The sequence below is a fragment of the Condylostylus longicornis genome, unplaced genomic scaffold, assembly GCF_029603195.1.
Source record: "Condylostylus longicornis isolate FDR11 unplaced genomic scaffold, ASM2960319v2 ptg000085l, whole genome shotgun sequence".
Taxonomy (NCBI): Eukaryota; Metazoa; Arthropoda; class Insecta; order Diptera; family Dolichopodidae; genus Condylostylus; species Condylostylus longicornis.
The window spans coordinates 638,444-776,000 of record NW_026578053.1 but is presented as its reverse complement, the minus strand read 5'-3'; the positions used below and the strand labels follow the sequence as shown (position 1 = coordinate 776,000).

General features: G+C 24.3%; 10 protein-coding genes across 16 annotated transcripts; 6 read left to right on the top strand and 4 right to left on the bottom strand.

Annotated features, from left to right (window-relative positions):
• Nucleotides 1-46,447: 46,447 nt before the first annotated feature.
• Nucleotides 46,448-72,967, top strand: LOC129613666 (uncharacterized). The gene is made up of 2 exons (XM_055527822.1): nt 46,448-46,816; nt 72,217-72,967. The coding sequence occupies exon 2, from the start codon at nt 72,291-72,293 to the stop codon at nt 72,642-72,644; it is 354 nt and encodes a 117-aa protein (XP_055383797.1). The 5' UTR covers nt 46,448-46,816; nt 72,217-72,290; the 3' UTR covers nt 72,645-72,967.
• An 11,059-nt stretch (nt 72,968-84,026) lies between these two features.
• Nucleotides 84,027-91,252, top strand: LOC129613650 (uncharacterized). Of its 4 annotated transcripts, none has more exons than XM_055527803.1 (4): nt 84,027-84,121; nt 86,379-86,602; nt 88,525-88,805; nt 88,919-91,252. In XM_055527803.1, the coding sequence occupies exons 2-4, from the start codon at nt 86,380-86,382 to the stop codon at nt 89,720-89,722; spliced, it is 1,308 nt and encodes a 435-aa protein (XP_055383778.1). In that variant the 5' UTR covers nt 84,027-84,121; nt 86,379; the 3' UTR covers nt 89,723-91,252. The 4 variants fall into 4 exon arrangements, with proteins under 4 accessions (XP_055383778.1, XP_055383775.1, XP_055383776.1 ...); XM_055527800.1 differs by having other exon boundaries at nt 84,060-84,366; XM_055527801.1 differs by having other exon boundaries at nt 84,060-84,417.
• Nucleotides 91,253-91,753: 501 nt separating this feature from the next.
• Nucleotides 91,754-94,040, bottom strand: LOC129613649 (signal recognition particle subunit SRP68). The gene is made up of 4 exons (XM_055527799.1): nt 93,875-94,040; nt 93,556-93,803; nt 93,395-93,496; nt 91,754-93,315 (listed from the first exon to the last, which is right to left on the bottom strand). The coding sequence occupies exons 1-4, from the start codon at nt 93,975-93,977 to the stop codon at nt 91,960-91,962; spliced, it is 1,809 nt and encodes a 602-aa protein (XP_055383774.1). The 5' UTR covers nt 93,978-94,040; the 3' UTR covers nt 91,754-91,959.
• Nucleotides 94,041-95,018: 978 nt separating this feature from the next.
• LOC129613642 (protein Pixie) lies at nt 95,019-98,066 on the top strand. 2 transcript variants are annotated; one of them, XM_055527785.1, is made up of 8 exons: nt 95,019-95,104; nt 95,363-95,576; nt 95,644-96,254; nt 96,307-96,502; nt 96,558-97,081; nt 97,263-97,497; nt 97,552-97,621; nt 97,834-98,066. In XM_055527785.1, exons 2-7 carry the CDS (start codon nt 95,364-95,366, stop codon nt 97,603-97,605), a joined length of 1,833 nt encoding a protein of 610 aa, XP_055383760.1. In that variant the 5' UTR covers nt 95,019-95,104; nt 95,363; the 3' UTR covers nt 97,606-97,621; nt 97,834-98,066. The 2 variants fall into 2 exon arrangements, with proteins under 2 accessions (XP_055383760.1, XP_055383759.1); XM_055527784.1 differs by lacking the exon at nt 97,834-98,066 and having other exon boundaries at nt 97,552-97,801.
• Nucleotides 98,067-98,836: 770 nt separating this feature from the next.
• Nucleotides 98,837-101,429, top strand: LOC129613654 (zinc finger protein 878-like). The gene is made up of 2 exons (XM_055527810.1): nt 98,837-100,346; nt 100,404-101,429. Exons 1-2 carry the CDS (start codon nt 99,347-99,349, stop codon nt 101,240-101,242), a joined length of 1,839 nt encoding a protein of 612 aa, XP_055383785.1. The 5' UTR covers nt 98,837-99,346; the 3' UTR covers nt 101,243-101,429.
• A 7,177-nt stretch (nt 101,430-108,606) lies between these two features.
• On the bottom strand, nt 108,607-110,680 carry LOC129613645 (glutathione S-transferase C-terminal domain-containing protein homolog). The gene is made up of 2 exons (XM_055527793.1): nt 109,681-110,680; nt 108,607-109,547 (listed from the first exon to the last, which is right to left on the bottom strand). The coding sequence occupies exons 1-2, from the start codon at nt 110,678-110,680 to the stop codon at nt 108,865-108,867; spliced, it is 1,683 nt and encodes a 560-aa protein (XP_055383768.1). The 3' UTR covers nt 108,607-108,864.
• Nucleotides 110,681-110,909: 229 nt separating this feature from the next.
• On the bottom strand, nt 110,910-111,840 carry LOC129613646 (programmed cell death protein 5). Of its 2 annotated transcripts, none has more exons than XM_055527794.1 (2): nt 111,699-111,840; nt 110,910-111,354 (listed from the first exon to the last, which is right to left on the bottom strand). In XM_055527794.1, the coding sequence occupies exon 2, from the start codon at nt 111,305-111,307 to the stop codon at nt 110,918-110,920; it is 390 nt and encodes a 129-aa protein (XP_055383769.1). In that variant the 5' UTR covers nt 111,308-111,354; nt 111,699-111,840; the 3' UTR covers nt 110,910-110,917. The 2 variants fall into 2 exon arrangements, with proteins under 2 accessions (XP_055383769.1, XP_055383770.1); XM_055527795.1 differs by lacking the exon at nt 111,699-111,840 and adding an exon at nt 111,506-111,640.
• A 1,336-nt stretch (nt 111,841-113,176) lies between these two features.
• LOC129613658 (lamin-C-like) lies at nt 113,177-114,379 on the top strand. Its single transcript, XM_055527813.1, has one exon. The coding sequence runs from the start codon at nt 113,177-113,179 to the stop codon at nt 114,377-114,379; it is 1,203 nt and encodes a 400-aa protein (XP_055383788.1).
• A 1,573-nt stretch (nt 114,380-115,952) lies between these two features.
• On the top strand, nt 115,953-132,168 carry LOC129613637 (homeobox protein 5-like). 2 transcript variants are annotated; one of them, XM_055527778.1, is made up of 11 exons: nt 115,954-116,401; nt 119,829-120,177; nt 121,099-121,288; nt 122,649-123,109; nt 123,356-123,457; nt 124,295-124,844; nt 124,900-126,440; nt 126,509-127,233; nt 128,389-129,507; nt 129,575-130,241; nt 130,305-132,168. In XM_055527778.1, exons 2-11 carry the CDS (start codon nt 119,836-119,838, stop codon nt 131,868-131,870), a joined length of 7,263 nt encoding a protein of 2,420 aa, XP_055383753.1. In that variant the 5' UTR covers nt 115,954-116,401; nt 119,829-119,835; the 3' UTR covers nt 131,871-132,168. The 2 variants fall into 2 exon arrangements, with proteins under 2 accessions (XP_055383754.1, XP_055383753.1); XM_055527779.1 differs by lacking the exon at nt 123,356-123,457 and having other exon boundaries at nt 115,953-116,401.
• A 122-nt stretch (nt 132,169-132,290) lies between these two features.
• LOC129613656 (alpha-N-acetylglucosaminidase) lies at nt 132,291-136,992 on the bottom strand. The gene is made up of 4 exons (XM_055527812.1): nt 136,950-136,992; nt 134,878-135,035; nt 134,208-134,605; nt 132,291-134,027 (listed from the first exon to the last, which is right to left on the bottom strand). The coding sequence occupies exons 1-4, from the start codon at nt 136,990-136,992 to the stop codon at nt 132,398-132,400; spliced, it is 2,229 nt and encodes a 742-aa protein (XP_055383787.1). The 3' UTR covers nt 132,291-132,397.
• Between the last annotated feature and the right edge of the window lie 565 nt (nt 136,993-137,557).

The following is a 137,557-nucleotide window of genomic DNA, read 5'->3' as shown; positions in this document are numbered from 1 at the left end:
AAAAAAAAAAAAGGCTAAATATTTTATAAGTTAAAATTATAAAATAATCAAGGTGAGATTTATTTGTGATTAAAATGTACGAAACATTTAAAATGAAATAAAAACAAAGTCAGGATTAAAGTATTAAATCGTGGAATTTAATTTGAATGAAAAAAAAAAAATGAAAAAAGAATTTTTTCTAAATTTGTTATTCAATTTAAAGTGTTATTCAATAATTAAAATAAATGTGTTGAAAAACACATGAATGTGAAGATTTTTAATTGTAAATCGTGCGTCCTTTTCAAAAATCACTTATTGTTTAAATAAAATAGTCAAATTTATTGAATTCTATTGAAGATAAAGTGAAAATATAATTATTGAAAAAAAATTCAAGAATGATAAAGAAAAATTTTTATTATTTAATTTTAAATTTTATGCAATAAAATTTGTGTTTCGTCGGGTTAACTTTGGGATACGTAAATTGATAATAGAATTTTAAATAATTTATTGCTAGTAAAACTAATGTCTATCTGAGGGAATTAAAATTAGAATTTTAAAATATTTAAATGTGTTATTATTGCTATTATGGCTAATAACCTACTTATTTTGAGTAAAGATTAAAAACGTAACCTCGGCAGAATTCTGTCAGAGATATTCAACCCTATTACGAATCTAAAACTATTACGAATTTTAATAATTTGGGTAAAAAAAGGAATTTTACATAAAATGTAGCCCCAGATTCACACATTCATCTAATTTTTTTTTTTTAGTTTATTTGAATTTAAAATTTGAAAACTGGTTGGGTCAATTATGTACTCGTATTTTATATAATAAGTTTCTAAATACAATTTATTACCAATTTTCAAATAGGTAATGTAGTTAGGTAAAAAAGAAACTATACATATGTATGTACATATTTCATGTAGAAGCACTACAAGAATAATTTTTAAGAAATTTAATTTTTTTTTGTCAATAATATCAAATAATATTCTGATTTAATATGTAATTTTATAATATTGTAATTGAGTTTATAAAAAATGGAAATATTGAAAAAAATCAATTAAATTTGATTTTTGGTTTCAATTGTAAGTTTGACAAAACTTTAATTGTAAGTCAAATCTGACAGACATATGACATAACAATTTTAAAAATCTAAATTTAATTAGATTTGCTCGTTGGCACTGCAACAAATACTACTCGTCTTTAATCCATTGTAAGGTCTCCATGCACATAAAATGTAAGGTTTTCAAAATGTCTTAAGTTCCCCCGAGTTTAAATGTCACATTTTAGTAAGTTCATATTAGATGTCATGTGTGTTTTCAAAGGACGTTTGTAATAACTAAGTATGTATGTATGTAATTTTGAAAAAATATGAAATTAGGAATAATTTAGTATTAGAATTTTAAAGTAATTATTAATTAGTAATTTTTTATTGCAAAAAAAAAAAAATTTAAAAATTCGAAGCGTATGCATACATTTCAATTGATTCTAACTTGTTTTTTCGTTTTTAATATTGATTTAATAATATTAATAAATAAATTGAATATTTTTTTTTGTGTTTTCAAATTTTATAGATGAATAAATTACATTTATTCACCTTGTTATTGATTCTGTCCGATTATGTTGTAAATATAAATTCTACAGGAATTAATCATGCTAACCAAAGAAGTCCAGCTAGTATTATTTACGCAGATGGACCAGCACCAGATGAATTAAAAGCAGGACCTACAAATAAAAATAGTTCAGATCATCGGAAACAAAATACTAAAGCAGTTTTACAACGGTATATTGTTACTACGGGCGCTCCGACATTTGAAACCGTAAGCATTTGAATTTTATGTAATTTAACATTGAATAGCTTCGTCATTGTTATGAGTTCAATATTTTAAAAACCAACATTTTTTCCTTTTGTAAGTTTTGTACTTAATAAGCTTGTTTATGGAAGTTAGTATAGAATACAAAAATAGTATTCCGAGCAATAATTAACAAAATTTTTACTAATTCAAAATATAAAATTTACTTGTTTTTGTTTTGTGTAATTTTAAAACTGAATTTAAATTATATGTGTAGATATACGAATCATCAGCCATGACACCAAATTTAAGGTCATCAGCGAATGATGATTTTATAGCTGAAAAATTGAATTCTGATGATTTTAGTATACATCATAATGGTCATATGTTACATGACAAACAAAACCATGCGAAGGGAAAGATTCGCTTTACAAACTCTCATTTCGAACGAATTACTGATGATGAATCAAATAAATTTCAAGTAATTACCATTAAATAAGCAATAAAAACTTTCGATTTTAAAAATACAAAGAATATTTATTTCAAGGCATATGATGATAGCACAACAATTTCTCCCGAATATCAAGCGGGTGTATCATCCTCAGATGATTCTTCTTCCACTAACATTGATTCAACACAACCATCTGTTAATCATCCAACAAGTTCAGTTTATCCTGTTTATAGAGATCCGATGTCAAAACCTGAAACACATTCAACTTCATTTACAAATGAACATTCAACATATCATGATAAAGATGATTTCGATAATGATGATTTATCAAAAGAAATTAATCAACAAAATGAATCGGATAACTCAAACAGTCATAGTGTATGTATTTAAAAATAATTAAATTTACATAATATGCATTTATCTTTGGTTTCTTGTATTACAACATACCAATGTTGTACTGTAATATTCTATTAATACTTTGTCTTATTTCTAAATTAGCCTTATAACGAAAAAAATAACTCAGACAATGGATCTCATGCTCATAATTCTGAGTATATTCAACATACAACACCAAGTATTTCACCAGGGTATTCAATAAGTACCAGTATAATAGAACCTAAAATTCCAACAACACCATCGATTGATTTTAAGCAAACTCATCACATAATCAATCATCAGCCTATTTCCAACAATCAAACTAATTCAAATCCCATGTTAGAAAGATTTACTTATGGTGATCATATCAATCACCATCAAAATGTTCACATTGTTTCACCACCTGCTGTACCTGTTCTTAATCATCACTCAACAGTATATCCGGTATATCATCCACAATCTGCAATACACCACATACCAGTGGTAACTGAAATACCTGTAACAGAAGAGCGAGAGCATCATGGAGTCATTGAAAAAACTATCAATGTACCACAACATGGTATTCAAACGAAAACCTATGAAATTAGACGTCCAGCTATACAAAAGCAATTTTATGATATTGAAGAACATGTAAGTGTCAAACCTGCTGGCAGTGTCGTTATTGAAATTGATCAACCGATTTCCAAAACTCCAACTGGTCACGTTTCAACAATACCTGTTAATGTTAAAACAGATAGCAGTTATGGAACTTATTTGCCTCCTGCATCCCCACACCCGTTACCGCATGGCGGTCAAGAACATAGCGTTCCTCATGAACATAGTAACAATAATGCCTATTTACCACCAGCACCCTCAAAACCAGTTTCACACAATGATGGTGGAGGCCAGGCAAATTTTGATCATGGCCATAACAATCATGGTTTTTATATAAATCCACAGCCAGTTGCGCATAATGGTGATGAACATGAAAAGCACTCCCATCACAGCCAAAACGGTGGTTATGGAGGTTATGCACCATCAATTACTTTACAACCAGTCGAGCACAACATCGGCGAACATCAGAAGGAATTAGGTCATAGCCATAACACCGGTTATGAAAACTATGTGCCACAAATAGCTTTACAACCAGTCCCGCAAAATGCTGGTGGACACGACAAGCATTTAGACCACAGTCACCACAATGGCTATGGTAGTTATATAACACCATTGCAGACAATTTCACATGGGGGAAGCGTACATGGCAGTCCTTATGGTTACGTCCACAATAATCATTATTTTCAACCACATAGTAGGATAGTATATGGAAATGCTCCAGATTGCAACAATCAACAACTTTTATATAACCTTCATCAAGTTAATAATGTTCCACATTATTCTATCCCGATAGGATCCGCAGTCACAACTACACAAACTTCCGGACATCTTGAAGATGCTTCTAATGTGGTTAATGTAAACCACAGCGAAAAGTATGTGGACTCATTAAAGCAACACACTCCGAATCACACCACCTCATCTAAAACACTTGAGACATTGAGTCGCTTGCAAGAAGTGAAACCGAATCCACCACAACATGAAAATCATTCCCCTCAAATGTTAGCCAAAGGAGAACCCGATTTTTCTCTTCCACCTTATGTTGAAATTAAATCACATGGACAACCTTTTAGCGTAAATACCAACACAGATAAAAATTTTGCTGCCAACAATCTTTATGCAATGCATTCAATTATCAACAATAACTTATATAATGTACAAAATAAAGAAACGTCAGAAAACTTACCTACTTCGCAAATTAATTCACAAAATCCACACAGTTTCACAAGCAATATTAATGCACATAATGAAAAGGTTATACAGCAACCAGTGCACGTTGCTCACGTTCAAGAAATAAATAAGAGTCAATTCCAAAATGTGAGACAAGGACCTAAAAGTGATACCGGTTTAGAATCAGTAGAATCTCTTATAATATCACCAAAAACACAGCCGAACGTAGATAGCGCGAAATTTCAACCGAAAACCGGTTTTACAACTATTACTGAACCGAGTGCATTAATTTCAACAACTGGTCAAGAAATTAAGTCAGCTTCTTCAAGCGAACTTCCTACTTCAAATGCATATTCACAAAAACCATATTTTCAAAATCCACAATACTTATCTCAACCAAGCCATATCGAAGTGTTTAATTCTGAAACGTATAAGGAAGAGCACAAGTACCATCATATAAATCCAATACCACAAAAGCTTTTTTATTCGCAAGTACCTGGAGTAACGTATCAGCAAACAGGAATCGACCAGAAAGCACATTCGCAAAAACTTCAGAATCCAATTCAGCCTTTCGAGGAAGTTACTGCGTCTAAAAATATAGTAAATCCAAGTTCCCAAAAGACATACTCTTCAAACCAAAGTGGTGTGACGTATCAAGGAGAACCCGCCCACAACAATAATTATCCACATTTTTCACAAGATTATAACAAGCAAGATCGTCAAGATAGAACTCATCCATCTCCAAATATTGGGTATTCCCAAGTGCCTGCAATAACATATCAAATAAGAAATGATCAATTTGCAAATATTCGTTCGCAAAATCAGCACGGTACACCACATTCTAGTCGAATTCAAACACCTAACTCTGAGCGAATTACGGCCGAAGAAAATTTACACCGAAATGCAAATTATCAAATACAAAATCCAAATTATCCTCAGGTTTCAATCTCAGGAAACTCAGCAAAGCTCTCGAATGAAAAATCAGACCCAACTATAGTAAGTTCAGGAGGTAATCCTTCAGCACAATTTTTAACTGGAGATATCAACTTGTCTACTTCAACCGCTTTCCCAAATGCGCAGTCATCTAATTCGTATGCTGAACAAATTCAGTCTCAACCAGGTCATATTCAAGCATCTAATGCTAAAATTACTGAAAAGGGGAATAATAATAACCAATTTCGTACAATGCAAAGCGGAGCTTACCTTCAGTCGCCCGCCTCATCCTATCAGATTAGAACTGATCAACTTCCATATCATAGTGCGCTAACACAAGCACCACAAAATGCAAATTTAGAGAACGGTTATAATGGTCATTTAACTGCAGGGTATCAGAATACTCAACTTCCTCTTAATTTTCAAATTCAACCATGTCAATCTGATAATGCTTTACACCAACCTGTAAGACAACATGCTCCAACAGCTCATTCAACAGAAATAAATAATGACCACGCTGATATAAAATATCCTCAAGTAAGTAGTAAATATCAACAGGTCCATCCTCCTCAATATTTTCACAACTCAGGAAAAGAATCAAGTACACCGTTTACAAGTCAAAGTGAGCCAAATAGCCAAGGACAATTACATTCTTTACCTGAACATAAACAAAATGTAATGTTACAAAATTATCAGCTCCCTCCCCAAGCTAATAATGAACCATACAAAAATTATCAGCAACAATCTTTTCCACAATCAGATCCCCAATACAATAATTATCCAAATGAAAATAAAAAAGAAAATGCTCCACAAAAATCTGATATTCAATACTTTCCACCTCATAACAAGTTACGTGCTGAAGGAATAAATTTTGAAAATCAGCAACCATCTAATGCGGTCATATTTAATCAATACGAAAATGGTTCTAACAATAATACCAATAATGGAGCTATACACGACAATGGCTTTGTAACAGTTCAAAGAACTCACCATGGTGATAATTCTGGTTCTGAATATAGAAAACCGGAACAGTATCAATCACCTTCACCTCAAATAGCTGCAGATAGTTATAGGGATAATAAACCGATAAATTCCACAGAAATCAGGCGTAGTAAAAAACCAAAATCTGATAGGTATAGAACACATTCCGCTATTCAAGACTCTGTGACAACACCAAACCACTCACATTTACGTATAGCAAATAATATTCCTTCTAATGATCCAAGTATTTCATTTCATCCTTTACCCAGTCAAAGCCAAAGTCATATATTAGAATATCTTTTAACCAACAAAGGGCATTCAGCACAACCTGTGATTCCACCTCATGATCCATCTAGTCATCATAATTATGGCTTTGATTCTGTTAAAACTAGAGTAGTGTCTGCTACTCCTGCATCAAAATTTGCCAAAGCTGCTGGTGAAAAAGTCAACACCCGAAGAATTGTTGTGAATCAACCTGTTGAAACAGTTCAAGTCGTAGAAGAACAAGTACCTATTACAACATATAAACAAGTAACAGTTCAACAACCGACAGTTTACAAAACACAAACACAAGTTGGTGTAAAAAAAGTCGAGACCACAGTTCCAGTAATGATATCTCCTATATATCCAGGTGTCCCGGTTTACCATGGAAGTCATGAAAATTCACATGTTTACTTAAATCATAATCATCATATAGCACCCACTTTTCATGATAATTATCATATAGTTAATGCTCAAGTAGGTTTACATGCTCCACCTGGAAGCGAATATTCTCATGCACCAGTAACTGTCCATTAGTATTAAAAGAAAATTGAGCAAGTTTTAACATTGTGTGATATTTAATAAGAATCTATTAACTTAAGTTTGAATTAAACCAGAATAATTGTGCTTTACTTGACTACAAGTATTTGAACGGAAAGGCGATTAAGAATATCATTTTAATTTTACTAATTTATATGTTAATTGTTTGTTAATAAAAAAATTTTAAATAATTTATTAGATTACCTTCCATTTTATTAAACTTTTAACGAAAATGAATTTAAATTCATTGGAGCTGCAGAAACCGGAAACCTTTAAATTTAATTATTTTTGTGCATATTGTTTAAATTTCGGATAAATAATAATATTATCATTTCTTCAATTGGATTTGAATTGAGTAAGGGATGAAGTTCTGTCGTTTTCAAATAGGGATAAATTTCAAGTCTTTACAAAAATTCAAAAAAAAAACTGCTAATTTTGTCGTGTTCTACCTCGAAAACCTGAGCTCAGACCTAATTAGCTATCAGAACGAAAATAAAGCCATCAATTATCTATAAGAAGAAGCTAAGAAAAACCATATCTACCCTCTTGTCACTGATATATTTTTTTTCCGTTGATCAAAGAATTATTACTGAAATTATTTGCAACCTTAATCGCAATACCCGGCTCTATTATATAAGTATTTCAAGTTGCTAGCATTAATAAAGCGAATGCTTTGAAGAAACTTGTAAGTTTTGTCGAACACATTCATACAATAATCGTTCCAATTCATCAACATAATGTCATCTATCAAAATATTTCGTTCCTTAATAAACATTTTACCTTAAAATCTTGTATATATTTAATCAATAAATCACAAAATACATTGAATTAGACAGTTAATTAGAGATTTGATTCTTTCTTAAGGTTTTTTTTTATCATGAATTTTTCCTTACATGTACTGAGATTATTGTTTCCGGTTTTCAATCTTATTTTGGTTAAAACACATTGAAAAATCCTTATAGAAAATAAAAATAAAGAAATTGAAAAAAAGCAAAAAAAAAATTGCATACATTCAGGCGCGCATCTTTCTTAAACGAGACTCGAAATAGTGTTTTCGTAGGTAAGTAAATTAAGAACATTAATATTTTTATTAAAACATTAAATTATGACATTTTTTAATGATTTTCTTAATTATTACAATTAAAAACCAAAAAAAATCATAATAATTTATAAAATTTTATGCAGAAAATTTGTGTATAAAAATGCAAAACTTATTTATTATCGTACGAGTACATGTGTAAACGAAAGTTAATAAAATAAAAGTTAATTTTAATATGCAAAACATTTTTGTTAAAATTTATTTTAATTTTACCTACTGTAATTGAAAATTGAATTTTAAAAAAAATTTTTAATATAAATTTTAATTCACTTTCATTCATAAATACTAGGCAATCAATATTACAAATGGACATTTAATTTAGTATATAAAATATTAGTGGACGTGCTTTTCTTGCCTTCTTTTACATACTATGTGTTATGATAAGTGAAAATGAGTAAAAATGAGAGAAAAAATCCTACAAGTTTTAAATAATTTATAATTTTTGGGTGCTCTTTTTTTTGTTTAAAAACAAAATATGAAACAATTTTTATTGGTGTAATTTGATTTTTTTATTGCAATTGTTACGTGTAAATTATAGTAAGCTTATGTATGTAAAGTTATCTGATCATTGGTGCAGTAGTTATGGCACCGGCCCTTTAACCGAAGGGTCTCGGGTTCAAACCCTAGTCAGGTCACTATAAAAATTATATTCAATATTAATATAACTTAATATGCAATACTAATAAATATTATACAAGTAATTTTCAAATATTCATAATATTCGATACTAAAGACTAAGAAAAATAAACAGTAAATATTAATAAACTGAAATATTTAATATAAATAAAAACTACGGTAGGCTAGTCACCTACCCAGCTAATTCTCTATGACTATAGAAACTAAGGCATGATAGATATCATGCACTAGCCCTATACTTCCCTTAGGAGTGAAGAAGGAAAAAAAAAAAAAAAAAAAAAAGTGTATGTAAAGTACGTTAAAAAGCTTTAAATACCTAGTGAACTAAGGGTGGTAACTTAATTCATTTCTTCATACTAATTTAACTAGTTATTATACAATATACTAATAGTCTGGAATGATGATTTGGAATCCTTATTATAGTATAGTCCTTGTACAATAAAATCATCTGGATTTTCATTATGTAAAAGTAAATACTTAAGTTTACGTAGCATTCACTTAACTAAACGTACCTTCATAGTTAATTTCTGAAATTAAAATTAAAGTTCGAAATATAAATGAATAACTTTTGAAGAACGATCATACATTTACTAAATAAGGGGCTAACGACATCTCAAGGTAGAAAAAATAAAAACTTTTTCTTGAATCAAAGATTTTACGGACGTTAAGCGGACGCAGAAAGCGGGTGTGATTCCTCTTACAATTTCAAATATATTTGCATAGTATTAATTATTTTTAATAGAAATTGAGAATATATTTATGAACGTATATGGCTTGCCGTAAAATCAGGACGCAGTTTAGAGTAGTTAATTAGTAATATAGCGTCTTGTATAAAAATTCTGTCGTATAAGAGTAAAAATTAAATTTTAAACTCAATATTGAAAGCTAGGCATTTATTTCATGCATCAACGATAAATATGCGTAATTAATCTAAGAAAAATTAGATTTGCACAGGGCTCCTGTAATTTTTCACTGAAAATGTCATATGCATATTCATATGAAATTTTGCTTTTTAAGTTATGTTTTTTAAAGGAAAACAAGAGTACAGGCGGCTGTTTTATATTCCTAATTCTGAATATATACAGTAATAACCAGCTAACAGGTACAGAATATATTTTATAAAAATAATTTTTTTTAAATATAACATTAAAATTTTTAACATTTAAAAATTAATTTCACAAAAACAAAAAAAATTTATTAAATTTTTGTACATTTATCGTAAATTTTTCATTAAATATTTTTTAAATTACAGGCATTAACTATAAAACGTTTCACTTTTTATATATTAAAAAAAAAAAAAAACGAAATCATGGCTGTTAATTTTCATTAATGAACCAAAATACACCCATATAAAGATCTGGACCTGACCATCAAATTTAATATTTTACTTGAGTTCAATAAAATAAAAAATTCCGCACAAAAGGTCAATGAAAACAAAAGAAAAAATTGTATAATTTTTTCCAAATTGTAGTCTATAATTTTACATATGCACATATGTATGTATTTTATGTATATGTATTTTAATAACACCTTTCAATGAAAGGGCAACATAAAAGTAATAAGAAAAAATTTAAAATGAAAAGGAAATTTTATTATGAAAGGCTTACATACAGCATTCATATACAGCATTTTCAATTTATTAAAATCGAAATGTTGTTGCACTTTATGTTGCACTTTAATATACATACATAACAAGCTTATATACATAAAAATATAAGATTAATCGAGATTATATAAAGGAATTGTTATTATTATTATTATTTAAAATTTATATACAGTAAGAACAGTAAGCATTTACAACCAGCTCAAAGTAACGGTATAAGATAAAATCTTCATTTTTAGCAGTTTTCCAAAAAAATTTTTTCCATTGCTTATTAGTTTCACTCTGTCCTGTCTGTCTGTCACAATACTCGTATTTCCGAAAGAGCTTTACTTCCAAATTACTATAAGAAGCAAAAAGCTAACGGCAAAAGTCGTACCATTCACGAAAATAATTTTATATTTTAACTCACTTACTGAATCGTCGAATTCCAGTATTATGGTAACGCTTCTTGCAATTTTTTTTTTCCTCATCCTGAACGTATGCAATAGTTTGATATTATGTTTTGGAATATGAATCAAAATAATTTTAATATTACTATAGGGCCAGATCGTCGCTGATGAGGAAAGTGAGTAACTATTATACTCACTTATTATTATAGAGAAAGTGTAAAATGTATACTTTTTGAAAATGAGACAATCGTCGTCGATAATTTGAGAAAAAATACAAAAATCTTATTGAAAAAATGAGAAATTTTATTGGAGTAATGAGATATTCATTATTGAAAAGTGGAGAATTTTGATTTGAAAGTGAACAAAAAGTGAGAAGAAAAAACGAGATAAACGATTAGGCTGTTAATATTTTCACTTGTTCAAAGGAAAAGTGCTACTTTACAAACAACAAAAAAATATATTTTTATGAATCCCAACATTTTGCAATTACATTTATTAAAAAAAATTCCCTTTCACCATTCAAGTTTGAATTTAATAAGTGAAGTATGTAGTATGTAGTAAGCTAGTATATTGAAATTTTTACTTATAATCACCACGTTCATAAAAAATAAAGATCTAGTGTGGTAGAATGCAATTATTTATATAAGAAAAATTTTAATAAACAAAAATTGTTAAAAATAAGAGACAAAAACTGAAAGCGGTTAATTTATAGCCTTGAACTTTAAGAACCAGAAATAATAAATTAATCAATAGTCAATAAACAAAAAATTATTTTTACTTCCTTCCTTTTATTGTTCAACACTCTAATACACTTTTGTTTTCATTTTGTGTAAAATGCAAAACAAATTTGCAAAAATTGATTTATTTTATTGTTAAAGTTTAAGAAAATAAAACAACATGAAAATTTTGAATAAGAATTTTCAAATAGAAAACCTTTATTTAAAACAAAAATACCAAATTTGTTTGGGAAAAAAATACAAAAAGTAGCGCACAATTTCATTTCTTCACAAGCCTTGTAAATATTTTCAAACATAATCAAACACAATATACGTAATCATTATTCTTTTTCAACACAATATTATACAGGGTGTTCATTATAGTACATTAACATAATATACTACTGTGTGGATCTTCGTGAATTAGGGAAAATAACGTTTCATAAGAGGCCTCTATCATAACTAGTTTTGGAGGTGGACGCCCTTAAAAGCAAAAAAACTTTTTTTTTTTTGTTGATTTAATTGAAAGTATATGCTATGGCTATATCAGGAATAACGGTATATTTAAATATGTGATAGAAATGTGGGAATAGGCAATTTAACAAGTATACATCGAACTTTATAAAAATAATTTTTAGTTCAGATGCCACCAGAATTTAAAGAATTAATTACCATTATCAACCATTCAAAATTTTTCAAAGTTCAGAACTTCTGATTTATGCCTTTTATTTTCGTCAATAATACTTAAAACACATGCTGTTATACATAATATATCTGTGCACCACAGTAGGGAACACTCTGTATAGAGGAAGTTGCAGCTGAGAAAAAAATTAATCATAAATGTAAATTTCTTATTTCACGTTATTTTATTTTAAATAATTAAATTCAAATTTTTGATCTAGAAAAGTAATATGTTTATTTTAAGACTAATATTTATAGTTGTCTACAAAAATTTGAGTGGTGGAAAAATTTTGTAAACGGACAAATTTAAACTATAATAAGCATATTTTTTCTCAAATTTTTTGAAAATATATTCAACGGTTATCGAAGGGTTTATAAATTCTGGAATTTTATTTTTTTAGACATTAGAAGTTATTCTTGTTCTGTTGTTTTGTTGTAATGAATTTTGAATTTTATTTTAAAAGTTTTTGACATTTTCATAATTTTGCAAATCAAGAAAACCCTAAAATTATGCAAATTTCATATTAATTTGGTTTTTTTTGTACAATCTGCTGATAGTTTTAAAATTTTAGAATTACCTAAAGTTAACAGTATCAAAAATACCACAAAATATTGAGCAATTGCCTCAGATTTGGCAACTCTGATTATTCTACTTATCATAGACTTATGTATTTATTGTACTCATTTCTTTGTTTATATTATTTTTACTATTTGTGCACTTTTATGAGCTTTTCACTCTTAGTAATTTTTATTATCTGTTCATTTTTAGTTCTAATTTCATTGTTAAATTAAATAAATCTAATTTTATTTTATTTAAACGTTTAACGTATTTCATATTAATGATAGTTAATAATAAAATATAACACTTTCATATACATATAGTTATACAATATATAAAAAATCTTAAAAAGTGGCATTATAAAAAATTAATTTGCAGCTTTTAATAATTTATTAATGAATTTATCAAGTATCGCCGATACTATCAAATATAAAAAAATAAAAATAAAACAACAAAAACGCAGCAAAATAATCTATGTAATTTTTATTGTCTACGGCTTGCGCTTTTATGAACAATACAAGCATTTTAATTTAATAAATGCTCACTTCTTTTAAAATGTAAAAATCTGATAAGCATCTCTAAATTCGTGAACAATTATGATTAATAGTTAAAAAAAAATTAAAAAAAAAAAAAAAAATATAGGAAAAAATTTTTTTTTTAATGAAATGGAAATTTTAACACGAACGCCTATACATCACTTCGGCTTCACCGTTTTGCTTTATTGAGAGTCGTTTTTTTTTCTTTTTTTTCTCTGATAATTTATTGCTCTTCTTTTTTTGCTATGTTCATATGAAAATAAGTTTAGCACACAGAAATATTAAAATATACAGGCATGCTTATTTTGTAGTTTCGTTTATAATTTTTCGAATTGGTGTGCGAATTGGAAATTGTTTATAAGTGAACAAAATGTAATTGATTATTTACAATTAAATTTGGAATTCTTTTATTAATTTAATCAACTATTGTTATCTATATAGCATGAATAAGAAATAATGGAAGTTAGCTTAGTATTCTAATTATAATTTCTCATAATTAAATCTGTAATTCAGGAATTTGAAAATTTCGAACACAATTAGTTGAAAATTTGTTAAATAAAAATTTGCTGAATCAGGCAGAAAATGAAAACTGTTAAAAATAACGGTAGTTTATGTACTTAGTTAGGGACTCGCCACAAAAATTGAAAATTGTATAAGTGATTTTATAGTCATGGTCGATTAGATGCTTAACTTTAAGGTACACTTTAAAATGGTTCATTCCAAATTAGACTTCGTTATAAATATGGATTAAAGAGTTTGCCGAGAAAAAGAGCTTATTTGACAAAAAAAATGAATGTTGGGTGTTGCCAATTGTGATAGTGAATATTTTTCGTGTTAATAAAATGTTCTCATAGGTTTAAATTTTCTATGATAATTTGAATGTTTTATTACAGTTAATACTACAGTAAGTTGTGTCAGTCATTTTTTGTTTGTTTTTTTATTGATTTAGTGTTTATTCGATGATTGTTTACTTTTTCGTGCAATATTTAGTTTTGCTAAGTAATTGATGTTTGGCCTGAACATCAATTCGTCTAAAAAAAAATCTTTTAATTTGATTTACTCAAAAGCTTTAATTCAGACTCATACAGTTTTGCCTCATTGGCACAACACCAATATTAAGTAATTCTAAGCATTTTTTACTATATAGGAATTTATTTAGAATGTTTATTTAGTTTCAAAAATGTGAGAGTTGTAATCCTCACTAAAATATTTTGTAAATGAAAAACGGTTTTTGTGCATTCAAATTTATATGAATGCAGAAAAGAAGTGATTCAAATGATTTGATCTTGGGTGAATACTTGTCTTTTAGCCAAGGAGGTTAACAATCAATATTTCTATATTATGTTGTACAATAATTTCTATGAATATAATACAAAATTTATTTTTTTATTGAAACGAAATTCACAATACATGTATGCGAGTTGACAAGACCAACTATTTCTTCTTTTATTTTTCATTTGTTTTGTTATGCACTAGCTAGATAGCACACTTTTTTAAATTTTGACAAATTCTTCTTTCAATTTTTTTTTCATTTTATTTTTATATAGCAGAGTCATCAATTGAAGAGCGTGTCGGTATTTTAATTCTTTAAGGTGAATAGGGTGCTTAAAATGCCTTTTTTGACCTGCATGTAAAGTTTCTTTATATTTCTTTTGTTATTTAAACATAAAATTGGAAAAAAAAAATAATAGCAATAAAAAATGTTCAGAAAACGACGGGGCGGTACATGAAAAACTGATTTCAGTAGTTTTTTAATTTTAATTGTGTAATTTTTTGTTGATGAGTGCAAAAATTTAAGTTTTAATTTTATAATCATTTAAATTATAAAAAAAAAAAATATTTAAAAAATTAATTTTTATAAAAAATAGAAGAAAAAAAAAACAAGTTGAAGAAAAGAAATTAAGATTAATAGTTGTCGACTTTTCTATGTTTGTTATGGTAGCTTGTTAATTTTGATGAGTGTACCATTTATCATTTTGGGCTATGGAATTTTAAAAATATTTTAATACAAATAGTTTAAAATTAAGAATTCCTGTATTTAGCAAAAAAAAAAATGTAGTTTATTTTTAGATTGAAATATGAAATCATTTTATCAATTTTAAATTTTTTTTTTTATTTATTTATAAGCTGCTGTTTTTTGTTTATGGGCAGCTTAATCATCATATACATATACATATGTACGTACTTATTATGTAAGTATTAATTAATATTATTAAACATCAATTATTAAGTATAATGTGTAAGAAAAATATTTTGCTTGAATACTTTTTATTGACCATCAATTGAAAATTTTATAGTGATCAACACTTTAATAAAAAATAACTCAGTTCACCCCTGACATTCTCATATGAGGCGTTCAGCACATTAGTTCCCTACTTACAAAAATGAAATTTCGGAAAAAGCTGTATTTGAAATATTTAATTTTTAAGAAAATTTTTAAAATGTAAAAATGAACTTATTTTAAAATAGAGTGAAAATAGGAGTAAACTAAGTATTTTGATAATGTAGTATAATGCCCTAATTCTATAATAACTCATTTTTGTAAAATAGAATTTTTTGGATGGGCCACTAATGTCATGAGCGCCTCTTATGTAAAAAAATATTGATCCACTGAAAATTTTAATTGAATTTTATTAAACACATTTTAAAATAGAAGAAGTAAAAGGAAGCCCTTTAAATACAAAAATAAATTTATATAATAAAATAAGAATGCTGTGAAAATAAAAAATTCTATGAAAATCTGAATTTAATTTTTAAAGCCCTTTCTTTTTTTTTTAATCGAAATCGATGTCCAATGCATTGTTCAATTTACATATTTACATTTGATTTTTTTTATATCTGACTTGAAAACCTTCAATACTTTAAGGCATTAGTCTTTGTTTAATTCAAATTATTTGACACTATTAAGCTAAACATGTAATTATGTCCAACGTTACGTTAACCTAATGAAAATCATATGTTAATCCTGAAATTCGGACGTTATTTAATTATTTCTTTTTTACTTGCACATTAGTCGTAAAATAAACAAGAAATACCCGTCGATATATCCAAAGATGATATTTTTAAACAAACATTATTTCAAATTCAGTATACAATAGCAAACAATGTCATACAACTAAAAAATTGAAAAGAAATTGAAAAACAAATTTTGAGTAATTTGAAAGAGAAAAATTTTTAGTAGTACATTTGATCTTTAATTGTCCTGGAAAGTTTTAATTGTTAATTATAGGAATACAAGTTTTTAAACATCATATAGGACAAATAAAATTTTAATTGTGGAAAGTCTTCTATTTATTGTTTTAGAGTACATATTTTTAAAAATACTGAAAAAACCTCGTATTACACTATAGACTATGGTCTTACTTTTCAAATATAACTTTTGCAATCTGAGCTATAATGAAATGTAAAAAAAAATGAAATTTTAATTGAAAAATGAAAATTAATATAAGATATAAGATAAGATTAAGATAATTAACCTCATTATTTTCAAAATATTATAGAATAGGTTAAATTGAGAAAGATGAAATTCAACTCTTTGCACAAAGAAAACAAAATTTAATTATAAAGGATTTTTAAAATTATAAAATTATTTAATACAATTACAAGTACTTACTACATTAATTGTTGTTCTTCTGTATCCCTGCATATTATATTTAAGTTATGCAAAAATATTTCAAAATATTTTCAATAATAATTCATTTGACATAAATGTAAGCTCAAAATATCTTAAAAAATATCAAATTCCGAAAATTTGGTTTTCAAAATAATTACTCTTACCGCTTTTTATAAATTTTTATTATTTTAGCTATCTCTTTAAGAGAGACGCGTATTACCATCGTGATAGTAAAATATTCACTTTGTATAATTATTGTGAATTGTGATATACTCAATTAACTTAACAGTTACTTAGTACAAATGGTATACTCCGTATACAATACAAAAGTCTAACATACATACATACTTGCAATTCATATTATTATTATGCCTTCAAATATATGAAAAAAAAAAATTTTATATTTTTATAACACATTTGATTTAAGAAAAATTTTAAGGTTATTGAACTTTTATATGTTGGAAATGTTATTTATGCAGAAATGGAAAAAAAAAAGAAGAAAAAATAGCATTCAACATTAAGTGCCAATTTTATATAAAAAAAAATTTTTTTTTCAGTTTTCCATTAACACTATAAAGGCACGCATTTATACTCACATACATACGTACATATGTGAAGATATTTATGTAGAATATATTATAGAACAGGTTACTAAACGAACCTATTATATTAAATATTATATATTGTGTTAACTGTAACCAAAAATAACTAATTTTAACCATAATCCAAAAAGTTATACGAAAAAATTTAAAAGAAAAAAAATGTTGCTTTTTGAAGCCTATTTTCAATTAAAAAAATTCATAATTTTATTTTTTTTTTTCAAGAAAACCTGAAAATATAATGTACATATGTATGCATGTTTGTTCGAAAAAAAAAATGCCAGTGCCTTAAACGCGTAAAACATGCGTCAATTAAATTCAATTTCAACCAGATTCCAATTTAGTTGTTTTGAATTTTTTGTTTTGTTTTTATTTTTCTTTACTCTTTTACTCTTATTTTTGTGTTTTTTATTTGCTTCTCTTTATCATTCACAATATACAAAAAATAATGTACATACAATATCGATCTACAAAATTGAAATATCGAAAATCATGACCAAGGTTAGAATAGCGCCGTAATTGAAATTTTTGTTTGTTTGGTTTTTTTTTTTTTGTTTTTGTTGGTATCTTAACCATGTTTTACCTTTTCTGTTCACAAATCAAAAAATTCACAAAAATATAATAATGTATACCGTATGAAAAAACGATATTATATTTCATATGTTTGCTTACAAATTTATGCGTATGAATAAATTATATACTCAAATATAATAATGTGCTGGCTGAGATTATAAACTTAAAATTGGCAAATCATTAAGGTTTACACAAAATCAAAAAAAAAAAATTATTTTGAATTCATAAATTTCAAAGTATATCGTAAATCTATTCAATTATTTCAAAAATGGTATATAACATTTAGGTATACATGAATTGCTACTGTAATTTTAACACTTTTTATCAAAAATTTGTTATACACTACATACATACATATATCAAATAGAAGAGAGTGTTAAAAAAATATTAAAAGAAAATATGCAAGTGAATATTTACAAAAAAATGTCAAAATATTTTGTTGATTTTTTTTTTTTCGAAATTTCTTTTAATTTTGCAAAGAAGTAAAAATTTCAATTGCTTATGTATTAATTTTTAAATTAAATTTATATGCAAAGTACATTTTGCGTATAACAGTTTAAAAAATTTTAATTATGGTAAGAGATGTCACGCAAACGTAACATGAGTGTGCAAGCAATCAACCATGAATTTTGTATTGTATAGAAATTGACATTAATGCGTTTTCGTGTATACGCATGCATAATGTAATACAATACTTGCTTAATGATTTTATGATGTCATAATAAAAAGTTAAAATGTTTGACATAACGCATATCATGTATGTACATTGTTTTTGCTGTCTGTTTTCCTTTTTAATGAAATGGAAAGGAGGAAAAAAAGCCTACATATACTCTGAAATTTCACTTTCATTTTAAATCAAAACAAAAATAAAAGAAAATAATGAAAAATAAATTTTATAAGCATGGTAAAACACAATGCACGAACTTGTTACTCAATAAATGTATGTATGTATATGTTTATTATTTGTGCATTCAATCACAAAGATACTACTGTATCGTAAAGTGGGATAGAAATAATCATGCGAATTCTTCAAGACGATCACATGATGACGATATTAACGTGATTTGTAAAATAGCACTCATAGCTCTAAGAGCTTCGATTTAATAACTTTTTATGTGCAAAAAACATACTATTCATATAATTCTCTCATTACGAGTAAATTTTGCATAAATTTAGGGGAAATATTAAAGTGATAATATTTAAAAAGTTCATTTGACCGCCATTATAGGAGTTCTAAGGAGTTTATGTTATTGTCGCAGAAATATTGGTGGGGGGGGGGGGGCGATTTGAGATGAGTGGTATTTTGCATATCTACTTAAAAATTTGAGAGAGAGAGAGAGAGTGAGAGAGAGACAAGGTAAAAAGAAATTTTGATCAAGTTTAAAACTACAGGCTCGTTCTAAATTCCTTGTAAGAATATTACATTGAAAAATGAGTGAAAAATATCAATTCAAAAGCAAATTCAATAACTTGACAAGTGAACGGGTAGACAGCCAAACATATACAGACAAAGTTAAACCTGTAAGCGTATTTTCCCTTTTTTTATTTTTTTTTGTTAAAATATGCTATTTTAAAAAGAGAAGTAGTCATATATCTACAACACTTACAGAGTACTTATAATTTTCATAGAAAATTGGGATCAATGAGACCCCATATTTATGTTGACCCCATATTTTGACCCAATATCATAATAAATATAATTAAAAAGAAACTATTTTGATAAAATCAAAACAGTTATAAAACATAAGAAATTGCAATTAATTGCAATTTTAATTATAACATGCAATTTTTTAAGTTTCATTTTAAAATGTTTTAAAATTTTTGATGTAAAATTTTTGTGTGATCTCTCTAAGCATAGCTATGTATTTTAGGTATATAAAATTGAAAAAGATTTTTAGAGTATAACAATAAAAGTAGAGTATAACAATAAATTAAATTCGATTGCATACTTTGAGACTGTATACCATTATATTTTCATCTATTATTGAATCTATATATTATTTTATATACCTTAACATGATTTTGGAGGCTCTGAAAATCAGTTTTATAAGTTTCTTTATTAGCTGATATTGCTCGGCAACGTTTTTGGTATATTTATCTACACTAATATTTTTGTTGATGGAATTTATATAGGATTTTGTTTATATCATATCAGTTGTAGACTTTCTTCTTCTCCTCGTCAAGGTACATTGATTACAGAACCAGATTCTATTGTGTTCCGAAATCAATTTTCCTATAGCTTCAATGTTTATTTTGGCACAAATATTGCAGATACATTTTTTGCACGGCCTATCACAAAATATTAATTTGTTATGTCTCAAAATAATTTTTTTATTGCACTGATTCCGTCAACTATTCAAATTTCAGCAATATTATATAAAGTTAATTGCAGTTGATCAAGAATTAGAATGGCTTTTCTAGGTTTTTTTTAGTATTTCCAAAAAAATTTACTAATTTCCAACTTTATTTTTATTCAAATAACTAAATATCAACGAGTTGAGAGGAAAATGAAAATTTATGTTACGAAATCATTGTTTATTGCGGCGTAAGCCACAAATAAAGAAAATTTTTTTTGGACAATCGGTTATGTTTTTACATGTTTTAGAATCAGTGATATTAGTTTCAAGTTTCGAAATAGTTTTTTCTTATTTATTTTACACAAAAGTACTTTTGCTTTTGTGAAAATTTTTTGATTTTTCAAAAGCGCAATGGCATAACCCACATTCTGGCTTACACCACTCTGCTTCTGAGCCCCTCATATATGGTACATAATATATCAAACCCATGAAATATCTATTTCGAAATTGTTATAATTGAGTAGCTCATAATAAATTAATTTCGTAATTACAAGATACAACAACATATATAACAACATTAAATTCATACAATAAAATACCTATAATCATCAGTGATCAAGTTAGTATTGAAAGTGAATTCATAATTTCATATTTCAGTATTTTCATTTGATTTTGTTAATATTCAATTTGCAGTTCTTACGGCACAGTAAGAAAGTGTTTGTATGTATTATATTTGGTACCCAGCAAGTATTACTTGTTTCAAATTTCCATATTATTTTAAAAATTTACAAAAATTTTTTATTTAAAATTATTTTGAAATTATTTCATATTGGGTAAATTGTTAAAAAATGTTTATATAAATATAAAAAATATTATTTCACTAGATATTTTTTGTAATAACACCATTAACGGAAATATTTTATGAATTTTCGATTCATAAATTTATTAAAACAGTAAAGGTTAATTAAAATGTTGTAAGAGTATAATTAATTTAAAATTTATTACTCTGATCAACTCATAGATATTTTTTGTTCCCTAATGAAAAAACAATATACAGAGAAAAATTAAATGATTTTTTATTGTCATTTAAAATTTAAATAAGATAAAAGCAAATCCATTTTGGGTAAATTAAAGCTGATTTTGTTACATATTTGGTTGTAAATTCTGTAATGTTATACACACACATATAACATTACAATTTAAATGAAAATTTTAAGATTTTACATAAACAGTAGAAAATTTTTTTCAAAGATTAAAAATATTATTTGTTTTGTTTTATTTTTTTTCTGATATTAAATCCTTAAAAGTAATTTGGTTTTACATTTGATTCACCTACTTATTACGCATATTTAATTTATGTATATAGGTATTTGAAAAAATATAAACTAAATGATTTTATTGCCTACATACTTGTCATAACATAAACATAAAATTTTATTTATTTTTTTATTAATATTACATTTTATATTTAGCTATATTTAACAGTATGTATTTAAAATACATGCATATTAAGTATATGTATATACCATAGGAAGCCTATTAAATATTCATATGAATATTTTGTAGAAAATTTTTACACAGATTTATATAGGAATAGCTAGGCTATTTAATTATAAAAGAGAAATGAATAATTTTATATTTGAATTTATAACTACATATTTTGAATTTCAAATAAAATTATTATGATGATATATACAACACTTTCCAAAAATATTTGTAAATATGCATATGTAGTGGGAGTCTATTAAATATTTTTTTTTTTGTTTTATTAAATAATAATCATGATAATACCGTGTGTATATATAGGCCCGATTCTGACTTTTTCGGCAATCTACTCGGTTTTGGAAAGGCCTCTCCCCAAGCTTTCAAAATGGTTAATAATATATTTCATTTTCTTGTAACGATATCATACTAAATGCGAGATTTTTCATAGAATTAAAGCAAGGAACATACCTTTCAACTATTTTTTTGCAAATTTTGTTAAATAAATACATGTTACTAGTAATTTTGGTTTTAGAAAGCAAGAAAGAAATTTTTGGGCAAGTAATGGAAAAAATTTTATTCTTTAAAATTTACAATGGCGTTCTTGTTTACCGGCGCTCATTGCAAATGTTTAATTTTCATGTATTTTAGATCCGGCGCTGTGTGCGTGTCTGCAGTTATATTACAAACATATATGTATGTAATTATAATATTGTCTGATGATAAAAAGGAGAATTTTACTACAATATTTTTGTTATTTAAATAATTGCTAGCAAATATGATATTTGTATATAACATTTTTAATTTATTATATGATTTACATGAAAAGGCTGATGTCATATATAAATATTTATATTATTTGCATTTATTTCCTAAAATTATGCAAACTTGTCCTAAAAAAAACGCTTGAAATCAATTAAAAATTGATTTTGGTATGATCTACAATAAAGATTTTGTATTGTTAAAATAAACGACGGAAAATCGAATTTCGAAAATAAACAAATTAAAGAAAAAATTTCCAGTTTAATGACAATACAATTTACATACGTATATAATCATTTTTTTTAAATATTTGTATGTCTACATTGGTTTGTTGTATTTTTTTATAGGTATAGGGTTGCCATTTTGGAGTCCGAAATTGAATATCGAAAAATTCTTTCTTTGTCGGTTTGAGTTACTGTGTAGCAAATTCTTGTATTATGCATATATGCATATAAATTTGCTTTTGTATAGCTGATTCATGAAGTGTTTCTTTAATTTTTAGAATGCAACCGTTATAAAAACCGTTATAAAAACGAACACAAAATTGACAAAAAAATGCTTATTCTGATTTTTTTTTTTAAAAATTTTACATGTCACTGACCTTTCACTATGCTAATTGTTATAAATCATATACATATACTGTTATTTTAAATTATTGTTTTATAAGAGAGAGTGCAGCAATTTGGCGTTTTATTGTAACTTAAAACAAAATTTTAAAAATCGATTATTTGTCATCATTAATTTTTCCGTCAGAATGGTTTAAAATTTTTTTTCTGACTGGCAACCCTGTTTACACATAGGTAGGTTTATTCATATTAGTACATATATATCTGTATGCTGATATAACATTGTCCAAACTTTATGCATACAAATAAGCATAATTCAATTCAAAAATCATATAAAGCAAAAAACCAGCAACCAAATTAAAAAAAAAAAATTAAAAAAAAACCATCTAAGTGTAGACCAGAAATGTTGTTTTCTTTTGTTTATTACTGTTATATAGGAAAACTGGTAAAATTGTAAAATAAAAACCAAAACAATCGCTAAAAACAAGAAAAATAAGTAAAATTTCCAAAGATCAAAACAATACAAAAAAAAAATACCATTATGGGGGTGTCTTATATATCTTTCCACTTTTATCTATTAAGTGCACCTTTTGTTTGTAACGAACCAAATATAATAGTTAAAATATTTCATAATTTCTTGTATATTATTGAAAGAAAAACAAAAATGACAATATATTTTATGTTAAATAAAATGTTCCAATTCCATAGTTATAGCGAGACTCTAACATACAATTTCGAATAAATCACATTTTACACGCAAGTTAACTTAATATGTTCCATATACATTCATATAGGTAACTTACTTACGATAAATTCATTCTCTGCGACATAAAATAAAAAATAATAACAGCAATAGCAGTAAATGGCAGTAAACAGCACCAATATTATTAGCAGCAACAGTAACTTTACTCAACAGTTTGTAACAAATTAATAACATGGTCTGTATTATTAATTCAGAGAGTGCCATACAATAGTTTTATTGTTATTTTGATTTTGAACTAAAGAAACACATAATAGAAAATTTGCGGAAATTTAAAGATACTGAGAAAAAAAAAAAACAAAAAGGAAAAGAAATTAAAAATTTAATAAAAGAAAAAAATTTGTTTTGTTTTTTTTTTTTTCTATTTCTTTATCTTTTCGTTTTTATTATTATTTGTCTCTCTCTTTTGTACATAAATATTGTACTGCTATTTGGCATTGAAATTATATTTATTACTGTAATGTAGGTTAACATTAGGACAATCAACAAAACTAAATCACATGTACATATATGTATGTATGTATGTACATATAAAATAATAAAAAGTAAAATTCCATCCAGGTATCTACCGCAATACAAGAAAAACATTATCAAATTGTTTTTTTTTGGAATATAAAAAATAACTACAATGTATGCAAGTATAACAAAATATTGTAAGTGTAACAGAATAATATTATAATATGTGTATATACATATGTACATTATGTTGTTACAATGTACAAAAAATATAAGCATATTTCAATATTATTCGTATATAAACAAAAATTTTTTGACAGTTTTATGAATAATTAAATATTTGACATTTATAGTATGAAAAACAAAAAAAAAAAATATAAAAATAACAATAATTTTGTAATTCATGTGTTCTTTATATTTTAAGTACATACATACATATACTTTGTAGATATAAATGTACTAATATGGATTTATGAATATATAGATCCAATATAAATAAAAATCTAAAATGCATTCTTAACCATAAAAATTAAAATTGAATTGTAAAGCAGTAGAATTGAGTATGGCCATTTTGTTTCTCTTTCATGGTGATTCGATATTGTGCTTTTAATATAAAATAGTTTTATGTTATTTAATCAGAACATGACTAGTTTTAAAAGTCATATTTTGTAATATTAAATATAGCTTACGTAAATGTTAAAATCTTCTACTTAACAGCTATAGTATCTTACGTTTTTAGTAAAAAACCATAGCAATTCGAACTCTATTTAATTTTGCTAATATTAGAAAAGTTATAAGATTTTAATGCATAATTTGGTTTTTACAATTTTTTACAAGCTCATAGAACCCTTTGGTGTAAATAACTTCAATTTTCCATTTATTTTGATTCTAGATCCTTATAATTCTAAATAAGCGTATTATGCAGCTACACGGATTTGATCTATGTGCAAGTCGCTCTCTTTAAAAATAATATTCTTTTTTGACATTTCCCCACTTCGGAGAATAATATTGCGTGTATGAGTTATTTAATGTTTTTAGTCTCAGCAATTAATGCAAGAGCGTGTAACTATTACAAATAGTTATCGATAATAAATTTTTAATTTATTTTTTACAATTATTTACATAAATTATAATGAATATGCATATTTTGGCAATTAATTGAACGGCCCCAAATTTATACGTTTTTTTTTTGGTTTTTAAATGCATTTGCACCCACTTTCCGTAAATGAATTTTTTTTCTTTTATTTTTTTAAATAGATTTCAAGTTTTAAGATCAAAAAAATATTATTCCAATCTTATTAAGTACATAATAATAATAATAGGTTATTTAAAATGGAAAACCTGATTTACTTATAGCTATATATACTTTCTGTTTATCAAAGATAAAAATAATATATATAAGATTTTTTTAATCGTATTCTCATGTAGGCTTATTATAATGCTTGTTAAATTTTATAATATGTATCCAAGGATTAGATATTAAAAAATTCATTAAAGCATATATATACAATTCAAAATTGTTATACGAATTATTATCTATCTTGAATTTTATAATTCCTATATGTATGTATATAGGGTGTCAACTGTAATTCATATACTTTAACCTACATAATATGTAAATGAATTGAAATAATTTTAAAGTAAATTAAGAATTGAGAAATTCTTCGGTTGACAACGATCACTAAAATTTTTATAGTCAGGAGGTCAATAAAAAAAAAATACTCAATTTTTTTTTCTCTCTATAATCAATTTTACATTATTTGAAAGTTATTTTGAATGTCATTCCATATGTATAACATATACATTATATTCTTATGAATATGCATAGAAGCATATTATGTTTGAATTGTCACTGATAAATTGTTTCTGTCAAGAAAAAATGAGTATGTTTTTATGTTCATATACATGCATATATATAATTATTGCATTTACAATTTATTAAAGGATTTTTAGTGAAAATGTTTAACATTGCTATTAATTCGTGAAAAATTTATTATTAGGTCAAAATCATATTGATATATTAAAATAAAATATATAAGGTTTTTTTTTTGCTAAGGTTTATTAAATATAGAATGTATATACAGACTTTCACTGTCTTTCTAAAATAAATAAGTATACGTGTGTATTGCAAATAAGAAATCGCCATTATATTAAGCACTTTTAATTTCATAAAATTTTTTTTTTTGTTTTAAAGTATAATCCTACACAATATCAGCATTGTCTTAATAATTGGAATATAAGTGATATTGCATGTACATTCATTTTATAATATGGAGTTGCCGTTATACTAAAAAAAATTTTATCTACCATTTTTGAGAACATACACCTCTTAGTAATCATGTGAATTACAGTATAAAGCAATGTAGAGAACATTTCGTCGGCAATTTCTTCATACTTCTGTAGCTCAGTTGGTAGAGCGTCCGCCTAGAAAGCGGTAGGTCACTGGTTCGAGTCCAGTTCGAGGAGAAAAATTTTTTAATTAATTTTTCTGCCTTTAACTTGTTCCTTTGATTACGTCATCCATCTGTTCTGCAGTTGCATGAAGAAATTTCCATTAAGTTAAAACATACACCTCATTTAATATGTTCTCATAAATTAGATTAGTCAATTATATTTAAAATAATTGCATTTGTTTATTCTTATAAAGTTAAAATGGTTAAATAATTGAAAAATAATTGAAAATTATGAGAAACTTAAAAATTATGTTATGCACATACATAATACGTATGTATATGAGAATTATGTGAAAAAATTAAATCGTTTTTGAGTTGGCCTAAAAATATTCAAAATTTAACTAAGAATTTTTTTATATTCAATCACGTATATTTTGCAAAACATTTCTTTTATAGAAGCTATCAAATTCCGAAAATATAAAACCGGAATCGTATAACAGTAAACTCCTTGTTATTAAATATTATTATGGTTAGTTTAGGTTTGATTTAAGGAATCATAAATCTTAAGGAATTTTGATCTTATTTTCTCCTACGGATATGCAACAAACATATGTTACGGACATGTTTTTAATTGTTAATAGTAGTCATTTGATGAGTCCTATACTACTTATGCATGTATTCATTTCATATTTAATTTTCTGAACACATATACATATTCCATATATACATTTATGTAAATCTGGAATATACTGTTATATTAATATTACTTGTACTATGGGGTATATATATTATAACTTATATAGGAAGCGATTTTGAAAGCAAATATAAAAGTTAATTTAAGAAAATCGAGCTAATTTCAATTAATTTTCAATTTGTTATTGCAATTCTATGAATACATAAAATTTTGCAAAAAAAAATTTATTAATTTGCACAATAACGAAACACATATTTTTACTATAATACAAATTTAAATAATTTTCTATATTTTACTCTAATATTCGGCAAAATATGTACTCTAAATACTTATTTCCTTATAATAAATAAAATTGTTGTCAAATTCACTGAAACCATGTCAAACGATTTGTTCAATCATTTTTATCAATCATAAAGTTAAAAGTGGTCTTTCATGACAATTCAAAAAGTTTTCAGTTTTTCAGAGGTAAAACCCAGGTAATACTATTTTAAAATTGCCAAAACTGAATTGAATTAAAAAAAAAACGTCAAGAACTCTTAAGGAAAAAGAGAGGGAAAAAAATATGAAATTGAATGAGATTTAAAATATTTCCGAAAATTTCATATTTGAATAAAAACAAACAAATAAATAAGAAAAATAAATTTGTTTGCTTGAAAATCTAAAGTACCTCCGGAAACAATAACAATAATATTATCTGTCAATATACCTTCGACATATGTACAACACTATCTACATAACAAGTATTTTTTAGTATAGCAATTACTTTAAAGTGTTTTACATTGAAAGAAACTCTAATGAATGTGTTTTGTGGTTGAGGGAATAATTTTGATTTTATATACGTACAAATATACGAGTATGACAAGTCATTATACTCGTATATTCGTACGTAGATTCATATTTAAAGTATTAAATATATGTACATATGTATGTGCATATAGTGTGGTAAATAAATTTTTAAAATTATAAGTGATTATAATTCACTACTTTATAATTATTGTATAATATACGATCTTGTCCAATTAATTCTATTTTCTAATACTTAAATTTTAAAAATTAAATTTATAGAAGTGCTTGAAGGAAAATATTTATACCGTAATCTTTTGGCAGACATTTTTATTATTTTAAAGTTTATATTAAAAATTACACCCGCAAGTAATAAAAAATATTTTTTACTGTTTTCAAAATTTAAAAATTTAATTTTTTTAATTTAAATTTAATGATTTATTATTTTATATATTATGATATGTATATATGCTTTGTGTTGTTCACATAAAATGATTTCAATTAATATATAAAGTAGTTATATTACACGAAAACGGTAACACTGATGTCAATCATTGATGTTATTGTTATATAGGTCTATTAACTGATAAAAAGTTGCGAGCGCCACATTTCTTACGCTTGAACCGCTTAGAAGTTTTTGGCGAATAATTGTCAGTTTTAGTTTCTTCAACACCTCCAGAAGAACAATTTTATTATTAAAAAAACTTCTAGAAATCAACCCCTGAGAGCTTTAACACTAGTTCCGGACCACTTTGTATAATCCATCTATTATAATTTGCAATGCAACGTATTAAAAATCAATTATTTGCGAGAAAGCATAAAGGGTTATTCAGTCACTAAAAGAGCTTTTCAGTTAGATTCTCATCTAATCTCAATTTTCTTATAAAAAGTAAGTTAGATCAGGAATTAGATTAAAAAATTAAAATTAACTTAACGTATTATTGCAAAATATTTATAATCTACTAAACTAGTCACTATTAAGGTTACAACCTATACATAAAGCTATACACAAACCAGATTTAGCAAAGTAGGCACAATTTTGTATAACACAATTTTGTATAACGAGTTCTTTCAAAAACCTAAAAATGCCACATCCAAGCCTATTACTATTTTAAATGTATTAAAAATATTGTTTTTAACCAAAAACGAAAAATTCTTCCTTTAATTTCTATTTTACAATATTAAGCATATATTTTATATACAGTATAACAGAATATAAAAGAATATAAAATTTCCGGCATTAAATAATTATTTTAGTTAAAATAATCACCTAAACTACATGACACAATTATAAAAACATTTTATATATTCGGTAAAATTTTACTTAAACCGCATTTGAATATTAAGACGAAATATTTAATTATTTAAAATAGCAATAGACTAGTTAGTAAACTAAAAATATAATAGAATTAGAATACAAAATAATAATAATTCATATAAAAAACTAGTTTCTTTTTAGGTAACTATGTATGAGACCTAAAAGTTCAAACCAATTATAAAAAGAATATTATGAAAAAAAAAAAATCTTAATTGATTTATTACTCTAAATTCTAGTATTATAGAGACATTCTAAAAATAAAATTTTTAGTTTAACAGTTTAAGGTTGTATACAATATGTTTGTAAATATATACAGTCTTATATAATATTTATATAAGTATTTAAATTTTTGAGATATTTATTCGATTTCACTTATTCACCTATTGCTATATTTCTTAAATTATATCATTGGTCAGCTGATCACTGTGGTTTATTTAATGATTTGGAAAAAAAAATTAAATATAGAGTATAATTTTCAATAATAGAATAAAAAAATCCATGAAATTAAATTCAAATGCAATAATTATTTCAACACAATAGATATTTGAACTGAAAAAAAACTATTTTTTATATTTTTTTTGTAATTTGCAACCAGATCCATAAATCGTGCTTAAAAGAATTTTATTTTTGCCATGTTTTTTTTTTCTTATAAACTTAGTCAACTTTTAAATAATATCATTCACGGCGTTACAATACGCTTTCAATTTAAATGACTGAGTTCTTTAAAACCACAAGTTAAAAAACTAGAATAGATAGAGTTGATCGTGTCAACTCTATGATACACGTATAAATGAATTCTAGATTTTAAATGTAGTATAATTGTTACATTGCTTTATATACAACCCTACATGTTACATAAAGTCTTAAAATTTCAAAGACTTGTACTGAAGTAATGGTCAAAATTTCAGCACTGTATAGTTTCTAAAATATAACCAAATAATTTAAGTTGTCTCGTAGCTACTTGAACCAGTACTTTAACCACATCCAATTTAAATAGGGTAATTGCATTTACATCATCATTTTATGAAAATGTGGTGAATTTAACTCAATTAGTTTTATTTATTACTGGACATTATTAAATCGACTGCAAAATACCTGCAAAGCAAGAATATATATGTATATGTTTTAAACAATTCTTTGATAGTGTTATAAACCGAATTGTACATACATTTAATATTATACTATACACACCCATATATACATATAACATGTATATATATTACTACTTACTTCATTTAACATACCTGACAATCACCTTTTCCATCGTTTTCAATAGCAAAGAGGTAATTGGACGAAAAGACTTGGGATGGTTGCTCGGTCGCTTATCTGCCTTCGAAATGTACGTCACTTTGGCTACCCTCCACGACAGTTAAATCTAATTCCACGCATAGTTGGCATGAAAGATCATCATACTGTTACAAACGTAGTAACGAATTTATTTAACGTTTAAAATTGTACGAGTATAAAAATATTTCTATTATTTTCATTTATATAACAGTTTATAGTAAGCGTTCAAATTAAAAGTGTAATAGTAATTAGTTAATTATTGTAACAAAATGACTAATAAATATTGACAAATGATAATTTAAGTTTACAATATCAATATATCAAAATGTACCTATTAATTTTAATTTTTAAAGTAGATATTAGTCAAATTTACAAGGTAATTATTTAAGAATACATGTATATAATAGTAAGTATACAGTTGTAATTACAAATAATATAATTATATATGATTATATTGGTCAATTAGATTAATTATTTAAATTAGTAGGTATAATTGATTTTGAAAATTTATTTATCAATTTAAAATTTAATATAAATTAATTGAAAATTTTCTATAATAAGTGGTATAATAGAAAAAATTAAGTAAGAAAATGTAGGTAATTTATTCTTTTGCATTTTAAATGTTTATAAATAGAAGAAATAGAAAATGTTTTATAATTTGATATTATGCTATACAATCCTATATACATATAACATTCATATATTATTACTTATTTTAGTTAATATTATACATATATATTTGCATTGCTTTGATACGTTGAACTTCAGTATAAAAATTTTTTATTGTGTCAACTTTTAATTGTTTATCTCATTTCTCTCTCAAATGTTTATATTGTCTGTCATATGTCAAACATTATACTATGGTAATAGTAAAAATGACTTTGACTTTTAAACTAACAATTTCTTCTTAATTATATTGTCACTGTATAAGAGTTTAAGTAGTGAAATTTTTAAAAATATTAAAACATTAGTGTATAATAATTGCATTACATACAAAATATACAAGTTTTGTTAACTGAAATCTTTTGTATAATGCAAACTGCAATATGTGTATAATGCAAAATATTTATATAAATATAAACATTACATCATATTTTAAATGCGAGCTAAATGGCGTTCAGAATTTTTACATTACATTTCAAATTATACGTCATTATGTTTATTACTCTTAACTCTCTTTTAATTTGATATCATTTTGTTATTTTAGATAATCTTTTTCAAATACTCAATTATTTGTGCATTGATTTTATTTATTTTACTTCGCTCTGGTAAAATGTACATGTCTCAGATGACTGATGTTTACCAAAAAGCAATAAAATCGCTATAGTTCTAACTTGTATAAATGATAGTGATTGATTATCACCGAATAATTATAATTATAATTTCTGTATAATTAAATTATTCTTACTGTGTTATAACATATTTCATGCACATATTTGTATATAATTGAATGTTTACACAATATAATATTTAAATTATATGTACGCATTTATATTATACATATAACTCGCTTTAGTTCAATAATACCTAAACACATTTATAACAGTGTCCAATATCGAAAAAAAATTATTTATTAAATTAGAACTATACGAGTACCAAATATAAAAGTAATTAAGTCAAATGAAAAATATAATAATTGAAACTGACAAGATAAAATTCATTTGAAGGCCGATTCTAAATATTTAATTAATTTATACCATTTACAATAGGTAGCAGCAGTTATGATTAATTGGTAAAGGTGGTAAAATATGAAATGATCTAGTTTTTATATTTTTAAAACTTGAATTGTTTATGTAATAATTTATGAACTTGATATTGTCAAAACTATTGAATTAAATTATTTTATGTCAAATTTTAAAAGAACACAGAAAAAAGTAAAAGTTAAACCTTAATTTATTTTTGTTTTAAGAATATAGAATTGTTTAAACCGCCCATTTAAATGATATTTTTTAATTAAATTTAAAATGATTTAGTGTACATACTTTAAATATTTTAAAATTAAATTAAGACAAGCCAAACAATGGCATGTCATAATTTTTGAAGTATTGTGTCGGAAATACAATGTAAACAGTAATTGTTATAAACAATAAATTTAATTATTTATAAAATATTTTTACAAGAAATTACACAGGCGGTATACACTTGCTGAATTATATGTGTGTATATATATGTAATTAAATATATAAATAAAAATTTTTATACAACTAGTTTTAAAAATTAAAAAAATTGTAATGTTTATTTATTAATTTATTTGTAATTATAATTAATTTTTATTATATTGATTTCAGTTCATTGTCAAGTTCAAGTTTTTGATATTTGTACAGTTGAAGTATTAATAATTTATAAGTCAACTCAATAAGATACAAAAATGTAGTAAGTAAACATTCAATAGCTAATTAAAAAGTAAATTAAGAAACTAGGAAAACCGCATATTTTTCTTAAAAATGTTGTAAAATAGTTTATTTAATATTTTTAAATTCATTCGACTTTCATAGCTTACATTATTTTTAATTTTCGGTGCAAAAACACTTCTCCATGGTAGAACCACCATCAATAAACTATTTTTAGCGAGAAGTCGGCCTGCCAGTCTTTCGTTCTGCTTCTTCACGCTTATATCTCAATTTTGAGCTAAGGCGATTCTGATGAAAATTTATATCCAAGCTAACTTGTCACGAATTGACAAATTTCTGAATTATGTCAGGCCTCAGAAATTCGGTCTTTGCTTCAGGCCAATCTTAAATTTTTGCACATATGCAAAATATAGAAATAATCAACCAGTTTTCTTGAATATTCAATAATTTAAAAATCTGAAACGTGTGTGCTACAGAAACAAACTAACTTCAGATTGAGGTGGCACAAAGCGAACCTCTAATAAGAGTCACATTTTTCATACGTTTTTCTAAGTATGCTTACTAAAGACTTACCACAGCATTCGTAAAATTTGGAAAAGTGTATTAAAGAATATTTTCATAATTTTGCCGCACACTTTCACTAAACTAACATAATAAACCGATAATTAGCGGTCGATTATGTGCTGACCATATCCGATTTTTTTAATTTTAATCAATAAATTATTCAATATTTTTAATAATTAATAAATTTATGAATTATATACATTTTATATATATTTTTCTAACCTCAAAATCAAGATAATAATTTTATAATTTATAATTATTAATTCTAAAGGTAAGAATATAAATTTATTTTTTTAAACACATTCAATTGAATAAATTTAAATCAGTTCTGTTAATGTTCCTGAATTCATATAAAATAAAAATTATTATTATTAAAAGTTTTAAATATACAAAAATTATACAAGTTCATCTTGTTAATTAAAAATTATAGCCTCGAATTTATTATTATTTATTTTTCGTTTTTAGGGGTATACTTGTTTCAATATGAAAGTTAATTTATCAAGTACGGAATACACTTGAATCTCTTACTTGAATTTGTAATAGTAAGACAATCTTAATAATGCGTGTTTATATACATAATATGTATATTATTGTACATACATATGTATATACAAGGACATATTGAATATTTTGAATTCAATTTATATAAAAACACCCCAGATTATTACTGAAACTTAAATAAATATAAAATCAGCCTACATTGTTTTTTTTTTAATTATATATGGCTATATAAGTATGTATTTTTTATGTAATTTGTGTAAATAAATGTATACAAAATTTCAGAATCACTATTTTTATCTAATTTGTGCAAGTTTATAAAAAATGCTGCAAAATATACAGAGTATTTTTTTTTTTTAATTTATTTTTAAATTGATTGATAATTAAGATTTTGACCTCCAACTTGACCAAATAAAATAATAATTTAACCATGAACTTGCAAAATAAAATAAAAATTCATATATAATATAAATGATAAACATATGTAGTATGTACATATGTATATAATATGTGTACATAGGTATATATAGTTGCATGTATACACTCTGATGTGATGAAATGAAATTAATTAATTTTGTTGTTACTTTTAAATTTTAAGTTGAAAAAAAATACTCGTATTACAGCGCTTTTTTGAATATGCTGCTCTTATTATTATTGGAATTAAAAGATTATAAAAATCTGAGCTGTTTCAAGTTCTTAATGAAAATTTTTGGGTTCCGGGAGTTCCGGGTCTAACGAATCAGTATCATCAGTACTTTAACTCTGTTCCGAACTTTTCAGATTGCAGGATGAATTTTAGAACTAATATTTCTGTTCCATATTTTAGAATGTGCGTCTAAATTATACTACATTAGAATTGATGTTTCATACCCCAAATTAAATCATTTATTTAAAAATATTTTACAATGCTAATAATTTCTTTTTTGATTTCGATGAAAACTTCAAATATTTTCTGCGTATATAATTAAACAATGTGACCTTCTCACTCATACGTTATATGAATATTATGTTTGTGCGACTAAGAGCTAAGTAAAATATTAAAATTCGATTTACAGCTAAACTATAAGGATATGTGAATGTAGCGTTATTTAACATTTTGTTTGAAAATTCTTTATAGCAAGAGAAATACCAAAACTATCTGTAATTTAATTAAGAAATTATAAGTGTTTAAACAAATTACAAGCATTATGTTTTTTATATGATGGCACATACTTACTCGAATTACACCAAATTGTTTAAAATTATATTTTTTAAAAGAGAACTATGATATTGATTAGAATCGAATTTATAAATAATATCATTTAGCCAAAGTGGTATGATAACTAATATGTATGTAATCTAAATCTAAAATATATTTTTAGTTGTTGCTAATCTTTGAAATATAGAAGCTTATTGTAATATATACTGTTAATCAATACAATATATCTAATCCCAGAATTAAATATAAATCTCAGGTCAATAATAAAAGAAGATTTTTACAGTTTAGTTTTTGAAATTAAAAATTATTTTAACAACTTTAAAGAAATTTATGCTACTTTACTAGCAATCCCATTCCAAACCCAAATATTGTCTGTTCAGAAATGAAACAATGTATAACGTATACAAAGTATATGGATCATACACTGTTTTAGTCATATGGACTGTTTATCATACATATGGATCATATATGTAGCGACAAAACTCATGAACAATGTATAATAACAAAACTAAAAAATCTGATGGGATCAGCACATAGCCGACCGCAATGTGTATTGTCTAATTAAGTGAAAGTGTTACAGAATGTTATAAAAATGCTTTTTTCCAATTTTTAGAGCTTTAGTAAGCTTATAGTTAATATACCTAGGAAATGTAAAACAGGCTAGTTAAAAAATGCAGTTTCCGAGGCCTCATATATTCCAAAAGTTGATCAATCCGTGTCATAGTTGAAATAAACTTTAGCCTAGCTTGAGATACACGCATGCATTCACAGACCGACAGGTTGCTAAAATTAGTTTATTTAGACTTCCCTATTATCAAGAAGGGCGTTCCGACCGAAAACTCGATATGCAAAATTTGTTGCCACCACATAACCTAACCATTGTATACACAATACAATGTATTGAATATTATACATAAACTTGTTATGCTATGCATTTATACAATATGGACATAGTATACCAACATATTGTAGAGTTTTGGCTCAAAAGAGATTTTAAAAATAACTGAACTAAGAGGTTTTTTTTTTAATTAAAACAAAAAATTTTGGTAAATTGTTATATGTATGATTGTAATATTTAAGTAATAAGGAAAACTTTATACTTTCAATTTTTTGCATATCAAAAATTTTAACATTCATGCGGATCTTTTACGTATGCATATGTGCATATTGCCTATGCTAACATTTTTGATTAACTTTTCTGTATACATACATATACATACATTATTGATACTACTTTTTGTAGGATATGCACAAGTATTTATTTATTTATTTACACGATAATTACTTGTAAAGAAACTTGTTTACTAACGGGATATTTTATTACTCGTTAAATTTTATTTATGTTGTAAAGGTCGTAAATTTTATTAGCATGTTCACACACAAAGGATTCGACATTTTAAAGTTAAGAAGGCGCCTTTTTCAGTTTTTTTTTTCTTAATTTTTATCTTTTTCTTTTTATTTATATACTCAATTACTTTAAGATTGAATGTATTTGTGTATGTATATATATGTTAACAGAAATATAATTTTTATATTAAGTATTCTGTATATAAATGAAAAATATTAAATGAAAATTTAATTAGATTAAATTTTCAATAAATAATTTGATTATCATCACTATTTATGCATTTAATGAATTAGGAAAAGCAAAAATTTATTTAATTCTAAATATTGATATTTTTTGAATCATAAATTTTATTGAAAAAATGAAATAAAATTAAAAAAGAAATATAAAAAAGGAAAATGCAATCATTAAATAATTTGATAAAATTTAATTGAAAAATTAAGAAATCACTAAATTCCCTGTAAAAGAACATTAATTATATAAGCTAATTTGGAACTCATAATTTACATAATTATACATTAAAATATTTGTTTTTAAATTTACTTTGATTATAATCATTGTTTTTCTTCACATTTAAATAATTTCATTTATAAATATGCAAACAAACGTATAAACATTAAACGTCAGTTTTCTGTAATAGAAAAAATACATACATTTTTAAGTGTCAATAACCTTTTAATTACACAAACTTCGCTAGATGTCACATAAGAATCAAAATATTAATTATCTCAGCAATTTTGAGGGAATTTTCCTAATTTTAAATAATTCTCACAAATAATGTCAATTTACATTTGATAGTATACATTTTATCTATATTATGACGTTCAAATAAAAAGAGATTCGTTTCCATGATGATTTTCATGTCAAAAGTTGAGCATTTTCTCTAAAATATTTGACGTATTTTGATTCAATTAACTGATATTAAATCCAGTATTAAATTAAAATTCCTTGATCTATTCTTATTTTATAAGTATATTTTGTCAATTTTAAATATAATTAAGTAATAAAAATCCTTTTAAAGGTTTATAATAATTTTTATTTTAAAATATCGTATAAAAAACAAACGCTGTCGTATGTAATTGACTTATTTATACGATATGTCAAATTGTCTATATAAAATCTGCCATATAGTTAGCCTATTGTAACATTTTTAATTTTTTTTTTTCAATAAAAATATTATTTAATATAATATTAATATAGAAAAATCAAATATTTTATCCATTTATAGTAGCATACAAAATTATTAAGATTTTTTAAATTTGTAATCCCAATTAAGGTATTATAATAATAACCATGCACGCATTTTTCATTAAATTTTCAAATTGACTTATAAAAATATATTGTAAGTGTATTTAATTAAAATTTTAAAAATTGGCCTAAAGTAATTTTTATTTTCTTTTTAACAACAATAATTTATTATATTATATTATAATAAAATAACGAATTTAATAATAAATATTGTCACATAATGTATTCACATTAGTTTGTTATACGATCAAAGAAAAAAAAAAGAAGATTGCCATTGGCTTTAAATTTACATTGTGGTTGCATGCAAGTTAAATAAGAATTAATATATAGAGTGACTTCCATATTGTAACAAATTTTGTATTAATTTGAGTGAAATATCACTTTTCGTTTTCTTTATGCAGAAATTTTTCTACCTTCTAAAATCTTCTATTCCAAAAGCCGTTTTTAATGCACAGAAATATATAGAAAGCCTTTCGGAAAATGGTTTTTATAAATCATCTGGATGTTTATTTGTCATAAAAGTTGACAAGTTTTAAGTTTTCATGTGTCAAACATTAATACTATATACAAATGTCAAAATATACGATTTAAATTTTAAATTAGTGTTGTTTATACAAATACAAAATAAATATGCTCCGTTTACTTTCAATATTGCAGTATTTAACAATCTGGAAGTCACGCTATTTATTATATATGTGTATTATGTACAAACTAACAGTTTCTTATTTGTAAATTGCTATACCCAATTTAATAATATTTTTTTAAATATTTAAGGATTATAATTTAGATTAAAAATTAGATTAATATTAAATATGTAATATATATAATTATGAATGAAAAAATTTTAAGCATTTATTAAAATTATTAAAGTTATTTAAAATATGGAAATATATTTTTTTTAAATATTATTAAATAATTAATATTGTTGGAACGTGTCATTATATCGGCATCCATTGTCCAAAAATATAAGTAATATAAATATCTTTTGAATGTATAAGTGATGCTTTAAAGAATGTGTAATATTCAAATGTAGTTTTGAATAGAGAGTTGATATTTTACGTTGTTCTACGTACATATGAGACATTAATTGAACTCTAAAAATGTTAATGTAAATAAATTTATCAGTATGCTTATTAATGTTAGAGTTCACCCCAATTAAGTAAAACTTTTAATTATTTATAATGCCTATTTTAATATTATAATAAAATACCCAGTAATTTTTGACAATATGAAAATTATTATAATAGAATAAATGCATCATGCTGCTCTAAATTTCTTTATTATAGAAGAAATAAGGCATTTCGTATTATTAATTCTCCACAAACATGACACAAACATTCGTTGTTATATAATACATTTAATATTTTATTACACAAATCAATTATACTTTCTGTTATACTAAAAATCTTATACTTTCTGTTATACTAAAATAAAAATGACCATAATGATCATAAAGTCAATATTTTATAGACTTTTACTTTCACATTGCTTATCTCATTTTCTACTTCAATGTTACCAAAAATTAAAATGGAAAAATTAATAAAATTAAACCTTGAAATTTTAAATAGAAATTTATTAATCATATACAAACAATTTCATACTAAATCGACCTTTTAATAAAATTGCATTATTGAATAAATTGTAATAAAATATTCTAATCAAGGGAAATGTGCGTTTTCTTGAAAAAAGGACTTTCAAATTTGCAACAATTATAAAAAAACTTTAAATAAAGTAATTATGAATATAAAATTAATTCAAATTAAATCAACGGCTTATAAAGTAGCACATTTTCCTTGCAAAACTGAATATATTTTTTTTGTTAAACAATCTCCCATTTTAATTATTCTCTTTGGTATATATGCATAATGTAGTCATGAACATTAAAAAAAATTGTATAATTTAATAATTATTGCATACATTTAGGATCAAATATTTAAAGAAATTAATATAACTGTCAAATTTTAATTAATTTTAACTAAGCTAATTAATTTTTATTGACAAGACACTTACCGTCCTTTTTTTTTTTGTTTTTATAGAGATTTTAGAAAATCATGTTGTTTCTCAAAAGTAAAGAGCCGAAAATTATCTCATCTATTGAACTTTTTCTAATTTTGATAGTGATAGCTTGGAAGAGGAGGAAAATGGAAAAAATTTTTGTTTCAACAAAACAAATTGATTTTATTAATTACTACAATTTTTTAAAATCTTAAGACTAACATAACTTGCCATCTAAGAAAAAAACGATGGTGAAAATTAGAAAAAAAATGTTAACATAACGGTTGATTTTCAGGACCATTTTATTCTTGTAATGCTTACTTTTATTGTTTTGAAGTAGAAGAAGTTAGTTACAGCTACTTTTTTGCATTTGTAGATTTTAAAAAATGTTTGAGACTTCATAAAATGATTCCATAATAACTTTAGGTAAAAATTTGATTTTGCGAACTAAATTATATCAGAAAGATCCATTTGTAGATAACATTTAAGCCCCCTACTTTTAAAGATTTAAAAGTATGTTGTAAACAGATGCGACGAACAGACACAATAAAACTGGTATGTAATTTCATTAGAAATGGACTAAATTAAATAATATTAATATTGTTATTAATAACAATAACGAACACAAAATTAATTTAATATTTAAATTTGTTTGCCTTTAACGCAATGAGCGCAATCAATTTTTAAATAAAAAAAAAATAAAACCAAATAAAGCAAAAATTCAATTCCTTCATTATTCACCAATCACCCATCACAATACTAAATCACAATAAATTCTTAACATAAAATAAAATTATGTTCTTGATCTAAAATCGATCAACATAATTTGCCTTAAATAATACTAAAAAAAAAAACGAACAAATAAAAAATAATAATAAAAAAAAATTTAGAGCATGCAAGCATCTAAAATTTTTTTTTTTCGAAATGAAATCGATAGCATATTGGTAGGTTTTTCATTCTAATGTCATGTGCACATAATGTACACGTATGTATATGTGTATGTAACGTGGATTCAATACTGCATTGAAAGTATGATTCATAAACTTACATATGTATATATAAAATGTTCGTATATGCTACAAAAATGAACATAACCCACATACTTTGTCATTCAATTTCAATGAAAATATAAATGTGCACATAGGCATAATAAAGTTCTGTATAATAGTCATACATAAATACTTACACATATACATATTATAAAATATAATAATTTTACTCTAGTTACAATTTTTTAATATTTTGTTCAAAAACTTCAATACTATATTATTTTTGTAGTTTACATTGAAAAAGTTGCATTGAAATATTTATTATAAAATTCTTATCCTTCTAAAACTCTAATTTTTCATTGTAATTCTTTTAATATATAAAATAGATATTGTAATAAAATATGAATTTATATTTTAAAAGTAGTTCTTTATTCACAATAATAATAACTATATGTGCATACATGCTCATATTATATGCAATTGTAACAAACATATACACTATAATTATCTCCTGTCCCCAAAACAAATGTCATCTGGATTGAAAGCAAAAAAATGTATATCTACCTATGAATAAAACTGCAAGAAAAGTTTATTACACACGGCTTTAGTTTCGTTAGTTTACTTAACCTTAGGATACTTTATCACAAGAATTTTATCTAGAGAAAACTACGAAATACACTTTGAAAATTTTTTTAGGGCTTTTTATTAGGCAAAGGAAAAAATGTTTTATATAACAATAATTATGATTTTTAAGAAACAATTTCCGAAAGATTTCATGACTTAAGCTGACTGAAACTGGATTTAATTACGATTGGTAATTTTTAGTATATGTACATACATACATAGAACTCAAAATTCATTTTAATTTCTGCTGGAATTTCCGTATTACACAATGTATTTTTAAAATGCTCCGAATATACATAAAAGCGATCACTCTAACGCAATACACAATGTACAAATAAGCTGTAATCACGAGTGTAATTAGAAATTGCATTACATAAAAACTAAATATCTAATTCTGTATGTCACAATTTTAGTTACATTTTGTGGTAATTTTAAAATTAGGATTCTTATTTTTTCAAAATTGTCACACAGATATATATGTCATATTTCTCAACAAATCATATTAGAGTCACTTTTTAAAATAATACGACTGATTTTTGTATTGTACTCACTCACGTCCATAAACAAATTAAATATACGTAATTGAGCAAAAAATAGCCCACACCAATTTTAGGTTATATGAATATAAAATATTAAAGTTCCTATATTTTCATGTTAAGAAAATAAAAATTTGATAAAATATATATATATATATATATATATATATACGATGGAATACCAGTTTCCCTAGAACCAAATTACTTTTCCGATATAACACGTATGCAATAAGAATTTAAAGTTTAAAATGAAGGAGTATTTATACCAGTACGAACGTATGTTCGAAGGGTATACTAAATTTGCTTTACCGTTCGTAACGCTAAGAAATAACGATCCGAGATATAGACTCAAGTGTATGTTTTTGATCAGCGTCGAATTCTGAGTCGATTTAGCTTTGTCTGTCCGTTCGTCCCAACAATAACTCAAAAACTAATTGAGCTAAGTTCACGAAATTTTCACAAATAATTTGTAGCAGTAAGTGCCAGAACCCTATTTAAATTGAACATGATCGGAGTGCTGATTCAGGTAGCCGCCAATACGAATATGTTAGTAGGGCCAATGTGTTTGATAAAAGTCGTTGAGAATACTTGGCTCCTTCTGGTACCTGTCATACAACTTCAACAGTAGTTTGGCCATATCTAAAAAAATATTGAAAAGTACTGAAATTTTGCATTAATACTCGTATGGTAATATGGCAAATTAAAGTGATAGTCTGTTCTATAGTCAGGTATGACAAATTTATTCGCACATAGGATAAGAAATTCGTACGGGTATCACAGAGTTGACAACGTCAACTCTATTTTTTTTCGTTTTATATTAATTTCGACCACTGACATTTCCCTACTATATTAAACAAAGTAGAACAATATAATTATGAAGAACTAGTAAATATCTGCCGCCTCTATTAATTACATCAATACGTTACATTGTAAAAATCTTGCCAATTGATTAAAAAATTTCAATACCACTTTATGGTATAATATGCGAAGTTTTTACCACTTTATGGTTTTGCGAAATTAATAAAATTGTAAAATTTTTAACATTTTGTGCTTTGAATTTTTAAAAATAAAAATTTATTTTAAAAAAAAAATGTGTTCATACAAATTTTATTGAAAATTTTATTACTTTTTGATTTTAATTTCTTTTATACATATAATTTGTTCATATATCATGATGAATTTATTAAGTACCTATTTATTTATTGAATAAATATTAAGTATTTGCATATAGTAAATTTTATCTTCATCATCATGCAACTGTTATCATATTTCCAAGTTGTACCCACATTGTTTACTAGTTAAATATTATAACACTTAATAAATATATATAATACTTATGGTGTTGAATAAGTAATTCGATACTCTCGAAATTATTATTTAGATATTTATATAGTCACTTATGTTAATGTGCTGTACGTCACTTCCTAGGAAGCTGTCACCTACTACACATAAAAAAGTAATAATATTACATGAAAAATCATATTAATGCATATAAGTTACATATAAACCCACAAATAAAACAAAAGGGTCATCAGTAAATTAGGATTTGAACAATGGCCTTTCAAAGTAGCACATTTCCACATGGAAACAGTTTTTTTTTTCAAATTACGTAATATAACACTTTAATATCATATGTTCTTCTTTATAATATCATATTAATTACTAAGGGCTACTGTGGTTACAACTCATAAACAAAATCTTATAAACGTCACGTTACGTTACGTATTTAAGCTAAAGTATATATGTATGTTTCTGGTATACCCAAAACAAATTCTTGAACTGAAGAAAGTGTGAAATTTATAACGAAGCTTATTAAAATATAATAAGTGTCATTTTGATAGAAACTCATATATTGCATACTTTTAGAATAAGAATAATATTCATAGAAATCATAACAATTTGATGGAATTATACGGTTACATTGGGTTATTTAAAATATTTAATTATTTTTACTATTAAGAAGACATTTACCGTTACATTAAACGTTACTGTTACCTTTACAATGCCGATATTTTATTTTATAGAAATTTTATAAAATTTATAGACTCAAGAAAATGACTTGGCGAAAATTTAAATAGGACTAATTTTGATTAATATCTAAGAGCTGTTAAAATTTTTGGAATCGTAACGCTCACATAAGAAAACTGATACAATTAATTCAATATAGAGAGAGCCAATTCCACAGTTAAGAGAAAATCAATAAATTTTAAGAGAGAACGAACAAAGTTAATCTAACAAATGCACTTTTTTTACAATTATATTTGAAAAAAAGCTAAAAATTAACCTTTTTGGTATCAGTCCGAAATATGCACTTCATTTTCTGATTTTAAATTAGAATTCAATTCTAAAAACGAAATTTACGAATAAAATGAAGATAAAAACAATTTTTTTCCGAAATGAAAATATGAAATAAATAAATTCTTTCTGATATCATCAAAAAAAAAAAAAGTTATGACGTCAAAACAAGCTCATTTCCTGCAAAACATTAAAAAAAATTACCAAAATGGTGATATATGTATGTGCATGTGTTTTTCTTCGCCTTGTAGGAATGCTATGACTAAAATATTAAAATAAAAATTTTTATTAAACAAGTTGCCGTGTAATACACAATATACATACACACTTATACATATAAATTATGTATTCAATATCATCAAATATTGAAGGACACTATACAAATAATTTGCATAAAATATTGAAAATTCTTTTAATTTTTGACGATTCTATATAATATTAAATACCTGCTTTAATTTCTTGTCAATTTACGTTATTATCAATTTTATATTAATTTCATAATTAACACGATATAATTAAATTATTAACTGTACGACAAATTTATAATACTAGTATACTAAGCTATTTTAGTATACTATTAAAATAATATTAAAATTTATTTATAGTCAATGTATAATAACAATAAATAAAATAAAATTATAAAAATTGCCAAGTCTCAATTGCGATTACCGGGTTTGAAAATAAAAACAAAAATAAAAATAACACTATAATACTAAAACCAAAAGAAAAAAAAATGTAAAGCTTTAAATAATAGTTAGTTAACTTGCTTTAAATAATAACAACTACATACCTACTCGCTCGTTTATATTAAATTGTACCAGTTATACTCGTATTAACCATCTGGATTACGACGATGCAATTATGTGCATTGTACTATTATTATTGGTTTTTGTGAGGGTCGGTGGTAGAAATAATTTTATTTTCATATACATACATACATACATATTATGTATATTTTATTTCAATTATACATATGTACATTTGTAATTTTATTCTGTCTATTTGTTTTTACTTTTAAATTTTAATATTATTATTATAACCTGTCTATTTGGGTAGCCTAGCTAAATAGCTAGCTGCCTGTTTGACTGCCTGTAAGTATGTATTATCTTAAACTTAACTTAAGAAAACAAAAAACACAACATGCATTTATAATTTTATGTTTTTTGTCTTTTTCTATCTGACATTCACTATATTGCAGATTAAATTTTTTTTAATTTTAATTGTAATATTAAATTTAGCTTGCCTGTATAGTTCAGAGTCAGACTTTAAATATTTTGTTTTTTTCTTTTTTTCTGTTTTTCTTATTTTTTTTTTTGTTTTTTACTTAAAATTTATTTTTCATGTAAAAATAATATTAAATAAAATAAAAGTTGCTCATTATTGTCGTTGTCGCCTGTGTCGCGCATCATTTTGTTGCTTTATTTTGTTTGATATTTTTATTTTATAACAAAATTAAAATTATGGTAAAGTTTTGTGTTTGAGTTGCTGCTATAGCTATTGTCATAATAGTAATTGTAGTCAAAGTCAATAATAATATTATGTGGTATATTTATTTTTACTGTTAAGCTTTATAAACTTTTTGAATTCGTTTTTTTTTCTGTTTTTCCTGTTTGTTATTATTGTTATTGTGTTGTTCAACTCATGCAAGAGGAATATTATTATAGCCAACTATAAAAAAAAAAAACATTCACAACAGTTTATACACATATTTTTTTGTTTTTGTTTTTTCTTATTTAGTTTTCTTTCAAAAATTTTATGCTTTTATGTTTTTGTTTTATGGTGTGTGCGCGCTCATGTAATTGTGAAAAACCAAAGATCACATAAAAGATCTGTACAAATTCATCAACATGGCAGTTGCTAAAGTTATTTGATAAATGTTCGATCGAGTTGAAGGAGTCTGTTTTTTTTTCTTCGCCGTTTTTTTTTTTTTTGGATATTCGCGCGTAATATAAAAATTTAAAATAAAAATTTATTTTTTTATTTTTTTTTTCGGATCGGTAAAAATTTTAAAAATATCAACAATAAATAATAATAAAAAAAAATTGAGGAAAATTTTTATTTGGATTTTAACTGAAAAATAACAGTTTTTTTTTTTTTATTTTCCCCGTCTAATAAATATACAAGTGACATCTATTTTAATTAGTCAAAAATTATTTGTTATAAAAAGTCAAAAAATTTTAACGTGATTGTAATTACACATATGTGCCTCTTATCAATAATAATATCGTAAATTAAAAATTTGAAGAGCAATTTTTCTGTGCTTTGGATAAAAAAAAATTTTTTATTTAATTTAACAGGTAATTTTTCAAATAACAAAGTGTTAATTTAAAAATTTTAAGAAAATATTAAAATTAAAATTGAATTCTCATTATAAATTAAATAATTACATTTAAATTAATTTCAAAATTAAATGCTTTCTAAAATTAAATAATAAATAAATAAAAAACAAATTTCAAGTGTTGTTGAATTTTTTATAAAAAATATTTGTAATAGAAAATAAAAATTAACAAAATAAAAATCGTAATCGTTTTCATTTATTCATTTTTTTTTTGTTAATTAAATTAATTAAAAATCAAAATTAAAAAATAAGAGAATCAAAATATTTTGGTACTATAAAGAAAATTGAAAAATATTAAAAAAAAAAATAAAAAAGTGAGTGGCAAAAAGATTGTTTGTTTGATTATGAAATTATTAATGAAATTTTCCAAAAAAAAAAAAAACCAATAATAAAATAAAAAAAAATTACTGAAGCATATACGAAAAAAAATTTTGTAATTTCTTTTTTTGGAACTTTTTTAAATTATTCAATTTCGATTTTAATTGTGGCATTTAAAAATTATATATTTTGATTTTCACCATTCATTTTTTTTTTTTTTTTGGAACTCATTCATTTAAACGAGTCTCGATTATTAAAATTCATGTAACAAATAAAAACAACACATTACATAAGTATTATAAGAGTGGAAAATAAAGAATTATTGTTATATTTGTATATAATAATTCTGTTAAAATGAATAAATAAAGAATTTAGTTAGAATAAAACAAAAATATAATTTAATGATAAAAATAATTACTTAGTAATTTAGTTTATGTTATTCTAGTAAATGATTAATGACTTAATTGAATTAAAGTGTATGAATATTTTTTTTAGTAAATTTCAATATTTTTGAATGTACGGCAATTAAGTGAAATATTTCGTCAATTTTTATTTTACGTTAAAAATAATGTGAAACATGTATCGTATAAGTATATATTTACAAAAATTATTAGCAACATAAATGTTATATTTATTAAAATTAATAATCAATTACATCATGTTGACCTTAATTCTAATTATATAAAATTAAAATTTTTGTTGATTTTATTACACTATCTATATATATATGTCTATTTATATTTATTAGTCTATATAAAAATTTACAGAATTTAAGAAATATGTATCTGTGTATTACGATTTAATATTATATCCATAAATTGTATAAATTATTTTATATTCATAGAACGATATACGATCTACGTTATACATAAAAACGATATGAATGATATCTTTAATATATAACATTTTGTATTAATTTGTATATATATATAAATAACTTAAATAAGATAATGAAAATATAAATTTTCCGTAAAAAAAAAAACAATTTCATATATAATTCAAAATTCTTCTTTTCATTTATCAAGCCCTTAAATTTATATTCATTATGAACTAAATTTAATACGAAATTTTAATTAGTGTTTTTAAGAGCTGACACGTCTTAGATGAACAACACTTTTTACTGTTCAATTATTAGTTTTTATATATGTATAACTAACACCATAATTTTATATATTAATAAGTTTTTAAAATAATTTTCGCACCTTCAACAAAAATTTTCTCATCTTAACATTTAAAATTATTCAAGAAAACTTTTCATATAGTAATTGTATACTTAGTTTAAATATTTAAATATAAAAATTTTCATTAGTTTATAAATGAATACTTAAAATTGAAAATCACATTTTTTATAATCGTATTGCATTAAAATTTTAATTAAAAATCAAATTGGAAATAAAAAAAATAGGAAAAAAAATAAAATAAATTCTCCATGCCTTGCTTTTCTTTTATCCTTTTTGAATCTGGCAATGTTTTGTTTTCATTTCTGTGTATAAAGCAGTGAATACAAAGTTTTTAATTGAAATTATGTAACAAAAAAAATGATAGCTAACTACATGAGGTGATTTTTTTAATTAACAATTTTTAGCTTTCGTTTCTAATGTAAGTGAGCAAAGACACAAAAAAAAAAATATTTAAAACCGAAGAGATTTGAATAAATTTCAACAGAATAAAAAAACAAAAATCATTTATTCAATTGTGAATTACTTACCAAAATTTTCATTTATTTTTATTAAATGAACTTAGATCAAGTAGAAAACTGTTAAAATAGTAATGGTAGATTTATACAGGAATAATAGTAAAATTATTGAATGGAAAATTTTAATTTACAAATCGCAGTTTTTCTATTTGCATACATACATAATAATTATTTTAAATTATTTCTTATTTTTTTTTTTAATTTTCATCATTATCTTTTTTTCAAAATTTCTTGAGAAAAATCTTTCTAAATTACATAAATTATGCAAGATCTATTTAAATATTTCAAAAAGCAAAAAAATTTAAACATTTGAATTGTGAATTGGCAAAAATTATTAAAATTTAATTTTATTCAAAAAAATAAAATAATTTATCATTTATAGTTTTAACCACTGTATACAATTAAATTATATATTGAATGTACAAATATAAGCATGCCTGTGAGAGAAAAATATATAATGAATAGACCTATGGTATACTTACGAAAATCTCATATTCAACGACTTATTCTGCAAAAAATTTATGAAATTAAATTAAGATTTCAACAAGTTCGTATAATGGAAATTAATTTTACATTACTGAGTGTAGAAATTTTTTAATACAAGAAATTTATTCTTATTCCCTTAAATCTATTATAATTTCTACAAAATTTTGCAAATATAAAATTAAATTGAATTAAAAAAATATTTTTTGCTCAATACCATAAATATCTTGTATAACAGAAGTTGATATATTTTTTTCTTTTAATAAAATTTTACACATTTATTAAATTTAATTATAAATTTATACATTATTCTTAAAACAAAATTCTATTTTTACAGCTTGCATGTTAAATTCAAATAAATAAAAATTAAATTTAATAGATTTTTGATTTGTTATATTTGTTATATAATGTAAGCATAAGAAATATCAAAAATTTAAATTTAATATTGTTAAGAATTTTATTAAATCTTATTTTTTTCTAATAAAATCTGATAATTTATGCAATTAAGAACTATATGCGGCACGGCGATACAAATTGTGCAGTTTACGTGTTACTTGTATTGTATATATAAGTGTTTGTGTATAGACTGCTAAAAAATATTCGTTTATTAGAACTTTACTTTACGTATTTATGTATGTATGCAATTAACTATAATATACGAGTCCGAGTAGGAAAATTATATTATAATTTTCTTATTTTTGTAATTTTAATATTGTATTTATGTAGTTAGTTTAGACTGAATGGCGTGATGTTAATTAGTTTTCTGCGCATATACATAATATGTAATATTTGGGTCTATTGCTATATAACATAATATTCTACCCTCTACAAAAGTTCCGAAGTACCATTAACATAATATAAAAATTTATAGGTAAATTTAAATTATTTTTAAGTTTTGTCCAGCTGTAATATGTCATAACAAAATATTGCTGTGTAGTTTGTAATAATTTAACAATAAGAGTTTTTATGTTTCTTATCTACTGAACAGGATTTATAGGGAGTGTAGATAAAAGTAATTTTAAGAATGCGAAGTATTTAATTAATTTGTGAAGGTCATTTTGATACTCTTCTTAAAATATCCTATTTATGTTGAATATAAGTATAAAAATTCTTTAAACTAGACGTGTCCGTTTTTAATTGTTTAAAATTTTGAATATTTAAAGAAAATTTAATATTTTAACAAATTGAATAATTTTCATATTAAATCCATTGACCTAATATTACCTACAAAAAATAATTCTATAAATGAAACTTGATCAACTCTTATTTATTTTACTTTGATGAAAGTAAATGATCAGGCTCTGAAAAACACGTGCTGATTCTTATAAGGACGGGGAATTTTATGAATCCAGCGGTGTTACAACGGGCCTATTTGTCTAGTCCATTAAGGTAGCCGCGTCAATCTAACTTACCTAATCTAATGATCAATAACCAAGTAAGTGATCAAGTTAGTGATAAAATAAGTTTAGTACTCAACGATACTATATATATTAAGTGTGTATTTTTAATATCTAGAATTAAAAATGAAAATTTTTAAAATTAAAAACAATACATTTTATTTAATTTTAATAACATTTTAATATGTCAATAGGTAAAAATTTTTATTCAGATTTTAAAAAAGTTATTTTCACTTAAATTCTCAGCAATTGTAATTATTGTATGAAAATCATTAAAAAAAAAAAATTTATGATTTCTCAGTGATGATAATTTTTCTTATTTTATTTTTATGTAATTACAATGCTTTGTTCAAATTATTTGCTATAAGGTGTAAATTGTTGAAATCTTATAATAATAGTAAGATTATTAAACTAAAATGTAAATTTCGAAGGTTATTTTTAAATCACAAAGCCTACGCATTCAATATTTATCCCATATTATCTTATTGTAGAACAGTCACGAATTCAATAAAGGTCAAAATTTTTGATTTTACTTTTTTTTATATAAGTTTTCACTCCCCTTTAAATATTACACTTAAAATATTATATTTTAATCTATATTTGTCATATTTTATTTTAATACCCTATAGAGATTGTCATTCAATTATGCATACACACATATAAAAATTTAAGTTTCATAACTAAAAGTATGTTTTTCCGTTTTTTCTATTTTGTTTTTTTAAATCAAACCAAATCACTTGTTTAACAGTAATAATAGTTTTTTTTTTCTTTAATAATTATTCATGCATTCACATATATCAAAAATTTTCTATATTGCATTTTAATATTTGCAAATATTTCTTAATTACAAATAAAATATATTAAATTTGTTTTTGCTATTAATACATCAGTGGCGGATCTACATATTCAGTGAAGATGGTCTTGGCAGTTTTGGGTAGGTCCACGAAAGATTTTGGTTTCATATTTAAATTTTAATTATTTAAATTCTTGCAATTCAGGTTTAAAAGTAATAAAGAACAATTAGTGGAAGTACCCAATATTAATTACTCAAAACACTTTGAAATTTTAAATCGGCTGGATCTAAAATTTAGGTCTAAAACTACACCACATGAAAATCAGTGGGAATATTCCGTGTTAATTAATCAAAACACTTTAATTACGGTAAAATTTTTCAAAACGGCTTTCCGCTGATCTGTTTCAAGACCGATAAATGTATTATGTAAACAGAAAGAAATCAATTAACAATTTATAATCAAAATAACAATTTATATGATAAAATTTTATTTATATTGTGTGATTTTGTCAATAGTGAGGCCCTCTAAAATATTTTAACTCCAGACGCAATACATCAATAGTTCACTGCAATGCAATCCGCCACTGCAATGCAATAGCACATTAATACAACACAATATTAAAGCATGTTAAATGAAATGCATAAATTACAACTAAATAAATTGTAATTCGTCATCGCAAAAAATATTTAAATAATAAATCAAATTTATTTGATTTATATGCATATACTTACATATTATTATATTTATTACATTTAACATGAAATAAAAAAAAACGTTCAAATTATGTATATACGTATAAGATAATGATCATTTACCCATATAATCTTTTCCGACTGATTCAAAATTATTGTAACAAGTGTTATTTTCCTTGATTTCTTTAATAAATTTTTCATATTACTTTATGCATGATCCCATTAATATGATTACATGGATAATTATTATACTCGTATATTATACGAGTATACTCTTATAATATATTAACAGTATAAGAAGATAAATCGGATATCTATGCAGTACACCTTAACATTCATTTATACAATATAACAGTTAACATGTTTGTTAAAAATATGTTTGATATGTTATGTTAAAGATATTTTCAAAATTTAAATTGTCTCTATGTAATATAAACATCTTTTAACATATTATATATATGTATATATGAAGATATATAATTGTTTTTTATTTAACAAGTTATTAAATAACTTTGGGCGTTGCATGGAGTCAATATTGTTACTACATGGATTTTTTTTTATTTATTTACAATATTAAAATAAGAAAAAGTTTAAAGAAATTAAATTTATGCGAATTTCTTTCAAATGTTCCAGTTCGATTTCAATATAAAAATTATTAATTAAATTTTGTTGTCGTTTATAAGGCACTAATGTATGTTTAAATTTATTTATCTGTACTTCAATCCCCAGCTTGATCATCAGTTTCTTGTTGAGATTAAAAGAAAATATATAACTCGATTGGGTATACATTTTTTTGAAAATTGAACGCATATGCGAGTTGGTTAAATTGGTAACTTCCACATAATTGTTCAAAATTGCGATCAATTTAGTATAGGGAAAGTGTCGAGGGTCATGACTCATGACATAATATAGCAGCACTATAATTGTTGTTCGTTTGTTCGGAAAAATTTCACTTTTCAAAAAACCTAACAAAGTATAGTTCAATGGACTTAGAACAATTCTAGAGCTGAAACACAATTTTCAAAATGATATTGCAGCACTCAATGTGACAATTTGTGAGCGAGTTCTTGAAAGTTTTGCTTTTCGTATATGACAGTTAGTAGACATTTTACATATTTCTTTCATTCACAATAGCACCTTTACTCGAACAAGGTAATTTTAATTGTTTAACTAACATTTGACATAAATTCAGTGAAAATTCTTAAGTACATTAGATTTAAATGTCACATAATTACAATATATTGTCTTTTATTTTTCATAAACATTATATGTTATATACTTGTACATATAGACACTATACAATACATTTTTTTTAAATATAAAAGAATAAATAATATTATTTTTATATATAAAAATGCAATTAAGAAAATAAAAATCATCAGGAAATTGAATATCCGATACTAAAAAAAATATTACTATTGTAAATATTGTAATTTTTTGGTTACAAAATTTAGTTATAAAAATTTTAATATATACAGTAATCCCCAGCATAAAATCTCTTCGGTGCTCAATCGGTGATTAATTCTTACATTAATTATTGAGTGTACACTCAAAATTGTAAAGTAAATTTTTATTCCATAAAAATTAGGCAAATGAACCTGGAATCATTTCTTTGGAAACCGAAAATTTTTGGTCCCATAAATGAGTTTAAGCGAGGGATTACTGTAAATTGATTTTCCGAAATATTTCATAAAAATATAATTTATTTGATATTTGATTGAAAATTTTATATTGTAATTAATTGCTATTTGAATTTAAAGATAAAATAAAACAAAAATTTTCTATTTATACTTATGTAATGAAAAATTTTAAAATTATCAATTTTGCAATTTTAATTTTGAATATACTCGTACAATGTACGTATAAAATACTCAAATTAATGAAAGGAAGTTGATAAAATTCAGAAAAATTTTTATTAATTTGATTATTTTAAAAAAATTTTAAACTCTTAATTAGCAATTACATAACAAATACATTCATGAAAATTAACAAATTAAAAATTATTTGCTAATTTCAATTCTATTGAAAATTTGTTGTATTTAAATTAGTTTTCTTTTATATTTAAAATTTTTTCATAATTAGACACAAAGTATGTAAAAATTTTTTGAAAATCTACATTGAAAAAAATTTGATACAATTTAAATAATAATAAAAATTCGCTATTTTTTTTTTTCTCTTGTATTATTTTTTAAAATATTTTTAATTACACTATACACTGACCTCAAAATTATTCAATATATAATATTCAAGTTTTTTATTTTTTTCAAGACACTTGTATTATTTTTATCAAAAAATTCCATTATATTCACATTACACTTATATATACATAATAAAAGTATGTTTATTTAACCGTTTTACACATTGTTATGTACAGATGCATTTATATATCCATGTTATAGATATATATGTATGTATGAATATACAATTGAAAGAGATCTGGATATTTTAAACACTTTCTCCTTTTTATGTCAATTATTGTAAATGGTGGTATATCTCGTAAAAATATTGGAAAGTTGTTATGTAATTAGGATGATTTAAACTTCAAGAAGAAAAAAAAAAAAATAAAAGAATGTGAAAATAAAAAAAAAAAAATTTTGTAACTGCATTTTATTTTTTTTTTTTTCATTTATTTTATTCTTCGTTTACTAAAATTGCATTTCTTGTAATAAAACGCAAGATAAAAGTTTGTATACAAAAAAGAAAATTAGGAAAAAAAAAATGAGGATAGGTGAAATTGATTTGATTGCAACTCACAGATATCCGCAAGGTTATTCTCCAATTTGTATAGGATGACATTTCTAAAAGTGTTGTAAAATTAGTAATTACTTAGATATATTAAATGAGTTTCATGTCCACTAATTCTTCTAACAAATATGGTATGTTGTTGGTGAGTTATTTAGGATTTCTCAAATAAACTTAGTTTAGATTAGTAGGATTTGATTAACCACAGTTTCTCTATTGAATTTATAATATTACAATTTAATATAAATTATTTAAAATTCAAATTAATATAACATTTCTTTAGTCGGAACCATATGTATAACGAACTCGCATACAATCAAAATTCCTTTATTAGCGAAACAAAATTTGTTTTCGTATTACATTAATTTTCATGTTAACAACGCTCACAAACAGAAACCTTTTATAAACAAGAATTAATTTTTCGCATTTACTTCATTTTCATCTTTATATCCAGCAATTTTATATGTAACAAGTATTCTATATCTCCTCTCTTTAAAATATCTTTACACTCTTTCTTTATCTAAAATCTTTAAGAGAAAGTTAAAGATATAGTATAAAAAATTTTTATACTATGTCTTTAACTCTATGTCTTTAAAACGATTAGAAGCAAAATTTGTGCTTATAGCTGTTTATTAGAATAATCGGATATAAGTAATGGTAATCTTGCATTTTGATATGGTATTAAGTGAGCCCGGCAATGTCATAAAAGTATTCTATATATTTTGTGCAAAATCTATATCCTAATAATTTTGCTACCCAATGGCTATTAATTAATTTAATCATAAATAAAAGACAATTGACTTAATCTAAACACCTACTTCTCGGATAACTCAAATATTTTGATTATATTTATTTAAATACAAAAATGGAACTCAGGGCAGAGAAGTCAATAATACAAAAAAAATGCAATAAATTGCTCACTATACCTACAAGTAAATTATTATACACACTATTCAGAATTTTATAATGACGTAACGTAAAGTCAATGAAAAGTCGTTACAATAATGTCAATAAAATCATTTAACGCATTCGCTGCCAAGAGAGTTTTGGAATATTTAACTCCTGGTGCCAATTCAAAATTTTTATTTTACAAGATAAATAATGCAATAATATTGCATAAAAACACTCATGAGGCTTCCCAAAACTATTGTAAGGTGTTTTTAGGTATCTTTAGGTAATACGAGATATCTCGTACTTTGGCCTACTTTAGACAATTTTATTTGAATATGCCAAATACGAGATAGCTCGTACTTAGTTTTTTATTTGATTTCAAAATAAAAAAGAAAAAGTCTAAATTTAATATTCGAAATTCAACTTTATTTCAATAAAATAAACCATAACAAAACAAAATTCATTTTTTTTTTAAGTATTAAATATAGTAAATTACTTGTGGTGATAAATTTTGAAACAATTATTCACGCAAAGAGCTGGTTTTTCAGAAATTAAGTTTCATATAGTTGCACAGTTCTTACTACGAGTTATCTCGTAGTTGGCAGTTTTGATACGAATTCCAACTACGAGATAACTCGTATTTGGCAGCTAATGCGTTAAAATCCAAAATTATAACACTTTAAAAAAGAATTAATAAATTTATAATACACACCTGTCAAATATAACTTTTAAGAGTAAATGCATATGTATATAAGTATGTACGAATAAAAATAAAAGTAATAAAATTTTTTTTTGTACATAATATGCAACAAGCAGGTTTATATGAACTTTATTTTTATAATGTGAAATGTCAACTTTGAAGTCATTTAATTAAAAAAATTTTTTTGTTTATATGTTCGTATATAAAAATTATATTTGTGTTTATGTATAGCGTGTATTTCAGTAGCTGTTAGGTAATAATTTTGAAATTTGAATATGGTAACTCTTTTACAATAAAATTTACTTAAGAAAATTTTTATCATTATTTAATTTTTTCTTGTATAAAGAGAAATTGTTTCAATTACACCTCACCTATGTTGTATTTATTCGTTTCGTATAGGTTTCTGTAAATTATGGAAAATTGATAATATATGAAAATTTTTATGAACTGAACTTTATTTTATTTTATTTATATAGTCTTACATAATATTATATGCATACATTGTATTTTATTTCTGTTATATAAATATAGACATTTCATTTCAACTGAAATAATTACTAACTATTAAGTAATTAACTATTAAAAACTATTAACTACTAAGTAAGACTTGAATTTTAGGAAATATGGTTTAAATTGAAAGATTTCTGCGAGGACGATATTTTGGGAATTATAATTACTTACGAGTATATGAAAAAAAAATTAAGGAAATCTTAAATGTGGTTGACAATAAAAATTTGAAAAGATAAAGTAATTCTATTCGAACTTTTAGGTCAAACTTTCATTTTCTCTGAAAGCAATATATTCAAACCTACATATATTTGAAGAATCTTTTTAGAGAAAGTTTCAAAATGATTTTAAGGGTAATTTAAAAGTGAAATTACGCTAAATTTTTAAAATTACTGAATAATCACATATTTAGCATGACGTATACAAATCTCAAAATTGTATACATAAATAAAAGGGCGATCACAACAGGGACGAATAAAGTTGTCTTCAAAACAAATGAAAAATTGACACAAATCAATTTTTTATCAAATATTTAAATTTTAAACAAAATAAATTTAATTATAAGAACATTAAAAATTCTAAAAATTTTATGTTTTTTAATTGTTATACAGTTATAAAATAGCAAACAAACACAGAAAATGTTTTAAACCAGAAAATTCAACAACAATAAATGTGAATGACTTCATTAATAAACCAAAAAAAAAAATATTCAATAAACAAGAATATTCACAAATAAATCAAATTTCATACTATTTATGTTTTTGACATGTTAACAAACATTTTTTCCTGTAAAATCTAATTATAATATTCAAAAAAAAAAAAAATTTTTTTTAAAAATCCTGAAATTCAATTTCAAGTTTTAATCAGATTTATAATCGCGAAAAAATTTACGACTAGACTATAAAATATAAAAATTTTTTAATTATAAACCTTGAAATAATCAAAAAGTTATTTGCATTTTTTAGCACTTTTCCAAAAATTTTTTGAAAAAAAGTGCTTATTAGTTTCACTCTGTCCGTCCGTCCGTCCGTCCGTGGACACTTTTTTTGTTTACAAAACTTCTACACCCTTGAAGATAGAAAGCTGAAATTTGATACGTACATAGATCTTTACTAGAAACTTATTTCTGTAGAACAAAATTTTTACCTATCTCCCCCCTATAGAAGTTATACCACCCCAAAACTCTAAAAATGGCCTTTTTTAACTATTTGTAGCAATGAAACCAGAAGCATTTTTGAAATTTTGAAAACGCAGAAAGGCAGCGGCTTGCTTCCCCTACCGCGGTATACTACAGCTAAACTTTAGAAAAACAAAATGGCCGTTCAAATTTACCGTTATCTAAAGTCATTTTTTTCCAAATTTTTGATGTCGTTTTTCTTCCAAACCCCAGCCTGTAGAAGCTTGAAATTTAGACATTATCAAATAGTTCATTTCATTAGAAGAAAATTTTTTTCCATCTCCACCCCCTCTCAAGTTATCGCCTCTTGAAATTTGTAAAATTTGAATTTTTGACACCTTATATTTCCGAAACCGTAAGCTTTTTCAAATTTCTATAAACGCAAAAAGTTAACGGTAAATTCCATAAAATTAAAAAATATAATTATTTTTCTTAACTCACACAATTAAACCTTAAAATCGAGCATTATGTTAACCCCACTTTATATTAATTTTTGCTTTATTTCAAAGACTGCATAAATCGTTCATCCTGAATATATGCAACCCTAGAAATAGTTTTGTATATGAATGAAAATAATTTTAATAGTGTGATAGGTATACATAGACTGTATTAAAAGCAGAATTTTCACTTGTTGAAGGGAAAAGTGCTACAATACAAACCATTGATTTGACCCAACTTTATTTGTTTTGTTCTCTTTATTCAAATATTTTTGTAAGCAGTGTGCCCCTATTTGTTTTATTTTTTTAACAGTATACATTTATATAACAGTATTATAACGTAATTAATAATTATTTTATAAATTGAATTCAAAGATTTCATAATATTATTTAATAGACTATTATTATATAAAATAATAAGATAAAAATATTGTGGTAAAAATAAATAAACTACTGTTACATTTTACCATTATTTTACCGATTACATATTTCTTTATGAATATAAAATATTTTTGTACTAAATAATATAAAAATCAAATTCAATAATCTTGATTACCTCATACTTCAGGCGTATTATTTCAATTTATTGAATTTATTTTTCAAATACATACCTTCACTTCATTTCTTGTTAACACTAATAATATATTTTGAATATAATAGAAAAAAAAAATTTAATTTATATGTACAAATGTAAAATATATAGATCTAATTTGTAATTATATTTGCTTCTATATAAAAAAAAAAAACATTAAAAACCTCTCACGAATCGTTAATAATTGTAAAATAAAATCATTAACAATATTTAAAAAAGAAAAAAATATTTATATTTTTTATATATTATTTACAAATACAATATTTGATCATTTAATTGTTAAAGTGAATAATTAAGCAATGCGAATGATGACCAGTGATATTCAAACTTTATTCTGAAGAGAATAGAATATTTGAAATTGTATGAGAGTCACATTCACATTACATTTTTGAATTAGTTATACACGTTTTCTCTCAATTTATGTCACAATTTTTATAATTTTTATCAATTAAATAAAAGAACGAAGATGTGTTAAGACATTTCAAGTGTCAAGGATAAGGAAATTAAAAATTAGAGTATACTAAGGGTGTAAATTCATTAACGATTATTAAGAGGGGAGGATTTTTAAAATTACTGTAAAAATTTATTATCTCTCAAAGTTGAGTGGCGCAATACCACTCAAATAGGAATCAATGAAAAAGAAATATAATATTTATCATACATATTCTCTTTTATCCGAAAGAATGCATTATTTCTGAAATCGTATTAGATCTATCATAGAAATTAATGCAACTAATATTTTTTTAAAACGATTAGTTTCTGGCTGCTGCTGTTCAAGTTCTTTATTGTAAATTTGAAAATTATACCTGCAGAATGTTTTGCATAATAATTTTCAGTTAATTAATGTTATCGATGTATTTTCTAAAAGTTTCTCGAGCCATCGATTTGATCACACTGAATAAAATTGAATTACAGTGATTGGAAATTATATATGTGCGTAAAAAAGAAATAAAGTCAACATAGGAATACAACATAATATTATACGTCATGTATATAAATGTCTATTCATTTTGTGTTGTCTATAGTAAATAATAGGTCTTAAAGAATAAATATTGAAACGGAGAAAAATTTTTTCGATTAAAGAATTTTGAACAACACTGCAGTTGTATTTAATTTCCTCTCTCAATTTTTCTTTTATAATAAATAAATTAAATGAATATGGCACCTACTATATCTAAACTCATTTGACATTTAAGGAGGATTTCCACTCAATGTCCGGACGTCCGGACAAAATTTTCAACCAATCAGAAACCTTTATTTTACTAACACATAGGCAATACTAAAATAACTTGACAGTTCGTTCATCCAATTTTTTGAGTTAAAAAATATTTAACTTCTGGCTGAAGGCTGAAGCAAAAACACACACTCAATAGCAAACGTCAGTCCATCAGAAATGTCAGTTCTTCGGGAGTAGTGTAAATCAACCTTTTTACATTCATGATATTTGCATGTGCTAGTATCTTCTTAACAGTGTAAAAATATTATTGTCCGTGAAATTATTAAAAATCAATAGAAAATTAATACTATTTTATTATTATCATTAATTTTATAGGTATTTAATTATATTAATTTTATTATAATAACACTATATATATATAAAAGGAAAGTTTAATTGGGAAACCGCAAATCGATTTTCAACTATTCGACTTTATTTTGGATATAACATTTGAGAAATATATAATAAAAATTTACAAAATATTTATATAATCTAAATGCACACGTTCGTATTGTGCCAAAAAAAAAAAAAAAACACACTAGTTACCACCTACTAATGATTATTTTATTGAGTAACTAAATACCCAGAAAATAAAAAAAAATTTTACATTCATTTTTAATAGTTATGCATTTAAACTGTTAACCAGTCATCTGTTAAACTATGTAAATTATCGGTTTTATTATGCTTCCATGTTAGATTTTTTTTTTGCTTCACTACTATATCAATATCTATTTATCATTGATACGTATATTAATTAAGCTTACCAAATTCTTAAGTAATAATAGAAGTATTTTTTATTTTTTTTTTTTTGTGAATTTTTTCTCCTTTGTTTTGTCTTTATAAAATAAATTTATTTTTTGTTCAATAAATTATTAAAATGCATATGGAATTTTTATATTACATTTAATTTCAACAATTATTTTATTTTTGCACATTGCATGCATTAGAACTTTTAACAAAATTAAATACTTTCAAAATTCATTAAACCGGAATTGAAATTTTAAATGTTATATAAGTGAAATATGTTATTATAGAATAATAAAATTTAAAAAAAAATCCAAATGACCTAAATTCAATTATAAAATTTATATGAATGACTTGACACATAAAACGTGTAAATATGGCAACATTATGTTAAATATTATGTGCACGTGAATTTGTTTTTATAATTATACGCGTCTGGAAAGCTTTAAATAAATTTTAAATAAAATTGTCTAACATTTAGCGCCAATATTTTTTTTTTTTTGTATTGTATGTATATATTACTATTATTATTTTAAATATAATAAATTATTTTGCTTCTGAGAAAATATTATTATAACTTGAAGATAATAATTACATGTTTCCATGGAGCGCTACAAACTAACAAAAAAATAAAAACCATTTTAAATGTAATTTTTATTTGAACTCATAAGTTTTCGGTTCTCTATTTTGATTTGCATCTTTCTTTTCGCCTCTCAGCGTCTTCTTTAGTAGTTTTAAGAGTTTAAAAGTAAATTTTTAACTTTTGAGTAATAAAAAATAATTTGTACTTTTTGTTTTTTATTATAAATTTTCAGTTTGTAAATAATGGAAAAAAAAAAATGTTTAGATTTGTTTAACCTAATTTTTTCTTACCTTATTGTATAAAATCTAAACAATCATCAGTGTTTGAATAGAGAAGCAAAGAAGGTGAAAAAAGGGAAAAGAAGTCAAAAAGTAGGATTACATCTCTCTTTTGTTAAAAAAAAAATTAACAAACAAAAGTTTAAATTTAATTTTTTTTTTAAATTGTTTGTACTTTTAGCCATTGTTCGGCTTATAAAATTTCACATGTTTTTTACTAACATTAAATAGACAACAATAAGTTTTAAGCAAAATCTTTTGTTCCGGCGTTTTATTTTGTTTTGCTTACGTTTCTTTTGTGTAAGTGTAAACCACATTGAATACTGAATGGTTAATTTGTTGATTTTTTTGAAATTTTTTTTTTTAATGTAAACTTTACCTTTATTCTCTCTTATTTATTTAATTTACATAACATAACCTTTTACAAATTTTATTATTGTTTCTAACTTACTTGAATTATTGTTTATACTTTAACTTTTTTTTTGTCTTTGCATATTTATATGTATATAACTTTTGTACAATAATAATAATAATTCTCTATTACATTAATTGCACCACATATGGCTGAGTTTATAATAGTTGTTAATAAATTTATTAGAAAATATGCAAATAAATAATTTTTGAATTAATAAAAATAATATTTATTTTAAAAATCAGCAAAATAATGATTAATAGCTTTACTAATGTTGAAATTTTTAGTACATACATATTACATACATACATGACATACATATATCAATTGATCTTATAAATTATGATAATCTATACGTAAGGTAGTGTTTACATATGTATATACGACAAAGCCCAAGACTCAATCTCATATGCAATAAAATACTAAAAATATTTAAGAAAGTTGCACGTGTAAACATTGCTTGACATTCCGAAGTTAAATTCGACATTCCTGACGAAAAATAATATAAATTACTCTAAATTATTATCATCACATTTACTGTCGGATTTTCAAAAAATAAACTGGCAACAATTAATTTTTCGCAAGAATTTCAAACAGTGATCACCTGATTTTTATTTTGGCTATAATTTTTGTAGAAAATTATTAAATTATGACGTAAAGTCTAAGCTCCATCATATATAAATTCAGTTAAATGGTCTGATACATAAACAATCAGATAGTCGGAGATTTAATTTAATTTATGAGAAAATTTGATGTTAATTTACTTCATATTTAGAAATCTACTAAAAAACTAATAAAAACAATTAAACAAAATTCTAATAACAAACTTAAAATAAGCGATTTTATTATGGTGTACTTCGGAATTTAAAATACCACTCCGTTGGTCATTAAAAATTATATAAATTAATAACATGTTATTTAATTTTCAATATTATTACTCCTAAAATAATAATATTAAAATAATTCCATAAACATTTACACAAAATTAAAAATATTTTTTACTCTTTTGAGTTCGAATGCACTTAAAATAAAAAGTAATAACATTAAATAATCAGGAATTATAAAAAAAATTTTCAATTTTATTTAATTATTTTTAATAATTTTTTTGAATTTCTTTTGCAATTTTAAGGTGTTGCTCTGTAGGGTATGGCTATCCTTAACCTATGTCATAACCGCACTACTGGACGTATTGTAAAATACATACATCTTCAATTTTTAATATCTTTGAACTCTTTACTCTGATAAAAGTTACCACAAAATCTTTCTTAACTAAAATTTAGATATTGAAATAAATAAGAAAAAAATCTATGAAATGAATATTATACGTATATCTACCGAATTTGTAAAGTAAACTTATTCAAACCCAAATAATTTATTAATAACCTAAATTCAAAAATGTTTACTAAGTAGTTTTCATTATTCTCCAAAAGTAAAGCAATAGCATATTGTTTTAATTTTTTAATAAAATTTCCCATATTTCATTCATAAACGCGTTCATGTAAGTTACCCGATTATGCGTTATTACCCATAAGTTATAAAAATCTTAAATAATTAAATTAGTTGTTTGCCTATTCAAATTATGAAATAATTTTAAATTTTTTTAATATTAAATAAAAATAAATTAGTTAAAATAATGAAATTTAATAATATAAACAAATTGATATAGACGCGTAACTAAATATGTATGTAATTTGTACAAAAATTCAATAACTAACAGTGGAAATCTACATAATGTACATACATATTGTGTACACATAAACGATGTGATCATCATAACCAACGCCTAGCAATTTTGTTAAGCGTATTTTTATGCTTATAAAAATTTTATTACAAACAATCGAGAGTGAAAGTTTTCTCTTTTCAAGATATTCTCCTCTTTTCTTATATTTGTTTTCCTCTTCTTTTACTTTTTTTCTTTATTATGATAGCCATTAAGAAAAAAAAATTCAAAATCATTTCCATAATAAAATTGGTGAATGGCACACATACGAGTATAAAATTATTGCAAACTTTTGGAATGTGTATGTAAAATTTGAATAATTAATATACCTATATTTACGAATATATTTATGAATATGTATGTAAAGATTCCGTTGTTAAATTAAGAGCTGGTTATCTTTTGGTATAATTCATTATTTTATACCCAAGTGGAAAAATTAAAACACTCATCATATAAAATAATTTACGAGTAAAACCCTAACAAATATATGGTTGCTCTAGTGTCAACACCAAACGTGACCAAAATTATAAAAAAAAAAAACAAAATACAAAAAAAAATTTAGACGCGGACATGATGTTATTCCAATATTTTTTAATTTAGAATTTTTTACCTAATAATGATTGCATACTCTTATTTACATACACATTTACATACATATTTACATAAATATTTAGATACATATGTATATATATGAATTTTAACACTTGACCCTGAAATATTTGTTGGATAATCGATTTTGTAATGAATTAGAGGTAGTTACTTAACTATTTTATAAGAAAATTTTGCAGAGCGATGAGTCAGTTGAACATATATGTATACATACTTATATACACGTTATGTATAATTTTACAGATGTATACGCATAGAGCAACTTAAAACTTGTATTCTTACAAATGGCTGTTTTAAAATTTCTCAGACTGTAAAGATACCTGCATATTTCTTGGAGCATAAATATATTTCTCATATACATATATACATATTGAAGCAACTTCACAGCGCTGTAACCCCTTCTATAGTATAAGCCCTTCTTGGAGCTCTGTTCTATTCTTTCCTTACAATATTATTTTTTCTGATAGTTAGAACAACTTGTATCTTGTACCGACAAACATCTTTTGTAGCTTTGAATGTGTCTTTGAAAATATTTCTTCATTAACCTCGCTTTTAGCAATTTTTCAAAAAAAAAAAAATCCTGCAGTTAAGTTGCAGGTATGTTCTGAATAACTGAAATTTTAGCAGTTTTTGGACACTAATAACTACATAGTTTATTTCGTCAGAAAGAATATTTTCCTTCTCCGTCCTCTTCCAAGTTATAGCCTTTTGAAATTCGTAAAATCTGAATTTTCGGCCCCTTATATTTCCGAAATTGTATGTTTTTCTGAATTTTTATAAAAACGAAAAGTTAACGGAAAATGCCATATCACCAAAAAATATAATTATTATGCTCATCCTAAATGTATGCAATAATTTGATATATTTTGTTGAATAAAAGAGTGTAATTTAAATGATACAGTAGATTGGTTTTAACAATACTACTTGTTTAAAGGAAAAGTACTTCTACACAAAAACCATTGATTTGATCCAACTTTATTTTTAATTCATTCATTTAAGAAAGCTTTCGCGTAGCATTTTTGAAGTTTCTTTTCTGATCCACTCTATATTTGAATATTAAGAAAAAACGATACCAAAATGTGATAACCACTGAAAAGGTATACAATATGTACATAATATGTGTGTTAAAAATGCATTTACATATTTATTATGCATATTGTGGTAAGCGATATAGATAAAATATAATCGAATATAGTAAAAACACATTTTATATAATAACTAATTTATATATTTTCATTTTTTTTATACCTTTTGGTTAAATTTGTAATATTAATAATAAAGTTATAATAAAAAAAATCATAATTTATTTGCCATTTAAAGTGATATAATTATATTATATACTTATTTAGATCAATTTTAAATTTATCATGAATAATATTCAAATTCAATATATTATATTAAATATAACAGACAATATTATTATCTATATTTTAAAGAAAATTAAATAAATATGGTTTGATTGGTTTGATGTATGTAAAACTTTTAACACCACATACAGAGTTTATATTACAATAACTGATTAATATAAAATATATTATGACAACATGTATACATAACAAACATAATTTATTTGATGTAAGTGTCAGAAAACTGTCAAAAGTAGGAATATCTAATATTTTAAATAAATAATAAACAACAATAAAATATGAAATTTAAAAGTTAACAGAGGAATAAGAATTATATAGGTAGGGAGTTATGGAGACCTACGTAATGTATTCATATTATATTTATTGATAATAATTTAATTTAAAATATAAAGACAATTTAATGATTAAATTACAACATTAATAACATTATGGTTTTCGTTTTCTAATATATGATTTATATATGATTTATTAAGATATCCCTGAAATTATTTATAAAATTTGTAGGCAACCAAAACTAGTGTTAATATTTATTTTTTACATAATAATAGAAAATTAATTTTGTAAACAAATTCGTAAATTAATTTTGGCTACTATATGTTTAAATTTATAGTTTGGAATAACATCCTGGTTGCAATTAATATGCACAAACAAACAAATTATTGAAGATAAAACTGTAAAATTAATGTATGTATTCGTATTTCCCGAAAGCTTACTTTCGGAACAAAATTTTGATTCCATTTGTTTCTGTTCAAAGTGACTGATGATATTTGAGAGTATTCACGAAGCCTTGTACATCAAAATACAATCAATAATTTACAATCAAAAATTTTGACAACAAAAACAGCTACATCAGAGCTTAATTAAGGTTATATCAATAACAAATAGCGAAATGATAAAAAAATATTTCAAATTTCTCTTAGAATAACACACAAAACCAAATTAGAAATACCAAAAAACTGTTTTTGTAATGTGGAAAGCTTTATACTTTAACATTGGATTAATTAATAAATTATGAATTATGCAAATATAAGCTATAAATAATGGCTTATTTGAAGTCAAAATACCGTCAATCAATTAAGGGTTAAAAATTTCTTAAATTTTCCAATAGAAATTCATCACATAGAATGTTTAACAGAATTACTTAAATAATATTGTCTAGAAGAAACTAATTCCAATTTAAAATAAAAAAAGAACTAAACATGATAATGCCGAATTACAGTAAACAATAATTTGAATTAAAGTTTAACATATTTTTAAAAATTATTTATCCATGAATAATTCATTGTACATTCCGACATATAAAATTAAATAAGTAATTATAATATTTTTAATATTTTATTGAATTATTACAGATTATCTTTACAATATATAATTATATTTTGATTTCAACTTGAGTTCAAGTACGAACAATAGAGTAAAAAAAAAAAAAACGCATGAATTGCGTAAATATTTTCCAATTTTTATTAAAGGATTTTTCTCATTCAATGCTTTGACATTGATCTTATTAAATTTTTGAAAATTTTTTTCATTATAATGTAGTATAACAATAATTATTTAGTTTAAAATTTAGAAATTATGAAAATTTTTTTTCAAAACTACATATTTTTTTTCATTTTACTTATTTGATTTAGATTTAATGAACATTTTACACAGAATACAAAATGTACTTATGACACAATCTTATTCTTGAGATACACCAGTTAACCTCTTGTAATTACACGATTTAGATTATACAATTATTACTTGAACAATAATTTTTGACCGAATCACAAAAATTTATTAAAGTCACAAATGTACGTATGTACTTAATTGTCTCTGAAGATAAACAAGGTACTTATAAATAATAAGCACATTAAAATAAATAGCCTGTAAATACATTTTGGACAATATTAACCCTTTTCGTAAGCATACGAATATTGTATACTTAAATTTTTAAAGATACACGGAGGTCTAATTTGTCACAATTACATAATTTTGTTAAGTACACTGTTTAATTATATAAAGTCTATGACATATGCATATTATAGTCTAGGTAAGAGAAAAAACCTTCTTAAAATTTTAATTCGTCATTATCATTTTTATTAAATGAAAAATGAGTTTTTTCCCGCAATTTAAAGAATCTTTGATTTCTTTATTCTCAGAATACATACGTAACACCACATGACCTAATTAAATAATTAATATGTATTTGTAAAATTGTATGTGAACATGTACGTCACACACATTTGATACGTTTATCTATAATCCAGTTATGCAACAAGCCATACTACCTGCAGAAGGAATAACGCTTAAAAAACTATAATCAATAAAATTAAAATTTTACCCAAATTATCATACAAATTCTTATAAGTAAGTGTTATTTAACAATAATAATCATATACCAATTATATCCGTTTTGAAATCCGGTATTTTATACCCAAATATATGAAAATTAAAATTTTTCACATGTTTTTAAGACGCAAGCATGCATTATGTGTTGTTCGTATATGTAGCCTTGAAAATATTGAAGTAACAAGGTATAAAACAAAAAAAAATATTCAGCGACTCTAAATTTTGTTCACACAATTAAGTAGAAAAAAAAAAAACCTTAAAAAACCTAAACAAATAATATTAAAAAATTATTATTTACCTTTCAGCAGAGATAAATAATTTCGGAAACCACGGTATATCCGGTATAAAAATTACACAAAACACACAAACAGTATTAAAATTTGCATAAATTCATAGAACAATAATTTAAGAATAATTTCTCATCAAAAATTTCATGATTCTTCATTATCTACCTACTTACATTATATACCTACAGTTTATTGTACATGCGAGTGAAATATAATGCTAAATACATAAATACATATCTATACACTAAAAAATATACACGTTTATATGTAATTACTAATTTTAATTTTATTGCAAAAATTAACAAAAAAAAACAACAATTCACGCAAAATATTAATATTTAGTGAACAGCTGAGTTTCTCATTTTTGAACATTAAACTAAACAATTACATAATTTAATTTTACATAATTTTTAATAATAATAAAAAAAAAATTAACCATTTGTTAACCTGAAGGAAATATACAATTTATCATATTTTATTATTATTTATTTTTATTTTGGCATTATTTATACAAATTGTTATAAACAATTCAAAGCTAGAAAATTTTAACTGATTAAAAATATTTCAAATTATCATTTTAATATTTTAAGTAGCAGTTAATTTTTAGCATTTTTTTTTAGGTGCGCTATATGTCTATCCGTCCTTGCATCTGTTTACAAAATTTCTACACCATTTAAGGTAGAATGCTGAAATTATTATATACAAAGAATTCTTAGATGAAAATTCATTTTCTCTAAAAGAAAATTTTAACTTATCTCCTCTTCTCTAAAAATTATAACCGCTCAAAAGCTGTAAAAATGCCATCTTTTGACTACTTATTGTATCGAAACCAGTAAACATTTTTTAAATCATGTCAAATGCGAAAAAGAAGCGAGCGACTGGCTTTTTTTAACACGAAACTTTTTAATCAAATATAACAATAACAAAATGTAACCCTCGAAAGTTATCGCCTCTCAAAATTGGTAAAATTTAAATTTTCGGTGCCTTATGTTACCGACATTACAAGCTTCTCTAAATTTTTGTAAAAATAAACTTTTATTTTTCTTAATTTACGCAATTGACAGTTAAATGCGATCATTATTTTAGCGCTTCTTTCAATTTTTCTTTATTTTTTTTTACTCATCCTTAATGTATGCAATATTTTGATATATTTTGGTGTGCAAAGAAATAAATAGCTATAGCTATAGGTATTTTCTCTTGTTTAAGTGAAAAGTGCTACATTAAAAACCATTGATTTGATTCGAATTTATTTAAATTAATGTTCAAAAAAAATATTTTGTAAAATTATTTTTTTTAAATGAATTTTGTATGCTTGTAATTCTGTCAAGGCCATTTAAATTCTTATTTGCAAAGATGTATATATATATATGCAAAAAGCAGCTTATAAAAATTACAAAAAATTTACGTACATAAATATTAATTATTACAACAACAAATAATTAAGCAATTGGAGAATAGTTGACTTGTATACATCGCTTGATTAAGTTGATGCAATAAAAAGTTTCCAAGAAGAGATAAAAATGTAAAAGAGAAATATAAAATATAAATACAAAAACTTCCTTAAAAGTTTCCGGATTTTTCTAAAATTATGAATATACAAGATTTTTGTATGTATATTTGCGTCTCTGTATAGATATACATAAATAAATGTATGTATATATTTGAATATTGCAAAAAATAATAAAAAAAAATCCAAAAATATTGAAATTTTTTGTAATTATATTCAAAAAATAAATATTTTTTTTTTTATTTTTATTATTATTTATGCTGCAAGTAAATGGAAATTACATAAATCTTTTGTGAATATTTTCAAAATAGTATGGAAAATAGTAGATAGTACTGAAGAGATCCAATGGCTATAGTTTATTATCTTTGATAATAATAGAGTAATAAAACAATAACTCTTGCTTACAACAATATTTTAATTAAACTAAAACTGTATATATACATTTTTCTAATATAGCTTAGAGATATTAATTGAAAGTCAATCAAAATAAAATAATATTTATAAGGAAACGTGTATAGGATATTTTATTTATAGAAAAAAAAATATTAAAATTTAGTTTTCATATAATTTAATAGAGATATGATGATTATTCATAAGAAAACAAAACCGTGAGGAAGCTGTAAAAAGTTTAATCACATTTTAAATTTATTACTATTGCAATATTTTATATTAGATATTACATACATATACATATATATATATATATATATATATATATATATATATATGTGCCTTTTATCAAAATAATGTTGAAATGATGAATTTTATAACTTAGCAAAATTCAATTTTTCTGTGCACACGCATAAGGAGTAAATCCTTGTTTTTTTTTTATTCCACCAGCTCCACGCTATAACAGATGAAGCACAGAGATAAGTTGTTTAGGACGCGAACATATAACGGTGCGATAGCAACTAGTTTTATTATGTAGTATCGATAAAATTTTTACATTTGACAGGTATTACACCATGTCGAGTATCACTCGACAGTGTAGCTAGTGGAACAAAATCAGTGTCGAGTGACACTCGACATTGGAGTGAAAAGGGTTAAACGTACGATTGCTGCAATAAATCAAAAAAAAAAATGGATATCATTTTTTTAATTCTTTATAATTCTGTTAATTGTAAAAATGAAATGCAGAGCACATCTGGAAATGCATGAATTCAATTAAAACGTCTAATAGAAATGAAATAATTTACAATTTGAAAATTGTAAATTAAGAGATATCTGTGTTTTTCCGACTAAAATGAGGAAAAACAAGTCACTATTGAAAAATATGGTTTTGTTTTTAGTTTATCAATTTAAACCGAGAAAAATTTTGCATATATTTTTGATTGAAAGTACTAAAATTTTTACGTACTAAAGTGATAAACGCCATTAACCGAGATACATATTTAAACAAAAAATCTTAAATGTACTTCAAATACTGATAAAATATCTTCTGCTTTTCGCAACACTGAAACTAGAAATACCATTTAAGCATATAGTGCATTTACCCAAGTAAATTGCTGTATTTACTTGTATTTACTTGTATAACGCTTTACTCTGCAGTTATTTATTTTATGGTTGGCAATTGTAAAGAAAATCCTATAATTATGTCAGACTTATTGATGATTTCTTTTCATCCTAAATTTTTTTATACAATCCTGTTCAAGATAAGTTCATGTAATTGAGTGACCAAAGAGTCGGGAGTATAATTACTTACATATATAATTAATTCTGTTCCGTATTCCTTATTTTATTTTTTAAATTCAAATTTATTTGAAATTTCTGTTTCATTTTTAATTTTGTTAAAAATTAATCATTTCAAATAGCAGAAAATTAAAAGCATAATTTTTATAATTTTTTCTAATTTAAATTTTTTTTTGTTTTCTCATTTTAGATCTCTCACATACACACATACACTTTATCCTAATTATCAACTTAAAATAAGAAGACAAAAAAGAAAAAGAAAAAATGAAGAAATTTTTTATAATATTATTTATAACATTAATATCAACAGTATCTTGTCAATTATATTTTCATCAGCCACCGCCAAGATTCTTTTATCAAAGTCAACCACAACAATTTGCACCACAAATACATTCGGTAGCACATAGAGCTGTTGTTGAAAATGCATATAGAGAATCAATGTTACCACCAGAATATATGAATCGTTTTTATAAAAATCCAAGAATAGCTGAAGCATTAGCTAAAGAATCATGGTTTACAAATCAAGAGATGCCAGTATTTGATAGAGCTGCTGAAAAAATACCACGTGAAATGATATTTAAAATATTCCGAAATGCTGGTTGGATAAAACGGAAATGAAATTATTTAAATAATAAATTAAATAATTCTGTTTTTTAATTTAAATTTTTCTTTTAATTTTTAATTTTTATTATTTTAATTTTAATTTATGTAACATATTATTTTTTTTTTATTTGAATTTTTTATTTATTTTATAAAATTAATTATAATTTTTTTTTTTGCAATAATATTAAGGATGCGCCAATTTAATATAATTTTAAATAAAATATTACATTATGTACATTATTATTATATTTATATATAATTTTATATGTTCATGTACAATTGTATAATAATTATTTTAATAAAATGTAGAATTTAATAAAAGAAAATGGAGAAAACGAAAGAAAAAAAAAGTAGAAGAAAATAATTTTTTTTTTCTTAAATTAATTAAAAAAGAAAATGTTGTTAAAAATTTTATAAATTTTTAGAAATTAGAAATTTTATTATGTATTTTATTCTTTCTTTGTAAATATTAAAAAAAAAAAAAATAAACAAATTTTTTTTATTTTTATTTTAATTTTAATAATTAATTTTGTATTACATAATATGTAGGTAATTAATTATATGAGTGTTTTTGAAACACAAAGTATTGTTTTTGTACTATAATTTTATTTCCTCTTATTAAATTTTGTATATTTAAATTATATATAATAAATAGTATATATGTATGTAAAATAAAAAAATTTATAAAAATAATTTTCTAAAATTTATTATTAAAAATTTTGTGTGAAATATGTTTTTTGTCAAATAATTCTCATAATAATAAAAATAATAGTAAATTTATAAGAATTTTCATAACAATATAATAACAGTATAACAATATCATAACAGTATAATAATAAAATTAATAATATATTAATAATAATTACAAATATACAATAAAAATAAAAAAGAAAACAAAACAATATTTTGTTGCAAATCATTTGAATTCTTTATTTTTTTGTGTTTTTATATTCTGCGTTTGATAAATAAACAAATTAAAAAAAAATGTTAAAATTCGAAAATTCCGAGCTCATTAATTTGTAAATTTTAAACCATGTATTTTACTTAAACTTGTATTCATAAAATGTCCGAGATTCCGAGGTACTCCCAAACTAAAATGACAGAATGCAAATGGGGCACAATTGCACTAAAAAATTGTCACTTCATTACTTTCCAATTTACTAAAAAAATTTGGAAAAGTTGATTTTGATAAATAAAGTGTTCATTACTATATGAATATTTTACTAATTCTACTCACTTTGCAACTCACTTATCTGTTTTGGTTTACCCCAAAAAAAAAATTGAAAATTAACTATAAAAATTTGACGCAAATTCTCATTGTTTAATAAGTACATGTGAACTTTACTTTTGCTTTGCTTAATTTTTGATGTTTTAAATTAAAAATAAAATGGACTGAAATTAAAAAAAAATGTCTGTTTTGCAAATAATAACAGAAAAAAAAGTAAATAAATATTTAGGATTTTTGATAATTCAGAATATGCACTGAAAGTTCTAAATTAAATCTTAAAAGTCTGTTCACACATACTTACAAATCTGCAGAAAGCAGAATATTTCACTTTTGCAGATTTGAAACATACTCGAGTGTAAATTTTTCAATATCCAAAATTTTTCTATTATGCTCTTCTTCTAATATACAATATTTTTGCAGTAATTATAAAGAAATTTTCCAACATGCTGTTTTTGCAGATTTTGCAGTTTGGATTTGTCGAAGATCTAATTTAGAACTAGATGTCATTTAAAAGTAGAACAATGTCATTAATTATTTCATCTGCAAAATTATTGAAATACATAGAACTTTTCTTATAAATTTATTATTTTCCTACTCTTCCTATATTTCCTTTTTGAAAAGCGGCAATTTTTTATATTTTTCCCTAAGCTGAGCTAAAACAATCCATTCTTTCAGATATGAAATATGTGTTATGATATCAAATTCTCAAACTTATATTAATTATTAATTTAAACAACAGTACATTGTATCAATGTCATACAAGCTCGCATATAGCCATTACCACTACCATCATAGTTAATTTCACAATTAGTTAATATCAAAATTTAAACAAATTTTGTTCAGATAAAATTTTGTTATGTAAGTAAAATATCAGAATACGAGTACAAATATTTTTTCAATTTTAGTAAACACATACATACATATATTCTTTAATAGTTCTAGGTATATAAATAATAAAAATAAATACAAAGAGTGGCCAGTAAAACAATCCTGTCTATAAATCTATTCTATAAATCTAGCCATTCAGTTATGTAAATTTATATTTACATTTATATACTGAAATATGATTACGTCATTTAGAAAATTTCAATAAGGAAAACAAAAAGAAAACCATTTTTTTTTTCATCAGAAAGCTTTCAAATTATTTTAAAATTCAATGTCAAAGTTTTCTATAAATTGGTGTTCATGTGTTATTATAAAATTTATTTTCGTCAGACTTACCTTCACATTGAAATCAAAAATGCATAAGTGTATAATGTATGTAGATATGTATATATTTCATATATTTTGTTTTTATTGGTAATAATAAAAGCTTTAAGGGAAATCTTTAAAATCCTTTTATCGTGAATATTAGCATGCACGTTTAAATATTTAACTCGTATACATAATAAAAGAGTAGAAAACACTATGCATATAGAGTAAATATTAAAAAATACTAAATATAGAGTAAATATTAATTGAATCAAATTGATTTATTAACTTATATCCGAATATTATATTTATTTATATTTACTATTCTTTGGTTATTTGTGCAATATTTCAGGGTACAAACATTTTTTTAAAAAAATCTTAAAAACAACCAAAACTTCTACGGCAATGCACTATATATATTATTGGACATGCCGAATATTAAGTTAAGAATAACAAGACCAAATCGAATTCTATTTAACTTAACAAAATTGGAAAAACACCGTATTAAATCGAAAATATTTCGTATTAATACGATAAAACTCAGGCCGTCGCTTTAAATTTGATTGTCTATATATTACGAGTATATCAACATAATAAATGTTTACATAACGAAATATTTAAGTCGTTAAAGTTAGCTTGCACAATCTTTTAGTATATATGCTATTAAGAAATTGAATTGTTGTTTAAACGATAATACCAAAGTAAATTTAGATTTTGAAATAACCAAGTATATAATCGAAAAACAGGAAAAAAAAATCAAATATTTTTTACGCAAGCTAAAACAAAATTAATTCTTTATGTACATATTCCCACATATATTCGGTAACTCATACGTGAATGGTCAAATATTCAAAAAAATTATAAAATAAAGTAAAATTTCACAAAAGTGAATTTGATATTTAATTTGCCCTATACGCTTTCTAAAGCCCTCTGTTCTCTTATATATAAAACCGTTTCTGCTATTAAGAATCCTTGACAACTTTTTAGAGAACCTTTTTTCAACATAACTCTTTACTAAAGATTAAACATTTTTAATGGGATTAAGCATTGCCCTATAGGAACCCAATCTGGATATATGGTTGGTATACCAAATTCCTGATAATATTATCATTAAGTTCTTATTTAGTAATAAGATTATGCTATATATAATATGCTTCTATGGAATGAATTATTCTCCCGTTGAATAGTTAAACAATAATGCTCTATTACAATATTTATAATATCATATACAGCTGATATAATCATTATTGGTGTCTTTATTTATGTATATGTTATTCAAAAATGACAAAAGGCACATTAAAATACATTTTATGCTACATACTGGATTGCAAACGAGTGGATTGAAAATAATACTGGATTGTCACTGAAATTGAAACCTTTTCCTTTCCAAAACAAAATTCACATTTTTCATAAAAAAACTTTTTTTTCTCTACATTTATAACTTCCATATTACAAGGCGGCATTATCTGTTCATAACCCATAACTAATTTAAAATAATAAATTAATTTTTTTTTCTTATATTCTCTAATACATACATACATGCACATTTGCATTAAACCTTCTTTGAATTCGTCATTAAACCATTCAAAAATAAAAATCAATTCAACGAAGTATTTAAACACACAATATATTTGTATACATATACATATATATATTAATATTTATAACATGTTTGTATAATATTAAAAAAATTCAATCCCACAATTAGAATAAAAACAAAGCAATAAAGAAAAAAACGTTCAATAATTTTGCACTTTAAATTTCAACACTTTCCGAATGATTAAATTTTAAATTCAATCGCGTCACTATTAATTCAATTAGAATTAAAATGACAACAGTTATAGTTTTATTTTGTATTCCAATAAATCGAATTATATATATATACATACATTTGTACATATATAGAAATGCATATAGAAATAAGTACAATTTAATAAACTAATAATGTAGGATCTTCGAATTTATGTCAAGGTCAACAATAGACACTTCAGTGCTAATAGAAAAATATAAAAAACAAAAATAAAATAAAACGCGCAAAATGAACTCAAATAAATGAAATAAAATATTTAAAAATTTGTACGTATGTACGTATGTATGTTTAAGTATAAATGCTTGCGCAAAGCTATTAAAAATTTTCAAATTGTTCGGAATTAATATTACTATATATGCATATGTATCTAGGTATATAACAAGAATATTAATAAACAAACAAAATAATAAAAAAACAATATCAAATCAATAAAAGGCCAATGGCTAGTAAATTGCATTTTTATTACAACTTCTCCTCTATTTTATACTTTTATACATACACAGTTAACGCGTATTGTTTTTATAATTAAATTGAAAATAATATTATCACACAGATACCGAATTGCATTGTACACAAACACTATATTTTGTATAACAGAATAGAAAGTGTGTTCTTCTATTATTCTTTAATTTAATAAAATATTATTCTAATATTGAAATTTATTGGATTTGAAAACTAAAAATTACTAGAATTCTAGGAGATTAAGAATTTTAGTACGTAGCATAAATAAATGAGAATATAACACGTACAATTTCTAAATTTAACAAGATTTCAGTACGCAATAGTTTAATGCGCAAATATAAATAGGCATTAAAAAAATCTTCATTTTTGAAAGAATAATTTTTTTCTCTAACATACATGTAGCTTAGGTACTACACTTTCTTGTACATTTCAAATTTCTTGGTACATTATTTACAAAAATTGCATACTTTTAGGTTATACGATTACACCTAAAAGTATGCAATGGCATATTTATGCGTAATTTTATAAAAAAATTTAAGTGAATTTGAATTTCATCCAAAATTTTAATAATTTTTGTTTTATATTTTTGAAAAAATAGCGTAACATGTACAATTATTGACACTCGTTAGAGATTATTTTCATAAAACCTTTTATGTAGAACTATAAAAATTTGAGAATCTGCAAAATGCAAGTTGAATATTTCTCTTTTATAAACATTTATTAAAAATTATAAAATATTTAATAATAATATTATAAATTGAATTTAATTTTATGAATATCAAAATAATTAACGCTAAGCCAAAGTATAGATATTGACATGGTATAAGAGTACAATTGTTGACACAATGTAGATGTTTACGAGAAACTAATAGAAAGTGATACACTTTAAATAAATATTTACTTCAATTTTATTGTAATATGCAGGTAAATCATCGTTTTAAAATTAATTAGCTATAAACTAAGATATTAAACAACCATAAAAAATCAATTCATATATTCAAATCCATGTAGTTTATATGCAACACGGGCAAGTAGATAGCACCAGATATGCAGTCAACATTTACAAGTACAATCCCAGATTTATGAAATTTCCATTTAAAAAAAAAAATTTTTGATTAATTTTCTAAGAGGAAATTTGAAAATGATTATGACTGAACCAACTACTGCTATATCAATAATTATATTATCACAGTATCTTATATACTCGTATTGACACCCCATAACAGAATAGAATTAAATTTCTAGGAATTACAAAAATTTAGCGAAAACAAATTAACATTCTCATTTTATTGCCAATTATTTAATTATTTATGAATACAAAGTTCTTTAACTTATTCATATTGTTCATTTATTTAAGAGCTACTAAGAGCTATACAGAATTTTATTAAAAATACTAGAAGAAACTTGAAAATAACATATTCTAATGTAGGTTGGGATGGAAATCACAAAAGATCTTATGGGTCGACGAGAGGGTGATCTAAAGGCCTCGGTGCCCTACCGGAAAGGTAGCTATAGCTAAAACCTAAAATAATTTCTGTAAACGTATTAAAAAACGTATAACAATTAAATAAAATTTGTTATTATAAAGAACAAAGAAAGAATGAAGAAAAATCAAATAAAATCAGTAAAGTTAATTTTTAAATGTAATATAAATATTGGGAAACTACTATAAAAATCAAGGTGTCAATAATTATACTGCATTTTCAATCATGTATCAATAATTGTACTCGTCAAGAATAAAATAAATATTTTCAATAATGAATTCACATTTTTTATTTTCGAATTTTTAAAATAATGAAATTCTAATCTAATTTTTATACGTATGTTTATTATTTACTTACCTTCTTCCTATACAATATTCATGTGTCATTACGGATATATATATATAAATATATACACATACATAGTGGACTACATTGATATATCGTCATTAATCATTATGATTCAACATAATTTCACGGTAAAATTTTATTTATTACAAGATTTCATTAACTATATATGTTATATCTTATGTAAATTAAAAATTTTATATATATACAAATAATCTTAACATATTATAATTATTATATGTATTATTTAATCTATTACATTTAAATTCTAGAATCAAATTATATTTACAAATATTTAAATAAATATAAAAACAAAAGAAAAAAAAAATAATCATAAATTTTTTCAAGACCTTGTTCACAATACATTGTAAATCATATAGTTTTTATAATATTTATATATTTATGCACATATATTTGTGTACCTATATATACCCATATAATACGTAGGCATTACAAATTTACAATAATATAATGTATATATTTTAATATTTTTTATAGGCCTGATTAAAAAATCAAGCGTAACATCAACTTAAATCTTATATAAATATTTTTTCTATATATAATATTTTAATCATAAATAAAATCGCATTATTAAAATAAAATTAAAAATCATATATATCTGTAACAAAGAATGTTCGTGTATATATAAATAGAATATAATTTATAAACGTGTGTCTAAACTGTAAATTAATTATAATTGTTATACATAATTTAAATAAAATGTAGAAATGAATAGAAAAAAAAAAAAAAAGCTTCTCTAGAAAATTCATTGTAACTATGTGCCCACATAAATTTTTATAATATGCAATTACAAATCTATTTTTATCTAACTATATATATATATATAAAATATATATATCTAAAATGCATGTACACACATTTTTATTGTTATTATTATTGTTTAATTTATTTATACTTATATGTTGTTTAAAAATTATTTACATATACACACACATATCATATACAAAATTTTATCTATGATTACCGCTGACTTTTACAACCCCTATACTATTTTATGTCTATGTAGCGAAATTCATATAGAATATATATGTATGTATATAGAGAAATCAAAAAAAGAATGCACAAATTTACATACACATTCATTGTTAAATATGATCAAAAGACAAAATAAAAAAAAAATGATGTTAAAAATAGAAAAAATTAAAAATTGCAAAAAAAAAGCTTTCAATCATCTGGTTTTTTTTTTTTTAATTTGCATTTTGTAGAGAAAAAATGTGAGAAAAAAAAACATAAAACCACAAAATAAATGAAAACATGACCTTCAAATTCGAATTCACGTGTTTCAAACTTAAAAAAATATTCATTTTTATAATAATAAATAAAAAAAAATTATCTTAAAATGTATGTATAATTTATTTATGTACATATGTATATACATTATTTTCATACATGTAAAGGTATGCAATGTGAATGCATGCGGTATATAAAAGCCAAAACCACATAAATGCGTAAGTATGTATCCTAGTATAATATTTTAAAATTAAGAATAATTTTATGAGGTAATGTGGCAGTAGAATTTTATTCCTTGTCAATAAAGCACCAGTGTTGTATTCAGTTTCAATTTCAACAGTATATGTGTATGTATAGTTTTGTATATATTAGTTTACAATATTATAATTGCTAAATTGTGCATTTTGTATAAAAAATTAAGAATAAAATAATTTCAAATAGAAAATTATAATGAAATTTATAATTTTGACTTCAAATAATTGACAGAAAATATACAATAAAATTACGTTTTTAGATTTAGCCATTATATTGTGTTGGTATATAAACCATTTTTAAAAATATTGCTGTTTTAACTAAAGAAATTTATAAAAGAAAGTTTCGTTAAAAAATACACACAAATAATCAATTTATAGACTAAACGTAATAGCTCGGCTTTAAATGTAATTGTACTATTTTTAAAATTCTCTATAAGCAATAAATTTGCATTTCGCTTCTACACACAAAAAATATTCCAAAACTCAAGCGTGACAGAACTCATGCTACGATTTGACTTCAAATTGGACTGTTTTTTGTTTTTTACCTAAGACTCAGATCCAGATCTGTTGAAATATTATCTATATTCGTAATCACATTAAGATTTCGATTTGTTTGCGTTCTAAATGACTCAAAAAAGAAATTTTTCAATTTTCATATATCTTGATACTTAAAATTTGAGAAATCTTTAAATATGACCGTAGAAGCTCTGTTTTTGGGTGATCACTTTAAAAAATCAGAATTCTTAGAATACAAAATTCTAAATTTTTCATCTGAACATAGAGTGTACCTCTTACAATTGAGTTAATTGAGTGTGACTCTTACAATAGAGTGTGGCTCATACAATTCAATTGAATATGATCAAATTTAAGCTATGAACTAAAACGCGAAAACGGCTTCACATTATTCAAACAGTTAAACTCTGTCATAACAATGTCAGCAATAATGTATTTGTGCGTCATTAGTGAAATTTTTGTTATTTAATTAATATTTTAATAAAAATGTCAAAATGTGTCAAAATGTTGATTTTAATGTGATACAAGAAAAAATATCTTTCTAATTACTCATTAATTTTTAAATTAATTAAACAAAATTAATTAAACAAAAAAAATTTTTAATATTAAATTCTACTCCCCTGATAAATAACAGTTTTAGCTTTAGGCGAATTTTTTATAAAGCTTAATAGTATTAGAATTAAGGAACTGTTTATTTGCGATTAAAAAATTTTTTGTTTTCTGCATAGATACAATTTTGCTTTTTTCTCTGTTTTTTTTTTTTATTATACATACTTACGAAATGCATCTACAATATAGTAAAGATGAATTTAAAAGCTTTTTTTTTTAATTATTTTTTTCTATTTTATACTTTTGTTTTTTTCATTTTTCTCTTGCGGTTTTATTTAGAATTTTATTTTTATATTAGTGTTCTTTTTAATTTTATCGATTTTCATAGTTCCCTTTATACATAATTTTTATATATATGTATCTACATATGTATCTATGTTCTTGAAATTAAAGCCAAGTGCAAGTTCTGCATTGCTTGACACAGTCAAGGCCATTTTTTTTTATTTTTACATTTTTTTTTCGGTTTTTGTTTTCTTTTTCTCTATTTACATGGTTTGTATAGTATTTATAAAAAGTTTGGGTCATATAAGCATATATAAATAAAAATACATACATATATTGTATATGTATGTACATATATACATATATAACAGAAATGCATTTTTAGATAAATTTTTACATTGTAAAGAAATATTTGAAGGAAATTATTGAGATATTGCATATTATATACATATAGCTTGTGGTACAAGAATACTTTATTGAAATTTGTGCATTATAAATAAGAAATATTCTATATTCTATATATATAATTTTGAATGTGTGTTCATATGTATATCATAGCTCAAATATTTGAGCTACTCATATTATACTTGTATATAGTTTAATATGAGCCTATTAGAAGATATTTTGTTATTAATACAATTACATAGACAGACATTCTTAAATATTACTTCTATTAGACATATAAGTTCTAATTAATTAAAATCAATTTTTCTGTATTTATTTCCATTTAATTTTATACTTAATTCAGAATTGTTCAGAAAAACATATATAGAAATAACAATATGCTGGGGTCTTGCTATATAATTCGATTTTCATGAAACGATTTTCGTATTTGCAAAAATGATGAGATAGTACCATACAAATTGATTGGTACTACCGTTAACATTTTTCCGAATACAAAAATCGTTTCGTTGAAATCGAATTACATACGAGTATTAAGGCCGTAGGATAATTATTCGAAAATAATTAAAAGTTTTAGTATTAATATATGACTTTTAAGGATATTAAAAATACTGAAACATTTATTTACATAAACATAACAGACGAAGAATGTCCTTGTGTGTTCTCTTTTCTATGTTCAATCCATAAAAATATTAGAGAATGTCCTTATATAGCAGGATACTAAAACATATACCCCGAATATATCTCGAAAACATAAAATTGTAAAATTACAAAAAAAAATGATTCAATTTCATGCCATTTCGAAAGACATGCGGAAACTAAATTTACATTAACTCACTATTGTATATAGTGTACAAATATGTAAATACATATTTACTTAAACAGTGTAAAGCAATTAAAAGCAGTGTGCCTTTCCTTAAAATTTATTGCATCAAAGGGTTTTAATTTTTCATTCATTTTTGTTTAAGAATAAAATGTGATATCATCAGTTTTCAAATAAATATAATATTGGCTGCAAAAGGCTATAATATATCCTATTAAAATATCACATAGCCTTACCTTGTCTATAAATACAAGGCTATTTAATATTTTTGAATTATGGTATATACTAAAAATTTTCAATTTTATAAATTACAATATTTTTATTTTGATGTTTAAACTATAAATCGAATTAAAAAATCAAATTATAATATTATATAACATGCAACTCAAGGATCATTTTATATACAAAATATGCAAAATTATCAAATATATATATGTATATATATTTAGTTTTGTTTAGATATTAAAAACTTTTGAATTAATAAAAGAAAAATTAATTTGATTACTTTAATTATTGTAAAATTAATAATTTTACACTTGAACAGTTTTGATTATCTAATGTCAAATATGCATAATAATTATTAATTTTATATAAAATATAAAATATAAATATTATGTACAATTTATTATTAGTCATACATATGTATATGCCTATGTACATATAAAAATTCTTATAAAAGCTTTTACAGTATTTTGTTTTTGTTTTTTTTTTTTTTTACTGCACTTTTTTCTATTTCATTTGCATTGCTTTTTTTCTTCTTCTTTTTCTATTTATTTCATTCAATATACGTTAAATGCATTTTTGTAAAGTTTTCTGGTTTCAGTTCAAAGAAAACAGCGAAAACGTTCTAATAATTTAATATAATAAATATTATTTATAACATTTATAATAAGTTATTGTAAATTATATAGAAAAAATTAAAAAAAAATAAAATTATAATAATAATTAAATAATTTTTAATAAAACGAAAATAAATAGAAAGGAAAAAAAAACGAAAACGCTTTAATCGATTTTAATAAAAAAAAAAATCAAAATAGATTTTCAATCGATATGAAATGATCGATTGCATTTCACCGACGCTATACAATTGCCGCGCTGCCGAAACGTTCAAATAACAAAACACAAAACAAAAACAAAATAAATGTAAAATAATTATTTAAGGCGCGATAAAATTTGCAAATTCTAATTATTTATGTACATACACACCTATATAAATAAAAATATAATATATAAATAAATAAATATATATATATATATATATATATATATATATATATATATATTTACTTTTGTTTTAAAATTAGTTAATATACATATATAAGTAATAATATTGTTTGTTTTTATAAACAATGCACATATGTTAATTTTGATGCGAATTTCTATATCATAGTATACATATGTACATAAAAATATGAATAAAATATATAAGGTAATATGACAGTTATTTAGTCATACTTTAGAAATTTTGCAATTTAAAAATATATAAAATGAATTGTAAGAAATTAGTTAAAAAAAAATTTTATTATAATTATTTTATTATTTAATAAAATATACATATTTACTAATTATAGATAGTTATTTTTGAATGAGAAAATAATATGTGCTAAATATACGAGTATATATATAGTGAATATAAGGTCGCAAAACTAATAATATAATATAATTTTTGAATTTCGTCAAAATTTTGTGATATACGTAGGTAATACAATGGGAATTCTATATTTAATTTAAAAAAAATATAATATTTATAATTTGCTTTATAATATAAAAATTATTAAAATAAAATTTGCAAAAGATATTTCTTTTGTATTATAGGAAATAAACTCTAATTTAAATAGTCAAAATAATATACGTGCCCAATTGATTGAAGTGAATTAAGATTGAAAAAGATTTGAGAAGTCAATCTTAATTCTATAATTTTGCAGTATTTATACGAGTACAATAAAATCTCCGGTATGCTCGGCACCTATTTAGTAAATTCGATGACATAAGAAACTGGTTCAGGGTTATATATTATATCATGCACCAGCCCTATGCTCCTCCAAGGAGCGAAATAGAATAAAAAAACAAATAACAATAAAATAATTTATAATATTGTTAGTGAAAGTTTAATAAATTAAAGAAAGGAAATTAAGGAGAAATTATTTAAAATTATTTTAAATTACTATTGCATTTATATAAAACATAATATACTTCTACTTAATATATTTCTGTGGTTACAACAAATAACTCCAGTATAATTTAACAAGAATTTTCCGTCCAAATTTTTATAATTAACCTTATAATTTTTAACGAAGTGTTTATAATTAGTTCTGAAGTAATTGATAAAACTATAAAACAAATTTAATTTCTATAATTTTTAAACATAAATAATATTAGTTTCCTAATAATTATTATATGTTTTTTAGTAATTAAAATTCATGTTGACAATTTTCATTGACAGCTACTTACATATAAGTTATCCAATTTAAGTTTTAAAAACCATTGTGAATCAATAAAATTCTCAAATTTTGAATTATCATTGTGTAAGGTATAGTTTGTAGTGGTGATACACAGAAGACGATATTTATAATTACACAAGAAACTACTTCTTTTTGAAGGGCACTAGTGCATATATTAGTTTTTTAATTTAATCAAAAAATTCTATTCTGTAATTATAAAAATTGTCTTCTGTATATGACTACAAACAATATGCACAATGGAAATATTAAATTTTGTATCCTTAATATTATTATTATTATATGTATAGGTATGTATGTACCCATTTAATATAAAAATAATTTAATTCTTCATTGAAAATTACGAAAATTGCACAGTAACAGTAGCTTTTTATGACAAAAATACTGTCATTTACCTTATATTTAATACGAAACTTTTTTTTTTGTTAACGGATATTATTTTTTCTGAAATTTTTTAGATAGAATAAAAATTTAATAATCGAAACAAAAAATAACATTACGCGAATTTTTTTTTTATATACTTTAACGAATATGCGATACGAATTATAAATGATTTTATTTAATTTTCATAAAATTAATAGAAGCTTTAATTTTAAAAAATTATTTTTACAAAAATTTATTATTAAATGTTTAATAAAATAAATTAAATTTATTTAATATATAATTTATATATAAAATATAAAAAATTTATTCCAGTATGGATATAAAGACAAAAAATTGTGAAGAAAATAATGAAAGTTTAACATATGATATAAAACCAGAAAAATTAGAAAATTTAATTAAAATAATTGATAAAACTAATGATTTTAATTTAAAATGTTTTGAAAATATTTTATGTTCACCTGGTAGCAGTTCCGGTGATAATTATATGTCTGTGATTAAAAGAGTTCATATTTTTGGAAAAGATTTTAATAATCAAGGTATTATTAATTTATTTAGTATATATAGCGATATTATTATTTTATATTAAGAAGTTAACATTTTTATAGTTATTTGGCAATTTACTACAATTATAATAATTGTTGAAATAATTTCAATTATCGTGTATAGTATTTAAATTTTTAAATTAATTCGATAAAAATATTCGATATTATGGCAAAATATCAAAATTTAAAATTGACATTGACAATTACGAACAATCTTTACTCTTTAATTGTTATTCATATTTGTAGAACATACTATAAGAGTTATATAAAATAAAATAACAAATTTCATAGTGATTTATGTAATTTTATAATTAAAACTAATGTAGGAAATTCATTTATAAGCGAAATACAAAATTATAAAGTAACACACTAATGATGTTACTTTATTTAGTGATTACATTTATAATAAATTTTATTTAAGAAAATGTTTCAACTTTGATGAGCTCTAAAGTTTAATATACAAAAAAAAAAGGTTTTCAAATTAACACCTAATCTAAGCGATAATAACTATATGAATAAGTCAAAGTTCAAAGTTTTGACAAATGACAATTTAAATGACAATTATTGAATTCTTTGCATTGAAGCTGCGTTGCCAACTTCTTTTCCTACTCTAATAGTTCATTAATTAAAACAACATTATATGTACATACATATGTATATCTATTTATTTATATAAATGGAATTATATTTGGACCATTATTAAGTAAAAACTCGAAAAACGCTTAAGTCATACAAAGGATTAACTCTAAAATTATCTTACGTTCACAAAAAAATTTTATTGGAAAGCTATTGAATTCGATTTTAAATTTACACAACTTAAGTTATTTTATCTTGTAGGTCCCATAATATTCCATAATATTGATAATAGTTATGCGATCAATAATCAATCGATTTTTGCTTCAAATCAATCGAAAATTTTGATTGATTAATCGAAAATTTTGCAAGCAAAAAAAAAAAGAAAACTCAACGTTATTGAAAAATAAGTGAAAAATGTTACAAAGAGCGTTTGTATTTAGAAAATAATAAAAAATTTTTTATGAAGCCAAGTGTAAATGTTCTTAAATTTAGATGCATACGAGTACTACAATTATGTATGTGGTAATGACACTGAAAGTTTATTTTCATTTAATTTACTTAAAGTTTATTTTTTTTTTTCGTTTTTTTGTTTTTAATATTCGTCAATGAAGTTCATTTACCTTTTAGACAGTAATTTATTATTTTTGTGCTTAGAAATTTCCTTATAGCTAATAATTTTCTTATATTTTTCTTTTCGTTTTTTTTTTATTGTTATACATTTTTTCTATTCTAGTGAATATGATGAATTTTATATTATTTAAAATTATTTTTTAAAATTGAATATTTTATTTGATTTAAACAAAAGCTTATAGGTGAACTTTTTGGTTTTTTAATGTAAAAATGAATTATTATTGAAATTTTCCATGAGCTAATCTTAATGACGTGAGTATTTTGGGAATTTTGGGAATTATTTAACAAAAAGAAAATTGGAAAGTAATTTTTATAATTTTTTCTTAAAAACTGAGATATTATAGATTTTCGTAAACAGAATACTGGACAAACGTAACTGGAAAGGAAAATTTCAATATATTGCTGATAATTAGCAATGTTTATGAACAAACTAAATAAGCGGCATTTTTTATGACCATAAATATAGCGCTGCTTTTACTGAATATCGCAATATATTGCGTACGTTTATGAAAATTCTTACTTTTTCAACCTAATAAGTAATAACATTAACGAGAGTTAAATTTTGCATACTTTTAGGTTCACGAGAAATTCATTTTTCCTTTTAAAAACATCTACTTTTATTGCAATGTAAAACATTTACTTTTTCTTACATAATTATGTGAAATACATAATAATTACAAATTTAATTTTTATTTTGTTTTTATTTTCAGAACAATGTTTTACAGTAATAGTTAAAAGACAAATTCCTAGTAAATCACGCCGTGAACTTTATCGATGTGACGAAGCATTTAATAATGAAATAAATGCATATAAATATGTTATTCCTATGTTAGAAAATTATTGTAACAGACAATTTTTACCAAAATGTTTTTTTGCTGGAAATGATGAAAATGGTGAGATAATAGTATTGGAAGACTTAAAACAATTAGGATTTAAAATGAAAAATCGTCTTATAGCATTAGATTTCGATCATTGTGTATTGGTTATGAAGGTGATATAAAATTCAAATTCAATTTCATAATATACACATTTAAAAAAAAAATTAAATAAAATAAACTTAAATTGTAAATTTAATATTCATACATATTTTTGTCTCTATTTTAGGAACTAGCTCGTATGCATGCAGCATCAATATCAGCCAAAGAATTAAACCAAAAAGATTTTCATCAAAATCGTCAACAAATAAAAGAAATTGTTTATTGTAAAGAAGCTGAAGAATTTTATCGTAACGTTTTAGATTCATCAATAACCAATGCTCTTTTAAGTTTACATTTATCAAATACAAATAATTTTTTAACAGAACCAATAAAATCAATTGAATTACTTAGAACAACACTTTTTGAAAGAATTCAAAATTTAATAATAACATCAAAATGTGATGCATATAATGTTATTTGTCATGGTGATTTATGGGTTAATAATATAATGTTTAAATGGAATTATGATGAAAAATCACCGATTGATGCAAAATTTTTTGATTTACAAACAATGCGTTATACATCTTTAGTTTTTGATATTTTACATTTTATATATACAAGCACAAAAAGAGATTTAAGGGAAGTTAATTTAAAAAATATATTACAATCATATTCTTCAGCTTTAATATTAAATTTAGAAAATAATTTTTTACCAAATAATTATGAAAAATTAAAAAATATAAAAGATATTTATTCATTAGAAAATATAATGAAACAATTTTATACAAATATTTTATATGGTTTAGTTGCAGCAATATGGATATTACCAGCTGTTACATTTGATCCAACAAATATACCAAATTTAAATGATATATGTGATGATAAAAATGTTAAAGAATTAAATTTACTTCCAAATTTAACTCAAGAATATCATGATAGAATCAAAGATATAACATTGGAATTTTATGAGAATGGATTTTTACAAATTTAATATCAGAAGAGCTTGTATACTTACATGTATGGACATATGAATATTTTACAAGCATAAATATTTATATATAATAATTAAGTTATAATTTCATATTAATTACTTTAACATATACATTTCATTATTTAAGAATAACGTATTAAAAAAATATAGAATAAAACAAAAAAACAAATAAATTTGTTAAATTTATCTCCTCAACTGATATTGTGATACTGAAAAATTAAATTAAAAATTAATTTATTTTTTTATAAATAATATTTTAAAATAAGCAATGCACTACAGTCACTGTACAATCAATTACAATAGGATAAAAATATTCATTAAAAATGTTCATATAATTCACTACAAAAAAAAATTATTTTTCTAATACAACACCTTATATTAAAACTAATTTGAAGAATAATCTGAACTAAAGCTTCATAAATTTTAAACTTATATTATAAAAATTATGATTAAAAATGTTATTAATCCCTAATATACACTTTCTATTTTAATTTTAAATTGGTTATAAAAATTCGGATTATATTAAATTTTATAGCCTTGTCCTTCATTAATTCATATATTGATTTAATATAATATTCAAGATAATTTTCTTTTATTGATTTAGAAATTTCGGTGCTAAAGTATAAAATGAAAATTTTTTTATTTTAAAACAATTTTAGACCTTAAATGTTTGAACATCTTTAAACCTTTCACACTACGAAATCAAAATTTATACATAATGCATACGTACATAGTAAGGAAATTAAATAATTATTTTGTTTAAATTTTATTATATATATGTAGTATTTTTATATTTTATGTTAAATCTAAAGACAATTCAAAAGATATTTAAAATTAACATTTTATATTTAATAATTATAAGATTATTATTATATTGAATTTAACTACTCAAATTGTATTATTTTAATATTTTAGCTGTAAGGTACTCGTGTAATTATAAGTAATCTTTAAAATTAATTAAAAAAAAAATGTTTATAATAAGCACTTTCATACATACACATTGTACCAAAAATCTCTTAAAAATGTTTTGTTATATTTACTAAACCAAATAAAAGAAAAATAAATCATATTTAATTTTAAGCACAATCATGAAAAAATTGTTACAATAATTAATTATTAAGGAATTATTATAAACATATTATGCATAAATACTTTTTTATTTTTGAATTTTTTTTTTTGTTGCCGAATTATCAATAATGGCGGTACATTATTAAAAAATATTGTATTATATTTATGTTTAATATGTAATTTATAAATAAGTTATTTTTAATAAAAAAAATTTGTAATTTATTTAAAAATATATTAATTGATATCTAATTTATTGCTTATAATGTTAAAAAAAATATTTGTTTTATCATTTAATTGCATATTTTTTGCACCCAGTAATAAAAATTTTTTGAAAAATAAAATGTAATACTAAAAATTAATTACATATATATGTACATATATAGTCATTTATATTGAATTTTAAATAATATTTTAATTCGAAAATTCTACTTGTTTAATAAAGAAACTATTATTGATTATCAATATTTTGTTTAAAGAAGTTTAATATTTTTAATATATGTATATTACAGTTTATTGGCTTGAATTTTCGTTTATTATTTCAATGTTCGTTTAAGTATGCGAATTTTAAAATATTCTAATATAGTCCGACATTTTGCATGCTTTAAAATTCAAACAATTCGCAAATTGGACTCACGCCATACAAGACAGCCCTTAAACTTCATTATACAATATTCTAAATTACTTTAACTTTTTTGGTCGCAAAATTTCTTGTTTCTTAACTTTATTTTTCACTTCTTGTTTAATTTACTCACGACCCTTTTTTTGTTTTTTTTTTTTTGATGTTGTATATTTCGTTATACAACTGGTAATTACTATCCAACAAATTGACAAAATATACTTTACAGACTGCGTCATACTAAAAATACAAAACATATACTTGAAAAAAATAACAAAAATTTACATTAGAAAAAGCCCAAAAACCTACTTATAATAAAATAAAAAAAATTATATATGCACAGAGCGTTTTGAATGTAGGATACTTTAAATGTATTTATTCTCCTTTTATTATACAAAATATTTTTGACAATATTTTCATTATATGTATTTAATTTTTAATATAAATTGATTTTCAAATAATTAGTTACGATAATTTCATAATAATTATAAAAAGCACAAATGATAAAGTAAAAAAAAACAAATTGTATAAAAATTTAAACAATATTAACTAACTATTTAGAGCCACCCCAACCCAAAAACCCTTTAACAAAACCAGAAATGCCAGTTGTCCCTTTTCCTTTCCCTGGAGATTCCAATTTGTCTTCTAAAGAAGGAAATTCAACATAATTAAGTGCTAAGTCAAAGAACAAAGGCTTGCAAGGTATTGCTTCCATTTCTGGAGTCAATTTAAAAACATTTGGGTTTCTTGTATTTAAGCTTTGATCTTCTTTGTATTGCGATAATCTTTCAAATAATGGTTTCGAGGGCTTTTGCGTTTTTGTTGTGTAACTAGCATCTTCGCCAGTATCATCTTCCAAAACACTATAAGCATGTGCCGAAAATTTGCATCCATCTATTGCATCAATTATTTTCTTTAAGTTTTCTTCCAAATTAAACTGTAACGGTTTTGCTTTTAATGCATCTGTAGCATATCTCTTCGATCTTTCATACATTGCTACTGCTTCCTTCCATTTTTTCATTTCTACTAAAGTTAATGCAATATAATAACACCGGAATGCCTTGAAACCTAGCGCAATATCTTCCAATTCATTTAAATATTTTGCATCTTCCTCCATGCCAGATATTTGTTGCATTTCTGAAATATTCTGCAAAATAATTTCATACAATCTTGTTAAATCTTGCGGCCTAACACGTTTTCCTTCAACCGGGGTCTTATCGCGTGCTTGATTTGGGTTTCCGAAATTTTGCTTAGCCTGTTCTACCAAACACAAATTTCGTTCAAGAGTGCGAGCCAACCTTATATAAGATAAATAGGCTAACAGATATTGAATACCAGAAACAGTTTGCCCAGTAGTCACAGATTTTAATTTAGGATCTTGTTTGATTTCATCCTTCACCGCCGCTATTGCATCTTTACAATCCATCAAAGCATTTTCCAATAGTTCTATTTTACTTTCCAAAGTTTTAGCTTTTTCCAGACTTTTATCTAGTTCTTGAACACTTAACAAAAATAATCTAACTTTTTCTGGTCGTACAGTAACTTTGCGTCCCCGCCATTCGGTTGTTTGCAATGTTTCACTGCTCTGAGTTTTAGTTTGTGAAACGAGAACGTCTATATTTTCTAATAAACCTTGAGCGCGCAATTCCAATAAATCGTCCATGGAACCTCCATCACCAATATTGTATGCACAGTATCGCAGACTTGGAGTCAACTCATCAACCTTTGCTTTATATAATCCCTGTTCATCCTCCGGTAATGCTTGAGCCAGATTTTCGTATATAACTTGGGCTTTTTTAAGATGTTCAGCAGCACTTTTCCATAAGGATAGCTCAAAGTGCAATGTTCCATGCATCCATGCGACATATGCTTCAGTTTCAAGCTTTGTTCTGGCATCAAAAACATCAGTCTGAAATAAACAATGAGATTGTTTGCCTGAATTTGTAATAATAAATAGTATGATGTAATTCAAAAATATTATATATTACATTGCACAATTCCTGTAGTTGCAAAGCATATACACAAGCCTTCCTAAGTTTACTAACTAAATGGAACTTTTTTCGAGGCTCCGTGTTTACTTCTTGTCGTAGCTAAAATATTAGAAACCAATCCAATTTTCTATTTTTTGAAAACCTGTTTTAAATATTACCTGCATAGCGTAAGACCAAGCTCTTTCTGCACATATTAAGGGGATATGAATAAACCGTTCATCAGCACCTTTTCCTGTTAAATTTATAATGGTCACGTCCCTCCTCTTAAAATGTCGCTTTTCGCCTTGTGGGAATTTTAGTGCTTTACGCAGTCTCCGTATACGCCGCGAACAATAACCTCGATATCTTTGATAATCACCATGCCTTAACCCATGTTGCTGCTGAGCTACTTTGATATGTCTCAACACTTAATCAAAAAGGTTAAAAAATATATTTTCGTTAGTAGTGTACTAAAACTATGTTGTCATGAAATCATACCTTCCAACGTAAATATTTTAGGTGCTTCTGACGAAGAAAGATCACTCGAGGTTTTGTGTTCACCTTTATCATTAGCGTCAATAGTTTTAGTATCTTCGACCATATTTTTTTAAATCTTTTAAAAATTTTTAATAAGAACTGTGAAGTAGCCGTGGCAGTTAGTATAATTACTGTCAAATGAACTGTCACATTTATTGAAACAAATTGAAAGAAAATAGCAATTCAATTAAAATTATGCTCAGCTGATTCTCTTGACAGCAAATTTATAGAGCACAACAAAAAATTATGCAGCTATGATAATAGTAATGTGACATCAACAATCAGTTTGAACCACTTTGTTATACATTGTTTGGCTGAAATATATTACCTTAGAAATAAAAATAAATAATTGTTTGCCATAGCTCTAATTTATTCCACATGGTTGATAACAAAATATTTGTAGTACCTTTGTTCCTGAAAGAAAATGATATAGAAATGTCCTATATGAATATATCGGGGCATCAGCAGCCAAACGACATGTTCAAAGTCTAAAATTAACACCTGATTTATTCTGAATAAAAGGTTAGTAATTCTAAATGTCACTATTTATTTATTCTTAGTTTTTGCTCTTATTAGTATCATTCTTATATGATCGGTATGTTGGTAGTCCCAAAATTTGTTTTTGTTTCAGTAATTCAGTGTTAATCATTGTATTTTATACTTGTCATTTTATTAATTGTTCATTTCTCCTTGCATCCATCCACGTACATGGGTTACCAAACTGAATTGAAGTGTCTTTTGTTGATATTATTGTGCTATTTTCCTCCCATTATTGAATACCATGTAGATATTTCTTTAAAAATATTTATTAACAGTATTTTAATTTTAATTATTTAAATTTGCTTTTGAATAACTCATTATTATTATTAAATTCATTAATCTTTATACCTGCAAGTTATAAAACAATATTTAACTAGAAAATTCATAATATAATATTTCGGTAAATAAAATAAAATTAATTTACTCATTTCGTCATAGTTCATACCAGTAAAGTACGACATAAGAGTAATAATTTTCTGCTAATAATGTATTTTTGTTTTTAAAATTGAATCAAATTGAAAGTTAGAATCAAAATTGAAATAGCTACTGTTTGACAATTATCTTTCCTTTTCGTTTTGTAAAATTTGTGGCTGACAGTGACACGCAGAGAGCGTTCGTCTAATAAATATAATTTTTGTAAATATATTAAAGGTAAAATTAATTTTATTTTCTCGAGAAAAAAAAAAATAGTTTGCGTTTCTGTAAACTTCTTTAAAATATCAATAAATTATTTTATAAGATAGAATTTTTAGTTAATTTTACTCATTTGAGGTTATGCAGTTAACTTTCAATTCTGTCTGAAGTGAGTTTCGAATTTTTGTTGAGTTTTCAGAAATGCAAAACCTGTTGACGAATACAATTTTCGATTATCGTTTTCAAGTATTAATTAACTTGGCACAAATTTTTTAGAATGTCGAAAAATAAAGATCGTGAGGAGACAGACAAACAAACTCGTATTGCTATAGTCAGCGACGACAAATGCAAACCCAAAAGATGTCGACAGGAATGCAAAAAAACATGTCCTGTAGTAAGAATGGGAAAGCTTTGTATTGAAGTAACACCTAATTCCAAAATAGCATCGTTGTCAGAAGAATTATGTATAGGTTGCGGCATTTGCGTAAAAGTAAGTTGTACAGGTATAATGATTTCAACATATACAATTTTAAATAATTCTTGAAATAATTCTTTAGAAATGCCCTTTTGATGCGATCACTATCATTAATATCCCAAGCAATTTAGATAAACATACAACTCACCGTTTTTCTAAAAATTCTTTTAAATTGCATCGTCTACCTATTCCAAGACCTGGAGAAGTTTTAGGGCTTGTGGGGCAAAATGGAATTGGAAAGTCAACAGCACTAAAAATTTTGGCTGGAAAGCAAAAGCCAAATTTAGGCCGATATGTTGATCCTCCAGATTGGACTGAAATTTTAACCTACTTCCGGGGATCTGAGTTACAAAATTACTTTACAAAAATTTTGGAAGATAACTTAAAAGCTTTAATTAAGCCTCAATATGTTGATCAAATTCCGCGTGCCGTTAAAGGTGCTGTAGGTGTAGTATTAGATAAAAAGGATGAAAGAAGCAATCAGGATGTTATTTGCAATATGTTGGATTTGACAAACATAAGAGATCGTGAAATTCAAGCTTTATCTGGTGGAGAACTTCAGAGATTTGCAATAGCAATAACATGTATTCAAAATGGTGACATATTTATGTTTGATGAACCATCGTCATATTTAGATGTAAAACAAAGACTAAATGCTGCTTTAACCATACGCCATTTAATTGAACCATTAAAGTAAAATTGGTATTAAATATGCTCATTAAATTTATTAAAAGTTTTTATTTAGATTTATTATTGTTGTTGAACACGATCTGTCGGTACTCGATTATTTATCTGATTTTATATGCTGTCTTTATGGTGTTCCTGGTTGCTATGGTGTAGTAACTATGCCTTTCTCAGTTCGTGAGGGGATAAACATATTTTTAGATGGTTTTGTACCAACAGAAAATATGAGATTCAGAACGGAATCATTAACATTTAAGGTAAAAAAAATTTTTAATATTGTTCTTTTCTATAATTTTAAAAACATTATTTAAGGTTTCTGAATCAGCTACGGAAGAAGAAATCAAACGTATGAATCACTACATATATCCACAAATGTCAAAAACTTTAGGAAGATTCAAGTTAAACGTGCAACAAGGACAATTTAGTGACTCCGAAATATTGGTTTTATTAGGAGAAAATGGAACCGGTAAAACAACATTTATTCGAGTGCTTGCTGGAAATTTAAAACCCGATGAAGGCTCAGAAGAATTGCCAGTTTTGAATATTTCGTACAAACCGCAAAAAATTTCACCAAAGCATCAAGGTACTGTTAAGATGCTTCTGCACGAAAAAATCCGTGACGCATACGTTCACCCACAATTCGTAGCTGATGTTATGAAACCAATGAAAATCGAAGAAATTATGGACCAAGAAGTTCAAAATCTATCGGGAGGAGAATTACAACGAGTCGCGCTTGTTTTATGTTTGGGAAAACCGGCCGATGTTTATTTGATTGATGAACCTTCGGCTTATTTAGATTCTGAACAACGTTTAGTTGCAGCAAAAGTGATTAAAAGGTTAGTATGATAGTACTCGTATTAATTAAAAGCACTGTATTTTAGTATTTAAACTCAAATTTCAATATTGGTTTTGGAAAGCAGTGCAATTTATTTGAATGAGAATTTATTTCATCATGCGTTTTAGAAAATATGGATGATAATATTTAAAATGAAAATATTCAATAACTTTCATTTTTAGATATATTCTTCACGCTAAAAAGACGGGTTTTGTTGTAGAACACGATTTTATAATGGCTACTTATTTGGCAGATCGTGTTATTGTTTTAGAAGGAACACCATCTGTTGAAACGACAGCATATTCACCTCAATCACTTTTAAATGGAATGAACCGATTCCTAGAACTTTTGGGTATTACTTTTCGTCGTGATCCTAATAATTTCCGGCCACGTATTAATAAAAATTCTTCAGTAAAGGTAATTTATTAAAACTTAACAAATATGAGTATAGTTAATTAATATAATTTTTAGGATATCGAACAAAAACGAGCTGGGCAATATTTCTTCTTTGAAGAAGAGAACTAACACTCTTCACTTAAAGGTTAGCAACAAACCCATTTATTGTTTAAGGGATATATATTTTTATTTGAATTTTCTTCAAATTTCGCTAGCTGTTGACTTCTGTTATTTGTAATATTTCAAATATTGCTTTAGATCTATAAGACAGGACAATTTGTAACTTTTGTTCTACATTTTTATGATTTAAAATGATTTATATACATATTTACCTGTTTTTTTTATATAATTTTCTAGTTTAAGAAAATGATAGAACGAAATTAAATCTAGTGACATAAAATTCTTTATAGAAAATGAAGCTGATTGAACTAGATAGATTAAAACTGTATAATTTCGGCATATTTTCTATTAAGTCAAAAATGTTTTTGATATGTTGAGGTGTACAATTATTTTATTGAAACAACACTTGTGCTAAGCAAATAATATACTACATACTTAACAATAAAGGAGAATGTTGTTCATAAGCCTAATATTTTTATTAATTTTAATTTTAAATTTAATACTAATTTATACTAATTTAGGTAAAGGAATATCAACAGTTTTAAATTATAAAAAAAATATTTTGAAAGTTATTACAGAATACAAAAAAAGCCATATAAAAGTACAGAGACCTCAGGTATAACGTACGTAAAGATGTACGTTATACGCGACCCCCGTTTTATATTATTATTAATCAGTAGTAAGTTAAGTTTTTCTAAATTTTTTATTTGAAAACCTTAAAATTAATTTATTTTACAATATTTATTTCCGAAATATTAGGATTTCATCATAATGTCAAAAAAGTGATTTTAAGAAAAACTGGATTGTGTTCGTCTACTTCAATAAATAGTGTTCCAACACAAAATTAGATGGTCACATGAAAAAATATTTGACAGTTGTGGTAATCAATTCTGAAGAATATTATTGAAACTCCACTCATACAAAAAGCTTTTACATATTATGTAAAAAATAAGAAGTCTTACCCTACGAACTTTTCTTTTCTTTCTATGTATATATTATTACCCTGCTGAATTAAACTCTAAACTCAATCAAAAGTAAGATTATTGATGAAATTCATCTCACAATTAAGTTGTATAAAAAAAACGCTAGAGTAAATGTTAAATTGACAGGAACACAATGTGAAATGGACATTAGACAATATAACATACATACATACATACACAAGAAGCAAAAACTAAAAACTGAACAAATGTCATGGAATATGCATAGAATAGAACCAGAACTTAGAAATATTTAGAGCTATGCACTTTTTGGGTGCATTAGCATCTGTTGTTGCTAATTATTAAAAAAGTAAAATTATTTTCTTTATTAAACAAGTAAAACAAAGTGCCAAATTATGTGTTGAAGTGTAAGGAATATTTACAACATTTTATTCATTAATTTCCCTCTGTTTTTCCTTTATTATTCCCGAATAAGAAAAACAAATAGCGAAAATTGCAAATACCGAGTTGTATTGACAATCAACATATCGATCTTTTCATAATATAACATAAAGAGCCAAAGGACATATCCATCACCACTAGCCCTTAATACAGTTCATGAGAGTCTAAGAAAAAAAATTTTAAAATAAAAAAGGTTTTGTATTATGAACTTCATCATTTTAACTCTTGTATACAGAATGAAAGAAGTTTTAATTTTGAAAAAAGTCGAGCTTTTGCTGATTATACCAAGGTTTTTTTACATGTTAAATATTCACTTAAGCAATAAAATACATTAAGGCATATCTGAAAGGAAAAAAGAAGTTTAAGAAATGAATGACATAAATGTAGACGATTTGGAGTTACTTCCAGATGATATATTTGATAATTTTGATTCTAATACAAAGTGCGGTGAAATTTTTGTTATTAAGGGACAATTGAACTACTTATGTACATTTTGCAGTGAAATATTTTTATCTCAACAAATTTTCTCGGAACATTTATTTCAAGCACATCAACTATTTAATTTTGAGCCAATAAATAACAACAATTACAACAGATCCAATATTAGAAAAACCTACTGTAGCAAAAATAGAAAACTTAATGAAAAGCAAAAACCAAAAGATTTTATTATTGTAAATTCAGCAATTGACATCACTGGATCATCCATAGAATCTCTTTCTTCTGAAAATTACAGTCATAGTGATAACCAAATTCGGAAGTCTATAAGCCCAGTCAATTTTGATAACATTATATTAAATTTTGATCAACAAATTATTAATAACAGCTCGGAATATTTACAAGATAATTTTACATTTAATAATGAAATTAGTTCGATTGAAGACAATCCAGATAAAGAATTATTATTAATTGAAACAAATATTTACAATAATAATGGTGATATTGAAGTGCAATATGAAAAAGATAATTCTGATACGATAAAAAAATCCCAGTTAAAAAAAATTAAGAAAGTAAAATCGAACTTAAAAGATTGTAAGGGGAAAATAATAATTACAAGTGATTCGATTTCCAATAAACCATTTCGTTGCGAAATATGCAACAAAAAATTTGCTGTAATAAAAAATATGAAAAATCATAGAGACATTTGTGCAGACAGAGCTTTTAGTATTCCTTTTGGGTGCAAATTTTGTCCAAGAAGGTTTCATGAACGTAATAAATGTGAAAGACATGAACAAATTAAGCACGCAAGTGAATTAAATCCTGCAGTCCCTAAAGGATATTGGAAATGTCAAATTTGCTATAAAATGTTGCGAAGTACGTGCAACCGCAAAAAGCATGAAGATGGTCACTTTTTATTAACCGACAAAAATGGTAAAATTAGGTCAATTCTTTTATTTTTAAAATTCATTAAAAATGTTTATATTTAAGGTAAAAAAACTAAGTGCTCATGTCAAGTTTGTGGTAAGATGTTATCTTCGTCAGCTTCTTTAAAAGTTCATATGCGAATTCATAATGAAGAAAATCGTTTCAAATGTGCGTTTTGTCCTGCACGCTTTAAATTTTCTACGTCATTAAAAACTCATGAACTTTCACATACTGGTGAAAGACAATTCCAGTGCCGGTATTGTGATAAACGTTTTCTACAAAATTCTCATCGTAAGAATCATGAAATTTTGCACAATAAGGAAAAAAAATTAGAATGTGTGCATTGTCGTATGAAATTTCATCGTATGGACTATTTGAATTCACATATGAAAAATAAACATTCAATTAATAAGCAACGTACATTGGAAAATATTCGACCTTATCAATGTCAATATTGTCAGAGTGCTTTTACTGCTGAAAAATATTTAAAAAACCATGAACGTTTGCATATAAATGGAGTACAATATAAATGCAAATACTGTGAGAAAAAGTCCATTGTTAAAGGTATTATTGAAAGACATGAAAAAACTCATTTAAAAACAAAAGAAACATTTCCATGTCATTTATGCTCAAAACAATTTGAGTCAAAAAATGGATTATTAAGTCATGTGAAAACAAAACATCCTGATAATAATGTATTAGAATATAGATGTGGTAAATGCGAAGCTCAATTTGAAAATTCCTCAGATTTACAAGAACATATTCGAAAGGTTTGTAGTATTGTTGTTAAAAGTTTTGGATGTGATAAGTGCTCAGCTCGCTTTGAATTAGAACACGGTTTGAAAGTGCACAAAGCTGTAAGTCATATAATTATCGATTCATCTCTTCAACCAAGAAGTTAAATTGAAAATATATAGCAAAAAAAATTTCAAATAAATATTTAAACAAACTTAAATGTATATTATGCAAATGTACATGCATAGGTATATAAGTATTACATATTTTTGTATACTTGTATAATTTTAATAGAATATATGTAAATAATATATGTATATTATGTTGTTCACATTTCTTTATTAAGTGGTATAATACTAAGCCCTTGATTGCATAAGTTGTCTTGTTTATTTATTTAGTAAAATATTTTATAAAATATGCTAATGTTCAAGATTTTCTATATATATTGAATATTTAAAATTGATATGTTGAATAATTGCGCTTTTCTTAGACTGAATTTTTATTTAAGATATTATGTAAGTCGGTATATTTATATATCTATTAATATAAGTAAATTTTTTGTTTTAATGTTATTTATGTTAAATGAATAATAAGAATATATAATTTTTTTTATATATAAGTGGAAACTTAAATATTAAACGTATTGTTAAAAAACTTCATTTCTACATCTGCTGAAAATACTATTTGCGTTTTTGTATAACTTATTTTCCTAACATTTGGAAAATATTTCGATCTTAAATAAAAATAGAATTGAATATTAACATTTTTATTTAAATTTTATGAGTATGAAATAAAAAGTCTCTAATTTTTATATAAAAATATTTGAAAAATTTTTTGAAATTTGCTCAAAATAAAATTGAAATTATATTCAAATTAAATTAGCATACATATATACATTTTTCAATTTTTTCATAAAATGTGTATAGTATGGGTATAATTCATTATTAAAGCACTTAATATTTATATTGAATTTCAATTCTTAATATAATTTACAAAATTTGATTCCATAAAATTAAAGAACCTTATACATATTATATTTGTAATATTTGAATTAAACTAAAAGTATTATTTTAAATATATTTATAGACACATTATAATTATAGATAATTAAAATTGTTAAAACATATAAAATAGTTTCTAAATATTAGTTTGGAAAATTAAAAAAAAAAAACATCTTAAGTATTAAATTACTTCCAAAATTGAGAAAATTAAAAAAAAATTTAGATTTTTACGTGAATATGATCAATTTAAATTAATAAAACATTAATTATTGTGATAAAACTGTTCGTTCTCAAAGATTATGAGCAAAAACAAAAATAATAGATGTCTTCAATAATCGTTTGTAGAAAATAAATTAAAATTAAAATGTTTTTCTTTAAATTTACAATTAAAATTTCAAATTTCATATTAACATAAAAATCTGAAGATTTTTGTAAGCTGAGTCAAATTTAAATGAATTAATATTTAAAAATTTAAAGACAAAAGTAAAAAGTGGGCACATCAAAAAATTGAAATTTTTTTATAGATTTACATTTATAATACAATATTATATTAAATAATATTTTAAATTAATATACATATTTGCCAAATTTAGAAAGTTAATATAAATGTATAAATGTATGTATTCATATTTGTATAAATATATTTGTAAAAGCATTGTTAAATGTATCTATTTATTCAAATTATAAAAACAAAAAAGCAATAACAGATTATAATTGTGATCTGTGCAAAAAAAAATAATGTATAATCATTTAAATTATTAAAAGTATTTTTTAAATATTAGAACTATTTATGTATAAAAATAAGACAAATTTATAATAAGGATAAAAAAGAGAAATCGTATAAGCTTTAAAGGTGAACAATTTTTTCATCATTAATTATTGTATTGTGTATTTTTTTTTTTTTTTTATAGTATAAATATAATGCAATATATCATTATATAAACATTATTTTTTGGAGATATCAAAAACTATATTTAATATCCAAAATAATTGTTTATAGTGTTTACAATGTTATCTACATTGGAATGGAATATTTTCCTTAAAAAGACAAAAGCAAATTAACAATGCTTCAAAAAACAAAAAAAAATTAAAAAAAAAAAAAGATTAATTTAACTTGATTGTAAGTAATTTTTATATACATATAGAGTTAATCAAATTTGTAAACTACATTATTGTAAATAGTTGTCGTCATATTTATTATCATCACGAACAAAATTTCTTTTTTGAGCATCAAATTTTACTTTTAAAAACTTTTAAAGATTTCTTTGTAAAATTTGATTAAATATATCGTGTAATATATCAAATATTGCCAGGTATTTTACTTAATTAAATAAATAATATTATAATATATTATAGATTCATATAATAAATATATATACATATATATATAATTCTTTCATAAAATAATCAATTCAAATATTAACAAACTTTACAAAAGAAAAACAATTAAAAGTTTTACATTTTTTGTACTCTACAAGTACAAAATATAATTGAATATGAAATAAATACAAAGAACGTCATTTAAGCAAGTATACATACATAAAATCAAATTATAAATGAAATATTTTTAAAATATATATTATATGTAATTTTTTTGGTACATTTGAAAATCAATTTTTTAAATATTTAAGAGTTCTTTTAATTTAAAAATATTCATCTAACCACTTAAAATACGTAAAAATCTATGCAATTTAATCATTATTTGATCAAATTTTTATCTTTTGTTTTTCAGGTGAAAATTATCACTTTTCTATGAATTTAGCTATTTAGAATTTAGCTTTGTACTTATATCACAATAATGTTATGTGTAACAAAATGCTATATGTACAAGAAGCTATGTAAAATCTTGGTATTTTTCTTTTTATACTTTTACAAGAATGATTTTGCTTTATTTAAAAAATAATGTGTACATTAAATAAGAAGAGCTTTTATATTAATAATGATATTGATATTGTATTAATGCTTAACAAAAGGGAACATTGATTTTTCAATTAAATTTTTGTTATTAAATAAAATTGTTTTTCATAAAAAATCCGGATAGTTTGTAAATTTTGTTATCAAAAACATAATTTATTGAGTTAACTGAATCAAATATTTCTACTTAATATGTTGCAATTCATCTCTGTTTTCTTTTTTAATTATCGTTATCTGAATAATATATATATATAATTATTTAAATAATTAATATTCATACTTAAAACACATTTAGTAATTAAAGAATTAAATTTTTATTTGATTGGGGATATTATTATATATTTATAATTAAGAATTAAATTAAATTAGTGCACCGATTTTATTTATTTTTAGTGCAATTAACAGTTGTATACATAAATAACTGCAAAAGTGAAACGCTGGTTTACATAAATATATAATTATTGACGAAAAGCAATTAATATAAAATAAATTGACCACCTGAAAACTTATGATATTTACAATATAATAATTAAAAAAAAAATAATCATAAATAATAATAAGATCATATTTTTACTTATGATAGTTATAAGAAACAATCTTTAGCCGTAATTTTAGAGTTCATATTTTATATTATTATGATATAGACACTTGAATGTCTTGAAAATATATGTATATATAATAAAAATTATTCATATTTCTTTGAAAAATAATAATTATTCAATAAAATTCACAAATATTAATTAAAATACCTTATTTAATGTAAAATAAAAAAAAAACATAAAAGAAAACAATATCAAATATTATAATTAAAAAAAATATCAAAATTTTTAAGATGTTTATATAAAATTTGTTTGTTATGTTATTATTTTATAATTTTCTAAAATTCAAGATAACACTATTAAAAAGACAAAAAATTTAGCACAAATTTTTCTTAAAGGAAATTTTTTACTCACAAATATTTATAAAATAAATTAATAATTTTCTATGAATTTCCAATTTTTAAACACTTTAAAATTAAACAAGAACCAATTTATTTGTACATACATAATTATATATCTTGCGTTATAGTATGTACAAGAAAATTATTTTTCTATAATGTGGATATGTGTACCGCTGTCACAAAGATATGTAAGTGCAAATAAAGGGCTTTTCTGAAAATAATGTTTTCTAATTTTTAAAAATATTGAAAAAGTTTCATTTTTAAAAATTCATTTTCGATAACATTTAGATTATAAATATGTAGTTTAATATGTGAAATAATAAAACTTATAACCATTGAACCATTAAAATTTGAATAAGAAAATAATGAAAGATATTCTAAAAAATGAATCGTTAAGTTTTATTATCATTTTGTATTTAATTTTTTTAATCAACCGGTGAGAAAAGAATAAGTGAGTATCTATAATTCTTAGAATTTAATTTTAAAGTTAGTAAAATGTTTTTCGTATTATTCACTATTCCCAAAAATATACCAACTTCAATCATCATTCACTTAGTTTTGGAAGATGAAAAGGTTATATATTAAAATGTTATGTTTGATATATTAGAAAAATCACTTAGTGATTCGATATTTGGAAGAAGCTCCATAGAGTTAAAATTTGTTATCGACACTTAAAACTAGTTTGTACTTTTACAATAATAAAAATGTCCTAACTTTTTTACTGCAAATACCAATATCACTTAGTGATTCGCTTCCTGAAATCACTTATAAACTTTTCATTGAAAATTCAAATGTTATTTCGATATCAGTAAATAACAGAAAAATATTTTAATTTGATTTTTTATTTTCTTTTTTGAAAATTTTGTTTTCTTGTTTTTTTTTTAAACCAATTATTAGAATTTTTATTTAAATTTGAGTATAATAGTATTAAATGTACAATAATAACAATATTATTAATTAGTAATAAGAAATATTATGATAAAAATACTTTAGAAAAAATGTAATGAGAAAAATTTTTTTTAGCACTGAGATAATCATTCGACTATAAGTCACTATTCTTGTCATTATTAGTTTGTGTAGCATAAAGAAAAATATTAACTATTAATATATTTACATAATTATATTCAATAATATTATTGTATACAGAATTCAATTAAAAAAATATAATGAACAATATTAAATATTTAAACACAAGAGAAAACAAAAAAATTAAAAAAAAAAATAAAAGACAATTTAATACAGGGTACACAACTTGATATGCAATAATTTTTTCTTTTTTTTTTTTTTTTTGAAAGCTAAGCATTAGAACGTAGTAATTAATATTTTTTCGACAAAACACTATTTTTAGTGTTATTTATATTTCAACTATTTAAAAATAAATTTAAATATGACAAAATATATTAGTTATAATGTATAATACAACAAATTAATATTGAAAATTAACAATACTAAAAACCAAAAGAAGACAAAAAACTAAAATGCTCTTTGGCGATATCCTTTTGTATAGCCAAAGTTTTGCAACCATAGAATACGTAATAATAAAATTTTTTAATAGACATAAGATGAAAATTTATTTATTTTTTTTTTTTTATTTTTCTTTGATTTTGATTAATAGCGCTGGATTTTACTTGAAATACCATGTGAAATCCGAATTGTTTCTATAAAAAGTTATTTTTAAATAATTATTTTAAATACTTTATAAAATTTAATTACGTATTCTATCCATAATATCTTTAATATTATTAAATTAAAATTTATTGAATATAAGTACAAATTTTAAATTAATAATTAACAAGAATTTATATTTTTGCTTAAATAATTGGATCATTAAATAAAAAAATTAGAAAAAAAATAAATGATATAAAAATATGTACATACATTTAATTTAATTCATTTTATAAACCATAGTTAACAGAAAATAATATAAAAAAATTTTTTGTTTCTCACGTATAACACAAATTTTATAGTAAAATATCATTATTAATCTTATTTAATTAAATATTCTATTAATGTATTTTAATTAATAATGCAATATAAATCTAGCGATTTAAAAATATATTTTATGGGAAAATGTGCAACTTATGGTTTCTTTTTTTTAATAAATGATTTATTAATGGAATTTATATTTGTTATCCATTGTCTAATGTTTATATTTTTTAAATGGTACTTACCATTTAAAATATGAAATCATTAACACAAATTATTATCTATCATATTATCTTGAAGTTGATCCAAAAACCCATGGAAAATTAAAAGAATTTTAAAGTGAATTCAAAGTAATAAATCTTGTTTTGAATTAAATAAAAGAAATTAAATAAATTTAATTATTGAATTTGCTAATTCAAATAATATATGGAATCCATAGATAATCAATAAAAAAGAAACCAAATTAAATTTTATAAATAATATAGAAAACAAATAATTTTCAATGGAATTATAATAATATTAATAAAATAAAATCAATTTGTCATTGCAATTCTTTTTTCAAAAAACTAATCCATTCGTAAAACTTATTCAAAATTAATGTTTTGGTGTAAATCATCCATTAAAATTTGTATTATTTTATTTAGTACTTCAATAAAAATTGTAGTTTTAAATTACTTAATATAAAATATTTTTATATTAATTAATTTTATATTTTTTAAATAAAAAAAAATTTATTTATAATATAAATTATTGATTTACCAGAAAAAAAAACAAATCTTAAATTGAATTTACTTGAAATTAAAAATAAAAAGAACGTTTAAAGTACCCAATATTTATTGTAAAGGTCAGTAACCAATGTCTAAAATGACTGAAATTAAAACTTGACAATACCTGTGCCTAATATGATAACTAATGTGTTATCATTGTGTTAAAACACAGTAGTATAAAAATAACCATGAAATTGTAATACATTTGATTATTTTGTCAAAGTATATTTTTGAGGTAAAGTATGTTTCAGTCAATTTTTCCAAGGATAATCGACCTTTTAACATCAATAAATATTATATTCACATTTACATATATTTCTTATACATAATATGTTGTTTTTTTTTTGTAGAGAATTGTTTTTTAATTAGAAGCTTGCAATAAAATAAAATTCCAAAAGCCAATTTTTGTTTCACTTTTTTTAACCCAATAAAAATTATAAAATAATCTTCTCCTCTATTTCACTTTAGAGAATCTTCTACGACTTAACCTTGGTTTATTATCCAATTGAAGGAACAATAATTCTTGGTCAAAATTGCTGTTGTAACTCGTTATGAGAATAGCCAATAAATAATTTTTTGAATTCAAGACAACCCCAAAATCACTATAATGAAAAAGAAAGATAAACACTTGTAATACTTACTATCGATGTTTAGTCTTTGACTAAAGAATGTGTATTTTATGAGCGTATTATAAAATAAGTTAGAAACTTGTATTTTTACTGGAATGAATGTTATTTGTGTTTTATAATAAAAACACTTGATTAAACATATTATATTCCAAAATATTTAAAATTTTATATTCTTAATTAAATATTATAAAGGAGAATAACAATTTTTAATCTAGAATATTGCCCAATTTATTTCAACTTTGCTACAAATTTCAAAAATAATAAAAAACTCTAAAAAAAAATTAGGTTTACATATTTTTGTATTTATAAAATATTTATTATGTTGTTATTAATATTACAGCAGAAATACATTAATGCATGATCTTGACGATAAATTAAAATAAACAATAAAATTTATAACTCAGTAGTAATAAAAATAATTTTTTTCGTTATTTCTTTTTTAAATTCTAAATTTTATAGAAAATGTTATATTCATTTACGCAACCATAATATATTTGACGAAATCTAGAGAACATTTACTCCTTATTTTATTAAAACAAGTTGTTTTATATAAATAACAAATTGAATGGAACAAATGTTCTACAAATAATTTAATGCAGTTGACAAAATCCATTACTTTGGGACTCCAATTATCAATCTATTTTTTGGTGTACAATTTTCTGGAATTAATCTACTTAACATACATTCATAATTTGCCTCCATGATAAATAATTTTCTATCAGTATCGATAACATCCATATAATGGATGTCATTTTCCAAATTTATAGTTAAGTCAGCAGCATGTGTTAGATACAAATATTCACGTTCACTGATGATATTTTTGTATGTTTTCGATAATGGATACGATATATGCGGCATAGGATCTATTGAACCGTAACAACATGGACAACAAATAAATTTTGCCCGTTTTTGAAGGCATTTATGTAAAACAATATCAGTAGCAGTACCACACCCATGCAGTGATATTCCAAAGTCAAATTTTCCAACAAAATAGTCTATATTAGATTGATAAAACAAACAATTTTTAAGATTTAATCGCATTGCTCTTTCTTTTATAGCTAGTAATGAAAATTGTTTGCTTTCTAAAAAAATTATTCTACAATCTGGCAAAAGTGCAGCCAAAATTATGCCCAAATGTCCAGATCCGCAACAAAAATCGACAATCGTTTCATTTTTTTTAGCTAATGACATTACAATATCAACAATGCATTTAAGTTGCTCCTTTTTACGTTGAAGTCGATTATTTGGAACACCCCCGTGATCTGGATGAATTTCAACAGGAATTGAGCTCCATTCTAAAAAATAAAGATATGTATCATTTGATTATGCCGCTTTTGCACACATATATACAATATAATATAGACAAAATAGAAATGTATGTATGAATTTTATAGAAAATATAATTCAAACATACAATGTATTTCTTACCAAAATTATAATTGCTCTTATATTTTATTTCACTAGAAAATTTGATATCTTTTACTTTCAGTTTCTCGAAACTTTTAGTAATATTCGCTTGCACAGTATGGATTTTATTGAATTGTTTATATTTTTCAAATTGATTATCGTCCGTTAAAGCTTCTTTGGAGTTATTCTTCAAAAAATACAATTGTTCAAATTTGGTTTTACTTTCAGACTTGCAAATCAAAGAAGTTGTATTTTCTAAAATCACTAGTAAATTTTTATCGTATTTTTTCATATCTTCAACCCACTTTGAAATAAGTGGAAAAATTTTAAAAAGCTCAAATTTAATATTTTCGGATAAAAATTCAAATGAAAATTGAAGGCACAAAAATATTAAAACATCTGCTAAAGTTGGGTGGTTGTATTCAGAAAATCTGCAATCCTCCTTTATAATAACCTTCAACTTTTTTATTTCTTTTTTGTACTTATCATTGATTTTTAAAGGTTTTTTTAAATGATTTTCAAATTGTTGAAACTCCTCGGGTATTTCAAATATATGTTTATTTGGGTTAACATAATTTTCTGCAATTTTGTTAAAAGCGTCTACAATAAGAATTTCACAGAATTTTGTCCAAGAAGATCTTTCTGTAGGAGACTGCAAGCAACTATTGTTAAAGCCTAAAAGAAAAATAACCTCCTCTGATTCACTTGCGACTATCATTTCTCGGCATATAGCACTTAGGCCAGAAATTGAATGATTTTTATTACGGACATAGAATGGTTTCACTAAATCATTAAATGAGTCTAAATTTTCAACTTTTTGAACATTGCACAAGAAGTCGGGGTCAAATTTTATCAACTTTCGATTTGATTTACTGTGATTCTCAATTTCTATATTTTTCAAGCTAATTTTCCCCACACAATTACAATACTTGAATAGTACAATAATTAAAGCCGATTCCAAAGTTAGAGCAATTAAATTTTCTTTTTTGATAGGAGTAGATTCTATATAAATTTCATCCATATCAAGGCCAAATCATGTAAACTGAAATGTTTTTAATAATTTAATCATTTATTTTGAAATGAAAAAAAAAGTTTGATTAAAAAACGCATTTATGAATAAAAATTAAATTTTTTGAATGGTGATTTTAGTTTTATAAAACAGAAACTTAAGCATGAATTGTAAATATTTTTATCAGTAATTAGTCTTCATTGAGTTGAGAATTAATATTAATTAGACATGATAGATCATATTTTTTCATTAGCAACCATAATCTTCATCATCTGAATCAATTGCAGCTCTTCTCCTATCGTATTTAACTGTTGACTTTTGTGATGGCATTTGGGCATTTACTTGATTCAATAACGAAACAAATTGCGTATCGTCTAATTTTCCTCCTAATTGGCCCATTTGAGCCATACGTATTATCATCGCTTCAACCCCTTGGGCTTTTTCCGGCTTACTTAGTTTTAAAGTATTTAACCGCGCTCTAGCTTCCTGATCTAAAACTTGTGATAATATAGAATTTTTCATCATTTCTTGTTGTTGAAGTTGCTCTTGTTTTTGAGCATTTTTATCAGCACCGGCATTTTCCGTTTGGAGTTGATTTAATCTTTGTTGACGTAAGGCTTGTAGTTCAGCATCCTCCATTTTTGATATTTTTATTTAGTTTATAAGGTTGGATAGGTATAAAAATTCTACAAATTCAAAATAAAATTATAAAACAAATTAAACTATGTATATGTTAAAACTTCTAAAACTATATGTAAATAAAAATTTAATTTCATATTAAATGCGTTTTTTTTTCTAACTAGGTTATGTCACAATAATTAAAAAAATGTATAATACCTAAGTTTAATGTTATATTTTGAATAGTTACTAATTTTTTTTGAATTATTTTAAAACTTTGCATTCAAATTACTTTAAATATAAAAAAAAATTGAAATAATATGTTAATTTGAAATGTGCACTGTTCGACTGACTCATCTACATAATATAAAACTTATGTTTATAATATTAAAATTTAATTAAAAACACTCACGTTTTATATTTTCAGATTAAATTAATATTTTTTGAAATATATAAAGAAAGTGTTAAACTATATTTTTATTTTACTTCTACTAAAGACAATTATACAAATATAGTTTGATATTTTTAAAGATTTCCTACGTCAAATATTACAATGTCACTTTTACTAACTCTAACTGTCAAGCATGAAACAAAACTTGAACAATTTTGGAAATTCATAGGTAATGTTTACATAATTATATGAAAATATCTAAGTTACTGTTTATATCATCGACAAAACCTGCGATTTAGTTTGAGAAAGTCGCACATATAAACCCAGTTGGACTTGTCACGTTATCTAACGACATATAATAGAAATTTTTCTATTGTCATCAAATTTACAGTCAGATTTTTTAAAAGTAAAATAACGACAATTAATTTTTTGTGAAAGTTTTAAGCAGCGAGTTGGGGATTTTTATTTTTAATTTGTTAAATTTAGTAAGTCTAAGCTCCGTCAGATAAATGCGCAATGTTGTTTGTAAACGCATGTTTCACTTGAGTTTCACTGAATGTTTCATTTTCAGAAACAAAGTGAAAAATTTTTGTATACAATTCAAAAAAAACGAGATACGCAATCGAAATAATTCTTCTCATCGAAAATTACATTATAAATGTATATGAGAGTTACTGACTTTCTTCTCACTTTCCGAATAAAATAGCGTGACGATCAAACTCTTAGTATATCTGATGACAGTAGTAATTTTTATAATTTACTGTCAGAGAAACTAACATTATACGATTTAAATCAAATTGAGATTAAATTTCAGATTTTGTCGTATATGAAACCAACCCTTAACATAACTAAGTTAAAAATTCTGAAAGAATCCATTGAAAACGAAATGTTATTCAGAAAAATACTTTCTTCCATTTTGGATCTGTTGTTCAGATGACTTATTTTAAATCAGAAAAAAATATTGTTCTATTTTGTGCAAAAAGTATAATTTTAAAACATTAAATAAAGAAGAGAGTTAATAATTTTAAATATTTAAATTTATTTAATTTAAGGCTTTGAGGTTATTTCACATAAATTAACAAAACCAAATTTTTCGTGCTTAATATTCTGATAGCTATACATAATTAGCAACCATAGCCCGCGTGGCTCGTACATATAATAAATATGTAAAATTAAAATAATTGCTAAAAGTGTACCTGTACTGTATACTTTTTTCTCCCTCATTTAAAAGTGGAGAATGTAACGTAGATTGGAGAGTGTCTCCATAAAATTTATCAAATATTTAAACCATTTTTTTTTAATTTGAATGAGAATATTAAAAATATGTGTGTAGTTAAGTGTTTTCATTTTTAATAAAATTCAGAAACGAAAGCACACACGCATTAAACCAGAAAGCGGTGAAGTGAGGGCCTTTTAAATTTGGACTTAAAAAAAATATTTTATGCTAAGTAGTTTAGTAATTTCAAAAACTTAAGTAAAATATCAGTAAATGTTTAAAAATGGCTGCGAGAGACAAAATAAATTCAGATTTGGAACACATTGGCGATGAAAGTGGGGAAGTTATTGAAAAATGTCCAACTGATTTTGTAAGCCCAATTAGACAATCACGTATGGCTGAAAAAATAGGACTTCAAAATTTAAATGATCGCTTGGCTTCCTTTATTGACTGTGTCAGAAATTTAGAAACTGAAAATACGCGTCTGCTTAATGAAATGAATATGATGAAGGAAAATGTTGCACTTGAAACATCCAATATTAGATCAATGTATGAGTATGAGTCATCAGATGCAAGAAAATTATTGGATGAAATCGCTAAAGAGAAGGCTAAGTTAGAAATAGATACAAAAATGTTATGGGAGGAAAATGATGAATTGAAGGAAAAATGTTTAAAACTTAAGAAAAATATAAACATGGTGCAAAATGTAGCTCAAACGAGAGAAATGAATTTCAACGATCTGCAAGTGAAATATAATCAAGTAAATACAGAAGGAAAAAAAGCAAGAGATGACGCGAATGAGCTTGAATTAGAAAACAATGGTTTGCGTAAGCAATTAGTTGAGCTTAAGAAAAATTTGGACTCTGAATTACTGGCCCGTGTTGAATTAGAAAATGCTGTACAAAGCTTACGCGAAGAATTATCATTTAAAAATCAGGTGCACTCACAAGAATTAAATGAATCGCGTGAAAGAGGACACTGCGAAATTAGTGAAATTGATCGCCAATTACATGAAAAATATGAAGCCAAACTACAAAAAACATTGAAAGAATTACGTGACAATTATGAGTCCCAAATACATTCAAATCGGGAAGAAATTGTAATATTGTATGAAGAAAAATTTAAAAATCTTGAAGCTGCAGTAAAACGAAACTTAGTTACGGCCAACGCAGCTGTGGAAGAATTACGTTTAGCTCATGCGCGTATTGAAACTTTGAATTCTAGAATATCTGAGCTGGAAGAAGCTAATCTGCAATTGCAAAAAAGTAATCGTGATTTGGAAAAAATGATAGATTCAAATCGGGCTGTTAGTGCTGAAACTATTGCAAGTTTAAAATCTGATATTAATCAATTACATGAAGAAATGGGACAACAAATAAAAGAATACCAGGAGTTATTGGATGTTAAAGTTTTATTAGATATGGAAATTGCAGCATATGATCAATTATTGAAAGGAGAAGAAGAGCGTTTAAATTTAAAAAATTAAAATAAATGCAATGAATAGATGTTGGTTGATTTGCATAGAAGATATAATTTAAAACTGTTGGTATATGTATGTATATGTTCCCATGAATGATTGAAGAAAAATTTACCCTTCATTTCTGATATATGTATGTATATTTATCTATGTATTTTTGTTTAATGTTCATTTACCTAGCTATACCAGTTATATTATTTTAGATGTTAAAATAGTAAATGTTGTATTTTTAATACGTCTTTTGATTTTCTATTGCAATTCTATAATTTCAATTAATGAATTGCTATAATTTCAATGTATTTCTTAAATTGGTCTTATTTGTATCTAATGAAATAAAAAAAAACTTAATATTTACATATATGCAATATTGTAATAAAATCGATTGAAGAATCAATTTTGTTTTGAAAATACGTGTACATAACATGTATGTACATATGCTCATATTTAGGTTTTATAAATTTGACTTGAAGGTTTATATTTTATTCTGCATATTTTTATTATTTTACCGTCCACCGAATAAAAAAAGTCAACTGTTGCGGTATATTAAATAATTTATAATTTTAAGAAGAGCAAAATTTCCGATGCGATTCCAACTTTGAAAAAAAAAAACGCCGCCATTTGAATGTTAAAGTTCGTTTATAAAATATAAATGATGATTCATCTCTTATTTCTCAAACTCACGAGAGATACATATATTTTTAAATTATATAATTATATTATCACCCATATTCTAGTAGCCGTATCGCATGAGGTGACTATGATGTGGTTAGTCGTAGACGTAAATAGTTAAAATCGTATCAACTTTGACGCATGTGCTGTTTCTGTATTCAATATTCGCATTCGATAGACCAACACGCAAAATGAGAAAAACGGAAAAGTTATTTAATTTAACATTACAAAATTTACTATCCCAATTTTTATATTGACAATTGTTTTTTTTTGTATTTTGGACAAAAAACGAATAACAATTAAGTGCTTCTAATAAAATTAATGGAAGACAAAGGTTTTTTACAAACAAGTACTAGAAACAGATTGAAAGAATGTCATTCAATTCCTAAAAAATTTAAACCTGAACGATGTAAAATCCGGATGGTATTTTTGTGGGAAGTTACTGTCAATCATTTTAGCACGATTTTGAACTTTTCTCCTTGTTTTTTTAATGTCATGAAATTCCCATTATGTTTAAATCTTTAAACCTTGTTCACACTATAACGACTAATGACATGTCATGAAAAACGGTTACTTTGTTAATTTTTACAATCATTTTAATAAGTAAGACGTTATCTAAAAACATGCAACTGTGTTGTAACCCATTTTCTATAACATGTTAACGGGGAAAGATAAAACATGTTATTCTCTTGTAGTGTGAACAAAGCATTTCTCTGAAATACGAATTTTCTATTGTGAATAGAAACAAATACAATAAATATATTGAAATTATATGAAACACTACAAATTGAAACAAAATATGTGTATGTCAATATGTCAAATAAAATTATTACATATATGTACATACCTACATATTTATATATATAATATAAATTTAACATTGCTGAGCACTGACAGACGGTCAATTTATTAATTTGAATAACAAATTTTTGTCGTAGTGTCTGTCGTGATCGTCCTTTTACTAATAAATTGAATTTTTAATGTTTTATTTTTTTTTTCAACATATGTAATTAATTAATTTTTTACATCAATAAAGTTCACAAAAGATTTTATATCGATTAAATGACATTAAATTTATTGATATTTCAAAAAGTTCTTAAACATGACTAAATTTTACGAAAGTTTTTTATTCGGAGGATAATGTGTAAATTCCTCATTGAAAAACAAGTCTGTAAACCATCATTTTACAAATTTAAAGATTGTTTTAAAAAAAAAATTTAATTTACTTTTTAAAATTAGTAAAATATAAATACATACATTTAAAGAATTAACATAGTAAAATATAAAAGGATGAAAATGAAAAATTTAATATTTAAAATAAATATTAATTAAAGTTTTATAATTATTTGGAAAATTTTATGTGTAAGTATGCAAAATAATTTAATTTCTAAGTTTGATTTTCTATAATTTTACTATAATTTTTTATTCTATATCAATAAACAAGTGGAAAACAGATTGGCCTAGTTTATAATTTACATTTTTCTTTATTCAATATAATAAATAAGTCACTATGTTCAAATTTGCATGAAGCCTACACACCCGTTTAAACAATGTGTATGTATCATACATAAAATACTATTGTATGTACATATGTATGTATATATGTAATTATTTAAGAAATAATGTATGACCGGATTTATTTAATGCAAATAACAAGTTTCTTTTGTTTTTGTGCAAAAAGAAAAGAAAATTAAAGGACGATATTAAATTTTTGTCAGAAAATTTAAATTTTCAAAATGAAAAATTTATAGGTTTACAATATTAATATTGAGCAAATCAATAAATTTGAGTAGTGAGGTAGGACCTACTTGCAACATACAACATATACATATATCTAAGCAGATATATAATGTATCTTGCAAGCTAGGTACCTACCTACATAATTGTTTTTCCTACAAATGTACTTAAAGTAATTTTACAGAATGATTTTTTCCAATTAGTGTAAAGTTTTATGTTAATGTGTTACCAATTTTAATTACCGATCTATTTTATATTATTTTTAAGTTGAAATTTCTATAAATTTAAATTTATTAAAAGTTTATAACAGTGCATTGTGATATCTACAATCAGTATCAAATTTGAAAAATTTTGGATGCAAATATTCTACAATATTATCAGAAAGAATCAAAATTTAGGAAGTTTAGGTAAGCTAAGTAAGTCATCCAATATTCTGAAAATATCTAGTTTCTACGCAATTATCTTCTTATTCACTTAACTATTCAAATTACTTATGTTGCTGCGGTAGACTTATTTAATTTAGATTCTGTCCCTTAAAATATTTTAATAAAAACAGCATTATATGTATATAATTATGTAAATTATCTATAGGAACATGTTACTATAGGGGGAAAATCTGTATTATACCTACTTACTTACTTGAATTTTCACAATGTTATACATTTAAGAATCCTTTAATAAGTTATTAAACAAAATTAGGCAAATAAAAAGGCAGTTACTTATCTATTACTACGATTTAGAAATGGAAGCGGTGAGTGGACAAAGGGGTTAACTTATATTTGCATCCTGACACTTTTTTATACCCTGCACTTCGTGAAGGGTATATTAACTTTGGTATGGAGTTTGTAACTACTTGAAGGAGTCATCTGCGGTATGGACATATATATATATTCTTGCTCAGCGTAAAATTCTGCGTCGATTTAGACATGTCCGTCTGTCCGTCCGTCCGTCCGTCCGTCCGTCCGATCGCACGATAACTCAAAAACGAATAATGCAATCGACACCAAACTTTCACAAGTTTTTTCTTTTGTGCCAAGGACGAGCCCTATTGTTATTGGACTAATTCGGACAAGGGGTTCGGGTAGCTGTCATACAACTCATAGAGTTTATTTTAAATATTTCAAAAACTAATAATGCTATAAATATAAAATTTTGTATACATGTGTCCAATTATATTCTACACATGCTCTAAAAATTATAATGGGATAGCTGCACCGGTTCGGGTGGCTGCCATACAACTCCAACAGCAATTTTTTTATATTCGGAAAAATAATAAAGTCAGATTCATGAAACTTGGCAGTCATGTGTCCAATTATAGGTCAAATATATTTCTGAACTTTTAGAGGAATTGCTTGACAGGTTCGGGTACTTGCCATACAACTCCAAAAGCTTACTTTAAATATTTGGAAAAATAATAGAGTCAGATTCATGAAACTTGGCAGTTGTGTGTCGAGTTATAGGTCAGATATATTTCTGAAGTTTTGGTTGAATTGCTCTACAGCTACGAGTAGCTCCCATACAAGTCCAAAAGTTTAAATATTTGGAAAAATAAAGTCAGATTCATGAAACTTGGAAGTTGTGTGTCCAGTTATAGGTCAGACATATCCGTGAAGTTTCTATAGAATGGTTTCACAGGTTTGAGTAATTTCTATACAACAACGAAAGGTGCAGGGTATAATTCAATCGGTTTATACCGACTGAAACGTTTTTACTTGTTTCGTTAACAAATTGTAAAAATATAAATTTTTTTGCTACTTAACTCCTATGTGCACTGTCAATCTCGTCTTCTATTAAGTTTCTAGCTAGTAGAATAATCACAGTTGAAAATACAATATGAAATTTAATGATGTTCTATCCGAGCATCCCGATTTTCGTCAAAATGTTAGTTCACCCCTTTGTCCACATACCTCTCCAATTTTATAAAAATATACAACCTCATTTATCTATATCATTTGTCTTAAAAAAGATGGTCAGGTACCTACGTACTTTTACCTATGTTCGTCCTATATTTTATTTTATTTAAAATCCAACTTTTCAAAACTAAGAATAGTTTATTGTATGATTTCGCCATAAATTATTTAAAATTATAGTGACAATAAAAAGTCTCTTGCAGAGGAAGCAGGTCTTAATGAAAAAAACAAATCGGTGAAAATTGCAAAATTGAATTTGTCCTAGCAACAATACTCACACAATAAACAACATAATTTAAAAATGTTGTACGAGGAGATTTTGTAATTTCTTACAAGTTATTTTTGATTTCATTGATTTTTGAGTAAAGTAGTAAATTTTAAGCTTGGGTGCAATAGTTATAAAAAATTAAAGTTTTTTGAAAATATCTTTTAAGTTTGGTTGTTCTAGTTAATTACTTACTTACTTCCAATAATTTTATTTTTGCTATTATATGAATTGTAAATTCTTTTTGATAGACTTTTTGAATAGCTGTCTGACTGGGTATGTAAGTAGGTATCCTTTTATTAAAATTTCAATAATAAATTTATGAAAACATAAGGAGAAGTAATTTTATTTACATATGTATTTTTTTATTTTTTATACGTACATATTTTAATTGTAGCTTTGATTAATAGTTCACAAATTATGTAACGCTCTAGTAGGGTGAGGTTTAACAAATGTTTTATGATAGGTACTTCTTATTGGTAAAATAGGTACCGTAGTTTGTATAAACGAAAAATAATAAAGTAGAAGATCAAGAGGAAAGGTAAAATTTAGCTACGTAATAACGGTTCAAGCAGTTTATTTTATGCATGTTTAGAGAAACATGTGGTAGTAGCTTTACGAAATGTTAATAAAATTATAATGAAATCCCTAACCTCCAAATCTCCTAAATATATTCCCATGTAGTTATTATGTATATATGTTTATGCATGGTATGTATTGCATAAAATTCATTGTTTCAACAAAAAATTACATAAATAAAGTAAAGATATTTAATAAATCTAAACATTACATATAAAAAGTACTAGTATTACAAATATAAATAAATAAAAAAATATAAATTAAATAAAATATAATCGTCAAATTTTTAACTTTTCAGAAAAATAATGGCGCCGATAAATAGTAATAAAAATCCTAACATTCCTAAAAAGCAAACTGGTACTGTTCCAAAATTTGCACCAATTATGATGCAAAATAATGGTTCAAATGGCCTGGCAAGAGATCTTGGAATATATTCACAATCATCGGTATTGTCATCACCAACATCACAACAAACACTACCTCAGCCACAACAACAACAACAACTGCAACAACAAAAACCATTATTGCCATCAAAATCAACCGCACCATCCAATAAATCAAAATCTAGTGCATCATATCGGTCAGGGACATCTAGAAAAAATACGGAAATTGTAGCACCAACTAGAAGAGAATTGAATGATTTGAATGTAAGCATTAGCTTAAATATGTAGAAATAGATACAGAGCGGTATTTTTAAGTTGTTTCAGCTATAATTTCAATTCCAAATAACTTTAATTGGGTATGTTTTGTAAATTATTAAGATTCGTAGGTTATTAAATGCGTAACATACTTAAACCTCCATGAAAAATTATTTAAAAGTATGTTTTTATGTATACATACTCACTTACAATTTTTTAAATGAATTGTTAGCTAAAAACTTAAATGAATTGTTAACTAAAACACATTGAATTTTAAATTCTAATACTTATCAATTTCAAGTTTTATCGTTGTTCGACCTTCTTTTTATAGCAATATTGTATAACGAAAGAATGATCTATAAGTAGTATTGAAACAATATGGGAGAGGCAATTATAGTTTTGCCAGTTCAAAAAATGATGGTCTTCAATATTAATTTTTTTCTATTTCTTTCTAAATCTAATAAATTTTTATGTAAAAACTTGTAAATTAAAAGAACTCGTCCCTGTCTTTTTGAGTATTAATAATTTTATGCATAGCCATGCTACAACATCAATTGCGCAAAATTTTGTATTTTACTGAATTCTAAAAATAAATTATTTAAAAAATCTCTCAGTTAAAAATATTTAATTTTCTCATTTTTTTAAAGAAAAAAAAATTTTTTTTTAATTTTTTTTTTAATTTTTTAATTTAAATTTTTTTTTTCGGAATGGATGACCAAATGTTTTAAAAATTCTCTTTTCTCTTAGTTTTGAACGAATTTCGAAAGTATTTTGACTGAAACCGAACGAACGGATCTTTTCCTATTACGTTTTTTTTTCTCTATTAGAACCCTAATTACTGAAAAAAAAATTGCAAAAATTAAGGCTATAAAAGATTTTGTATTAAATTTTATTATTTTTATATTGTCTTTATTTGTGGTGATCATTAAGGATTATTTACTTATAAATTCCACAAATTTGGATCAAGATAAGCAACAAAATAATAATCATAGTGGTGGTTATAGTCAAATTGTTGGAATCGGTGATCCAATTGATACAAGTGGACAACAACAGCAACAATTGCAACAGCAGCAGCAATCACAACAATCACAACATTTGGATTCGTCGTGCTACGATATAGGTAAAATTAATTTAAGAATCTACAAAAAAAATTTAGTCCAAAATTTATGTAAAGTGTAATAAGGAACAAAGTATTTGTTATTTTCACTACGATAAAATGTGTGACTTTAAATTTTTTGGATAAAAATAAATTAATAGAAATATAAGGAATTTTAGTATGAAATTAGTTATGAATTTATTTTACCACATTTTATTAATTTTTTTCAATATTTTGATATAACACGAGAAATAAAATGGGTTAGATGCATTTATGAATTCAGTAGTTTAAAAATATGTAATATAAATTTTCTAATTTAATTCAATATGTAATTAAATATTCAATTTAAAAACATGAGGTGTAAAAGATTTTGTTGTTGCATTTTTTCTGTCTAAAACGTCTTACTTATAATATTATTTTTAGAATTTTAAAATTCATGCTCTTTTGTCGCGCTAAAATGACGCTAAAATGATCGTCATTGATGTCCATCCATAGTCACTCATTAAGAAGAATGTTCTCGTGAGAAAAAAATATTTAAGTTTAGCAAATAAATTTAATATCATGTGTAGATACTTCAGGTGTTTGAATCAAAAATGTTTATTAATAATTTTAATAAGTTTAGAACTATATTAATTCATATATGTATGTAGTTTGGAATAAAATTTTTGTTTTTATAAATGTAATTTTAATTTAAATATTTATTAATTTCCAGAGAGAATAGTTTTCCTTTGAATAAAAATGCCTTTCTTTATTCATAATATTCATTTGCGTAAACGAGAAAATTCATATAAGTCTACATATTTCTTTTATTTATTTGCGAGTAAAATCAGAATTTGGTTTGATATTTTATTAAGTTTATTTTTAGATCGATAATATTTATATTTAAATGCATTGATTATTTTTAAAAACGCTTCTGAATTTAATTAAAAATATTTTTTTTGACTATAAACTCGAAATTTTATTTTGATTTACTGAGATGATGTGGTAATCCAATTAAGTAGGAGAAAGTACAGAAAATTATTGTGACTTTATTCGTAAAAAAGATCAAACTGGGAATATTAGTCATCCTTATTAATGTTAAAGAAAATATTTTATTATAAAAATAAATTAATTTCCGGAGCGGAATAATTAAATTACGACGCAGGTGAATATTTTGATGGTATATATTCTAGCGTCTGAATTTAATTGGTCAGAAAAAGCGCTTTGTAAACCTTATCAAGTTGTTTAGGACAACTTTAGCGAGTTGTAAAACTTATCTAGGGTATAGAATTTTCAGAACACACTATAAAATGAAAAAAAAAATTTTTGTTTTAATTTTCAAATAAGAAAATTAGTATATGTATATATATTTTTCGCCTAATTTTTTGTATTTTTTTTCTTTTAGAGAATATCAACTTTCAAGAAAATCAACGTTTTTGCTATCCAGTGAGACCAATACCAAGACGCAGTGTTAATAAAAAACATTTACAGCAGCAAAATAATTTATACGGTGAACAAAATTTAAATATCTCAAATACATCTTCAACATCATCTTCAGCAGCTGTCGGCGTTGTAATACCAACAACTCCTGGAAATCCAGTAGGCGCAATAGCATTACCAATTTCAACATCATCTCTAGCTGAAGACAATTATAATATATCTGGTATAAATAATACTAGTCGCGTATCTTCAAGTACTACTTATCAAAATATTTTATGTGATTCGCAACAAGTTACAAGCGCAAACGAAAGCAATAATTTAATTAATAATTTGCCTATTGATATAAATGGTGATTTAACTTGGGAGGAACGTCTTAATTTTATTCAATATTTTCTTTCAGTTACTTCAAAGTTAAGCAATCAAAAAGTGAGTATTAATTTGTTGCATATCAAGTATTATTATAAATAGTTAGAATTTGAAAGAGTAAATAAATTTTGGTGTCAGAGACGGGTATGAAGGAATTATTATTCACTTTCATGTTAAAATTTTATTTTTTTTTTTTTTTTGTTTTTTGTTGGTGAATTAGGTATTTTAAATTTCATTTGCAATTTATTCTTTTTTGCAATTTTATTTTGTTTAATTTTCTTTTTCTAAATATAAATCATTATAAAGGGTTCAAAAAATCAATACAATATGGTTAATGAAACAGGAGAAAGTAAAAGTGATGAAATTTTTGTAAACTCTACAAGTTTAGAAGATGTCGCACAAAGTGAGGTGATAAGTTTATTTTTAGCCTATAATTTGTATTTTGTTTTTATTTAATATAATTTTATGTGTGCTTTTGTTTATTTTACTTTTTATATTAATATGAAAAAAATATCTAATACAATTTAACATATTATCAGAAAATGTAATGGTAAATTACTAATTTTATATGTATAATGTGCTTTTTTAGTTTTGTTGCTGCATTTTAAAAACTAAATTTTCATTAATATTCATTTTATTTTAGATGACCATAAAATTTTTTTGATATGACCAATCAAAACCTATATTTGTCAATTATTAAAGTAAATTTAAAATTTCTAAAATACAAGTGAATTTCTGAAAATACGACTATAGTTACTTAAGTATAAAATTTAATCTCAAAATTAAAAAGCAAAATATGTCTAACTTATAACAAATTTTAGCCGTGTTATGTTTAACTTCTAACAAAATCGTATTTTGATTATTATGCTTTTTGTGAAACTAAAAAATTTTTTTATGAACTTTTTCATTAAAGTATTTCTTTTTGTGAAATGAAATTTAATAATAATAACAGAATATTTTTTTTTCAAATTTAAAAAGAAAAAATAATATGTTGTCAATGATCAAACTAAAAAAAATCTATTAATATTTCAAAATACAGAAAATATAATTTGAACATTTGGAAAAACACTTGCTTTATAAAAATTTGCGGCATTTTTGCAATATTGTGTTTTTATTTTGAGAATTGGCTTAATGTTAGTTAATAATATTTTAATCTTGCTGTGTCAGAAAAATTCAAATTTGGATATTTTTGCTGTTTTCAATATTTTTTTCTCCTATATTTACATATAATTTTATTCTTTACAGTCAAGCGATCGCGCTCATTCTGTATCGAGTATTCACACTTTAAGTGGTGCTGAGCCATCAACTCCAAATTACGAAGAATTACAACAGAGACTTGAAAGTTCAAATCGGAACATTCAAAACATAAAAGATCAACAACAGCAGCTATTGCGTCTTCAGCAAGCAGCTAAACAGCATTTATCTGACATGGAAGAGCTTCGTAATCAAACACCAATACGTTTTAATGGTGAAGCAAATGGTAGTGAAGCTCCACCAGATTATGAATCCGTTGAACAAGTTCATAATGATATGGCAGCTTTAGTTAATCGTATGAAAAATTTACAATCTTTTATACAAAATCAAAATGAACTAAGTGCTTCGTTGGGTGAAGATAGCCCAGATTTATTAGCTGAACAAGAATTATTGCAAAGAAAGTTAAACGAACTAAAATCTCATCGAGCAGAAATGAGAAATTTAGTAGATGAATTACAAAATATAAATACAACTGCTGAAAAGACAATAACGCAACAACAACAAGGTGTTGAAAATCATCAAACAGAAAGTAATAATTCTGGTAAATATTTTTTTAAGTTTTTTTTTTCTTTCATAATTTTTAATTTTTTTAATAGCGAGTGTAAACGGAGGTGGAGCAACAGCTGCTGCACCTTCTATACCAAACAGAATAGTACCTATTGAGTATCAACGAGTTGTACCAATTGAATTAGTTGGGTCCAAGAAAAAGCAACCATCCAATCGAATTAATATCCAACAGCAAAATGGACATACTGACACTGAAGATGATAACGATATTGATAATGATGAAATGGATCCAGAAACGGCTAATATGATAAAACAAAAAGTTGCAGATATAAATACCATGAAAAAGCAACTACAACGTTTAAAAGAAATGATGGAGACAGTGAGACTAATAGAAGAAAAAAATGAGGGACCTTCTCCAAAAGAAATTGGTAGAGAAGACATTCAGTCAAACAATAGTAGAAATTCCTCCAAAGCACCACTAGAAGTACCAACATCTTTGCAAAGAGATTTCACAAATACCGTAAAAAAAGCTTATGATAAACATAATGATGAACAGACAGCTGAAGAAGCTGCAATGAGTGAACGTGTTCGTTTACTTCATGAAATGACTGATGATTTGCGTAATCAAGCTATGAGTTTGACTTCTGAACGAGATCGATTAAAAGCTCTTCGTGAAGAATTAAAACGTAGAAGAGATTTTGAAGTGAATGAAAAAAAAAATTTTAACAATAAAGAAAGTGAAAATTTAACTGCTTTCAACAACACATTACAACATAAAGGAAATAACACCAGATCAGAACAGAGTGCTTTGGAAGTCGAATATGAGGAAAAGAAAAAGGAATTTCGACGTCTTTGTGAACAATTGCAATCTGAAGAGGACTTAAATGATGACGCAGCTACTGTGACTGGAAATGAAGACAATGAAGATTTAGATGACGAATCCAATAATCAAACAATCAAACAAGAAAGAAATTCTTATACTAGTAACTGGCAAAGAAATGCAACTTCGACATCTTGCAACTCTTCAGTAAACCAAGAAAAGAATTGTTCCACAAATTCTGTTGGAGCGTGTGCAGCTTCATCAAGTGTTTCAAATGCCAATGTTCCAAATTCATTAAATCGTGGTAAGGATTCGGCTGATTCTGGTGCAGTTGATGTTAATACAAATGGAGTGGCAGCCTCTTTGGAGGGTGGTAGCATGCAATCAGGAAGTTCAAGAAGTTATAGTATGCCACCCCCAATGAGGTCGATAAATAATCCAGCGTGGCGAAAAAACTCACATGACCATGGTCATTTGCATGGTCCTCCACCTGTCGGATGTGAACATTATATGAATGGTGGTTGGAATCCGTATCCGTTATATCAGAACCCATATGGACATATGCAATTAAGTTGTGGACAATCGGGTAATAATGCAGAATACGCATGTTCCAGTCATACATGGAACAATTTAGGAATAAACACATCGAATGCAACCAATGTGAACGCTATGCCTAATTCAAACGATCCAGTTTTATTACAGCAATTTATTCAAACTCAACAAATGCTCATAAATTCTGTGTGTCAATGTAATCAGATGTTATGGCATCAACAGAGAGAAATAAATAACTTAAATAACACTGTTGTCATGGTAAGTAACTAATGAATTTTCATTGATTTAAATTATAAAAATACAATTATTAAAATTTCTATAACTAGCTTCAAGAACGTATTTTGAGTTCAACATCAGATTTGCAGCCATTGCAAAGTAACAATAGATCTGAATCAGTTCCTCCATTGCCTCAAAATAATAATATATATGGAATTGGCATGAATAGAGCGCAATCCGACCAACCATTGCACGCTTCTGTTACAGTTCCTGGACCTTTATATTCAACTTTACAGCAACAGCAACAGTCTTTGTCAACGCCAATTTCGCCAAATCGTCATTGTCATGCTTTCAATTATAACGCTAGCAATAATTTCTTGCAGCAACATCAACGTCGTCACCATATTCAGAATCAGAACGGCACAGCAACACAGCAATCTATGACTTCAGCTACATCAAATTTAACGTCAAGCTATAATTATTCCCAAGAGCATGCTACAGGAAACATCTATGGCAATCAACCATCACAAGTTTCACAGCCCGCATCTGGGAATAGTGCTAATCATATGGCTTTTAATAACGGACAGCCAATGAACTTTTTAAATAATGATCCCGCTCATCAAAATAGTCATCCGGCTGGGCCAATTTTTATGCATCATCATAATAACAATATTGGTGGCATAGGACAACATCAACATGCTGGAAATATTAACAACTCGAATTCAAATTTATTGCATCAAAATGCTGCAAATTCTCCAACTTCAACAACAGCAGCCTTAAATAATCAAGTTCCTCCGGGAACAAGGGCAAATAATTATTGGGATAATTTTAGAAGGTAAATTATTTTGATGTAGAGAAGTTTGTTTTTAAACGAAAATTATTGTTGAATATTATAAATATTTATTACTATAAAATTTTTTTATTTTATGTTTAATAGTTTCATAAATTTTTTTCGGAATATTTTTAATAATTCACTATTATAAAAAGAAAATAAAAGAAAATTAAGAGCAAATTTAAGACTGGTGATGGTTTTTCTTAAAATAGGTTTAAAAATTTTTAACTGGTCAACTCATAATCTTTCATAAAATAACAATTTTTTTTACAATGTTCAATCTATATTTATTCTGCAATTAAATAATTGAAGTAATTACATACTATGCAATAAAGTAAGTAGGCAGTAATATGTTATAAAACAAGAATCCCACTTAACTTTTGAGTGATTCGATAAAATTTTAAATGGTTTCATATTTAACTGATTCGAAAAGTCTACAAAGAAAGAATAAAATCACAAAATCTCAGTTATATTTGTCTAGTGCATTCTATATTACACTTCAGAGAGCCAGATATCGTATTTGTGGATGGGTAATTTACACGTGGTACGGATGATTATTTTTAAATTTTGTGCCTAAATCCATCTAAACTGATATTGTTTAACGTTTTATGGATTTTTATGTTAGTTCATTATAGAATAAGTTTTACTTTATAAATACTACCGAGCACATCTTTTTTTTCAAAGACTTTCTTAAATTTTGATAAAAAGATATTGTATTGTTGGTTAAGACTATACTTGTATAATTATACAATATCTCCTTATAAGTTCTGAAGTAAATTGTGGATATTATAAATTATAATAAAATTTTGATATAATATAGTTTAAATAAGGGTAAGTCTTTCATAAGAACCTTTTTATGTTCAGTATATTTTAATAGCATATGCTATGTTTCCCTATTAACAATACCATCAAAGAACAAAATCCGGTTCAACAAAAGAAAACGCAAAAGCTAATGTTTTTAAAACTGAATTGAATAACAGTGTTGTTCTTCTCCGACAAAAAAATAATTGTTGGGCTTTGTTTCCTGATGCTGACTAATATTTTATTATTCTACTAACATTTATGCTTTGTTTTGTTTGCCATAATTTGTTTAAATTAACTTCTATATAATAATGCTGAATGGTTTTTAATATTATCTATATTGTATTTTAATTTTAGTTATTCTCGGCAAAATTTGCTTTCAAGTAACTCTTGTAAAAGTAACGAAGAACTAAATCATCAAATGCAACAACAACATCAACAACATTTGCACCAACAACAGATCCAGCAGCAACAACAACAGCAACCATTTTCATTTTCTCATGTAAATAATTCTTCTGCACCATATAATTTGTCACCAATTTCGTCCACAAATAATATTAATATACAAAATGAGTGTCGTCCATTATCTTCTGTTAGTGCAACAGCAGGTTTGACATCAACAACCAATTTAAGTCTAAATGTACCCAACAGTAGCAACGCAAACGTGGCAGTGATAAATTCAAATAATCTAAATCCTTTAAACCATGAAAATAAATATTTTCATACATTTCGAAATGAATTTAATTCCAACAATCAACAACAAACAACAACTTCTGCGTCGCCCGGACCAGCACAACCACTTAATTTGACTTCAACATCTACTACGTTAGGAAATACTACAACAAATCCCCATTCAAGTTTGAATGTTGAGTCTACTACTAATTTACCAACTCAAGGTGAACCAAGCGGGTTATCCGCCCCTTTCAATAATAATAATATCAATGGTATTCAACACTTGGAGGTGAATCAAGGAGGTTCGGCTAGCTCTAATTTATCTGTTGCTCATTCAGACAACGTGAACGAAAATGTTTTTGATTTCAATTCTGGGGTTAGCTCTCATTATAATAACAACAACGTAAATATTAATAACAATAACAATATTAATAACAATAACAACAACAATAATGTAGCAAATATGGCTTCCATTTTTGGAAGTCCTGATTTTCGTAATATGAACTTTAATTTTGGTTTACATGAACCGAAAAAGATTCCAATGAAAGCTGCCTGTGCAACATCCTCAAAAAGATTAAGGCACACGTCGGTAGCCGATAACAACATTGTAAATTCGAATGATATTGGCTCTTATGGGGATACTACCATCGGAAATAATTATAGTAGTCAAAGCAATCATAATATTTTAAATCATAATAATGAACATCATAGATATGAAGAAATGAGCGAAGGGGCGATAGGTTTTGATGAAACTTCAGAAGAAATCAAAAGGAATCTCTTAGTTAATGCTCTAAAAAGTGACAAGTAAGAATATACATATGCATATACATATAAAATTGTGCCTTATTTCAAAAATGCTTTTGTTTTTTAGATTTACTTCTAAGTTTTTTGAGTCCCTAAAGGAAGATGTATATCGTCAAGCGTACGCTATAATTCAAGAAAAACAGTCTGATCCGCAGTTTTTAATTCAGCTATTTGAAGAGATAAAAGGTGCACCGGCGTATGATCCATTGCGAAATATGCTGACTCAATCATTTCATAATTTGAATCTCACAACGTTGAATCAGCGTAATTTTCAACATCGCACTAATAATGACACAGAATCTAACGATGGAGATAATGAAATGGAAAATGAAGAATCTTCTCCAGCGGTAACGTTGGCCGTAGCTGCTGCTGTTGCTTCTGCTGCAAATGCTGGAATTCCAAATTATTATAAAGTTGAAGTTGTAAATTCACCTCCTAATACAACGAACCCTCAACTTCATCCAAAATATGCTCAACAACCAAATATATCAGCCGATTGTCTTTATCAAAGAAATTCGGTGCCCAACCTTTCTAATAACGAAAATACCGATTCTAAATCACTATTTCTTAACTCAAAAGACTATAAATTTCCTCATGATAATAGTTTGCTATTGTCAAATAACGGCGTTCAACAAAAAAATAAGTCGAACGATTTAAGAAATGAAAGAGCTGCTAATCAACAATATTTAATGCGAAATTATATTGAGCCAAGATATTCAAATGAAATTCCCAAGGTAACAAGCAATTTTTACTTCTAGACTTAAATTAATCTTAAATTAATCTAAAAATAATTGCAGAAACGCCCAGAATCTCACATAATAAATTACACAATTTTTAAAATTCGTAAGGAAATCCAAAAACAACAAATAGATGATGCAACGTTATTGAAAATTGTAAAAATTACAATTCAAACATTAGAAGATGCCATAGCTAACCTACAACAACCATCTCCAGTGTTAGCAGCCTCGTTGCGATCTTTATTATACCGTATAAAATTATCCACTAAAGAAATTTTCACAAAGATGAAAAATTATCAGAATCAGGAGAAAGATAATTTTCTTGCAAATTATCAAAGTTATTTAAACAAGCTGTTAATTGAAGATTCTAACAACATTAATTTAGCTAAACCAACTCGACATTTTGGTGAAGTTGGCGACTTAGGATTGTGGCGAACTGTTACCGATAATAATCAATCTCAAAATAAAGGTAGTGTAAATTTTAACAATCATACTCAATGGAATGAGGCTCAAAACTTGCCGAAACAAAGCGTTAGCTACAAATCAAATATTTCTTCTGTTGTTGGCAATGAAGCTAAAGTTATGAATAACTCAGATAATCAAAACACTGTTAACGAAATATTTTTAAATCTAAATCAACAGAATGTTCATACAAGTCATCGTCATCAGCAGAATCAATATCAACCAAATCAACATGATATTGGTTCGCCTTGTACTAGTAGCAATAACATAATGAATGAAGATTTAGCTGAAGCTGACCAAATATGTTCCTCAAATAATCAGGTTTCAACAGGGAATCCAGAAAAAAATGTATCGGAAAACAATAATGATAGGCAGCCAAGTAACCATGGATCTAACTCACCGTCTATTGATGAAAGTTGTGCTGGTGCTGTTGGGTATAGTAACGCACAAAATTCAAATGATGAAAGTGAATTAATTTGCAATGAAAAAGATGTAATAATGAATGAAAATTTAAATAATATGGAATCCGAAGAAACCAGACATTACAATGGTAATGATGTCGATGAGGATTCAGAAAACAATATTATAGATTGTTGTGATAACGATAAAGTTGAGAATGATCAAGACTTTAAAGGAGCTTCTTCAATGGTTCTGATGAAGGACTCGATAAATATTTCAAAGACGAAAGATGGAAAAATTTTTAAAACCGTGAATCCTTCACAAGTCCGGTCAAAACGTTCAAAGCACAATCGTAAATCGACTTTAGAAGTTAATGAAAATCTTAATGAATTTAGTGAAATCACTCCAAACAACCCTGAAGAGATTTCTACTGATATTTATCCTAGTAATAACAAATCAAATAATATTATAAATTCTGGTAGTATTAACACTAATAATATAACACCAGCAGAGACAGGAAATAGTGTTATTGTTACGAGTAGCAGTAATGCTACTAACAATGCATGTGCCTATATTTTTCCAATGGCTACTGAATCAGATTCAATGATTAACAATAACTTAGATAGCGGATATCAATCCTTTCCTCAGCCAGATAGTAGTAGTAGTTTGTCAAATTCACATACAGAATCAGTTGAATCAAATGGGAGTTCAATTGAAATGGCAACAAATAATTCAAATTCTGCCAAAAGAAATAGTGTGCCGTAGATACCAGAATTTATAGAACTCAAATATAGAACATTTTGCAGAAGTACCCATTAAAATTTTTGAACAGCTTTTATTTTTTTTTTATTTTCATTTCGGCATTAAGGATTTTTTGAATAAATGAAAGATATTTGGCTGTTGTCGCTTTTGAGCTTTTACAATGTGAATAAAAAAGACAATTTCATAAAGAAGTATTCATTACAAAATTAAAATTCAAAAATAAATTCTATTATGTATGTATTTCTTTAATCATTGTAATTGTGTTAAAATAAACAAATAAATAAAAAATTATATAACTACATATACATATTTGAATATACAATGTTTCTGAATCGTAAGATTTATCTAATAATAAATTTATTAAATATCTTAGGATGAATTAGATATACAGATTTTTTTATTTGATGTTTTTTTATAGTTTTTTTAAATGTTAAAAAACATTTTTTTAAAATAATTGCGCCATATTAATTTAAATTAATTTTAAATCTTTAAATTGAAATTACATTCAGAGCCGTAAATGTTTCCTTATTTTACCATGAAGTATCCGATTTAGTCAATGTGAGATTATTCCAAAAATTCCAGATATCTCTTGCAATCTTTGTCGTGTTTCCTTGTGCAGTAGTAGAATATATTTTTTTTGAAACGGTAAATGGATGTTCAACTTCTCTTAAAACTTTTTTTTTAAACCTTCCCTCACTAAAATTTTTTCCCCTTTTAATGGCTTTCTTTAATTCGCTAAAGAAAAGTTTCCACCTAGGTAAAAAGTAATCTTTTGCAATTCCAGACCATTGCTTACCAGCGTAGTCACTTATTTGTCCATTTGGACCCCATAATGTTATTTGATTTCTTGCATTTAATTCATATATTTCGCTTTCTAATTCTGTTGTGGCTATGTTTTTCGCTGATGATAACCAATTTCCAAGTAGGAAACCCTTATTACTTGCTAAAATGTTTTCTAAGTCGTTAAAACAAATAATCATACTTTGAATAGTTTCTTCTAATGAAGTTAAATTTTTGGTTTTATATGATTCTTTCAACTTGAAGTACAATTTATCGGCTACAAGCTGCAAAAATTGTCTAGTAATATCTACCAAATCATATTGGTATAATGGATTATTATAAACGGAGGAATTTGCTTCCAACATAAATTTCAAAGAATTCTTAAAGTCTTCAGGATCGTACCAACTGTATGGTTCAATCTTTAAACTCGGTCGCCTTGTTATTGTATATTTTCCGTGTAATTTTATTAACCCTCTGTAAGAATAAACAGTTCTAAGCACTATTTCCCAGGCATTTTCTAAATATTCGTCTTTAATACCATATCTTGCTTCAATATATTTATAAAACCAGTCTTTTACATTGAAATCTTTATGTTCCCAACCTCTTTCTAAAGCAAATTCATATATGCCATAATTTTGATTTATTCCTTCGGGGGTGATACCAACTCCTATCATTGTGCTATTTTCCATGTTTATGGTAATACCAATTCTTGTGTTCACGATATTTAAAGAACCATGCATTCCAAGTGTTCCACCAAAATTATGCAGCATACACCATATAAATGGTTGTCCATAGTAAGATTCAGTTCTTTCGTATTGTGGAAACTGTTCTGACATCAAGTCAAGAACTATAATTTTTCCTTGTGGGACAGCTGTCAAGAAGGATTTGATTAACTCTTTGGACCAGAATGGATTTTCCACAAACATCCAACCTTGAAGTAACCAAATTCCCATATTATCAACTGCTTTTATCGTTTCATAAATATTAATAGCTGATTTTGATAAATATTCAGGACTTGGTAATCTGGGTTCAACTTCGTTAAATGGATCTACAAAATATAAATGATCTGTTCCATATTCCTTAACAATTTCCTTTAAAAACGCTTCTCCAATTATTTTAAATTGTTGTTCTTCTGGATCTAAAAATAATGGGCAGCAATACTGTTCTGTAAATTTATTCCAACAATTGACAGGAGTTAATGTTGTGTTTGGAAAAATTCTTTTCATCGCCTTTGGAAGATGCCCATCAAATCCTGGAATAGCAATTGTTATACCTAGATCTCGACATGCTTTTATTATTTTTTTTTGTAGTTTCATTTGCTGCAATTTGAAATTGTTACTCAGAGGACCACCCCATCCCCTAATATTTCCCATTCGCAGCCTAAAAACAATGTTCTACAATTATTATACGCATCTACACATACATATGTACATATTACATTATTATGTATGCTAAAATATTGAATTTATAAATATATGTACATATGTATGTATGTATGTGCATAAATATTATAATAGAAATGCTACAGTTAACACTTATATTAATATTGCAATATTTTACCATGGAAGAAAAGCTGGGCCAGCTAAATGATTATCGATTTCCTCTTTAGTTAAACCAAAATTCTTGTAAACTCGTGTCCAGATTTCTTCTTGAATGGGAGCTATTGACATAGAAATACCCATCAAAGCCATCCAATCAATATGTCGTCTCCAATCATGCCAAGTCCACCATACAAAACTATAACCCCATGTACAAACGTTTTGATGATAAATAAATGAGCTTAAACTTTCTGATCTCATATTAATTTCTGGTAGCACATTTGGAATAACAATGCGTGTTTCCGTCCATGAAATGTGACATTTTAATTTGTACTTAATATAATGATAGAATCCTTTACAGGCAGAAACACCATCACTCGCCCGTATTAAAACAGTTGATATATTGGGATACTTGATTAGCTGAAATTATTTTGTTTCCATCAAATAACACAGAATGTATCTTTTAATATTAATTTCCAAATTAACATATACATACATACATATGTATGTATGTATGAATGTATGTATGTATGTATGTATGTATGCGCTGTATGAATTAATGTAGATATAAATTAGTATATATGTATGTATGCACACATCCTATATATGTATTATACATTATGTATGTGTATGAATGCGTACATTTGTACATAAATTATATACATACATACGTACATACATATTTTTTATACCTCAAAATAGCGGGACTTTTTAATATGATCATTTGAAATTTCTACAGCAAATAAATGAGTATGGTTTGGAATTAGTCGTGAAATAACAAATAAAGCAGCTTCTTCTTGAATTTTTGGAGAAGTTTTTGAGCGAATTTGTAGAAGATTTTCTTGCAATTCTATAAAATACATAAATTAGTTTATTTATTTAAAATTACATGTATGTACATATGTATATAAATGTGAATTAAGTGCATTTTAACAAAGTGACAAAAATAACAAAATCTATAAAAGTGAAAAATATAAATTCTATTTAAACTGCATTGTGAGTTTTAAAGTGGCAATTATTATTAAAACGAAAGTGTAAAAACTATCTAAGAATCATAACGGTATACACGGAATTCCAATTAAAAAATAATACCAACATTAATACGTAGATTATGTACTTAAATAGAAACTAAAAATTTTCTTTGAAATATGTCAATATGTATGTATGTACATATGTATATGTGTTTTGTGCATTGTAAGTAGCGCGTTACTAAGTTTTAATTTTGAAATTAGAAAAACACACACACACACATGTTTGCTGTCAGAGCAATTTTTTTAAAGATTTGTAGGTACATATGTCGCCAAAAATATGTATGTAATTATTAGAAAATTATTGAAAAGCGGATAGAAATATGTATGTGTGTAGATCCACTTCTTGTTGGGCTCGTCATTTGACAGTGATTGTACAAATGTTAAAAGTGCTTAAACAAATAAGAATTTTGAATGTAAAATTGCAAATACACTTAGAAAATTTTTTTGATACTGTTAATTTTTTTAATTACTTTAAATATGTTTAGGTTTTTGAATTTTTTTGTTTAATTTACAACACTGAAATTATCTATTGTTGGCCTTATTATTCGGAAAATAAAATGAATTAAAATAAATAATTTTTTTTTGATCAAAAAACAAATATACGGTACTTTTCTGATACGGTAAATATACGGTAGAGTAGACTACTCATATAGGTATAAGAGTGATTGTGTTAAACAAATTTCAAATAATAATTATAAAAAAAAGTAAAAGGAAATTCCGCATTGGTATTAAAATATTAGTGGATTTTTACAGCATTAAAAAAAAATAAAAGTGAAAGAAAACACAAAATAGCATATGTACCTATGTGTGTATGTATTTTTTTAGTTCGATAATTAAGTAAGAATTAGTTCTGGAAGTAATTGATTTGTACTTAAAAAAAATTAATTGTTTGATTAGAGAATTCCTTTCTTTGGCGGCTAATTGTTATTATAGCTATCAAGATTACAATAAATTATCAGAAGTTTAAGAAAATTTCAAATTGAATTTTTTTTTTAACTTCTTTAATAGAAAACTTTTTTTCTATAATTTTTCTACAATAATACATATACAACTTGTATTATTATAGTATTGCAAATTTTATAGGCAAAATATTAATACATAGTAATGCATGTTATACATATCTATAGTGCTAGATAAGGGTATTTTATTACTTAATTTGAAATTAATAATAATACTTTGTGAAACTTTAATTAATTCTTAAGAAATACATACATATTTTTTTTTTGGAAAAGAATATTGCATATTAATGTTGTTTCTGATTGGTGTTTTCCAATATTCTCATATGTCAAAGAAAATTTCCGCAAAAAAAAATATTTATTTTAATTTTAAAAATTTAAAATAAATATCTAACCGTTTGTAAAAATAATGAAACCAGGCGAAAAATAAATAAATTTTAAAACTTCATTGGAATTACAATAAAATCTAATGCGAGATTGCTAGAGATAATCTTATTACAAAATACAAATAGGAAAAATTTCAGTGAAAAGGAAAATTTTTTTAAAATAATGTATGAATTCTTGACATACAAATTGCATTAGTGCAAAATGTAACATTTGCATTATAAAATACAATGATTTTAATTTTAATTGTAATCTAATTTGTATGTAAGTGCTCACATACATATAATGTAATATAAATATTTTAAATATTATACCATTAGTATTCAATATTAATTAACAAACTTAGCTCATTAAAAATTTAAACTTAAACTGTATAAGTATACAATTTTTTACCTTCTCTATTTAATAAACCTTGTGTTTTATTCAACTGAATCATGATCAATGGCAACAATAATATTATAGATTTTCTCATAATTATTAAAAAAAAATGTATCAATATTTTAAAATTGGTAAAATGAAAATAAATTATAAATGCTTAATTAATATTATAAAATATTCTCTAAATTATTATTTTAATTTATTTTTAATAATTTTATTATTTTTAACAATTTTTAATTTCTTGAACTTCTCATCAATATTATTACTTAAAAATTAGTGTAAATATGTAAAATATAAAATTTTTAAAATTTTTCTTATCATTTATCTTTAAATACTACTAAATACGCGATTATTCTGTTAAAAAATAAAATTATTAATGTTTCCAAAAACAAGTGATTTATGATTGTAACCATCAGTTCAAAAATAATTTTATTTCTGAATGAAATATTTCTTTCAAATAATCTAATTTATTCATTCAAATATATTAAGAGAAAGTAAATGATCTCTTATCATCATGTGAATTATGAGTACTTATTAGAAGTGTATAATAAAATTGTAAATCCGTTTTATAACCAGGAAAAAAAAATATTCTAAATGTTAATTCCAATATTTGAAGAAATTTG

What these genes read in the sequence shown, in the direction of transcription:
- LOC129613666 (XM_055527822.1), top strand. Translation starts at nt 72,291, where the DNA reads ATGAAGAAATTTTTTATAATATTATTTATAACATTAATATCAACAGTA.
- LOC129613650 (XM_055527803.1), top strand. Translation starts at nt 86,380, where the DNA reads ATGGATATAAAGACAAAAAATTGTGAAGAAAATAATGAAAGTTTAACA. An exon ending in AAAAGATTTTAATAATCAAG is followed by an intron (nt 86,603 to 88,524) that starts GTATTATTAATT and finishes TTTTATTTTCAG; the next exon opens with AACAATGTTTTACAGTAATA. An exon ending in ATTGTGTATTGGTTATGAAG is followed by an intron (nt 88,806 to 88,918) that starts GTGATATAAAAT and finishes TCTCTATTTTAG; the next exon opens with GAACTAGCTCGTATGCATGC.
- LOC129613649 (XM_055527799.1), bottom strand. Translation starts at nt 93,977, where the DNA reads ATGGTCGAAGATACTAAAACTATTGACGCTAATGATAAAGGTGAACAC. An exon ending in CTTGGTCTTACGCTATGCAG is followed by an intron (nt 93,497 to 93,555) that starts GTAATATTTAAA and finishes CTAATATTTTAG; the next exon opens with CTACGACAAGAAGTAAACAC. An exon ending in AACTACAGGAATTGTGCAAT is followed by an intron (nt 93,316 to 93,394) that starts GTAATATATAAT and finishes TGTTTATTTCAG; the next exon opens with ACTGATGTTTTTGATGCCAG.
- LOC129613642 (XM_055527785.1), top strand. Translation starts at nt 95,364, where the DNA reads ATGTCGAAAAATAAAGATCGTGAGGAGACAGACAAACAAACTCGTATT. An exon ending in CATTTAATTGAACCATTAAA is followed by an intron (nt 96,255 to 96,306) that starts GTAAAATTGGTA and finishes GTTTTTATTTAG; the next exon opens with ATTTATTATTGTTGTTGAAC. An exon ending in GCAGCAAAAGTGATTAAAAG is followed by an intron (nt 97,082 to 97,262) that starts GTTAGTATGATA and finishes TTTCATTTTTAG; the next exon opens with ATATATTCTTCACGCTAAAA.
- LOC129613654 (XM_055527810.1), top strand. Translation starts at nt 99,347, where the DNA reads ATGAATGACATAAATGTAGACGATTTGGAGTTACTTCCAGATGATATA. An exon ending in TTTATTAACCGACAAAAATG is followed by an intron (nt 100,347 to 100,403) that starts GTAAAATTAGGT and finishes TTTATATTTAAG; the next exon opens with GTAAAAAAACTAAGTGCTCA.
- LOC129613645 (XM_055527793.1), bottom strand. Translation starts at nt 110,680, where the DNA reads ATGGATGAAATTTATATAGAATCTACTCCTATCAAAAAAGAAAATTTA. An exon ending in TAAGAGCAATTATAATTTTG is followed by an intron (nt 109,548 to 109,680) that starts GTAAGAAATACA and finishes TTTATTTTTTAG; the next exon opens with AATGGAGCTCAATTCCTGTT.
- LOC129613646 (XM_055527794.1), bottom strand. Translation starts at nt 111,307, where the DNA reads ATGGAGGATGCTGAACTACAAGCCTTACGTCAACAAAGATTAAATCAA.
- LOC129613658 (XM_055527813.1), top strand. Translation starts at nt 113,177, where the DNA reads ATGGCTGCGAGAGACAAAATAAATTCAGATTTGGAACACATTGGCGAT.
- LOC129613637 (XM_055527778.1), top strand. Translation starts at nt 119,836, where the DNA reads ATGGCGCCGATAAATAGTAATAAAAATCCTAACATTCCTAAAAAGCAA. An exon ending in TTCGTCGTGCTACGATATAG is followed by an intron (nt 121,289 to 122,648) that starts GTAAAATTAATT and finishes TTTTTCTTTTAG; the next exon opens with AGAATATCAACTTTCAAGAA. An exon ending in CAAAGTTAAGCAATCAAAAA is followed by an intron (nt 123,110 to 123,355) that starts GTGAGTATTAAT and finishes ATCATTATAAAG; the next exon opens with GGTTCAAAAAATCAATACAA.
- LOC129613656 (XM_055527812.1), bottom strand. Translation starts at nt 136,992, where the DNA reads ATGATTCAGTTGAATAAAACACAAGGTTTATTAAATAGAGAAG. An exon ending in AGGTTTATTAAATAGAGAAG is followed by an intron (nt 135,036 to 136,949) that starts GTAAAAAATTGT and finishes TGTATTTTATAG; the next exon opens with AATTGCAAGAAAATCTTCTA. An exon ending in GGCCCAGCTTTTCTTCCATG is followed by an intron (nt 134,028 to 134,207) that starts GTAAAATATTGC and finishes CATTGTTTTTAG; the next exon opens with GCTGCGAATGGGAAATATTA.